The sequence below is a fragment of the Mirounga leonina genome, unplaced genomic scaffold (assembly GCF_011800145.1).
Source record: "Mirounga leonina isolate KUSES-001 unplaced genomic scaffold, KU_Mleo_1.0 Mir_126, whole genome shotgun sequence".
NCBI lineage: Eukaryota > Metazoa > Chordata > Mammalia > Carnivora > Phocidae > Mirounga > Mirounga leonina.
This window is the reverse complement of record NW_023270314.1, coordinates 25,972,511-26,116,689: the sequence shown is the minus strand read 5'-3', so window position 1 is coordinate 26,116,689 and position 144,179 is coordinate 25,972,511. Positions and strand designations below refer to the sequence as shown.

General features: G+C 42.6%; 1 protein-coding gene across 9 annotated transcripts; it reads left to right on the top strand.

Annotated features, from left to right (window-relative positions):
- The first annotated feature begins 23,902 nt into the window (after nt 1-23,902).
- SCN8A (sodium voltage-gated channel alpha subunit 8) lies at nt 23,903-139,787 on the top strand. 9 transcript variants are annotated; one of them, XM_035002637.1, is made up of 27 exons: nt 23,903-24,187; nt 46,558-46,676; nt 48,691-48,780; nt 49,416-49,544; nt 51,305-51,396; nt 62,382-62,603; nt 63,648-63,711; nt 66,148-66,289; nt 68,045-68,251; nt 69,106-69,399; nt 78,862-79,063; nt 86,274-86,281; nt 92,380-92,512; nt 97,960-98,198; nt 104,357-104,530; nt 106,790-107,146; nt 110,047-110,517; nt 111,067-111,184; nt 111,714-111,868; nt 114,938-115,111; nt 121,000-121,122; nt 126,954-127,238; nt 129,094-129,147; nt 129,610-129,747; nt 130,769-130,873; nt 133,456-133,726; nt 137,810-138,957. In XM_035002637.1, the coding sequence occupies exons 1-27, from the start codon at nt 23,912-23,914 to the stop codon at nt 138,955-138,957; spliced, it is 5,790 nt and encodes a 1,929-aa protein (XP_034858528.1). In that variant the 5' UTR covers nt 23,903-23,911. The 9 variants fall into 9 exon arrangements, with proteins under 9 accessions (XP_034858528.1, XP_034858524.1, XP_034858529.1 ...); XM_035002633.1 differs by lacking the exon at nt 86,274-86,281 and adding an exon at nt 82,512-82,514 and having other exon boundaries at nt 78,862-79,224; XM_035002638.1 differs by lacking the exon at nt 51,305-51,396 and adding an exon at nt 51,057-51,148.
- Nucleotides 139,788-144,179: the final 4,392 nt, after the last annotated feature.

Sequence of the window (144,179 nt, the reverse complement as noted above, 5' to 3'; positions counted from 1 at the left end):
ACCTTAGGCAAATTGCTTTATCTCTGTGAACTTTTTGGGTTTTTTACATGTGTGTGTGTATTTATATATATAATACATCTTTAAAAACATATATATATGTAATTTATATGTACATATATATTTATTTAAGAGAGCATGCGTATATGTGTGGGAGAGGAGGGACAGGGGGAGAGGGAGAGAGAATCTCAAGCAGACTTCACGCTGAGCGCAGAGGCCAGTGCGGGGCTCGATCTCCTGACCCCAAGATCATAACCCGAGTGCAAATCAAGAGCTGGACACTTAATGGACTGAGCTACCCAGCCGAACCCCTTCTGTGAGCTTTATATTATATGTCTCATCTGTAAAATGAGAATAATAGCAACACCTGCCTTCTCCAAGTTATTTTGAGAATCAAACGTGGTAATATATGTAGAAGTGGTTTATAAAGCTCTGTGTTACATGTGGCATCAGTCTTCTTGTTTTCCAAGGCTGTGGGAGAGGGTGCTGGGGAAAAGAGATGGCCAAGGGAAGGGATAGATCAGAATCCCCAGGGGCTTTTCCAAACTAGGACATACCCACTTACATAAACACATACTCATATCATTAGAAATGCTTTGAAGGTAGAGGCCAGGGGAAATCATCTCTATCTAGACTCCCTTCTTTTTATCATTTTCAAGGTTCTCTGTTATTTTTTCACCTATCTCCCACATTGTTTTGCACTGGAATGGCCATTAAAAAAAATCAATTTCTTAGTCTGTCTCTGCTCAATGTTCAGATTTTCAATAAGAATCTCCATCAACTGGTTGGCTATGGAGGTTTGCTTTCACCAATATGCTTTGCAGAATTCCTGCCACAATTCTTTATTACCCCAGAATATGTCTTTCTATCCATTGTGCTCTATCTCTTCTACAAATGTAGTCTGAAGAGAGCTCTCCTGCTGTGCAAGAGTTAAGGATGCCTCAACAGTTCCTTTAGAGCACATTAAACGGAAGACAGTCAGGTGTAATTACTGTCTAGTCATTTCTGTGCCAGTGTGTATAGGCTTCTGAGTAGATCCTGCCTGCTGGTCATTGTCTCTTAGCCTTCCACATTTACTTCATCATTTGATTTATGGGCGCCTGGGGCACTCAGTCGTTTAAGCGTCTGCCTTCGGCTCAGGTCACGATCCCAGGGTCCTGGGATTGAGTCCTGCATCAGGATCCCTGCTTAGCGGGGAGTCTGCTTTTCCCTCTCCATCTGCCCCTCCCTCCTGCTAATGCTTTCTCTCTCTCTCTCTCTCTCAAATAAATAAATAAAATCTTTTTAAAAAAATCATTTGATTTTATTCAGTTATAGTACTCTGGCCCAGAGTAGAGAAGGGGTACATGGGTGAAGATATTCCTGTATAACTGTAGTAAGAACTATTCAGTTTTGTTATTTGAAATGTTTAAGATTCAAGGGTAGAAGTTAAAAATGCTTGTGCTCTGGACACAGTAATTGAACTCCTGGGTGTATACCCAAGAGGAACTCCCTCATTTGAGCACATGGTGACCTGGACAAGAATGTCTTTGGTAGCACTGTTGACAATACCACACAGTCGTTGGAAACAAAGGCTCATCAGCAGGAAGGAAGATAAGTTGTGGTATAGTCAGACAGGGAGCTACTACTGTGAAGCCATGAAAATGATGAATTAGGGAGGTATGTCAAAAGGAATCTGTCAGCCATACTGTGGGGTGGAAAAATGCAAGTTTTAGGATATGATCAATATTTTGCATTTATACAAAGTATCAGAACATGCAAAACCATTTTTATATTATAATGAATACACTGTTTAAATGGCAATAATATAAAATAATATAAGAAGTGGGAGAGTTTGAGAAACACCTAATTCAGGATAGTGGTTGCCTTTGAGGAGGGTAGAGAGGAATTGTATGGATAAGAATACACAGGGGTAAAATGGAAGTTATCTATAAAGTTCTGTTACTATCTGTATGTTTTTTTAATACCTGAAATATTTCATAAAATGAGTTAACTGTAATAAAAAGGGTTGAAAATGTATGTTGTCAGTTCATTTAGATTCCTATAACAAAAATACCATAGACTGGGTGGCTTATAGAAAATAGACATGTATTTCTCAGTTATGGAGGCTGGGAAGTCCAAGATCAAGGTGCCAGCAGATTTAGTGTGTGGTGAGGGCCTCCTTCCTTTCAGACAGGCTGTCTTTTTGCTGTGACCTCACATGGTGGAAGGGGCAAGGGAGCCCTCCTGGTCTCTTTTATGAGAGCCTCTATCTTTTATAACTCAACATATGAATTTGGGAGGGACACAAGTATTCAGTCGATAGCGATGTGTAAAGAATATGACCCCAGCTTTGTAAAATTATAGGTGAAGGAAAGAACTTAGAAGGATTTAACAGAATTCTGTGGGTATTAGCTCCTAGATGATCTTTATTTTTCATATTTTCCTAGTGTTCTGCAATGAAATACATATTATTTTTATAACCAGGAAAATAACAATGTTATTTTTTAAAAAGAGGTCACAGGATATCAAAATAAGACAGTAAAGGAGTACTGACAGCCGCTCGGGGCTTTTTCTCCAGTCTGGACCTGAGAGTATTTTACAGTTACTTTAATTGGCTATAATTTTTGAACACTTTAATTTGATGAGTGCTTTACTGTTCTTTTTGCTTTAATTTTTTTTTGTTCTTAAGTAATTGGATTTAGAGGCAAAAAACTGCTATGGTTTTTAAAGCCAAAGGATGCTATTTAGTATTACATAAAATCATGTTAAGACAAATAATGATTTTCCAAGACTGATAGCATGGTTAATAAGCTAACCACTTCCTGGGGCACCTGAGTGGCTCAGTCGTTAAGCGTCTGCCTTCAGCTCGGGTCATGATCCCAGGGTCCTGGGATCGAGCCCTGCATCGGGCTCCCTGCTCCGCGGGAAGCCTGCTTCTCCCTCTCCCACTCCCCCTGCTTGTGTTCCCTCTTTCGCTGTGTCTCTCTCTGTCAAATAAATAAATAAAATCTAAAAAAAAAAAAAAAAAAGTAAGCTAACCACTTCCTAATTAGAAGAAATTCTCATGGGGTTGAAGATAGTCTGGATCATACTGCAGAGAAAGAAGCTTAACTTTAACTTTTCTGTTTGCCTTGTACCTATAACATCATACATTTCACATGTTCCTAGAACAAATTTTTTTTTCTTCTCAGCTCAGATATTACTTTTAATAGGGAACCCTACCTCTGCCCATCCCGCACCCGTCTGCCCCTGATTCTGGACTATGTGAATCCCTGGTACCTGATAAGGTACCGGGTACCTTAATGCTGTTGTGTCCCTGCTGGTAATTGGCTGGTAATCCATCTGTCTCTACTGGAGTTTAAGTGTCACAGGATCGGATGCAGATATTTTGTTCATTATAGAATCATTCCTTGGTATCTAGCACAATATCTGGCACGTAAAAAGCACTGGTAAATAATTCTTGAATGAACAAATGGTTGAAAAGGTCACAGCTGAAGGGGACCTCCTGGAAACTGACCCAACTGATGGAAAATTTTAAACTGGGTTTTCTGCGTATAGGTACAAGAGAAGTAATTAGGTTGAGTAATAAGAATTCCAGAATTCTCTCTGGAACTTTTTAGTGGAGAAATGAAAAGCCAGAGTTTTAAATGCCAATGCCTTACTAGAAATAATGAATGAAGAAGTAGGGAAATGAAGAAAGTACACCCAGGATTGACATAATTAACGATAAAAAATTGTTAAATTGGTTGCTCCTTCCTCTTATCTGATTTTAAGTGTTATTTTTAAATCTTGCTTTAAATGATTTAGTCTGATTTCTTAATAGATAAGTTGTTTTATCAGTATTCATTTTATAAATACTTCTTGAAATATAACATGCATATAGGAAAATGCAGATATCACGAGTGTACTCTGACAAAATTTTGGTGAACACACCTGTGTAACCAACAACCCAGAAGTTTCCTCCTGCCCCTCCTAATCACTTACTACCTTTCTCCAAGGGAACTACTATCCTCAGTATTCATTTTTTCACACAGTTTTTATAGAATGCCTCAACCTCTCATGCTCCTATGGATATCAGGAGTCAGTCAGACTGTTGGGCCCAACCATTCAAATTGTTGTCATCTTCCACCTGGTGGTCTGAATGAAGGCATGGTAACTTTAGCCCAAGTGGATGCTCTGTTTTATTGACAGCAAATATATTCCCAAATCATCACTTAACCTTTATCATGGAGATCTTGGACTATGGTGTGTGGAAAGGTGATTAGCAGAAATTTAGTTCTGTAGTTGATTTGAGCCCTGGTTCCCTTGAATATTGAAGATCTCAAAACTGCTAGGTGCATTATTTAAGAGGTTTCAGAGTCAATTTGCTTTCTACTATAGCTTTTGTCTTAAATAAGACAAAAGCTGAATACCATTCTTCCATTTATGCCAGAAACATTTATTTGATGTCCTCCTGTGTTCCAGTTTGTGGGCAAAGCACAATGCAAGGCAAGGATGCAGTGATTGATAAGCATGATCCTTGCCTTTGAGGCACTTACAACTAGGGAAAATGAAACACAGACACATAAAACCATAATTTAAAATAGTGTTTTAAGAGTTGACATAAAGTACTGAAGGGCAGGAGAAGTTATTTTGAGGAGGGGGAATATGAACAGCTATCCCAAGCAAGGTTAGGCAGGGGAGCGTTCTAGGCAGAGGGGATGGCACAGGCAAAGGTGTAGGAATGGAAAAGTACAGTAGGAGTGAGGGATGGTTTTGTGAAGCATAAGCTACAAGCAGAGAATAGCTATTAATAGGCTGAAAAGGGCCCTGAGTGCTCGTTTAAAGATTTGAAATTTTAATCAAAAAGTAGTGGAGAGTCTGAAGATTTCTGAGCAGAAGGAAGCCATGACCATCAAAGCTAAATTTCATATCAATTTCCAGTTGGGTCTACAGTTTCGAATTACTGTACTGTCCCTGAGGCTTGCAGGGGTTGTGGCAGCTGTGAGGATTAGTCAAATTCATTTGTCATCAGTGAGGTGGTTAACAATAGTCAGGGTACCATAACAGTTATGAACAGTTTTTGGTTTTAATGTTTCCTACAGGATATTTGCTAGGCCCGCCTCTTCTGAGTAGATAGAGAACTTCGGACATCTTAGGGAAGAGTATAAGATTCAACTTTGTTAATACATTACAAATGAGATTAGAAATCTATTTCTCATCTTGCTGCCACTGTGCTTGTCCCATTATAACATTCTTTTCCTGAATGAGAAACATCACATTACAGAAACGTCACACTACAGAGTTACACTGGATGAAGAGCCACACTGTGAGTTTAAGTCCTGACTCTGCTAACTTGCTGTCTTTGTGACTCTGAGCAAGTCACTTAACCTCTGTGGGCCAGTCAGAGGGTGGTTGTGAAAGTCCAGTTGGAAAGTACTTGTGAAAGCATTACTAACGGTATTGGGATGCGTCTTGCTGTGCTTTGTATTTGGAGGCGACGTTTCCGTGCAGGCAGTGCTGGCAGTGCTCACGGAGGCTTCTGAAAAGTCCCTGTCCACACCATGTGCACAGTGCTTCGTGGCAGTGTGTTATCACAGGGCAAAAGTGCTGGGGTAGAAGGCAGAACACCGAGTGCCAGCCCACCTTGCCACTTGCCCATGGCACTCAGATGTAATTGCCTGCTTTTGTAAGCTACCTTGTATTTGTCTTAAGGCACCTTAAAAACAAAAGCATGCAACAACAACACAACAGAAACAAAACACATACAAATTCAATTCCAAAAGACTTCATGAGTAATGCAAATGTTTACCTGATCATTCTTAAGGAGATTAGCAAGATGTATTGGGCGTTAGTCCACTAGACCTGCTAAAAGGTTTTCTTTAGCCACTCCATATCATCCTTTTTCTTCCTTTCTTTCTCCTTTTCTCTCTGTCCCCAAACATCCCAGCCCCACTGAAACTCATCTTCAGCATCAGCTGCATTCCCAGGGTTTTCCTTCCTGGCCTCTTTATCATCACCTGCCATTATCAGTATGATCGTGTAGCATTTCCCCCTTTCCCTTCTTACTCATTGTTCTGTTCAGCACAAAGAAGATGGCTAGTCTCAACAGGAAAGAAATTCTCCCTCCTTAGAAGGTGGATGGGGGAGCATTTAATATTTTGTCCCCGGGTCACTGGCTGTTCCATAGAAAGCAAGGCAGTTAACATCTCTGACCCCAAACACCTTTTCTGTGAAGTTGGATCTAGCAGTAGTTGCTCTTTGATCCTCCCAAGTGAGGATGAGATAAGGTAAAGGATGAGAAAGCGCTCCGTAAATGTTAGAGTGCTGTGCAAATATGAGGTTGCATTCATTTGTAGCCTCAGCAACTGTTTGCGGAGTCTGTCACTGTCAGCTCAGTCTCCCAAGACTCCTGGCAAGCCTGAAATCTCGTTCAGGAAAGATCTATCCGGTTTTTAATCGTGCCTGACCACATTGGATTGTTTGCTGCTATGATTTCCTGACAGTTTATAGCCAGGCTGCAGTGTATTACTGTATTTCCATGTGTATGACACTTCAAGAGCTCCTGAAGTTCTAGTTCAGTTCTCTCTCATCTGCTCCTTGGGGTAACCCTGTATGAGGAAAATGATTTTATTATCCCCATGGCCATCCCATTGTGTGTGTCTCCCTGCTTATAGTCACCATGTCCGAGTGCACAGCACAGTGGCTGCTTGAGTGACGCATCTTCCCTTTCCCCAGTGACCTCATAGACGTGTGAGTGATGCTTCTGAGTTCGGTCAGCACCCTATCTTCTAGTAGCCATGTAGTGGGTCTACCCTGCCATCCACTAGTGATTGATTGAGCAAGTGAAGAGCAAAAACCATACAAGCTCAACGAGACCTTCATGGTGTCTATACTCAGATCTCTTAGCCACGCTCCATGCTGTTTGAATGCCATACAGTGTGACCTGGTGTGGGTGTCACCTTTTTTTGACCAGTGAAGTGACCTGTGTGTTGCCGGCCTAGCAAAACTCCATGTAAGCTCTCAGTTCTCACGTTTTCATTAAAAGTCTTCCCCTTGTTTGTAGAGTTCTTTGGGTAGGCAAGTGCTTGACCTTAGTCATTGTCAGAGGCATCATAGTACCAGGGAAATCATGTGGGCCTTGGGGGGAGTCTACTTCCTGTGTGACCTTGGAATTCTTATTTTTTTCTTTGAGTCTCTCTTTCCTCACTTGTAAAATGAATCTGTCAATACTGGCCTTATGAGGTTGTTGTGAGGACTAAAGTAATGTTTATAAAGTGCCTGGAATATATATTATCCTTATCTTTATAGCTACTGCACCAGCTTTGCAGACAGGCACATAACCACTTTCCTATACTGTTGTATGTCCATATCAAGTGACCTTTATTCATGAGCAATCCCAGATCCATTGTTCTAGGAGCTGTCCATTGAATTCTGGAGTTGAAAGAGACCCAGTCATTATCTTGTACACTAGTTTTGGGGCCATCCTGGCACTCCACAGGGTTGTCTTCAGGGGTGATCTGAGAGGAGTGAGGTGGACCTTGGGCCCTGCTTCGATTAGAGCAGAGTTACTTTTATCTGTATTATTGACATTTCAGCATTTTATTTGAAAAAGACTTCCACTGATTGAAAACAAAAAGCTTTAAAATTTTAATCCAAGTTTCTCCCATTCAGTGCAGGAATCTCCATTACAAGATTGACAGATAGTAACTTAGAATGTGTTGTGATTATCAGTCTTCTAAGTTCTAAGCTTTCCAGTGCCACATAGTAGACACTCAAGAAGTGCGTATTGAATGGATGAATTCTCAGTCATGGTTGTGGTAGGGATCAACAGAATAGTACTAGACCTCTTTTTAGCCTCTGTGTTCATTTCTTTTTTCAACACATAGTTCTTTCTGATTTAAGCCTATATGTTTAGAACTTCAGTAATCCTGTCAGAGAAGCCAACTTTGCTTAGCCTGTCAGAGTCCAGGGCAGCTAATTAATTTATGTTTATGGAGTGAATCATAGAGCTGAAAGGGATCTTTGAGGGGGTGCAGAGAAGGGAAAAGAGTGCTGATAAGTAGTATAGTGAAATGGTTAAGACAGACCCTAGAGCCAAACAGCTTGGGTTTGAATCTCAGTCTGATCTCGGGCAAGTTACTTAACCTCTCTGCTTCAGTTTTCTCATCAATAATGTGGAATAATGATAATACCTACCTCACAGAGTTGTTGGAAGGATCAAAATGATTATATAAAACTTTTTAGTACTATGCCTAGCACATGTAGTAAATGCTCCATGTTATTATATGCTATTATTATCGTTAGTATTATGATTATCATTATTTATTTATTGAGACCTACTTCACATGCATTATCTCATTTAACCGTTAAATGAGGAAATGGAGGCTCCTTAAGATTATGTAATTTGCCCCAGGTCAATTAACTGGCAAACTGCAGAGCTGGCTCTATAAACGATTTCACTCACCTCCCTCTTTATGTAAGTAAGACCAAGGCTTGGGTAGGTGAATTGAATTATTAGGGGCCATACAGCTGGTCAGTGACAATATCTGAACTATAATCTCAGCTTCTCAATCTTGGTCTAGGATTGTTTCTCTTTTGGGGGTTGTGGTAGAGGTCTTGATCTGACATCATAATTAAAAAAAAAGCCAAAACTCTAGAGCAAAGGTAATGTCAGCTGTCCAAAACTATTATGATTGGAAATTGTCAAGCTTTATGGAAACATATGGGCTAGAGTGTTACCAATCATGGAGAGTAGAAACCTCATAACTCTTATTATAGTCAAATGCCATGTTTTTGATGATGGCAAATATAAGGCCAGCTGTGAAATATTGTGCCTTAACTTCTAAATTCTTCATGATATGAAAAAAGTATACGCAGACAAAAGTAATACAACCCAGGGCGCCTGGGTGGCTCAGTCATTAAGCGTCTGCCTTCGACTCGGGTCGTGGTCCCAGGGTCCTGGGATCGAGCCCCGCATCGGGCTCCCTGCACAGTGGGAAGCCTGCTTCTCCCTCTCCCACTCCCCCTTTCTTTTTCTAGAAAAGAAAAGTGACATTTCTTTTCTAGATGCACTCTTTTCCCTTCTCGCTGTGTCTCTCTCTGTCAAATAAATAAATAAAATCTTTAAAAAAAAAAAAGTAATACAACCCTGTGATGCTGATGTTATCATAAGTCCATACTTTCATCCTCAGTTGTGAAAGATGTTGTAAGTCCAGCAAGCTTTTCCACCATCTCTTTCTCTGTTGAGGGTAGGTCATTTTCATTCCCCAGTTGAAGTTGGCAGGCATGCCTCGGCTGTATATAGTCTATAATGTAGTAGAGAGCATCTTGCCTACATTGGTCTACATTTGTCTTTTGTACACATGATATATTGATACTCCTTAGCTACCTTTTATATCCACATTTGGATTTTTTTGTATCAACTGAAAAATGAACATTTATACTTAGTATTTCGTGTCACTGATGGCCCACCGAAAATTTATTTCCACAATGATTTCATCTTTGTTCAACAAGATCTATGCAATGATTTTCAGACATTGTTTTGGATTTTCATTTATTTTAAAAGATTGAATGAAATGGAAAAAATTAAACTGATGATACAGCTGGAATTAACTAATATTTACTGTGTACTTTCTACTTGTTAGATACTGTATTAACCCCTGTACTTTCTTTGTCATTTTAGTAGGTCTTATAGTCATTATACAGTAGAGGCAAAGCTTAAAACCATTGGATTTTTGGTCAGAAGCAGTGAATCTCTAACCCAAATCATATATTCAGTGGACTTAAGCTGATTGACTCTGTCCAGTTGGAAAGGAAAAGAACAACATGAACTATGAGATGTGTTGATTTCTTTTCCTCAGTTATATAACATTAACATAATTTAAAAAATAATGATCTTTTTGTATGTACAACTACTTTCTCCCTCCACCCCCAACCATATTCCTTCATATGAAAGGATTTTTCCTGTTCCCACCGTGATGGGAGAATGTGTACATTGTGTTTCTTATCTGGGCTCTGGAGTTGTACCGGAAGCCTAAGATACCTGGAGCAAAATGCAACTTCCCAAATGTTTTGGTCTTCCTTAGACATAGGGACACCTATTCAGTGACATTTCTTTTCTAGATGCTTAACATGTGTCAATAGTTTCATTCCTTGGAAAACACAAACAATCTAGTGGAAAATAAGACAACATCTGCTCCCTCTTTAGACCACTGGGGAGGGGAGGAAGGACCAAATAGGTGGAGAGACGAGTCTCAATATGACTGAAAGGAAGGCATAGGAAATTGGGGTTAAAATCTAAGGTGCATGTTGGAATTGAGGCAAAAGAAGTAGAGAACCACAGATCACAAATTTCAATTATAGTGCACTGAACAAGAAAAAATTGTTTGCACTGTAACTTGAATCAGGAGACTAGTGAAGAGAATGACAATAGATGTGGGGGCAACAACCAGAGTCTACAGGGTTTAGGGTATGGGATATAAAGGAGAAAGGCTCCTGTGCCTTGTGGAAGAAATAAAGTAACATGGAAAGCCAGTTAAATTTGAAAAAAAGAAAATTGGTGCTAGGGGTTAAGTGATAAAATAGAGAACAATTTTGACTTGTAGTGTCTGCAGGGCCAGGGAGATGGAAGTCTAAGGGCCTCTTGAGATAGAAGAGTAGGCTTTATGGTTGTATGGATATATAGACAAAGTGGAATTCTGTCTTCATTTTGGCTGCTCAGAGAAACTTTTGGATCCGTTTATAATCGTTATAATCATTGGTTTTGACTTCATTTAAATTCCTTTTTATATCGAAACATTCATATACTCAAAGTGTTAAGTGCTTCACAAGCCCCTCCTGGTAGAGTTACTTATTTATCATGGTCAATCTTATGTTTATATCCGTATTAGGACTCTTTCAAAATATTCCATAAACAGACCCTTCAAAAGGTATCTGTGGGAAGACATAGATGTAAGTCATTGAAGAGTGACTGTCTCAAAGGGATTAGGAAGAGACCAGTTATTAAGAATCAGAGGCAAAAATAGATCAGCTTTGGGAAAGTTTGATGGGTGTGAGGCCTAGGAAGAACAAACCTCACAGTGGCCTCATGAGGTGGAAAGCCAGAAGAATGCACAGGGCAGCTCTCAGTTAGCATGGATGCTGATAGTTGCCAGGGTGAGGATGGGCCATAAAATCCTGTAGGAGGGAGAGCCAGATTTTGATGTTATCAAGAGAGGGTTAGGACTGTGATTTTTTTATGTTTCAAATGAGTAAAATTAAGGTTTGACAAAATTGTTTTTATTTCAATTTCTAGAACTGTTATATGATTTCCCAAAATGAAATCTGTAAGTGACAAAGAAAATTGGCAGCCTAGCATCTAGTTGTCACTTGAGGAAGGAGGGGCCTAGCGAGTGGGGACAGTGTAAACTCCATCCATCTGGCTGCATTTTTCTCTTTGGTGATAAGAGCCGCCCACCTTCCTCCCAGCGCAGAGCTGCTCCTCTGGCTGATTCCAAATGAGCTATATATCAACATGCAGAGAACTGGCTGCCGGTTCTCAGGGGCTAGCTGTGGTTCTCCACCAAACTTCTCTTCTTTTAGTTCTTGTGGCTAAGTCTTTTCCCTTGAACTTCAGAACCACATATCTACTGCCTATTTAGTGTGTCCATTTGGATGTACCAAAGCAACTCAGACTCAACATATTTAAAAGTGAAGTCATCTTTTTTTTTTTTTTAAAGATTTTATTTATTTATTTGACAGAGAGAGAGACAGTGAGAGAGGGAACACAAGCAGGGGGGAGTGGGAGAGGGAGAAGCAGGCTTCCTGCCGAGCAGGGAGCCCGATATGGGGCTCGATCCCAGGACCCTGGGATCATGACCTGAGCCAAAGGCAGACGCTTAACCGACTGAGCCACCCAGGTGCCCCAAAAGTGAAGTCATCTTAACCCCCAAGCTGTGCATCACATCTTATTCTCTCAGTGAATTTTACTACCTTCCATCCATTTGCCCATGACAAAAATCTGAACCTCTTTCCTGGTTTTCCTTCTACTTTACTTCCCACTTCAATTAGTCAATAGGACTGTTCAGTATATCCTCCCTACTTGCTGCTGCCTGGTTCAGGCTGTCATAATCTCTCACCTGAATTGCTACCACAATCTTCTACCTGGTCTTCTTCACTCTGATCTTGCTCCTCCCCCACCCCAACTCCCCACTGCCCACCTCATTCTGTATACTGTAGCTGGAATAATCTTTCTGAAATGAAACTTTGATCAAGTCATTCCCTATTTAAAAACCTTCAATATCTCCTTATTGCCTTCAGGATAAAATCAGAACTCTTCCCATGATAACGTCTTTGCCTTCCTGATGTGGCACCTGCTTATCTGTTAATTTTCTGAAGTCTGCGTACACTGATCTGTTTGCAGTACTCAAATGGCTTGATCTCCCTTGTCTGTAGTCTCTTGTATATGCTGTTTCTTCTTCCTGCAAAGCTCTATCCATTTTCCTGCCATCCCCCACTCCACCAGCCATCCTTCAGGCTTTAGCTGAGATGTCACTTTCTCCAGAAAGCCTTCCTTTATCTCTCCGAACTAGATTAGGTGTCCTGCTTGTGCATGTCTATAAAAGCCCATTTTACTTTATTAGATTTATCATACTGTACCTGTTTACTTGTCTGCCACTCCCAGAAGACTTTAAAGGTCCCTGAAGGCAGGGAGTTACATTGATCATCAATATAATTTCTGGCATATAGTAGGGAGCACAGTAAATTTATTGTTTCCTTTTTTTTCTTTTTTAAAAAATTGTGGTAAAATATACATAATATAAAATTTACCATCTTAAATGTACAATTCGGTGGTGTTAAATACATTCACATTGTTGGATATCCATCACCACTGTCCACCTGCATAACTTTTTCATCATCCCAAACTGAAACTCTGTACCCATTTAGATAATTTCTCATTGCCCCCTCCCCCAGCCCCCAGTAGTCATTATTCTACTTTTTGTTCCTATATATTTGACTAGAGGTACCTCATATAAGTGGAATCATACAGTATTTGTCCTTTTTTAAAAAAGATTTTATTTATTTATTTATTTGAGAGAGAGAGCATGAGCAGGGGGGAGGGGCAGAGGGAGAAGCAGACTCCCCAATGAGCAGGGAGCCCGAGGCAGGACTCAATCCCAGGACCCTGAGATCATGACCTGAGCCAAAGGCAGATGCTTAACTGACTGAGCCACCCAGGTGCCCCCAGAATTTCCTTACATTTTAAGGCTGAATAATATTCCACTATATGGATATAGCACATCTTGTTTATTCATTCATCATCTATCCATGGACATTTGAGTTGCTTCCACATTTTAGCTATTGTGAGTAATGCTACTGTGACCATGGGTGTACAAATATTTGTTTGAGTCCCTGCTTTCAATTACTCTGGGTATAATTCTAAAAGTGGAATTGCCGAATCTTGTGGTAGCAATTAGACATAAATTTTATGTCTAATTGTTTGAGGGACTGCCATACACAGCACAAGGGTTCCAATTTTTCCACATTCTTGCCAACACTTGTTATTTTCTGTTTTGTTTTGTTTTATATTAACCACTCTGGTGAGTGTGAAGTTGATCTCATTGTGGTTTTGATTTGCATTTCCCTAACGATTAATGATGTGGAGCACCTTTTCATGTGGTTATTGGCCATCTGTGTGTCTACTTTGCAGAAATGTCTATTCAAGTCCTCTGTACATTTTTTTAAAGGATTTATAGAGAGAGCATGGTTGGGGGCGCAGAGGGAGAGGCAGTGAGAATCTTTTTTTTTTTTAATTTTTTATTGTTATGTTAATCCCCATACATTACATCATTAGTTTTAGATGTAGTGTTCCATGATTCATTGTTTGTGCATAACACCCAATGCTCCATGCAGAATGTGCCCTCCTCAATACCCATCACCAGGCTAACCCATCCTCCCACCCCCCTCCCCTCTAGAACCCTCAGTTTGTTTTTCAGAGTCCATTGTCTCTCATGGTTCGTCTACCCCTCCGATTCCCCCCCCTTCATTCTTCCCCTCCTGCTACATTCTTCTTCTTCTTTTTTTTTTTCTTTCTTAAAATATATTGCATTATTTGTTTCAGAGGTACAGATCTGAGATTCAACAGTCTTGCACAATTCACAGCGCTTACCAGAGCACATACCCTCCCCAGTGTCTATCACCCAGTCACCCCATCCCTCCCCCCCACCCCCCACTCCAGCAACTCTCAGTTTGTTTCCTGAGATCGAGAATTCCTCATATCAGTGAGATCATATGACACATGTCTTTCTCTGTTTGACTTATTTCGCTCAGCATAATACCCTCCAGTTCCATCCACGTTGTTGCAAATGACAAGATCTCATTCCTTTTGATGGCTGCATAATATTCCATTGTATATATATATATACCACATCTTCTTTATCCATTCATCTGTCGATGGACATCTTGGCTCTTTCCACAGTTTGGCTATTGTGGACATTACTGCTATAAACATCAGGGTGCACGTACCCTTTCGGATCCCTACTTTTGTATCTTTGGGGTAAATACCCAGTAGTGCAATTGCTGGATCATATGATAGCTCTATTTTCAACTTTTTGAGGAACCTCCATACTGTTTTCCAGAGTGGCTGCACCAGCTTGCATTCCCACCAACAGTGTAGGAGGGTTCCCCTTTCTCCGCATCCCTGCCAACATTTGAGAGAGAGCGTGAGCAGAGAGAGGGGCAGAGGGAGAGGGAGAAGCAGACTCCCTGCTGAGCAGGGAGCCCGATGCAGAGCTTGATCCCAGGACCCTGAGATCATAACCTGAGCCAAAGACAGACGCTTAACTGAGTGAACCACCCACGTGCAACACCCCCCACCCTGTACATTTTTTAATTAGGTTGTTTGTTTTTTGTTGTTGAGTTGTAGGATTTTTTTAAATATAGTCTGAGTATTAATCTTTTATGAGATATATGATTTGCAAATACTTTCTTCCATTCTGTGGGTTGCCTTTTCACTCTCTTGATAGTGTCCTTTGAGGCACAAAGGTTTTTTTTTATGAAGTCCAGTTATATCTGTTTTGTTGTTGTTACTGTGATCTTGGTGTCATATGCAAGGAATCCTCGCCAAATCCAATGTCATAAAGATTTCCCTCTACATTTTCTTCTAAAGAGGTTTATAGGTTTAGCTCTTGCATTTAGATATTTAATCCATTTTGAGTTAATTTTTGTGTATAGTGTAAATAAGTGTCCAACTTCACCCTTCTGCATATAGATATCTAGGGTTTTTTTGTTGAAAAACCTGACCTTTTCCTCATTGAAGGGTCTGGTCACTCTTGTTGAAAATCATTTGGCCATATATATGAGGGTTTGTTTCTGGTCCATTCCATTGGTCTATATGTCTATATGTCTATCTTTATACCAGTACTGTTACGGGATGGTGGACTGCAACAGCCAGGAAAGAATTCCTGAGACGTTGTATGGTGCAACTTAGTTTATTCAAGTAGCCGGGGACAGGACCCGTGGGCAGAGAGAGCTGCACTTTTGCTGTGTGAGGCTGGTCGTTAACATGCTGAGTGCTCAAAGGGGTGGGGTCATGCAGAGTATTAGATCATAAATGTCTTCTTTGAATTTCTACTCGTAAAACTACTTTCACAAGATTTCTCTGATGCTTATCGTTCAGTTTGATATTAACTATTGGTGATATTTACAGGCATTCATGAGATCTTTAAGAATGTAGTAGCCAGCACATATTTGATCCTTATCAAAACTGTACAGGCTGTAAGTCAGCCTTCTGGGCTACAGGGGAACATTTTTCTGCTTTTATCCTTCATCAGTACCACCTGCTTTGGTGACTGTATCTTTGTAGTAATCGTTGCTATTGTAAAGTATAAGTCCCCCAACTTTGTTCTTTTTTTTCAAGTCAGAGACAAGTTTTTAACACTACTTGCTATTTGACCCTCCTGTTAACATTTTTCTTGAGTACCCTTGCCTATAATGTTGCTGTTAACAATTCCTCCTGAATGACTTTTCTTCCTTCATCCCTGTTAGAACCACTCCAAAGCCAGTTTTCCTTTCCTCTTCTACCACTCTCCCCTTAATTTAGATTCATTTCTAGTTGTGGGTACAGGCCACAGCTGATATTTTCAGGCCTTAATCCTCCTGGATGACCAAGAGAAGGGAATCCTAATAATCTCTTTCCCCCAACTTTGAGTCCAGTTCAGTTTCTTTCAGAACCGTTAGGGCTAAAAGTCACTAAAAGAACAATAAAGTTCCTTCATCATCTGGGCTAGGTGTTTCATCTAGCACTGCAAGAGGAAGAAAACTGAAGACTGGGTTGGTATGATGGGCAAGGTGCATTGCTTAAGAGGCTGTGTGGTATGGTGAAAAGAGTATTATGTTGGAGGCCAAGAGACTTGTGCCCCAGCTCTACATCTGCCATTAATTAGCAGTTAGATAACAGCCTTTCTCGCTTACTAGAAAGTTCTCATATCTGTAAAGTAAGGAAAGTTGGACTAGGTGGTCTCTAACTCCCTTCTAAATCTAAAAAGTTTATTTTTACTTTTTGCAAGACAGTTTCCTCAGAAGAAGAATTTAAGCTGGTTTAAATGGATGAATAGAACTTAGATGAAAAGGAAAGAAAGAGGTCAGGAGATTTAAAACAAAAAAACAAAAGTATATTTAGAAGTCAATGAAAATAGCAGTGACCAGCCTTTTTATTGAGTGATACTGGGTCAATTAGATATCCATGTGGGGGGAAAAAAAGAACCTAGACCTCTATCTTATACAAACAAAAATCAATTCCAAATTATTTGAAATCTAAATAAGAAAGCTAAAACAATGAAGCTTCTAAAAGAAAAAACATAGGCTAATAGCTGCATGACCTTGGGATAAGAAAAGATTTCTCAGAACAAAGAAAACATGAAAGAGAAGATGGAACCTGATGCGGGACTCTATCCCAGGTCGCTGGGATAATGACCTGGGCCAAAGGCAGACGCTTAACCAACTGAGCCACCCAGGTGCCCCTCCTGTTTTCAGTTCTTAAGAACTACTTTTTATCAAAAGACACCATTAAGAACATAAAAAGGAGAAAAACCATTTGAGATATATCTGACAGATGACTTGTATGGAAAATATCCAAAGAACTCCCACAATTCAATAAGAAAATGCAGGTGACCCAATAGAAAAAAGTGGCCAAAGACTTAAACTGGCATTTCACAAGGAGGATATCTAAATGGTCAATAAACATATGAAAAGGTGCTCAATACCGTCAGAGAAAAGCAAATTAAAACTCCAGTAAGCCAGCAAATATGAAAAACTGCTCAACCTCTTTAGTCATTAGAGAAATGCAAACCAAAACCCACAATGAAAACATCTCTCACACCCACTAGGATGGCTGTAATACTGTAATAAAAATTTTTTTAAATTAAAAAAAATTTAAAAAGGAAAGTAAGTGTTGGATAGGATATGGAGAAATTGGATCCTTACACTGTTGGTGAGAATGCAAAATGGCTCAGCCACTGTGGAAAAAGTGGCATTTCCTCAAAAAGTTAAACATGCTGTTACATATGACCCTGCAATTCCACTCCTAGGTGCATCAGGCTCCCTGCTCCATGGGGAATCTGCTTCTCCCTCTCCCTCTGCTTGCTGCTCCCCCTTCTTGAGCACTCTCTCTCTCTCTGTCAAATAAATAAATAAAATCTTAAAAAAAAAAATAGAATTGAAAACAAGAACTAAAATAAGTACATGTGCACACAGTATTCACAATAGCTCCAAAATGGAAAGACCCCAAATGTCCATCCATGGATAAATGAATAAACAAATTATGACACATATAATGAAACATTATTCATCCATAGAAAGGAGTGAAGTACTGATGATACATGCTCCCTTGTGGATAAACTTCAAAAATGTTATGCTAAGGGGCACCTGGGTGGCTCAGTCAGTTAAATGTCCCATTCTTCGTTTTGGCTCAGGTCATGATCTCAGGGTCCTGAGATGGAGCCCCACATCGGGCTCAGCGCTCAGAGTGGAGTCAGCTTGTCCCTTTCCCTCCCCCTCTGCCCGCCCCACCCCCGCTCGTGAACTCTCTCTCTCTCTCAAATAAATAAATTAAATCTTTAAAAACAAAAACATGCTAAGTGAAGGAAGTCAGACCCAAAAGATTACTTATTGTAAGATTCCGTTTGTATGAATATCCAGAATAGATCAAGAGAGATAGAACACAGACTGATGGTTGCCAGAAGCTCAGGGCAGGGGTGGGGAATGGACAGGAAGAGTAATGAAGAGAAACTAATTACTGGGTAAAGGGTTTTACTCTGGAGTGATGGAAATGTTTTGGAACGAAATAGACATGGTAATTGCGCTGCATTGTGAGTGTACTAATTGCCACGAGTTGTTCACTCTAAAATGGTTAATTTTATGTTATATAAATTTCACCTCAGTAAATTATTTTTTAAAAAACTGTGCAGTACCTCTATACATACCCACTAGAAAGGATGGATAAAGAAGACTGTCATTTCTAAGTTTGGTGAAGATACAGAGCAATTAAAACCCTCTTACATTTCTGGAGGTACTATCAAATGAGACAAACACATGTCCTCTTTTAACCCCAGCATTCCACTCCTGTTTCTACCTGAAGAGAAATGAGCACATACGGCCACCAGAAGACATGTGCAAAAACGTCCTTAGCAGCGTTTGTCCATGATAACCTAAAACAATAAACAACCTCAATGTCTATCAAAGTAAAATGGATAAACTGTGCTGGATTCATACATGGAATACTGCCCAGCAATAAAAAGAATGAAGTACTGGTACAGACACAACAAAGATAAATTTCATAGAAAAGATGTTGAGTGAAAGAACCCAGACCCTGAAGAGTACTTTATATTCTACTTATATGAGTTCAGGAACCGGTCAAACTAATCTAGATAGATGAGATAGAGATAGACGGCAGACTAGCCTTTGCTAGGTTAGTGGTCATGGTGGTGCTTATTGACAAAAGACCTCAAGAGAGCTGTCTGGCTGCTAGAATCAATCTTCTATAACTTAATCTGGGCGGTGGTTACACAGGTATATATATATATATGGTATATATATATATATATATATATATATACACACACACACACAAAATAACCAATCTGTGCCTTGAGATCTATATATTTTATCATGTTCTACCTTAAGAAAAAAAGCCTAGAAAATCAAAACAAAAAACAGTCACCAGAGTAGATGTTCTTGCAGGGAAGAGTAGAAGAGAATGTCTGAGAAGTGTAAAGTTGTAGAAGATCTTGAATGGCAGTGGAGTGGCAGAAGTTTGGATGGTGTCCTATAAGTCTGGTAGGTTTGAGGGAGGGAAATGACAAAATGGAAGCAGAGATGTGCCTGGTAGTCTGAGGACTGGTCTACAAGTGGAGACCGTTGCAGTGGGACCTGGATGCCGGTGATACTGTTGAAAGTGGAAACTCAGAAGAAAGAAGAATTAGTAAGGCTAGTCACTGGTTGGGCAAGGACAGCAAAGGATGACAGGGCAAAGATGACTGAGATTCATTGCTAGATGGCTGGAAAAATGATGGCTCTAATAACAGAATTAAGAAAGCCAGGAGAAAAGAATCAGTTTGGGAAGAGATGAATGGTTTTTTACATGCTTTAATTTTGAAATGGTGACAAGCAGTTGTGAGACTCAGGAGAACAATTAGGGCTGGTGATCAAAATCTGAAAGTCACCCATATACAGATTATGTTGAGTAGATGAGATCCCTAAAAGAGTGTTGCAGAAAGAGTGCAGAAGGCCAGCCCTTAGAGAAGAAGAGACTGTAGTTGTAGATAGAACCAGGATAACATAGAACGGAATGAGGATCTTAAGCCATATGGAGAGAGAGCAGGGCAGGAGATATAAAGGGAGAAGATACAGAAGTAGGAAAGGAAAAGTAAAGATTGAGACTGTGAGGGGGAGCTGGGATCTTGAGGGACCATGGTCTTGGAGAAGGCGGGAGGAAACAGGATCTGGAAACAAAGGCAGAGGACTTAGCCTTGGTCAGCTTGACCTTTGAAGAACGCAGGGGTGTACAGTCAGGTCACAGGCTTTGTCAGCATCTCAGTCACTGCCTTTTGCAGTATATTCATTTTTTTCAATTGGAGCATAGTTGATGCGGAGTGTTACATTAGTTTCAGGTGTATAGCATAGTGACTGGACAAGTCTAACCTGTGCTCACCATGAGTGTAGTTACCATCTGTCACCATACAACACTATGACCATACCATTGACCTTATTCCCTATGCTGTGCCTTTCATCCCCGTGATGTATTCATTCCATAACTGGAAGCCTATATCTCATCCTCCCCTTTATCCACTTTGCCCATCCCCCCATTGCTCCTCCCTTGCCAACCATCAGTTTGTTCTCTGTGTTTATGGTCTATTTCTGCTGTTTATTTGTTTGTTTTAGATTCTACATATAAGTGAAATCATATGGTATTTGTCTTTTTCTGACTTATCTCACTTAGCATTAAGCCCTCTAGGTCTATCTGTGTTGTTGCAAATGGCAAGATGTCATTCTTTTTTATGGCTGAGTAATATTCCAGTGTGTGTGTGTGTGTGTGTGTATGTGTATACCACAACTTCTCTATCCATTCATCTTTCTTTAAAAAAATTTTTTTAAAGATTTTTATTTATTTGACAGACAGCGAGAGAGAGAATACAAGCAGAGGGAGTGGGAGAGGGAGAAGCAGGCTTCCCGCTGAGCAGGGAGCCCGATGTGGGGCTCGATCCCAGGACCCTGGGATCATGATCTGAGCTAAAGGCGGACACTTAACGACTGAGCCACCCAGGTGCCCCATCCATTCATCTTTCGATGGACACTTGGGTTGCTTCCATGTGGAAACAACTCTTGCAGTATTCTTTGTCCTCTAAATAGGAACTGAGGGTGACCCAGGGTCGAGGATGAGCATGACTGTGAGAGCCAAGAGGTCCCAGGTATTTGAACTAATTATGGGTTTCAAGCATAATCCTATCATTTGTGAAAGGGATACAGAAGTAGTTTAAGGCACCACGCTTGCCCTCTGGGAATTTATAGGATACAATTCAACAATGACTAAGAGCCAAAACAAGGGCAAATAGGATGTTTTGAATCCTGATTTGTCATTTTGAGCTGTGTAACTTTGGTCAGGCTGTATTATGTCTCTGTGTCTCTGTTTTCTCTTCCTTTTTAAGAAAAAAGGAAGAATAATGATACCTCATATGTTGTCCTGGGGATTAAATGAGTTAATAGAAGCAAGGTGCTTGGAACAGTGCCTGAAACATAGTAAGTGGTAGATAAACGTTAGCTAAGATCATGATAAATTAGTAAAGGCTGCAGCTGGTGGGAAGGTTGTGTGGAGGAGTGGGCATTTACTGGAGACAATTCAGAGATAGAGAAGAGGAAAGGAATGAGAGAAAAGGAATTCTAGCGTGAGGAAAACGTTCTGAATAAAGTCTTAGATCAGCAAAACTATTGGCATTTGCTTATGATTTACTTGATGATCCAGACTGTTCCTGCTGGGAGTAGTGGGAATTAGAGTAGGACAGGAGGGTGGGTGACTGGCACTGGTCACAAGAAGAGAAATATGAGTTGGAGAGTCAGAGCACTTTGGTTGTGATTTTTATCCTGGCCCTGTGACCTTGGGCAAGTTGTCCAATCTCTTAGGACCCCAAGTTTCCTAATCTATAAAATGAAATGGACTGTATCTGTAAAATCCCTTGCTTCTCAAAAATTCTGTGCTTCATATGTGAAAATCATTTCTTGGACCCCACGGTCTGTGGAACAGTGGGTTTTTTCCAGCGCAGCGTGGAGCTCTCTGGTCTTTGTGGGGGCCGACTTGTGGTGCCGGCATCATTAGTCCCATGCTGGAAGGGAGTGAGCTGACCAGCCCACACAGAGACACTGCACACTTGCCTCTGCAACACTTAGCAGTCACTACCGCTAGAGAAACCTGGGGTCTCTGAGGGTGCGTTTATGAAAGGAGCCCTTGGGTATTGCACTCTCAAATTATTTAGAGTTAACTCTACTACTGTTCTCTTGAGGAGCCTTGAGTTTTATGGATACTTGCCTTGAAGTGGACCCTGAGGGCTAAGTAGGAGGGAAAGAACAATCTTTATCCTTTTAAAAAAAATTTCCCAGATTGTCTTTGTGGAGCTCACAGAACTAACGGCAAAAGCAGCACCATGAGCACCAGATGAAGTGCTGGTAAAGCCCTAAAGCTTTCATGGTAAGACTCACCTGCTTGGGTCCTTTTGTGACAGGCACCAAACACTGTTGTTTTTGATGTTAGGGATTCCCCTGTTTCAAGGTGTGTTTTGTTTAAAGAATTTATTTATTTATTGAGAGAGAGAAAGAGAGAGAGAGAGAGTGTGTGTGTGTGTGTGTGTGTGTGTGTGTGTTTTTGCTGGGGAGAGGCAGAGGAAGACAGGGAGAGAGAGAATCTCAGGCAGACTCCGTGCTGAGCGCGGAGCCCGACAGGAGGCTCAATCTCAGGACCCTGAGATCATGACCTGAGCTGAAATCAAGAGGTGGACTCTTTTTTCTTTTTCTTTCTTTTTTTTTTTTTTAAGATTTTGTTTATCTGACAGAGAGAGACAGTGAGAGCAGGAACACAGCAGGGGGAGTGGGAGAGGGAGAAGCAGGCTTCCCGCAGAGCAGGGAGCCCGATGCGGGGCTCAATCCCAGGACCCGGGGATCATGACCTGAGCCAAAGGTAGACGCTTAATGACTGAGCCTCCCAGGTGCCCCTCAAGGCATGTTTTAAATAACCCAGGATTCTGTATGAACATGGAAATGGGCTTTTCAAATCCCATGCTTAGAAGTCATTGGCTCTAGTATGGCCCTACTTCATTTTTCCTTTTAGAAGCGAAGTTTGGTTTGTTGTTCTGTTCTCACTGTGTCCTTCCTGGTTTGAGCCCCTCTGGGCTGCAGGCGGGACTCTCTGCCATCCTTCACCCTGCGGTGGGCACTGCAGTGCTGTTGCTTCAGAAGTTCTCAGAGATTCCTCTGCCATTTGCTTCCCCCTGCCCCACCCCCAGTTGTCCCTGGCGGGATCTTAGTCATCAAAGAGGTACTTCTGGACTCTGTACCAGATGGACTTTACACATCTTGGTGAATTGAAAAATAATTTGAAATGGAAGAGCCAAAGTAGATGGAAGCTCTTTTATCTATATTTTGTGCCTCCAAAGTTTAGTGTTTTCTGAAACTGAAATTTGAAAAGAGTGACGGTTTGCCCTTGTGTTGTATTTGGAAGGAAGAGTATTTCTTTTTTTTTAAGATTTTATTTATTTATTTGACAGAGAGAGACACAGCAAGAGAGGGAACACAAGCAGGGGGAGTGGGAGAGGGAGAAGCAGGCTTCCCGCAGAGGGGAGAGCCCGATGCAGGGCTCGATCCCAGGACCCTGGGATCATGACCTGAGCCGAAGGCAGATGCTTAATGACTGAGCCACCCAAGCGCCCCGGAAGGAAGAGTATTTCTTTAGGGAATAGAGTTCCAGGAAAGGAAGGTGACTAGGGCATATAAGGATTCCAAAGCCAACATGTGCCCCTAGGTAATGTTAAATATGCCTTATTAGTTAGAATAGAAGTTCCTTGAGGGAAATGGAATGCATCTTTGTAGTTGTATGTGGTTGGAAACGGTGAGTGGTGTGTAAGTAAGTAAGAAAAGCTAGCAATTCAGGAGCCTCCCATCTTTCCATCTCCCTGGCTACCCATTCCCCTGAGGGCTGGTGATGGGCCTCACCTAGCCCGTTCCCGCCACAGATTTTCTGAAGAGAAAAATAACCATGTCACGGAAACAACTGGGTGTTGCTGAGGTTATGAACAAAGGGTGAGAGTGAGATGGTTTGGTGTGGCCTCTTTTCAGAGCGGCGATTGATTACTGCTGTCTGTGTTGCCTTTTCTTCCAGAGCTGACCTGTCCCGGACGCAGCATAACTAACGAAGCTGCTGCAGGATGAGAAGATGGCAGCGCGGCTGCTCGCACCACCAGGCCCTGATAGTTTCAAGCCTTTCACCCCTGAGTCGCTGGCAAACATCGAGAGGCGCATTGCTGAGAGCAAGCTCAAGAAACCACCCAAGGCCGAAGGCAGTCATCGGGAAGACGATGAGGACAGCAAGCCCAAGCCAAACAGTGACCTGGAGGCAGGGAAGAGTCTGCCTTTCATCTATGGGGACATCCCACAAGGCCTGGTCGCAGTTCCCCTGGAGGACTTTGACCCATACTATTTGACGCAGAAAGTGAGTTGGAGGAGGAGGCGGCCCAGCTTCAGACCCCCTTTCCTCACAGGCTTTGGGGGAGACAGGGGAGAAAGAACTGTCCCTTTGCCTAAGTTTGGATAAGTAGTTCACCTTTTGTTTCAGTTCTGGTTAATGGGTTTATTTTTCAGTTTAATTGCTTCTCAGGGTCATTTGTGGGTCTTGACACTTCTCGACTCTGTTAATAAGACTTCTGTTTTTGGCTCCAGGCCAAATCAGAAAAAGATGAAAACAAATTAAAAACAAAAACAAAAGAGAGCATAAATGCAATGGGACTATTTAATAGAGTCCAGGAAAGATGGCATAGTGAAAGATGATATAGCCGGGTAGACTCTCTCTCCCACACACATTCAAAATTCTATCTTTAGATATAAAGATGATGTAACTATTACAATATCAACAAAGCCTGTTGTTAGTATAAAGGAGATGATGGATTTGTACTCTATCTGAACTTTCTCTGTCCCTTGGTGACATTAGATTATAGCTGTTGAAGACAGGAATAGAATAAAGTAAACCAAACCGGGCCAGAGGACACGGGTCTTTGGCCTTGTTACTCGGGTGTGTGGGTTGAGCCACCACTCATTCTTCCATTAGAGTCCATTCTGTTATTCCTGCCGGTAAGAAGCACAAGTGAAATAAATGCTAGTCTTCATTTGGCCAAGAGTTTCAAACTCCTCTAACAAATATTTGACCAAACCGTGGGTTTCTTTCTCATGATTATCTTTTGAAACGAGGCAACAGGTGGAGAAACAAAGCCCCCTGGTTAATCCACCAGCCAACTAATGAGCCATTGCATACTGAGGAATGACATCAGACACCATTTTAGGGATCCCTCATTTGATAAATGTCACTTAAAGAATTAGAGTGATAGGTGTTTCCAGGTGAGGGGAGAAAAGGCTTTGTGTAATTACATATTCACAAATATAAAGCTTACCTAAACGCTCTTTATTAACAAAATTGCCTCATAAACTTCTCCTAACTTGTCCTTCAATCTTTTAATTTGGAAGAAATTTTAGTTTCTTGGCTTAATAATGGGACAGAAGTAAGATGAGACCAGAAGATCTCTTGACCTAGCTATAGTTGTGGAGTCATTTTTGGCTCAGGATGGCAAAAGCAGTTAAGACATTGTCTACACTTCTGTTGCAGCTGAAAAATATAGAAAGTTTCAGAAACAAAGCATGATATGATAGAAATAACAGTAGACTAGAAGTAAACACTCCTAACTCTACCATAATTCACCATGTTTATTATCTGTATTTCTCTTTTCTCTTTTGTGTATTGTTCAAGCTACCACAGATAGATTACAGGAAAAGAAAGTTGTAAATAAAGAAAAAACTTGTAAAAAACTAGTTCATGTCCGTTAGCAAGACATGTCACCTCTCTGGGCCTAAATTTTCTCATCTAGAACTGAGAAGTTGGACAGAATTTCTAAGGACTTTTTCACACATCAAGTTCTGGAACTGAGTAGTTTTCATAAATTTTCATTGATTTCCTCATTTACTCTTCCCTTTTTAAAGTCTAACTTTGTAATCTGGGCCTTTGCCGAGTGGGGTAAATGGGGGAAAGAGGAGGCAGGCTGTAACGTTCTAGGTTAGTGAATAAGGAAACATGGAATCTTGGGCTATTTTTAGAAAAAAATCTCATTCGTTGTAAAATTTTGAAATATTTTTAGAAATGTTTTCTTGCTCTTTCCTACCCTTATGTCCATGATCTTAGAAGAGGTACAAAGCAATGACAAATCACAGGGTTTAGGTTGTGCCTATTTAGGTGAGTTGGCCAATGATACAACTTTTTCAGAAAGTACTCTTACGGCAATAAGAAGATTGCCTTGGACCCTGACCTTTCAGGTTACTAAAACCTCTTTGCTTTTATTTTAACTGTTTATTTTTCCAACTCAAATGCAAAGTAAGTCTACCTTTCTTAAACCTGACTTAATATATGAAGAATACATAGAGCTGTTTGTTGTCAGAGCCAGTTTCCCTTTGCATGCCTTTTCCCCTGGTCCTGCCCTGTAGATAGCCTCTTTTCTCCTAACGCCTCAGATTTCAGTGGCCCTGGATCGGGGGACTGAGGCCTCAGAGTGGGTGGGTCTCTAACTTTGATAGGTATCATTCCTTGGGTAGGATAGATGTTGATGGAGCTCTGTTAGGGGACTGGTTCTTCATGATAGACAGTCTGACTTCAGCCTTTGGCCTCACCACAGGGTAAATAGTTTGCGGAAAGGATAACTTTAATTGTATTTTTTTGCTCATCTTTTTTTTTTTTTTAATTGTGAAACATACCACCATGCAGAAAAGTTCATACAACATAAATGCATAGATTAATGATTATTATAAAGCAAACAAACTAACACTCGTGACAAGAAAGAACATTAGTAGCACTTCAGAAGTATCAAGGGATTTTTTTTAAAGATTTTATTTTTAAGTAATCTCAACACCCAACATGGGGCTCAAACTTACAACCCCAAAATCAAGAGTCACATGCCAGCCAGGCACCCCAAAGCAAGGGATTTTTTAGTTGATTAATAATATGCTTGCTCAGGTTTATTTGCAAATCTTCACTGGCATTACTAATACTTCTTACTAACTAGGCCTTTCACTAGGCCAAATTAGCAAAGTCTCCTCTACAAGGAAGCACACTGGGAATTAACCCACAAATCAAATAATATTGAGAGTAGAAATGACTTTAAGAGGACATTCCCTTGCGTTTGTTTTTCATGAACTGCCTTAAATAATTCTTGCAAAACAGAATTTCTTTTGCTAAATGATACAAGTGGATTTCTTTATCTTTTCTTTATAAGTCTCATTTTCTACCTAATTAATCATTTTTATGGTTCTCATTGAAATTGGTTTCTCATTTCCTTCCCTCTGTTTTAGAGGGTGAAAGAAAACTACTTCCCTGTCAGTAGAGTTCTGGTTTTATCCCATTATGGATTTCATACTCTCCGGGGACACAGGGACATAAACCTGTGTGTCATATTTTCAAGATACCCTTGAACCAGCTGGGGCTGGTTTGAGCTATCATAAGCTTGAGGCCCTCAGCAATGTTGTCCATGTTGCATTTCACTCCCAGCTGGTCCCTGAAAACAGTCTAGATTATCCTCTCTCTGGATTTCTTCAGACCTCCCAGTGCTATAACATTTTCTTTGCCTCTTGGTACTTTGTTCTAATGTTTCCTTTCTTTGGCTTTCTTGTATTTCAGCTGTTGCTTGCAAATAATTGAATTTAGGGGATTTGTTTGTTTGTTTGTTTGTTTACATTAAATAAAAATAATTTGTATACCTGCATGGTTAAAAAGTCAATTGAAGATATTCAGTAAAAAGTCTCTCCTTTACACCTCTCCTTCATCTGCTCACTTCCTGTCTCCCTGAACAGGTAACCACTGTTAGGAGGGTCTTCCAAAGTTTCTTTATATATGTATTGGCAAAAACAAATAGGCATTCTAAGGAACTTGAACTCTCCTGAATGCCTTTGTTCTTAGTTTTCTTTCTGCTATTTTCTTAAGCCTGTTGAAATCTTAATTTTGTTATTTGTTTTCCCTTCTTTCATGCTTTGAAATCTTTTTTTTTTTTTTTAAGATTTTATTTATTTGGGAGAGAAAGAATGAGACAGAGAGAGCATGAGAGGGGGAAGGGTCAGGGGGAGAAGCAGACTCCCCGCCGACCGGGGAGTCCGATGCGGGACTCGATCCTAGGACTCCAGGATCATGACCTGAGCTGAAGGCAGTCGCTTAACCAACTGAGCCACCCAGGCGCCCCTGAAATCTTATATTTTATCCGTGTAAATTCTCAATTCATTTCTCCCCCTTCCAAGCTTTTGTAATAAATCAAATCAAGGACTTTCTATTACTTGAAAAAGTGTCTATCTCTCCAATTCTTAATAATAACTTGTTGAATTTCAAATGGCCACATATATTCCCGATAACGATCTTTTTTTTTTTTTTTTAAAGATTTTATTTATTCATTTGAGACACAGAGCATGAGCAGGGGGAGAAGCAGAGGGAGAGGGAGAAGCAGGCTCCCCACTTACCCAGGAGCCCGATGTGGGGCTCGATCCCAGGACCCTGGGATCATGACCTGAGCCGAAGGCAGACACTTAATCATCTGAGCCACCCAGGTGCCCCCCGATAACTATCTTAAGTGGGGCAGCAACAAAGTCTGTGGATTAGTTTGAAAAAGGCCTTCAGAGTTGGCTCCTACTTCTTTTCCCACTTCTTAAATTAGTAATTGATCCATGTGTCCTTTTTGTTCAATGGGTATACCCTCTTATAAGAAAGTCTTATGAGGGGCGCCTGGGTGGCTCAGTTGGTTAAGCGACTGCCTTCGGCTCAGGTCATGATCCTGGAGTCCCAGGATCGAGTCTCATGATCCTGGAGTCCCAGGATCGAGTCTCATGATCCTGGAGTCCCAGGATCGAGTCCCGCATCGGGCTCCCTGCTCAGCAGGGAGTCTGCTTCTCCCTCTGACCCTCCTCCCTCTCATGCTCTCTCTCTCATTCTCTCTCTCTCAAATAAATAAAATCTTTTTTTTAAAAAAAGAAAGTCTTATGAACAGAAATCTAAATTATAGGATGGACCGATGTGCCTTTAAATAGGGCACATGCTATTGCATTAAAAAATTATATGTGGTTTCCCAAAGTTCACTTTACCTTCAACTCTTCATTTCTCTTTTCCTGCAAATTGAAGTCTACCTAGAATCATAGAAAATTAGAATATTGTATCCTTAGACATTAGCTAATTCAGCCTCCTCCTTTTATAAATTTAATGAGGGGAAGTACTTGTCAAAAGCCAACATTAGGGGCACCTGGGTGGCTCAGTCCATTAAGCATCTGCCTTTGGCTCAGGTCATGATCCCAGGGTCCTGGGATGGAGCTAAGAGTCAGGCTCCCTGCCCCTTCCCCAATCATGCTCTCTCTATCGCTCCCTCTCAAATAAATAAATAAAATCTTTTTTAAAAATGTATAGCCCTTCTTCAAAAAAAATTTTTTTAATTTTTAAAGCCAACACCAGTGTTCGTGGTGGAACCAGGACTAGAACCCATGCCTCCTAACTCTTAGTTTGTTACAACACATTTCTGGTTCTCCACTTTTCTAATGTTTTATTAATTGATGCTCAGCTTCATTGGCTCAGTTCTCCTGAAGCTAGGCAGGCAAATTTAGAGACAGGAAGAAGAACCTACTTTTTCATTCACATTCCTGATAATCCCTATGGTCTAATAATACTTTTTAGGATCGGTCCTAAGAAGTGCAGTACTTCTGAGGGAAAGGATGGTGTCTGTATTAGCTCCAGTATTTTACCTTCTGAAGTGAAGGAGCTGAGTAGTCTAGCAGCCCTAGACAAGCTATTCCAGAGACTTGGGCTCGGTATCAGTACTCCTGCAACTATTCAGCTGGACATGTAATCTGAAGGCAATTTATTTAACATCCCTACATATTTTCACTTTTCTTTCTTTCTTTTTTTTTTTTTTCTTTTTAGAGAGGGAGAGAGAGGGGGCAGAGGGAGAGGGATAAGCAGACTCTCTGCTGAGCACAGAGCTCAATGCAGTGCTCAAGCTCATGACTCTGAGATCATGACCTCAGCCAAAATCAAGAGTCGGATGCTTCACTGACTGAGCCACCCAGGTGCCCCCATATTTTTACTTTTAATGGAAACATGATCTCCCATTTGTCCCAGTCCCCCAGCCAACTGACAGAATGGGATAGTGAAAAGAGCTCCTAACTGGCAATATAAACACTTCCATTTTAGTTCTTCCTTTACCCCTTGTTTGCCCTTGGCCAAATCACTCAAATTTCTCTGGGGTTCAGTTTCCTTACCTATAATAAATGCAAGATGAGAGTTGGACCTATATCTCTATCCTTCTAATTGTATTTCACAATATGTCTATCACATAGTATATTTTAGCTATGGCAAACTGCTTCCTGTTTCCCGAGTGTCCCCTGCCTCCTGGTCTCCATTCCCTCCTCTTAGAATGTACTGTCCTTTAACTTCACCTTTTGACACTCGACCCATTCATCCAGGCCCTAGGGCCTCTTCTTCCTTAGAGCCTGACTTGATTCTCTACACCAGAACTGATTCCTCCTCCTTCTGAATTTCTATAATACATTAAGGTCTTCAGCCAACCTTTACTAAAAAGTGGTTTTTAGATTTAATTCACATTAGCTATAGCAGGGCATCCTGTTCCCAGCAATGTTTACAATTTTCTCCTTACACGTGCACACGTGTGCGTGCCCACATGGGCACACACACACACACACACACACAGTCCCATGTGCTCCTGGCAGAAAATCCTTGCTGAATCTATTTTCACACACTCTTCAACAGGTGTGCAGAACAGAGACTGCTAAAGGAGAGTTTATGTTCATTAGGTGTGATGTGAAGTATTGCTAATGAGGTGTTGCATTTCCTGCTTTTACACAATAAGCCTAGATGCTCCTTTCTGTTCTAAATAAAAACTACATATTTTAAAACTTTGTTTTTAAAAAGCCATTTTGCAACAATATAAAAAAAATCAAAATGGTGTTTCTGTTCTTTTATCCCCCAAATCAAAGTGAGGCAAATGCTTGTGCACCAGTGGGAGGCAGGCCATCATCAGGGTGATGGATTAAGGATGTGCGTGTGTGGGATGCTTTTCTACCCTCCAAGCATTATTCTCTAGAGGGGAAGGAATTTAGTTGAACATTCCCACATCCAAATCCTCTTTAAAACCTTAGCGATAGACCAAGTGTTAGGAAATCTGGTTTCTGATCCTATCCCCATCTATTCCAGGCGATCTTGAGCGTGTCACTTAACCATTCAGTGTGTCAGTTTCCCTAATTTAGGAAATTAAGATTATGCTAAGAGCTAATATCCCACCTATTTTGCTGGGTTGTTGTGAAGATCATTTCTTGACTAGCCTATATAAAACAAAACAGCCTGTTGCTCCAGCCCTGCTTCATTTTTCTCTGTAGCTTAGCAACCCCTGCCATATATTTATTTGTTTATTGTTCATCCTCTTGTGTGGTCATCAGCTGGAACAGTGCCTGCCCTGTAGTAAGTGCTCAATCCATATCTGTTGATTAAAATAATCTTAGGAGATAATGCATATGAAAACACTGTGTACTTTTTGAGTGCTTTGAACATGAGAGATGACATTATGATATTTTTTCTAACAAAAATTTTCCCATTGACCAAAATGAATTGAACCCTCGAGGGAAAAGAGACTGATTACCAGTATATCTTTTCCTTTCCTGAAGAATTAGTTTCCTTTAGGGGCTGAGGAAGTAGATCAGGAAACAGTTTTCCTGACATTTTAGGTATTTTCGGAGGGCTGGATGACTTTTGTTAAATGCTACCAGTCTTATCTCTCCTCTTGTAGAAACTTAGAATTGGAAAAGACTTTATCAAAGGTCATAGCCTCCACCTAGTGCTTGAATCTCTTCTTGGTTTATTGGTATCATGTGTTTATTATACAGAGGGTGTTATTTCCTGAATATTATAAGTTATCATGTCATGTCTACCTTTATTAAGTGTTTTGCTTCTTTCTTGGCTGTATGAGTTGTGTTACCCTCCCTGTATTAACTGACGATAAAGGAAATGAGAGAAACGGACATTGGAATATATACCAATTTGGGTTGCCTCATATAAAACATGACCCATTTATTCAACAAAAATACTTCTTGAGTACTTCCTTTATGTGAGGCATTGTGGGGCAGGGGGTCTGTTTGGTTCTCTTGGGGAAACAAAGATTGATAAAAGTCCATTCTTTACCCTTAAGTAGCTTAGAACATGGCCTTGATTAGTATGATAAAATTATTGACAAGGGAAACCCAGAAAGGGCCTTACTTACTTTACAGTAAGAGTAGTATTTGAATCAGGCTTTGGAGTTTAGAAAAGAGGGATAGACTGAAACATTCTAGGCAGAAAGAACAATGCGAGCAAAGGCTCAGAGACAAGGCTGTAGGACAATGGAAGAAAACGCTGAGTAGTCTGATTTGACTGGAATGTGGGGAAATGAGTGAGGAACTGTGGGAGATGAGGCTGGGGACGGGGAGCTGGAGCCAGATCACGGAGGACTCAGTGTGAGACGAGGAAGTTTGGTCTTTACTCGATAAACAGCAGAGAACTACTGGAGGTGTTGGGAGTGCGGATATGTGATTGAAGCAGAGCTTTAGGGAGGGGAATGTGGTATGTAGGGTGGACCAGAGGGAAAGAGACGAGCTGTGAGGTGATGAGAGTCCAAACTATAATGGTAGAAGTGAAAAGGGCAGTGGATGAAGTCAAGAGCTGTTACAGAGATAAATTGATAGGATTTTGTGATTGATTGTGGAAGGTTAAGGGCAGAGTCCAGCGTTCAGTCATTCATTTGATAATTTGATAAATTGTTATTGAGCGTTTTCTGTATACCCAGCCTCTGTTCCATGCCCTTGGGAACAAATCAGACAAGCCTTTTATGCTATTCTTGGAACTTAGTTTTCTTAATCTTAATCTTAATTGCTTAGATTCCCTGAGCTAATGTGTGGTAGAGCCAGATTTCAGGCGCAGGTATGTGTGATTTAATATTCATGGTCTTTCTGCCATACTATGCTGTCTCTATAGTGTATACTGCAGCCTGATTTTTTTGTTTTCTACTATCACTTTTAGATAATTTTCTAGCATTTTACACTGCCTCAATATGCAGTTAGTATATGGTGTTTTGGGTTTTTGTGTGTATGTGTATGTGTATCTGGTTCAGGCTGTATCTTTAGCATGGTATCTAAGACACAGAAAAGATGAGAAGACTTTTCAAACTGCAACAAATAATTCTTATGGGCAGATGAGCTAAAGAGTGCAAAAGGTCAATTAGACACCTAGCAGAAAGTTACATATAGTTATAGGCTAGCTGTATAGTTGTATGGTCATTTCATCATGTCTAAGAGATTAATTCGTATATTCAGTAAACATGTATGAATTCTCTACCTTGTGCCAGATGGGCGTCATATTATGCACTCTGCTTGCTAAGTTGAGAAACAACAGTTGGAAGCCATGGCCCTGCCTTTAAGGATCTCAGGGTCCAGTGAGAGATACAGATGGGTACACAAAAATGACAACACTACGTTAACTGCTGTAATTGAATTAAGTGCCATGTGGAGACACACAGGAAGGAAGGATAATTCTGTTTGAGAGAGTTGAATGGGGCCATCTGCAGAGAGGAGGTGATTGAGCTGGACTTTAAAGTATTAAAATATGGTTAAAAAAATTCACCTGTTGGAAAAGAGAAGAAAGAGTAGTTCGGGTGTAACGATCGGTACATGCAAAGGCAGAGAGGCATGGGAAAGACTGGATTGTTTCAAACGGTGAGTTTAGTTGTGATGAGAGCATGGAGTGTGGTTTGCCAAGACAGGAGCCAAAGGTGGAGAGGCAGGTGGATCCCAATGTATGCGTACTAAGCCGTGTTTATCTTCTCCCTCTTCCGGAGTCCTCAGGTCTGACATGAGCTCTGGGCCCATCTTGAGCCAGTGCAGCCATACGGGCGTCTCCTAGTGACTCTGGATACTTGGTCTGGCTTATCCTGTTGACTTGTGCCAAGGGTGTGAGTACTAACTAACGTGAATGGTAGCCCTCGGGGTTTCCTCATGGCCACCCCATGTTGGGAGCCAGAGAGCCGGAGTGGCAGTAGTCTGTGTGATGGCCGCGGCAGCATCCTCATCACGGCCATTGAGGGTTTGTTCTGTGCCAGGCACTGTAGTGAGGATTTTTGGTGAATCTTCATGTAATTCTCACAACCTGATAAAGTAGGTACCATTAGTCATTATCCCTATTTTAACAATGAGAAAACTGAGTCTTAACAACCTAAATAAGTTGGCAACCTTTCTAAGAGAGAGGAGAGCAAGAATATAGAATATTCTGGAATATGAATACAGTGACTAGAGGGGTTTAATATGCTTTACATAACAAACGTGCATTTTGTTTTACCCTGGAGCAGCTGCAGTCTGTGTACCCTAAGAGGGGAAAGGGGAAAGAGATCAAAGGCAAATTCATATTGAAGGGCAGCGAGGAAGAGTGGCCATGTAGGAGGTTCAGAGCTGCCCGGCCTCTAGGGAGCAGCATCATGCTGGCTCAGCGCTGAAGCAGGTGCACGGCCCTGCCCTTCTGCCAGGTATGGCTTCGTGTGGCCAGGATGTGGGCAGGAAGCGTGTCAGATGCTCCAAATGTGGGTTGGAGGGCGTGAGGTTACAAGGCCAAACCAAATGAGAACGTGTATGCAGAAGCACCCGGAAAACAGTAAAGCCACAGATAGATGTGGCGCCAGTGTTACCTTCATCCAGCCTAACTTGGGAAGAAGACCACAACTATAACCAGCCGCTGTGATCTCTGAGGCATATGCACAGGTTTTCCTTTTGCCAGAGTTAAAGGTATTAAGAAAGAGAGATTCCTTCATTGACTCAAGGGTGGGACCGGATGACCTGGTGTGGTCAAAAGCACTCAGGACCAGACGTCAGGAGACCTCTCAGCTCTGTGGTGTTAGTGGGAGCAGAGGTGTCTGTGCTTGGTTTCTTGTCTGTAAAGTGAGCATTTAGATTTTTTTGAAGCTTTTTTAAAATTGCCTTATGATGATTAAGAGCATAGGCTTTGGAGTTAGACTGCCTCAGCTCAATTCTAAGTTTTGCCACTTAATAATTTTGTGGTCTTGGGAAAGTTACCTGACTTTCCACCTCAATTTCATCATCTGTAAAATAGTACCTACCTACGTCATGAAGTGGTTGCTGTGAGACAGATACTGAATGGGCATCTTAGTGGGCTGCCTGCCACGGAGTAAATGCTTAATGTTCAATGTTATTCCTCCAATAGGCTTATAGATATAATTGTCAATTACCAAAAGCAATAAAAACATAAATATGGGATTTAGAGGTCTCTCTTGCCCAATCCTCAGTGTAGTGGAACAGAGACTTGGAAGACGAGGGCTCTAAATATTCGTAGTTCAGGGCACCTGGTAGCTCAGTCAGTTAAGCATCCAACTCTTGATCTTGGCTCAGGTCTTGATCTCAGGTTCTGAGTTCGAGGCCCGTGTTTGTGGAGCCTACCTAAAAAATAAAAATAAAAATAAAATAAAAAATATTCATTGTTCAAACGGAAGTACAACCTAAAGGAAAAAAAAATTTGTCCATGTTTCATGTCCCGCCTTAGTTCAGTATTTTTAAAAGGCAGCTTAGTACCAGGACACAGGTACTGAAGAAATTCAGGCCAGGTGAGCCTTTGCTGCTGGAACCTTTCCGGAGCCACATGGGGCTATAATTGTGATTTCACTTGAGGGACCCACTAAGCAGAGTAGCATTAAGAAAGGCATCTGGACTCTCTTCAACACGGTGTAGTCATTTTACAGTGCGGATCATTTATTTCCCAATAGCTTCCTAGTCTGAAGTAGAATCTGTTTGGACTCAGCATTAGATTTTCCCTTATTAAAACAGGGGAACTTTGAAGGGACATTGATTTGTTGCCTGCTATATGGGCTCTATAGATAGTTACTCGGGAGTGAAGGCTGAATGGCTGTTAGTGAGTGGACCGCGGGCTGCAGCTATTGTCACTACCGTAGCTGTATTTATATTGTTACTGGATAGAAAACTGGGCATGCACACTCTGAAACCGATCAGCAGAGAGGATTTGCCCCTAGCAGAAGTCACCAGAATTAACAATTTATAGTTAGGCAGGAAAGAGCTAACAGCTATTATAAGTCAAACTGGCCAGTTGCCTGGTTCAGAAGAAGTACATAGGTCCGGGAGAATAAGGTATATATATGAGGTTGAGGCAGGCAAGAACTTAAGAGTAGAGAAGTCAGCTAAAAGCAAGAGGGTCAGGCAGCTCTAGAGATCAAAACAGTTAAGATCCAGGAGCCAAACTCGGGGAGACAGTCATAAGTCAGTGTCAGTACCAGCTCTAGCTAGATAGACTCAAAGGGCATTGGTTCCCAGCTGCCCTCTTGTAGATTGGTTCAATCCTGGGCCCCTTGCTGTTCATTGTAGCCAGAGATCATCAGGCACCGCGGGTTACCTTTGCCCTAACGGAGATGATGACCTCACAGGGGAGGGAGAGCTAGTGTCCTGGGCCGTGTGTCCCACAGCAAACCAGGAGCTGCAGAATAAACCTTTCTCTAAGAAGCTTTCTGGTCTGTGATATAGTCCACCCCTGTATTGGGTACTCTTCTCCGTAACGTCCTTTCATCTTTGTGTACCCTTTATTATTTTAATCTATACTTTTTGTATGATTAAAAAAGTTAATCTGATCCTGGGGTGGGGTGAGGGTGACAAAATGCCATTATATTGGCCGCACTGCAGTCCTTTGGTCCCTGCGTGCATTTATTGTACTGCATTTGCAGTATGCTAGGATTTGTTTGGTGTGTGTACGAATGCGCTTGTCCCTGGCCATGCACAGCGCCCCTCCCCCTCATGGTAGACCCTGAAGAGAATACATCTTACCCTGAATTAGCAGTGGCAAAGCTCCTCCATCCCGTGCTCCAAGCCCCACATGGCTAATTAAAAATGAAAAGCCCATGCTTTTCAGAAGGTTCATTTTATGCTGGCATGACGTATTTATTAATACTCTGTGCCATAACTCGTTAAGAGCTATTCCAGTGCTCTTAATGGGCCTTGTGCTCAAACGCATCCAGTGGCTGTTATTATAAACTGGATATTTCCCCTTGGGCAGTAAACCACAATTCAATTTCAATTTTCCTTTTAACTCATTTACTTCCCAAAGATCTAATTTAAGACAGATTAGGTAAAATATTATTGGACTTCATGGACACCAAGTGATTCTTTTTTTTTTAAGATTTTATTTATTTGACAGAGAGAGACACAGCAAGAGAGGGAACACAAGTAGGGGGAGTGGGAGAGGGAGGAGGCTTCCCGCGGAGCAGGGAGCCTGATGTGGGGCTCGATTCCAGGACCCTGGGATCATGACCTGAGCTGAAGGCAGACGCTTAATGACCGAGCCACCCAGACGCCCCGACACCAAGTGATTCTTGCTTAAGAAGTATTCTTTTTTTTTTTAAAGGTTTTATTTATTTATTTGAGAGAGAGAATGGGAGACAGAGAGCATGAGAGGGGGGAGGGTCAGAGGGAGAAGCAGACTCCCTGCTGAGCAGGGAGCCCGATGCAGGACTCGATCCCAGGACTCCAGGATCATGACCTGAGCCGAAGGCAGTCGCTTAACCAACTGAGCCACCCAGGTGCCCCGCTTAAGAAGTATTCTTGTCAGAATCCAAAGCTTGCTGTCCTTCACACTCTTCCTGGGCTTTGAAGAATCCAGTGTTGAACAAGGGACGAATCTCCTTTTCTGGATTCTATCAGCAGTTTAATGATGATTACTGAGATTTTATTAGCCATGCATAAGGCTTTAAAATGCTTTAAATATATATATATATTTAAAGCCAGCCCATCACCAGTCATCCTGATTCGTTTTCTCTCTCCTCTTCACTGTTCTGCCAAGAACAGGGCATAGAAGCAGGGGAGACAGGGTGGGGGAAGCAGCCCTCCTTGCACTTATGCCCTGGGACTGCTCCGTGCTGCCCCCCTGCACACGTAAGTATAGTTTTCAGGGTAGTATCACAGCTGTTGACCCTGGACTTTGACAGAATATCACATGAAGGAGCAAAATAACCAATTCAGGAGAGTTCTACCAAAATGTAATGTGAAAGAATAAATAATAACAGGCTTTCTCCTCAAAAGTATGGCTTGCTGCTTTGTTGCACTTCATCTTGGATGCTTCTGCATATTTTCTAAGCCACAGAATCACAGATATCAGAGCAGGAAAGGGCCTGGGCATGCCCATCAGACAGCCCTCTCTCTCATTTTGTAGATGAGGAAAATGAGATCCAGAGAGAGGCAGTGGCTCACCCAAGCCATACAGCTAGGTAGAGGCAGGTGAAGCAGGAGAACCTAAGTGTTTGAAGGCAGGTGTTTTGAAACCCGCCTGTTTTAGTGACCTGGAAGATGGCCTGGTGGCTCCCAGATCCTGGTGAGCACAGATTCCTCTGCAGCTTATTGAATCCTGAACCTCTGGGGTGGGACTTGTGAATCTGCATTTCTTTAAAAAGCTAGTCACAGGGGCACCTGGGTGGCTCAGTTGGTTAAGCAACTGCCTTGGGCTCAGGTCATGATCCTGGAGTCCCGGGATCGAGTCCCGCATCGGGCTCCCTGCTCGGCAGGGAGTCTGCTTCTCCCTCTGACCCTCTTCCCTCTCCTGCTCTCTGTCTCTCATTCTCTCTCTCTCAAATAAATAAATAAAATCTTTAAAAAAAAAAAAAAAGCTAGTCACATAACTCCTATGTAGCTGGTTGGGCCTAGGTCTGGAACTGGTGTTCGTGTGTGACAGGGTTCAGCCAGCTGTGCCCCATGGGTCAGATCATCTCTGCAATTTGTTGTCGTGTAGCCCCTGAGTTCAGAAGGATTTGTACACTTTTAAATGGTTATGGAAACGTCAAAGGAAGAATAATATTTTGTGATGTGTGAGAAGTATGTGAAACTTAAATTTCCTTGTCCATAAATAAAGTTTTATTGGAACACAGGCACTCTTACTTGTTTACATGTTGTCTGTGGTTACTTTTGCCCCTCAGCGGCAAGGTTAACTGTACAGCCCACAGAGCCTGCCATATTTATTGTGTGGCTCTTTAAAAGAGGTTTGCTGGCCCCTGATACATACTATGCTATTTGTCATGTAAGCCCTGCAAGTGCTAGTGTCAAAAGGGAGATTCCTAAGCTTTGAGTGCTTGTCTTGGTCCACACACCATCTTGTTTTATGCTAAAGATGCAGTTATGAGAACTGTGTATAAATTAAGCATACGTACTAATTATTTCAACAATAAAGTATGTGTTTTTTTTTGGAATACAGCCCGCTACTGGAAGTATGGAGGATTCATCTTCACTGCAGGTGGTTTTGTGTGGACCATGTGCTTATTTCTCTTTGAGGAGAAAAAAGATACTTTCTTTTTATACTTGATGAAGATCTAGGATGTAAATATTTAGAAAGGAGTGCTGATAAACTATTTTTACTCTATGTGCAGTATTCAATACCTAAATTAATTATGAAATTTCTACTTCACACATAAAACACAAAACTTTTTTCCTTTAAGATTTTTATTTACTTTTTTGTCAGAGAGAGCGAGCACAAGCAGGGGAGTGGCAGGCAGAGGGAGAAGCCGACTCCCCACCGAGCAGGGAGCCCAATGTGGGGCTCAATCACAGGACCCTGGGATCATGACCCGAGCCAAAGGCAGACACTTAACTGACTGAGCCACCCAGGCGCCCCACATAAAACATTCTTTTTTTTTTTTTTTAAAGATTTTATTTATTTATTTGAGAGAGAGAGAATGAGAGAGAGAGAGCACATGAGAGGGGGAGGGTCAGAGGGAGAAGCAGGCTCCCTGCCGAGCAGGGAGCCCGATGCGGGACTCGATCCAGGGACTCGATCCAGGGACTCCAGGATCATGACCTGAGCCGAAGGCAGTCGCTTAACCGACTGAGCCACCCAGGCGCCCCACATAAAACATTCTTAATAAAGCCCTTATACCTATAAAACCATAGTTTTTAAATTCACCAAAGATCCCTACTTTCCTTGCCAACTCCTCACTTACTAATTCAGAATCCTAGCTGCCTCCTGGCTTTTCTTCAGCCAAGGCTAACAGTTTCCGTTTCTTCATGTCTTCTTTTTCTTTTGCCTCTTCTCCTTGTCCCTCACCTCAGACATACAAGCATTTGTTCATTAACCAGGCAACAGATAGTTGTTCATGTGCAGACGCTGACTCTGCGGTAGAAGTACTCAGTGGTACCCCTAGACCTGTCTTTCCACCATGATCAAACTCAAAGATCAGAGAAATGGAGGGTGCGGAGTACGCTACTTTTAAAAGTCCTGTTCCCTGTCTTCCTCTAAGGCACGTGGGTGATTTTGTAAAGGCCTGGCCTGGTGGTTTTGAGATCCTGGACATGGGCCAGGGCTTCTTTCATTGCTGCTTAGGTTTTTATGTCGTGTGCCCCAGGGGCTCAAATTTCTCATTCACCAGAGAATCCATCCCCCATACCAGTTTCATTCTGTGCCACATTGCCACTAAACAGCCTCTCAATATGGCACAGGAGAAGCTGTAAAGAGGCTCTAAACTTGCCATAATATACTGCTCTTTGCTACGTGACCTTTAATAGGTGGTGTAGCTTTTGTAAAATGCATAGAGGATAATAATCCCTCCTTCACCCATACCTCACAGGAATATTAGGAGGTTGAATGAGGAGGTTATTTAAAAGGCTTGGGAGGGAGTTTTCATAGAGGGAGTTGCTATAGAAACGCAGAGGCATACAGGTATTTCAGAGAGGGGGTTTCTGGAAAGTCCCAAGGTCTTTGTTTCTTTGGGTAGCCAAAATATGGAAGACCTGGCCTTTGACCTGTTTCAGCTTAACCCTAGGTCTACTGCTTCCTCTTGCTTTTAGGATTCGGCTTTCCTACAGCACGCCCCACCAGAGCCAGTACCCTCTAGTACCAGGAAGAACATTATCACAGTGCAGTCTCAAACACAAGGGATGGTGAATTGAGCATTTCCAGAATGTATATGGCTCAACACCAGGACTGCTTTTCTACTGGGAGAGAAAGGCATGACTGCCAGATTAGGAAAGGAAAGACTAGACGATGGGAGGAAAGGATCTTTAAAAAAATATATATTGTTGGCAACTGTTTACTGGGAGTGTGTGGCATGGGCTTGGGTTATTGGAACTGTGGGAAGGTATAGGAGATTGACTCCTCCTCTCTGAGAGTGTAAAACCTAGTTTTGGGGGTAACTGGATGGGGTAGAGGAAAGGTTAAAAAAAGAAAAGACTTAGAGTGGAATGAAAGGCACAAAGTCCAATTATAAATAGGAGTTCAGAAAAGGGAGAGCTCAGAGTAATTGGGAATATTTCATTAAAAAGTGGGGGGCACCTGGGTGGCTCAGTCGTTAAGCATCTGCCTTCGGCTCAGGTCATGATCCCAGGGTCCTGGGATCGAGCCCCGCATCGGGCTCCCTGCTCGGCGGGAAGCCTGCTTCTCCCTCTCCCACTCCCCCTGCTTGTGTTCCCTCTCTCACTGTTTCTCTCTCTGTCAAATAAATAAATAAAATCTTTTTTAAAAAAAAAGTGGGACCTCAGGACCAGTTTCAAAATCATGCTTCCTCTGTGGGAAGAGGGGATGTGTTTGGAGTGTGTGCAGGAAGGAGCAGCATCAGTAAGGCCTTATCTCTTCAGCAGCTGATGGGTACATGGATGTTGGTGGTATCATTCTTTAGACCTTTTCATATGTCTTATACTTCTTAAATGGTTCATTTTTTTGTTTTGTTGCTGTGGTGTTTGTTTTTTACTGAGATATCATTCACAAGCTAGACAGTTCACCATTTTAAAGTGTGCAGTTCATTGGTCTTTTGTCCACAGGTTGTGTAGTCATCACCGCTATCTAATTCTAGAACATTCTCATCACCCCAGAGAGACCCCTTAGCAGTGACTCCCCATTCCCCTCTCCATTCAGTCCTAGGCAATGACTAACCAACTTTCTGTCATAGATCTGCCTATTGCGGACATTTCATGTAAACAGAGTCCTACAGTATGTGGCCTTTTGTGTCTGAATTCTTTTCAAGATTTTCAAGGTTCACCCATGTTGTGGCATGTATAATCCTTCATTTCTTTCTTTCTTTCCTTTTTTCTGGGCCCAGATGTTTTTAGTTTTCAAGAAGTTCTTCAAATCATTCTGAAGTTCAGAATGGGTTAGGAACCACTTTTGGCTATTACTATTCTTAATTCTATTATTTGGCTTGGAATAAAGCTGATTTTTAAAAATTTTATCAGTAACACCTTACTGGGCACTCTTCAGATAATGATGTATATATTTTTATTATGGTAAAATATATGTAACATAAAATTTACCATTTTAACCATTTTTAAGTGCACAATTCAGTGATACTAAATATATCCATCATGTACAACCATCACCACTATCCGTTTCCAGAGCTTTTTCATCTTCCCAAAAGGAAACTTATACTCAAACAGTCTCTCCATTTCCCCTCCTCCAGCCACCTGGCAAACTCCATTCTACTTCTATCTCTATGCATCTGCCTCTTCCAGGTTCCTCATAGAAGTGGAACTATACTTGTATGTGTCTTATAATTCACTTAGCATGATATCTTGAAGGTTTATCCATATTGTAACATATAAATGAATCTCATTCCTTTTAAAGACTGAATGATATCCCATTATATGGATAGACCACATTTTGTTTATTCATCCATCATTGATGGACATTTCAAGTTCTTTCTGCTTTTGCTGCATTTTGAATAATGCTTTAATGAACCTTCATGTATGAGTTTTTGTGTGAATACCTGTTCTTAGTTCTCCTGGGCACATACCTGGGAGTGGAATCGCTGGGTCATATGGTGACTCTGTGTTTAACTTTTGAAGAAATGCCAAACTGTTCTCCAAAGTGGCTGCACCATTTTACAGTCTGCCAGTAATATGTGAGTGTTCCAATTTCTCCACATCATTGCCAGCACTTGTTCTTTTCCATGTTCTTTTTTTTTTTTTCTATTATGATCATCCTGGTAAGTGTGAAGTACTGTCTCATTGTGGTTTTAGTTGCATTTCCTTAATGACTAATGATGTTGAACATCTCTTCATGTGCCAAGTGGCACATGAAGTTTGTCTGTCTGCTTTGTAGAAACGTCTACTTTAAAATTGAATTATTTGTCTTTTTACTGTTGAGTTCTAAGAGTCCTTTTCTAGTCTGGCTGCTAGGTCCTCCTTAGATTCACAATATGCAAATATTTCTTCCCATTCTGTGGGGTTCTTTTAACCTTCTCAATAGTGTCATTTGTTGCACAAAATTTTGAATTTTGATGAAGTCCAATTTATCTCTTTTTAATTTGGTTGCTTGTGCATTAGGTGTCACAAGTATGACACCATTGCCTAATCCAAAGATGCGAAGATTTACACTTAGGTTTTCTTCAAAGAGTTTTATCATTTTAGCTCTTACATTTAGATCTTTGATCCATTTTGAGTTAATTTTTGTATAAGGTGTGAGGTAGAGGTCCAGATTCATTCTTTTGCATTTGGTTGTCCAATTGTCCCAGCACTGATTATTGAAGGCTACTCTTTCTCCTTTGAATTGTCTTGGCATCCTTGTCAAAAATCAATTTGCGTAGCTGTATGGGTTTATTTCTGAATTCTCAATTCTGTTCTATTGATAGATATGGCTATCTTTATAGTAACCAATACTGCTAGTACCGCAGTCTTGATTACTATAGCTTTGTAGTAAGCTTTGAAACAGGGAAGTGTGAGTCCTCAAATTTGTTCTTATTTTTCAAAGTTGTTTTGGCTCTCTTGGTTCCCTTGCATTTCTATATGAATTGAGCATGAATTTTTCAACTTGTTAATTTCTGGCCAAAAAAGCAGTTGAAATTTTGATTGACATTGCATTGAATTTGTCGATTAGTTTGGGGAGTATTCCCATCTTAACAACATTACATCTTCTAATCCCTGAGCATGAGATACTTTCCATGGTTTAGGTCTTCTTTGATTTCTTTTGATGATGTTTTGTAATTTTCAGTGTACAAGTCTTATACTTCTTTTATTACATTTATTCCTAGGTATTTTGTTCTTTTGGATGCTCTTGTAAATGGAGTTGTTTTCTTAATTTCCTAATTTTGGGGTTGTTTATTGGTAGTGTATAGAAATACAACTGATTTTGTATATTGATCTTGTATCTTGAAACCGTGCTGAACTTGTTTATGAGCTCTAATAGTTTTGTGTGTATGTATTCCTTGGAGTTTTCCATATATAGAGTCATTTCATTTGCAAATAGAAATAGTTTTACTTGCTTAACTGCCTTGCCTAGAACATCCAGTACAGTGTTGAATAGAAGTGGTGAGAGGGACATCCTTGTCTTGTTCCTAATTTTAGGGAGAAAGCTTTCAGTCTTATCATTAAATGTGATATTAGCTGTGGATTTTTTCAAAGATGCTCTTTATCAGGTTAAGGAAGTTCCTTTCTATTTCTAGTTTGTTGGGAGTTTTTATTATAAAAGAGTATTGGACTTTGTCGAATGCTTTTTCTGCGTCTGTTGAGATGGTCTAGTGGTTATTGCCTTTATTTTATTACTATGCTGCATTGCATTGATTGAATTTCACATATTAAATCACCTTTGCATTTCTGGGATAAATCCCACTTGATCCTGGTGTATAATTCTTTTTATATGCTGCTGGATTCAGTTTGCTTGTATTTTGTTGAGACTTTTGTGTCTATATTCAAAAGTGATATTATAGTTTTTATTTATTTATTTTTTAAGATTTTATTTGTTTATTTGACAGAGAGAGACACAACGAGAGAGGGAACACAAGCAGGGGGAGTGGGAGAAGCAGGCTTCCCGCGGAGCAGGGAGCCCGACGTAGGGCTCAATCCCAGGACCCTGGGATCATGACCTGAGCCGAAGGCAGATGCTTAATGACTGAGCCACTCAGGCGCCTCTGATTATTTTTTCTTGTAATGTCTTTGTCTGATTTTTTATCAAGGCAATACTGGCCTTATAGAGTAAGTTGGGCAGTGTGTCCTCTTCTATTTTCTCAAAGAGTTTGCAAAGGATTGGTATTAATTCTTTAAACATTTGGTAGAATTCATCAGTGAAGCCATATGGTCCTGGGCTTTTCTTTGTGGGGGTTCATTTTTTTAATGCAAGGTGCAGAAGAGTATTTATAGTAAAATCCCATCTGAGAGAGAAAGAGAGTCTTTTTAAGGCTGTATCTGTGTGCTTGTATTTACACAGAAAAGTTCTGAAAAGATGTATAAAAAAAGATATATAAGCAGCAAAGGTTATCTTTGGGTAGGGAGATAGAACTTCAGTCTTCTGTGCCTTATATACAATTACAAGCAGGTATTGCTTGACATTTTTCGAAGAGCCTACTTAGAATGGCTAACATTGACCATTTGCTCTTTCATCCACACAGTGAGGTGCTAGTGCTGTGTACTTGCCCCTGGCCTCGTCTCCTTAGAAGCTCCATCTCCTAGGCCACCCGCATCTCCAGCTTCATAGTCTGCTGCACCCCTTCGCTGTTCCTCCTCCATCAACACCGGATTACCTGTCAGCTCCCTGAGAACGACCCACAATTATGTGCTAATGTGCCTCCTACCTTCTTTTCTATTCCCTTTCCCTTTCTATTAACCCTTTATCTGCCAGCCCTTCCCCTAGTATCCTTGAAACCCCTTCCAAATATTAGGTACTTTCCTTTGTGAACACCTTCCAGTTCACACTCCTCCCTTTCACTCTCTACCCAAGGGGAGAAAAAACTCTCCCTCTCCCTCCTGCTGCCTCTCATGTATTGCACATATTTTTGTTATTGAACTTTGTATTTACCCTGCATCATAATTACTAGTTCACATATATGGCTTCCCTAAAAGTACAGTTTTATCCAATTCTGTAACCCAGAGTTTAGCACAAAACAGATGCTCAGAAGTACTTTGAATTGAATTCATGAGACAAGAAAAGGCATTGTGGGTAGGATGAGCAATGTGAGCAAAGGCCAAAATTATGAGTTACTATAACATGTACTAGTTTGGCAAGACAGGAAGATTCATGTTGGGAAACATGTTTGAATGATTTTGGCAAGGCTGATTGATCATGGAGGCTCTTAAAAGCCAGATAGAGTAGACTTGGTAGGTAAATACTGGCAGAATGAAGAGCTCTTCTCACTTACTTCGAGTCTTTGCTCATTTCTTCTCAGTAAGCTTACTTGACCACCTCCTTTAAAACGGATCACCTCTCCATTCACACGTCCCCTGACCCCAGCACTCTGTGTCTCCCCTTCCCTCATCTTCCTCCCTTTTCCATAGCACTTACCACATTGTATATCATTTACTTATTCATTATGCTTTTTATCTGTTATCTGTTTTCCCCATTAGAATATAAGCATCCTGCACCATGGTAGCCTTGTTCACTGCTGTTTCCCAAGCATCTAGAACATGGCCTGGAATGTAGTAGGGATGTAGGAAACATTTGTTGGGTGAACAAATCCTGACTTAATGATCTTCAGTATCTTGTCCAGAGCTGGCAGAGTACAGCCTAGGTGTAATTCAAATGGTTTGTTTCTGAAAGAAAGAAAGAAATTTATAGAAATGTATAAAACTGCTAAGATAGTGCCCACTGTGTATTATGTATATAATCTGGGGCAGGGCAGGGGAGGGTGGGGAGGGAAAGAGAGATACGGCTCCTTAAGTTTTCTTGCCTTAGAAACCAAATTGGGAAGGCAAAATTACAAGTACATTTGAGTTTATTTCTTGCCTAGAAAAATGTTGTTGCGTGTGGTGATTAATTCCCATGCTTTAATAATTTCTCTTTTTCTTTCTCCACAGACCTTTGTAGTATTAAACAGAGGGAAAACTCTCTTCAGATTTAGTGCCACGCCTGCCTTGTACATTTTAAGTCCTTTTAACCTGATAAGAAGAATAGCTATTAAAATTTTGATACATTCATATCCTTTTCTACGAATGTGGAGTGAGTGCAGCATTTGCATGGTCACTGGTATATAGTATATGTTTCTGAACTTTGACAATTGAATTATATATTAAGTGTTTTATCAGTAGTGTTGTTGAAGGTTTGAGTGACCTTCTGCCAGATCCTGAGCTGAGCTTCAGCAAATTCTTTTTTCCTAGGATGATATCCTGGTAATCTGGAATTTTGTTGGTATCGTGAAGAGAAACAAATTAAGACAGTAACCTGTAACTTTTTAAAGTGCTCAGAGTTCAGTAATTTCATCCTGAGGCAAACGATTCAGTTCTTTAATGCAAGTTCAATATTAGAATTTTTGGAAGGCCACTTCTTGAGTACAAAGTGTTGAATGAATGCTTTAGAGATTTGCCTTGAATATTTCTGATTTCTTGAGCAGTGAGTATGGAAAGTGCCTGAGATAGTTTCTCAGATTAAATGGCCTCCTCGGTATAGAGTTTAGATCTAGATTGCAAGCCTGCTATGAGTCTTTTCCGGTATTTTTACTCCCCTTCAACAGAAAATGCCAGTTTATTCATGTGGCCTGACTTTTATATCTTATGAATATAGGGGAGTGTATGACAGATGAAAAATTATGTGAGGAGTTTAGCAACTTTGCATAATAACTTTAAATTTTATGATTGGTGTTTAGTTTGTTGGTACTTAGTCCCGTGCTTCAAAGGATATTTTATTCTCCGAGTAGGATGAGGAAGGTGGCAGTTGCAATTTAGTAAACTGGTTTGCTGAGCTGTTGCCACATTTTATTAATTCTAAGAATTTAGCAGCATGATTCTGAAATCTGTGGTTTACAAGGACCATAGTTCTGAAACCTAAAGGTTTACAAAGAATCAATAATTCACAGTGGACTTCTTCCCTTTTGTTGGATCAGAAGACAGTGTCTTTTTCTCTTCTAACCAGAATGTGTTCTTATTCCCGGAAGAAAAATTGAGCTGTAGTGAAGAAAAATCAGCTGTAATAAGTATTTTTTCTTTTAAAAACTCCATTTGTAGAGTGAAGATAGTGAATGCCATTAGCAAGAGAGAGTGAGTTAGCAACAAATGAGATATGGCTTCTGTGCTTGTTAAAGTGACAGTCTGAGTTTGAGTAACTCACATGCTGACCTAAAGGAGTTTATTTTTTCTCAGTAGACAAGAACAGAAAGGGCTGAGAAAAATCTCGATTGGAACTGAAAAGGCAGCAAACTGGTTTGCTATCCATAAACATTCCTGGACATTTTCAGAATGATCAGATGAATCTACCCCATTATCTAAATCTTAGGAGTATGGTGGTGCATATATCCTTGAAATCCTTGCCCAACAGGCCATGACTGGTTTCCCAGATTGTTCAAATGCCACACTTAGAGGCTGTTGCCTTGCCCTCTAAGGACAATTCAGCCCTTTGGAGAACTAGGGGGGAAAATGAACCCTTTTGGTCTATACCTGAAACTAACGTAACATTGTGTGCCAACTATACTTCAGTTAAAAAAAAAAAAAGTGAACCATTAATGTAGATTTTCAGATAACTAGTTATGCAAGATAAGATAACTAACTTAACGATAAATGAGTACTGAATAATATAGATTAAATTTAGTGTATTTTCTCACCTGATGACTTTGGCATCTGGTAGACTGGTAGACTTCTGGTTACTGTGTATACAGGTATTTAGAGGCTTATTCCATAGCCGAGGCTAAAGTGGCAAGAGGTGGGGGGGGGTGTAATGTTTTATCCAAAAGGAGTAGAGCAGTGACAGCCCTTTTGAAAGAAAGAGAGTGGCTCTCCTGCTGTGTCCCCCCACAGTTCTCTGGTCAGGTGTGGATACATATGGCAGCATTCTGTGTTCATGGGGGCTTCCATTATCACCTTGCCATTTCCTTGTCCTCTGTGCTTTGTCTCCTTTCAGGTTACTGACTTAATTCTCATGATATCCAATGTGAAATGTGTTTGCTTTCTGAGGAAGAAAACAGGCCAGATTTTGTATATTCTCCCTTGACTCTTTTCTACAGTATTTAGCATGATCATTATGTGCACTATTTTGACCAACTGTGTATTCATGACTTTTAGTAACCCTCCTGAATGGTCCAAGAATGTGGAGTAAGTAGCTCATTTATTTATTTGTCTGCTTGCTTGTTTTAAAGATTTTTACACACCAAATCTTGCTTTGCACAGTTTATCCATCAAGGAAAAAAATTGGTTTTTTCCCACTCTTTACTTCACAGAGAGGGGTGAGGATCCATGTGGAATTTAGGAAATATCCTTAGAAGTCAACTCTAGAAAGAGAAAGTGCGCTCTGGAAGTTACTGCCCTTCACCTCCATCCTCTCCTGTGCTGGCCAGTGCCTTTGACTTGCTGCCCCAGCGCCATCTTGTGCCCTCAGTTAGTCCCTCATGGCACTGCCTTCTTCTCCAACATGAGATTTCCTTTTTTTTTTTTTTTTTTTTTTACTTGTCTAAAGTTAAAAATAGCTCTGGGGCCTCCTCACCTGGTTCAAAATGATCACCTCCTAGATGGCACCCAGTACAACATTCTAAAGTTCTTAGTTTTGTGTTTCGGTAAGTTTCCTTCAAAGCATCACTTTCTCTTCCTGCCTTTCTTTCTGCTGCATTGGCTGTGCCCGTTCTGTTTTGTGTCTACTAACTGAAGCCACGTTTCAGGCTGTTACCTTAAAAGATTCATTTAAAGTTTCTGTCTGTTCAGAAATTACCTCAAGCTCTCCATTTCTTCGACAGGTACACATTCACAGGGATTTATACATTTGAATCACTAGTGAAAATCATTGCAAGAGGTTTCTGCATAGATGGCTTTACCTTTTTACGGGATCCGTGGAACTGGTTAGATTTCAGTGTCATCATGATGGCGTAAGTTGTCTGCTTACTTTATTGATGTTCTGGGTGTAATTATGTATGTGTGGTTGTATGCCTGGTTGTGTTTGTAAGTGTGCTTGTGGCCAGTTATCAGAGGAATTAATGGATAACCATGTAAGGCCAAACAGGCTTATGCCTGTGATTCTTGGTGATGAGGGCAATGACAGCATGTTTATATGGGAGAAGGTAAGCCAAGGCTTTACAGCTAGGAAAGAAAGTAGCAAGTGATTTTCCATTGACATGCTCTCATATTTTCTTCCCCCTTATAACACTGACCAAGGTTTGCACGCTTATCACCATGGGGCCTTGGTGAAGATTTGAAATTTTTTAGGCGTTAACCTTAAGCTGAAAATCAGTTTCCTGGGTATGTTAATATCGCATGCAATTTCATGAGGCTGGTCCAGATGTTGCAGACTTGAGAGCACAATTTAGAGTTAAAACACGAGCCAAGGTATCCAAACTGGTCACTTCCTAAGGAAGTACTGACCAGAACTTCAAACTATTGTGAGAGAGCAGTATAACTCCACATTAGTATGCTAGCTGCATGTTTGTATACCTGTATCTCTTTGGGAAATGTAACTGATGGTAGAAGAGTTATAGCAGACTTTACTATTTGCATTTTCAGGTGGGGAAGCACTTTGTGGTATGGTAGGGAGTAAGGGTGTTGTATAGATTGTGTGTGTGCATGCAGATGTGTAAGAGATTGAGTAAGTTTGTATATATATGGGTCTGAGCATCAGAAAGATGTATTTCAGCTGTAAAATGTGAATGAGTGAACGATATGCATTGAATATTTGAAACTGAAACTTTGACTTTCTGTTATATTAAGGCAATTTCTAGCTTTCCAACATTATGAATACACACTGGTGTTCATTTAAAATTTAAGTGTCCTTGCTGGGCACAGAGCTGGTGATAAAATGGGCACTTAACACACTATTTGCTTTGATCCCATGATCCTGAGTCCTGCTTTTGTATGTCACGGGTACTTCATCAGTAGATGTGACTGCAAAGATATGCATACAACTCTTGGATAAGTCATATATATAGACATTTAGGCACTTTTGCCATTGTCAACTAGGGAGTTATTTAATGTAAATTTGTTTTTATGGGGCTTCTGCTGCAGAAATTTGTCTCCTTTTTCCTAAGAAATTGTTCACAAAGCTTGGAGACATAAGCCTTTGATACCTCCTGGCCTTCCTTTTTACTAAAAATAATGAATGGACCGAGAGTAGTCATTCTGATTGGGATCTACACAGCACGATGCTGATTAAGAGAGTAAGCCCTCGGAACCTCCTGGTTGTATCAGTTCTTTCAAATATTCTTTTGAATTCTCCTTGCCCAGTTGAAAAAAGAAGTGTGTTCTTTAAGTGTTTATATTTTGAAATTTTCTTTTTCAACAACAAAAAGAATGAAACCATAGCTTGTATATAAGACCCTTTCTTCCCCCCATTGTCAAACCCTCGCCCAGTGGTACCATTACAAGTTAACTTTGGTTTGATTCTGCAGGTATATAACAGAGTTTGTAAACCTAGGCAATGTTTCAGCTCTACGCACTTTCAGGGTACTGAGGGCTTTGAAAACTATTTCGGTAATCCCAGGTAAGATGGCCCGGGGTTGGTGTTAGGTGTTGGGTTAGGGCCCTGACGTGACGTATTGTACTTTTTGTTTTGTTGTGGTTTTGTTTTTTTCCTTCGGTGTTTGTGTTCGTGTCTGTGTTTGTCATTTGTGTCTGTGTGTGACCTCCCTTACTACAGATATGTGACAGAGTTTGTGGACCTGGGCAATGTCTCAGCGCTGAGAACATTCAGGGTTCTCCGAGCTTTGAAAACTATCTCTGTAATTCCAGGTGAGAAAATTTACACACAAAACTGACTGCCTCATTTCCTCTTTGCCCTCCATTCATTTTGTCCACCACATTCTAAACTGGCGTCAGCACACTTGACATGGCCTTGCATTGCGCATGTTTTTCCTGGGAGACGTTCTCTGGAATGGCCCTTTGGTCCTAAGGCAGATTCAATGGCAGTGCTTTGCCAGGCATGCAGCCCCCATTCCATCCATGCTTTGAAAAAGCACGTGCTTATAAATCACTTGGATCTTCCACAATTTGAAAAAGTTGTCACAGAGCTAGCTGTCTCTTTGTACATAAATCATTTGCTTCCTGGCCTCATGGAATTACAGTAAATTTAACATTCACCGTCATCCCATTGCTTGTGATTTCTAGGCTTCCTGTCGCATGGTTTGCTGATGGGATGTTATTCAGTGAAGTATACTTTTATTGTTACTGTGTTAATGGAATTATTTAATCACAGAAGACCCCTACCCTGTTAACTAGTCCAGTCTTAGAGCCAAATTGAAGAGCCTTGGATTTAGTGAACTGAACTTTAGTAATCACTAGCACATCCTATTGCTGTCTGTTTCACTGGAGTAAGAACCAGTAGACATCTACTATGTATGTATTCAGAGGCCATTCTCAAACACAAATCCCAATGAAAGCTTGTGCAGATGCTGTTAAAAACAGTGAAAGGTAAGATAACATAGATATGTCTGAATGTACGGGCAAACAACAAGGACAGAAACTTGAGGGAAAAAAAGGAATCAATCAGTGGGTGGTTGTGGAGTAGTTAATTGACAATCGTTTCATAATTTTTGTCTTTTTCTTTTGGTCCTAGTTGAGTTAGCCCAGTAGTTCTTAACTTTTTGAAGGTTTTGGATCCTTTTGAGAATCAGGGGAAAGTTCCCAGACCCCGCTGAAACCCATCTATGGACCCCATGTTGAGATCCTTAATTTAATTTAAATCCTTACTACCAGGTAGTGCTTAACTGTTTTTCCTAAAGGCTGGTCTTGAAATCTGGAAGGAAAGATACTTGAGCTAGTCTTGCAAGCCTGAGATACACGGGCAGTAACGTGGCAGAAATCAAGCGTGTGCGCCTGCCAACTGGACTCTGGTTCCGTTCAGGGGCTTTCAGGGAAGATTCCCAAGGGACCAAGCTTCCCACTGCACTTTTGTAGAAACAGGGACATGAAGAACAGAAGCATCCTGTTCCTGGCTTCACGTGGCTCTTCTGGTGGCTGACTCACAAATATTCCTCTTTTCCCCTTTTCAACTTTATCTGAATGTCAGACACAGAGAGAGGGAAGCACAAAGGTAGAGTCCTGCAGAGGGCTGACTTGGAATGTGGCTTTCTGAGAGCCTCAAGGAAGGTAAACCTCAGTTTCTCCATTTACAAATCTGGGCATGACGTGGGCCAGTAAATTCGGGCCCTACTGAAAATGAATTCTTTTATAGTTAGCAATGGGAGCTTTCTCCCTATCAACTAGAGGCTGGGCATCAGTTGGAGTATATTCTTGGGAAAAAAACTACAACCCTGACTTATCAAGGTTCAGTTCCTAGCCATTTTAAATCCATTTGACAAAAAAGTGAAGCTCATTCTCCAGGCAACCTCACACAGCTCATTGATGGTAGTTTAACCCTTAGGCAGGCCTTGTCTTATTTCTTCAGGCATCTGGAGCACCAAATCTTTACTTTCATTTACCCTCTTCTCTCTTTCTTGTCTGGCCTCTTTTAAATATGATCCCATGTTTTCTGCTCACTTCCCCCAACGTACTCTGCAAGGCATCTGTCTCTTTATGTTCTTGTGATCTGAAAACTTCTCTTCCAGAATTAAATTGGAAAGCTGCATTCTGTTCACTAACTAGGGCAGCAGATGCTATCTCTGGTCTAGCTCTTAGCTTCTGTCTCTGCTGTATGGATAGCTTCTGACCACAGCATTTCTGCAAGGTAACTCTTGACTGGCGTCATATTACTTATCCTTACTATTAAATTATTGATCTATCTACCTATCCATCTATAAAATATATTTGTAAACACATAGTAGTGCTCCATAAATGATTTTAGTGTAGCAATTATTATTATAAAGAAGAAACCTAAACCCAAAGAAAGGGTTTATATCAAGGCTTAGACCTCAACTTCACAATTTGAAATAGATTCCTGATTCCTGTTTCTAGAAACACCCCCACTCGAGCTGGCTTTGTGAAGTTGACTGGGATGCAAAATAACTCTAAGGGATAATAAAGCCAATAATAGATCTCTGTCAGTGAGTGGTATAATTGATACATGAATTAAAGTGTGACTTTTTATGCCAAGTCCTTTCACTCCCCGTACTATTTATAGAGGACTATTGCCCTGTTCCTACCTGCCTGTGAACCAGCTCTCCTTTCAAGGTGGGAGCACCATTGTATGAGTCACTAGACCCGGTGCCATCTCTTGATTGGAAATCTCCGTCATTCTGACTCTATTGTAGAACCAGGCCTTTGTCCCCTCTTAGTGAAAGCCATTGTTGTGCATACCAAGTTTTCTCATGGATCAGTTCAGCGAGATTGGTGCTCTCTTTACCTTTTCCTGTTCCCAGTTTGATTGTAGGCTTTTGCTGAAGCTGCCAAAAACAGAAGTGAGAGCAACCACAGAACTGACATGGGGTCTGCAAAATCCCACAAAGCCTTCAGCTCCCTTCATGAGAGTTTTCCTTTCCTGGACAACTCACCCACTTACCTGGGCTGACGCTGCCCTCCCTCTTTGCACCTTTGGTAGATAGTCTGAATGTGTCAGTGTGGTCAGGACTCCCAGAAGATGGGACAGTGCAGTGCATCAGTTAGGTCCAGCCTTTTGGATAAGAGGTGCTTTGATTTAGGGCCTTCTAGTGACTTAGAAAAGACCAAACCCGCATTCTGACCCTTTTATTTGCTGACTGAAGACCTAGATATGTATCACACATGGTTTCCCTTCTGCTTCGGAGGCCTTGGCTTGAAGAACAGTGCATGCAAACTGCAATTACAGGAAAAGACCCTTCCTACATTTTATTTGGTCCAGAATTTGCTGGATTCAACTTGACATTGAAGTATTCTGTGTAGAAATTCATGTCTTAAAACTTTGTTTTCAGGGCACCTGCGTGGCTCAGTTGGTTGATCATCTGACTCTTGGTTTCAGCTCAGGTCATGGTCTCTGGGTGGTGGGAATCGAGCCCCGCGTCAGGCTCTGTGCTCAGCACAGAGTCTGCTTGTCCCTCTCCCTTTGCTCCTCCCTCCCACCCCGTCTCTCTCTCTCTCTCTCTCAAATAAATAAATAAAATCTTTAAGCAAGCAAACAAAAACTTTGTTTTTGCTTTATATTCATTTGGGGCCTGGGCATAAAAATGAGCTTCCGAGTGACTTTGTCAGAAGTTTCATCTTCTGCATGTTTTAACCATGTGCCACAGGACTGACATGCCCAAAGATAGGGCAGAAATCTCAAAGCAGGAATCTGAGGTTCTTCCTACTGAGTAGCATTTAGTGGTGTAAATAAAACCAGTTGGGACAGTCTTACTTGCCAGGTGCTTCTCAGTTCTATCATCGTTTCAGCGACTCCCGAAAAGCACTGCTTCTCTATTTGCCAACACTAGTTTAATACCATTTTGCTTTCTTTATTTTTTTTTAAAGATTTTATTTATTTATTTAACAGAGAGAGACACAGCGAGAGAGGGAACACAAGCAGGGAGAGTGGGAGAAGGAGAAGCAGGCTTCCCGCAGAGCCGGGAGCCCGATGCGGGGCTCAATCCCAGGGCCCTGGGATCATGACCTTAGCTGAAGGCAGACGCTTAACGACTGAGCCACCCAGGCACCCCTCATTTTGCTTTGTTTAGAGTTATAATTTGTTGATTCTTTTTCCCTTTGATTTTTTATTTCTGTGCTTTCATTTCTGTTACTTTCTCTCCTTACCTGTGGTATCAGATAAGAAGCAGGAAAAATGATGGGCCCTTCTTTTTCCCACCCTGGTATTCACAAAGAAAGCATTTTCTTCAGACATATGCATTATGAATATGGCAATTTCTGCTGCACAGTGAAGGGGGATAGAAAGTGTTTTCAGACTATATTTAGATTCCTTGTTTCCTTTATAATATTCTAGTTTTTAATCCAGTTGCTTTTGTATTTCTCCTTTTCCCATTGCTTCTCAGAAAAGATAACTGAAGTTGAACACAGTGGTCTTACTTGGGAAAACACTTCAGTCTCAAAGGATCCCACTGACTCACGTTTGGGAGCTAGTTTAAGTTTTGCTCAGACTTTGTGATACAAATCTGGTCTTGAGTAAATAAATCTGCCTCCAAATCTCTCCCAAATTATTCTTGATCTAAAGAACCCTCAAGAATATCATTGTAAGGGACACCTGGGTGGCTCAGTCGGTTAAGAGTCTGCCGTTGGCTCAGGTCATGATTCCAGGGTCCTGGGATCGAGTCCCATGTCAGGCTCCCTGCTCAGCTCTGCCTCTCCCCCTGCTCATGCTCTCTCTCTCTTTCAAATAAATAAAATAAAGAATATCATTGTGAAGCTTGAACCTGCAGCAGGAAAATTGACCTGGCACAACTTTACCCTAGGGCTTGTCTGGACCAAGCCAGACTTTGGGAATTGGGGAGCTTTTTTCCCTGGGGGTGAGAACTGCTTGTTACTGCTCTTGAGACCCATTCCAATGTTAATTTTGTAGAATTAGCTCATGTTGCTTCAAACCAGACAGATTTCTCAACCTGAGCCACAAGCTAGGAAATATAAATTTACTTTATTTATAATCTAGCATCACCACTGTGTAAGATTTTGATCCCAGTATGCATGGCTGGTTTTTCGGGACTTGGCACATAAGCAGGCTTTTTTCATTTGTCCAAGGGATTTCTGGGCATCATGAAAGGTGACAGGAGGTTCAGAGGTGTGTTTGGATATAGAGGCTTCACCTGCTTCTCAAAATTCCTCAAATGTCCCAACTTCCTCTCTGGTAGCTGACATTTCTGTACATTGGGTCCAGCTGTCTTTTCTTGATCTGTAGTAAATGTATTAGCTGCTCCTGCCCAGACTCATCCCAACGCTAGTTAATGTTAGCCTTTTCCAAGAGTTCTCGCTGTCCAATTTGCCCCCACGGGGCTTCTGTTGCACACTCTGTTGTGTAGGAGTTGTTTGAAGGAGCATTCTGCTCTGTTTGGGATAATCAGTTTCCAATCAGTATCTTGCTTGTTCTGGTATGTGGTGTTGTGAGCCAGTAGAAGAAGCAAGGCAACTTCTCCTCACAGCCAGAACAGTGGCATTTTCCATTCTTGCACGCATCAGGTCAGGAATTCTACCAGCAACTTCTTATTTTATTGATCTGTGTTGGTGGTAACAGGGAGCACTTTTGCCTGGCTGCATTTACTAGTGCGTGTCAGTCACTGCTAGCAAGACTATAGAGCTTGAGCTCAAGAACGGCATTATATGAAAGACCATCAGGTCCATGAAAAGATCCTCAATATCACTAGTCAGTAGGGAAAAGCAAATTAAAACCATAATGAGATATCACCTCACACAAGTTAGAATGGCCATCATCGAAGAGACAAGATCGCAAACACTGGCATGGCTGTGGAGAAAAGGGAACCCTTGCACACCGTTGGGATTAGTAAATTGGTTCAGCCACTATGGGAAACAGTATGAAGGATCCTCAAAAATTAAAAATAGAACTACCATATGATCCAGCAACTCCACTTCTGGGAATATATCCAAAGGAAACGAAAACACTAACTCAAAAAAGATATCTGCACCCCATGTTCATAATAGCATTATTTACAATAGCCAAGACATGGAAACAATCTAAATGTCCATTGATGGATGAATAGATAAAGTTGTGAGATATATACACAATGGAATATTATTCAGGTATAAAAAAAATGAGGAAATCCTACCATTTTTGACAACATGGATGAACCTTGAAAAGTTGGACAGAGAAAGACAAATAAATACTGTATGATCTCACTGATGTATGGAATCTACAAACAAACAAACTCATAGAAAAAGAGATCGGACTTGTGGATACCCAAGGAGGCAGAGGGGGGGGGGAGGAGGAATTGGAGGAAGGTTGCCAAAAGGTACGGACTTCCAGGTATAAGAAAGAAAGTGCTAGGGATGTAATGTACAACATGAGAGCTATAGCTAACACCACTCCCTGATACATAGGAGAGCTGTTAACAGTAACTCCTGAGAATTCTCATCACAAGGAAACATTTTTTTCCTCTTTTTCTTTTTGTCCCCTTCTCTTTTTATTGTATCTCTATGAGAGGTGGATGTTAGCTAAACCTACGGTGGTAATCATTTCACAATATATGTAAATCAAACCATTATGATGTATACCTTAAACATCTACAATGATGTATGTCAGTTATTTCTCAGTAAAACTGGGGGAGGGAAGAAATGCACTCATAGCCTCATCTCCATGACTTGGCATTGATGTCTGCAAGTACGGTCGCTCACAATCATTAACCCTAATGGAAGGAGGAAGAGTCTTGGCAGAGGCCAAATGACCCAGTGACCATTTACATTTAACATTGCTGTGTAATTGTATGTCTACCTCGGAATGCTAACATTACGCCACACCACCTTCCTTCCTGTGGGACCTGGCTGAAAATCTTGGAGAGTAGGGCGCCTGGGTGGCTCAGATGGTTAAGCGTCTGCCTTCGGCTCAGGTCATGATCCCGGAGTCCTGGGATCGAGTCCCGCATCGGGCTCCCCGCTCTGCGGGAAGTCTGCTTCTCCCTCTGCCTCTCTCTCATGAATAAATAAATGAAATCTTAAAAAAAAGAAAATCTTGGAGAGTAAACTTTTTAGATGGCCATGGTTAGTGTTATTTAGCAGTTATTCTTACTCAATTAAGATTTGTTTCTCTGAGCCCCTGTGAAGTAAAAGCAGCTGAATACCATTTCCACCTTAAGCTTTTACTTTAAGCTTCTTGAAAGCTGAAAGAACTCTCACCAAGGAGTTGATCTAAACCTCAGACTTCAGAAGAAAACACTTGAAGCTTTTTTTTTTTTTTTTTTTAGCCTTCTTGACTCATGTTTATAGATTTCTTCAGCAATGACTTCTGGTTTATGGAGAAAAGATTTTAAACCAACTGACTGAGAGCATTTAGGTCTATCCCCAGGAAAATGATGAGTTCCATGTATGGTTGGTGTATTAGTTGAACATCTTTGGTTGCAAGTGAAAGGATACATGAAGGGCTGGAATGCTTCTGGGCTTCTGGAAGCCAGTGAAACCAGAATGCAGCGCCAGAAAGCTCCAGAGACCAGGAAGTATTTTTTCTTCATGTTTTTTCTCTCCATGTGTCTATTTCCTTTTTCTATCTCTTAGCTTACTAACTGCCTTTACTTCTCAGACATCCTAATATAATGACAGAATATGGCTACCACTTAGTTCCCAAATTTACATGTTACCATTCCTTCCACTTGAAAAGACTACTAGACTGTCTTTTGTCCCATGTTAAGTTCCCAGAGGAAAAGATCAGGATTTAGGTCAGATGTCCACCCTGACATTTATAACCTATTAATAGACGGTCACTTCCTACAAATAAGACTGCTAGGGGCCCTGCTTTATAAAACAGGATAATTTGAGCCTCATGGCCTAATAATTTCCTGTTAAATGGGCTTGGAACTGTCCGGAGAGTTCCCACCCCAGGAAAATTAGATTAGACTCACGCTAAAATTGTATTTTTTTAAATTTGATTGATTGATATCACAAATGCATTGGTTTGACTATTTTGTAGTATTATACTCTTGTTACCAATACAAATGACAGCTTATAGTTCCTGTCTCCATTCATTTAAAATGGAAATAGTAATGGCCTTGAACAATCATCCAGTGTTCAGATCAGTGATTGTCTGAACCATTCAGGGAAGATATAAGCTCTTCTCAAGGAAATCCAGGAAAAGAAACTACAACCATCCTTCAGTGACCTATTCAACTATTTCTTTTTTTTTAAATCATGCTTTGACTTTGAAAACAGAACTGTGTAATTTTAGGAACCTAGACTTGAATTATTGACCTAGTATAGGCCCACCTCAACCGAGCCAAATACAATGAAGAACTTTTCTATTCCTCAGCAACTTATGAAAATAAGTCCCATAATACTGAAACAGCTTTTATTTCTTGATGGTTGCTTTCTATTTTATACCACCAGTATCTTCTTACTTACCTGTGTGACTATGATACAGTTTCTCAGGGCCTTCGGAATAAGATTGAAATTTCAGCTACTTAATCTTGAAGAAATAAATATCTCTGCCCTATTTTAAAAGACTTTTAAAGAAGATTCTTCAGCTTTTCCTCTACTGCCCACTGCCACATACTCCTGTGTGTATCCATATTCTGTGTATAAGAAAATGAGGTGGGACCTTGAATTTGTTCTGATATACAATGGGTCATAGCTAATGACTGAGCCAGGACCGGAGTTCCTACTTTCTGATTTCCTGTCTGATGCTCTTTTTGAACAGTCTTTTTTTTTTTTTTTTTAAGATTTTATTTTAAGAGAGAGAGAAAAAAAGAACACGATCAGGGGGAGGGGCACAGGGAAAGGGAGAAACAGACTCCCCACGGAGCAGGGAGCCTGATGTGGGACTCGATCCCAGGACCCCGAGATTATGACCTGAGCCAAAGGCAGACACTTAGCCGACTGAGCCACCCAAGTGCCCCTGCACAGTCTTATGAGGAGAAAAGAATCAGGTTAGAAATGTCTTGTGTCCTATGCCTTGAATGTAGACAAGTTCTTCCTAATCCCTTTGGTGGCCGCCGTCTCCATGGAAGGTCCATTCTATAAGAAAACACAGGCCTTTGCATACTTTTGTGTCTCTACAATCTTAATTCATAGCTCTTTTTTCTTTATTTCCTCTTAGATTCCTTTCAGGGTATCTGTGTGAGAGGAAAGAAAATTTCTCATTCATTTGCTCTTTAAATAAAAATATGTTAAGTACATGCTTTGTGTCAGGTCCTATGCTAGGCATAGCATGCATTACTATTATTGGACTCAGATAGAAAATTCTGTTGAGGGAGCGCCTGGGTGGCTCAGTCGGTTAAGCGTCTGCCTTCAGCTCAGGTCATGATCCCAGGGTCCTGGGATCGAGCCCCACATCGGGCTCCCTGCTCAGCGGGGAGGCTGCTTCTCCCTCTCCCTCTCCCTGCTGCTCTGCCTACTTGTGCTCTCTCTCTCTGTGTCAAATAAATAAATAAAATCTTTAAAAAAAAAAAAAAGAAAATTCTGTTGAATTCTACTTTAAAAATTCTAGGTGATTACTTGCAAAACACAGCAAAGAGCTGTCATGTCCATACTCCCCATTAGATCACCATGATACGAGGTTAGCCATGCAGTGTCATTATCCCAATCATATCTCTTTGATGAGGGCAATGTGTGTAATAGTGATAGCTCGCAAGTGTTAAGTGCCAGGTACTATACTTGGTATTTTACGTTCATCATCTTATTTAAGCCTCACAACAACCCGGTGATGGGTGTTGTAAATACCTTCTTATAGATGAATAAACTGAGGTTCAGGCAAAAATGGTTAACATTTAAGTCATTTACTGTGTACCAGGTACTGTGTTAGGTGCTTATATGAATTATGCTTAATCCTTACAAGAGCCCTATGATGGTCAACATAATTATTCCCATTTTAAAGATGAAAAAACTAGGATTCCAAGAGGTTAGGTATATTGCTCAGGTCATACTAGTAAGTGGTCTAACTTAGTTAAGAGTAGTAATTATACACCTAGCTTCACACTTCAAAGCCAAGATTAGGATTTCTCTTGAATTTTAGTCTAATATTCCTGCCTTCAGAAGTGGATCATGGGTGAGATCACTCTTGAGTCCTATGTGTCAAGGCACTGGGACTGCCTTCCGTCTGTCCTGGTACACTGGCCTCCCTGGAGGGCTCAGTGCTTTGTTGGCCATTTCCTATGGATGGCCTGATGTCTGAGCGTGCCCAGGAGAGTCTTAAACAGAATCCGTTTTGACCCAAACATCATGAACCCACCACCATGTTTTCCTGTGTCTCCTATCACTGATACCTCCCTTATAGTTGAGAAAGCTACACGCAGGTTCAAATTTGAACCAGTGGCTTGTATTTAAACCTCAAATTCAAGTGGGTTAGATTTTGTTTTGTTTTGTTTTCAATCTAGGACAGAAAAAAAGCCAGTTGTAGAGAACAGGGCATATATGTGGTCCAGAGAAGGTGTATTTGTAAATGGAAAGGCAAACTGTAAATACTGGGTTGATAATAATTAACCTTTTCAATACATTGGTATTTCCAGAACGCTTGGGAAAATATTTATCGTACTTTCTCACAACTTGGCTTTTAAACTTTCCAGTAGTTCTCTGTCCAGCCAGGAGACCTCCTCAATCCCTGATCTTCTCATTTGTTTATTCAGTGAATATTTACTGAGTACCTGCTGTGGGTTAGGCAGTCTAGATACAGTTGTGAATGAGACAGATAAATAATTAATTATAAGCATGATAAATGCTATAGAGGAAAGTATAAGGTGCTATTAAATTATTAATAATAATGGGGGAGGGAGAAGAATTGAAAGTCAGGGAAGGCTTTCTGAGGGAATTGCTATTTAAGCTGAGCCTGAAGAATGAAATGGAGTTAGGCGGGTAGGACAGGGGAATGGAAGGAAGCATTCCAGACAGAGGGAAGAGTATGTATGAATGCTCTGAGGCAAGTAAGAGCCTGACTCATTTGAGGAGCTAAGCAGCAGTCAGACCCAGGAGAGTACTTCCAGGAGGAAAAGAGCCGCATGTTGGAGAAGGAACTTTCTTTTTCTTCTTAAAAATTATTGACTTAAGAATTAATACTTCTGGAAAAATTGATAATATTGCTGACCCATTGTTATTCCCACGGCATAAGAGAGAGAGTGGCCATGGTTCAAGGGTGGTGCTGTGGGGAGGAGTAGAAGCCAGTAGCTAAGAGGGAGGCTGGGGGAGGTGGGGAGGGCTCTGAAGTGACTCTGATTCTGGGGCTTCTATCTCCTCAGGCCTTAAGACCATTGTGGGTGCCCTAATCCAGTCAGTGAAGAAGCTGTCCGATGTGATGATTCTGACAGTGTTCTGCCTGAGTGTCTTTGCCTTGATTGGACTGCAGCTGTTCATGGGCAACCTGCGAAATAAGTGTGTTGTGTGGCCCATAAACTTCAACGAGAGCTATCTGGAAAATGGCACCAAAGGCTTTGATTGGGAAGAATATATCAACAATAAAAGTAGGTGGCCCCTTCTCTGCAAGGGGCAAAAGACAAGTCTGTCTCTAATTTACATGGTCTGATGCCATCACTGGGCTTTAAAAAGTAGTTGGGGCCAGAAAGGAGTCCAGTGCTACTGAGGTTATTCCCTGTCCTCGGGGTAACACTGTGTTCAGAAGCGTCTCTGGGTTTTTTCTCTCCCTTTAAAACCCAACGTGAAACTCTATAGCTTTTTCACAGGCACCCCTAAACTTTTGCTTTCAAAATCAGGCTTAGGAGTTCGATAAAAATACCTTTTGCCCTAGTTGGGTTACCTCAGATGGTTCAGAAAATGCCTCGTAAGCTCTCTTCATGTTACTATGACCTTAGTAGTCAGCCTGGTGTGGGAAGTCAGGTAAATCTCTAAGTAACCATTTGAGCCCCTTTCAGTGAAGGGGTTTTAATAATTTCATTTCAGGAACCACAGCACTTGGGTCTGCACTAAGGAACATTTGGTGTGGTAGTACTTCCATAAAATAATTGGGAAAGTTTAGCAATATCATTGTTCATCACCCTGGAGGAACTAAAGGCACTTAAGTAGCCATTAAAAAAATGTTATTGCAAAGGCAATTTCAGGGACACATAAAGGGGAAACATGCCTTCTAATTAATACAGGACAATGTAATGTGATCAGTGAGGGTTTTAGCCTCTCTTTGGTAAAGAGAAGTTTAAAGGATAGAAGGCTAAAGTTGTATGGAGGAGTAAAGAGCTCAGAAAACTCACTTTCAGACTCCTTAGACTCAAGCACCAGAAAGTAGCATATAGATGTCAAATATGAGTGGAGGCCAAGTATCTGTGAAAAGGACTTTGGATTAGGGCTATATGGTAGCACTTTTCATTTTTAAGTATATATAAGAAAATAATTAATGGGAAAGAATTCTTACCAGGTTTTACTCTGTCAGAAAAGATTTATATGAGCTAAAATCAGTGACTGTTTCTGCCGGGGCTAGTTAGGAACAGTATAACCTTATTCTCTCATTCACTTAAATCTGCCTTATTCATTTCCTGCTCTTTAAACTTTTCTAGCAAATTTTTACACAGTTCCTGGCATGCTGGAACCTTTACTCTGTGGGAACAGTTCTGATGCTGGGTAAGTAGCTCGCCTAATTTTATTCTTCTCCCTTAAAATAATGTGTCAGATGAAAATGGGCAATATTTTCACTTTTCTTTGTACTCATGTAGTAGATCCTAACTGGGTCTGACATATTGGTTGACTCAGAGTTTCTTCCTGTTTCATATTCGTCCATCCAAAATTGGCATTTCACTAGTAGGTGAATGTGCCTATAGTCTCAAGCCAAAATTAAAAATGTAAAAGGCTAAGGATAGAGTCTATAACACCAGATACCTTGCCTGTCTCTTGTAGACTCCCCTCATTCTATTATAACATGATTAATAAAATATAGAGTAGGGACACTGCCTTGATGATAGATTAGTACCAAGGATGACCCAAAACATAGCAGGCCTGATGGCATGGGGAGGGAACAGAATAGCAACATAATATTTTTCTCCATTTTTAAAAAACATTTTATTTATTTATTTATTTATTTGAGAAAGAGAGCCCACAAGCAGGGGGAAGGGGAGAGGGAGTGGGGAGAAGCAGATTCCCCGCTGAGCACGGACCTTAAGTGGGACAGGATCCCCAGACCCTGGGGTCATGACCTGAGCCAAAGGCAGCCACTTAACCAACTGAGGCACCCAGGGGTCCCCTTTTTTTTTTCCATTTTTAAAATATTGTGGTAAAATACGTAGAACATAAGATTTACTCTTGTAACCATTTTTAAGTGTCCCGTTCAGTAGCATTAAGTACATTCACAGTGTTGTACAACCATCAACACCATCCATCCCCAGTACTTTCCATCTTCCCAAACTGAGACTGTACCCATTAAACACTAAATTCCCATCTTCCCCTCCCAGTCCCCTAGTGACCACCATTCCACTTTCTGTCTCTATGATTTTGACCACTCTAAATACGTCATGTAAGTGGAGTCATACAGTGATTGTCTTTTTGTGACTGACTTCTTTCACTTAGCATGATGTCCTCAAGGTTTACCCATGTGATAGCATATGTCAGAATTTCCTTCCTTTTTTAGGCTGAATGATATTCCATTGTTTCTGTATGCCACATTTTGTTTATCCATTCATCTGCCAACAGACACTCAAGTTGCTTCCATATTTTAGTTATTGTGAATAATGCTGCTATGAACACAAGTTTATAGCAACATAATGTGAATCTTGATTCTGCTACTTTTAGCTTTGAGACTTTTGGCAAGCCTTTCAACTTAGTTGAGCCTCAATTTCGTCATCTATAAAATGGATTTAATAAGTCACATTCTCAATTCCTCAAAGGGTTATTTTAATGATCCAATTAGATAACATACATGAAAGTGCTTTGTAAACAGAAAATTATATAAATGTGAGGGTGTCAAATCATTATCCAGAGTATATTGGTCCTCTAGGAATTAGTGTTTTAAGATGACCATGACAACTAGAAGTCCGTTTAATTTCTCTATCAAAGTAGATACTAGAAATTACATTGAAATAACTATCAGGTGAATCTAAAAGCAGGAGAACTGATAAAACCAAGGTCACTGAAATCCCCAGTATGACTTAGGTTGTCATTAAGGTTGCGTATTCAGAGAAGAGAGAGGGGCGCCTGGGTGGCTCAGTCATTAAGCGTCTGCCTTCGGCTCAGGTCATGATCCCAGTGTCCTGGGATTGAGCCCTGAATCGGGCTCCCTGCTTGTCGGGAAGACTGCTTCTCCCTCTCCCACTCCTCCTGCTTGTGTTCCTGCTCTGACTGTGTCTCTCTCTGTCAAATAAATAAATAAAATCTTTAAAAAAAAAAGAGAGAGAGAACAGATGATTAAGAGGAACTTCTAGCTGGCCATTTGTCATTTGGGATAGTAGCTAAGATGAATTTGGTTGAATTGCACATTGATGTAAATCTAGAACAATGATTCTCAAATTTTGGCGTGCATAAGAATCACCTGGCATGCCTCTTTAAAATGCAGATTCATGGCTCCCATGTCCAGAGCTTTTATTCCTAGGTCTGGGTAGGACATAGGAATCAGCATTTTTAAGAGGCATGCCTGGTGATTCTGATCCTAGGCTGTTCCCAGAACATCATTTTTTTTCCTTTAAAGTTGACCTGACTAGGGACGCCTGGGTGGCTCAGTCAGTTGAGTGTCTGCCTTTGGCTCAGGTCATGATCTCAAGGTCATGGGATTGAGTCCCAAATCAGGCTCCCTGCTCAGCGGGGAGCCTGCTTCTCCCTCTGCCTGCCGCTCCCCCTGCTTGTGCTCTATCTCTCTCTCTACGATAAATAAATAAAATCTTTAAAAAAAAAAAAAGTTGACCTAACTACTTTGTTCTTTCTTCTTTTTCCTTTTTTTTTTTTTAATACCTATTTTTTTGGCCTGACTTTCTAGATGGTTACTTATTATCTCCACTGTCCTGGAGATAGCTTAGAGTTGATGTTTGGGTAGAATTATACTGAAAAACCCTCAACTTCCCTTTCTTTTCTCAGGCAATGCCCAGAGGGATACCAGTGTATGAAAGCAGGAAGGAACCCCAATTATGGTTACACAAGCTTTGACACTTTCAGCTGGGCCTTCTTGGCATTATTTCGCCTTATGACCCAGGACTACTGGGAAAACTTGTATCAGTTGGTAAGTAGTAACACCTCTTTTTTTGAGTCTGCCTTTTTTTTCTTTGGTGACAGAATTTGCATGAGGGTTTGTGGGTTTGGAGACATTCTGTGTAAGAGACCTTCAGGGAAGATATTATATAGGATTATAGGATGTTGTTTCTCAGAGTCAGCTGGTTTACAAAATTAAATGAATTCTCCCAGCTCTTGTCCCTGTTTCTTTAGTAGCCAGTCACGTGTAGTTGTAGAGGCTCACGGTCTTGACAGCCTTTTCCCTGGCCTGGGAATCTGCTATCTCTGTTTACTTCCTGTTGTTTCACCAGACCATCTGCAGTATTTCTCTTCTCAGATTTTTGGCTTAGAACATCTTTTTAGGGAATATCAATTAAACATACTGTACAAGGCACTATGCTAGACATTATAAGGATGAGATTTCTATCCACAAGGATCTTGGATTCTCAACGTATCAACATTTGTGAGATTTGTAACACATCTGAACTTGTTCAGGCAGGTTGTGACAGATTCAAAAAAAAAAAAAAGGTCTACCATTCTGTTGGGCTATCTTGGTGACTGTAGGCAAGTCATTTAACTTTGCTGGTGGTGATGGAGAAGTAAGTCTGGGTGATTGCTAAGGGTCTTCCAGCTTAGAAATTCCATGATAATTCATTGTTTTCTATTTGACTCTGTCATTTGGTGATGCCCGTTTGAGAATGAGAAACATGTCTCCCTCAGACATGAAGGATCTCTTGAAGGGAAGCTTCTAATTTTCAGATCCCATAAGGAATTCTTACTTTCCATTGGACAGCCTAGAGTTCTCTTAGGTTCAAATCTTTTCTCCTGAAATATTTACGGTTGTTGCTAAGTTCCATTAAATATTTGTGGTTGAAAAGAATAACAATGAAAACTAAGTAATAGTGGGTCACATATACATAACCTAAAACCCAAGTGTTCTTTGATGTCTGTTTGCTCACTAAGAGTGAAGGGAATAGTCCAAGGATCTTCTTTTCTCTCTACTGTTCTTTATGCCATATCCCTCTTTAAAAACCCACCTTCTTACTGAAGGATAAGGAAGGATGTCACTTAAGATGGGGACTTTCTGTGACTTGGACCTGATCCCTAAGTTGAAGTTTGTCTATTAATGCTCTTTGAGGACCCGTAGATAAATGAGCTGAAGTCTTGTATTCTTTTCTTTATACTTGTTTTAGAACCAACTAACAAAGTCAAATATAATTCTTAGCTCAGAGCATTTTTTCCTTTAAAAAAAAAGAATCAAGTGTTTTTCCATGAAAGGAGTATATTAGGAGTATTTGGAAATGGAAGAGGATTTTTTCTGTCACAATGAATGGGAGGTACTAGTGACATTTACTCTGAGTTGAGGAATAGAGGAAGCCATTTGGCCATTGGGATGCTAAGTGCTCTGCAATATGAAGGCGCACCACACAATAAAGGACTGTTCTTTTTTTTTTTTTTTAAGATTTTATTTATTTATTTGAGAGAGAGAGAATGAGAGAGAGCACATGAGAGGGGGTAGGGTCAGAGGAAGAAGCAGACTCCCTGCTGAGCAGGGAGCCCCTTGCGGGACTCGATCCCGGGGCTCCAGGATCATGACCTGAGCCGAAGGCAGTCGCTTAACCAACTGAGCCACCCAGCGCCCCAATAAAGGACTGTTCTACTCAAAATGCAGTGGTGCCCCTGCAGAGGAGTATTATCCCATGAGTTATTTTCAGCCTGGTTCATTTGATGCACGTGACTCAGAAAATGGTTTCTGTCTTGACAGACTTTACGAGCAGCTGGGAAAACGTACATGATCTTCTTCGTCTTGGTCATCTTTGTGGGATCTTTCTATCTCGTGAATTTGATCTTGGCTGTGGTGGCCATGGCTTATGAAGAGCAGAATCAGGCAACCCTGGAGGAGGCAGAGCAAAAAGAGGCTGAATTCAAAGCAATGTTGGAGCAACTTAAGAAGCAACAGGAAGAGGCACAGGTTGGTGATCAATTCTTTGCTACAGTAACTTCCTGCCAGATCACCATGACTAAGGCTCCATCTGATTGTCATTCCAGTTGATCTTTTTTAGGCACATGGTCAAACAGAAGTCATTAATCTGATTAAAATAACCCAAGTAACAACTGCAGATGGTTGGTCCAGTTATTCCATTTGTCTTAATGGCCCAATTGTTTGTTAATATGATCTCTAGTTGAATTTCTCAACTGTTTAGTGTTCATCTGCTCTGGTGGCTGGGAGGAAGACAAGTGGCCAGAGCAGGGTATATGGTGTCTCATGTAAGCACAGCCTTTTTGTTGAGGAAATCGTTAGGATCTCCTTCAGAGATTCTCTGCAGTCATGAAAATATTGGCTGTAATTGAAAAGAAGACACATGTAAGATAGTAAAGTAAAATTTGAAAAACAGACTAGTGATCCCACCACCCTAACACTTTGCTCTCTGATCCTTATCCAAATACACAAATGTTTTTATACTGTTGGGCCCATAATATATAATATAGTTTCTTAGCATTCATTTTCAGACTTGCCCCAAAGAAATTTTTGGTACCAAGAAGGCAGCTAAGTTCTTGTCTGAGAAACTCGAGAGAATAAATCCCAGAGTTCTCACCACTGGGTTCTGCCCTGATTACATAGGGCCATGTGCCATAACACAGATCAACCAGAAAATGGAGACAGCCAGGTCCTGGCCACAGTCTCCTCAACGGGCTGGTCCGCCTTCCTCCTTTCCTCTGCTTCCCCCACATGTGGGAAAGGAAGTGATCTGCACTGGTCACGTGGCTTCGGGGGGCTCCAGTTAACAGCTTCTGACCGGCCTGCCACTGTGGCTCCTCCCCTAGGCTGCTGCAATGGCAACCTCCGCAGGCACTGTCTCAGAAGATGCCATCGAGGAAGAAGGTGAAGAAGGGGCAGGCTCTCCTCGCAGCTCCTCTGAAATATCTAAACTCAGTTCCAAGAGTGCCAAAGAAAGACGTAACAGGAGAAAGAAGAGGAAGCAGAAGGAACTCTCTGAAGGAGAGGAAAAAGGGGATCCTGAGAAGGTGTTTAAGTCGGAGTCAGAAGATGGTATGAGGAGGAAGGGCTTTCGGCTGCCAGACAACAGAATCGGGAGGAAATTTTCCATCATGAATCAGGTAAACTCTCTGCGCTGGGTCAAATAAGCCTAAGAAATTCTGCTTTTCCTAATCTCACTTGATTCTCGAATTCACTGTCTGCTCTTCATTTTCCAGCCCCTTCCCTACATCCTCTGGCCTACCTCTCCATGCTCCATACTCTTCTCTAGAGGCAGGTTTTGTGGGTGTGTTAGGATGGTCCTCTGCTACAAGGCTGTCCTCCCCACCCCCAACTGCTCTAGCCAGCCCTAGGACCGTGTGATCACCTTTGGCAGACTTACTTCAGCTGGAAGATCCGTGTCACACCAGTGGGCCTTCCATTCTGAAACTTCAGGAAGTACCTTTCTCCTTAAACCTTGGAACATCAGAATTTAGCTTTCAAACATCTCTGTTTAAGAACTGCATATAATTATAGGTTAAAAAAAAAAAGAGTTCTGAAACTCTTTAGGTCACCTTATTTGAGTGTGGCAAATTCTAGTAATTAATTATTCTAGATATAGTGTCATGCTGATAAATTAACCTATGGTAGATTAAAAGCCTCCAGTTGTAGCCAACTTTGATAAATGGGGAAACTAAGAGAAAGAGAGAGGAGAGGACTTATGGATAATTGCTGAGCATTCTGTTACTATAAATAATACTACATAACACCTATTTTTGGATTTCAAAGAACACCACCAAAATCCAATTCTTAGGCCATTTAATTCCCCATTTTAAGGAAATGCTAGAAAGTTTGTATGGTATAGAATAGATTACAGTTACCAGTTTTATGGCAGAGTACCCAGTGTTTTTTTTTATCTCCCAGAGATGCTTCACTGTGCCTCTCCCTTGTATCTCTCACCTCCCAGTTCAGTCTCTGCTAGTCCTGTTCATTTTATCACAGCAGAATCTCTCTCGTATCATCCCCTTCTTTCTATCCTGTTAATCCTTAGTTGAGACCTTTGTTTTGTTTCATTCTACTACAATTAGCCAATGCAGGTTAGTTTCCTCTGATCTTTCTCCCTCTCCTGCATGTTTTCTATACCATTGACAGAGCGCTTCTTAGTAAAACAGAGCTCTCATTATTCACTCCCAAGCAGTCACGGAGTGCCTGTCATGCGTCGGGGATTATGACGGGTCCTAGAGATTCATGGGGGTTCAAACACCATCCCTGTCGTGAAGCGGCCTCTAACACTAATTTCTGTAATAGCATCGGTGGTTCCATATTGTTACATAATTGCACTAGGCTGGAGTGTTTTAGAGGGCACAGATCTACTGCAGCCTGGAGGCTCGGCAACAGCTTTCTTGGGAAGGTAAATAAGGGACAAATGGGAATTAGGTAATGTATGTGTTGTTGGTGAGGGAGCAGTAGGACAGAAGAAAGGACAGGCCAGATTTGGAAGAAAAGTAACTTCCGGTATGGAACCCCAAGCTTGAATTACTTGTTGGATAACCAAGTAGAGAGGTCTTTTAGACACACAGACAGGCAAGTGATAGCTTTGGGAAGAGGTTCTGAGGTGAGAGACGGTGACTGGAACCGTGAGACTTGAGATACTCAGAGAGGTTGTGTCAGGTAAAGAAAGGAATGGTGGGCTAGGGACACGACCACTGATGTCCATGGGCATTGGAGATGGAGCTCATGAAGGAAAACAAATGAATGGTCATCAGAAGTGCCTAGAGAACCAGTTCAGTGAAGCCCGGAGAGCACAAAGGTTGGAGAAAGCAGGGGAGTGATCAATGGATTGAAATTTAATGGAAATGCTTCATGTGCTCAGAATTGGAAATATGTACTGGATTTGGCAATATAAGTCATTGAGAACTTTAAAGACATATTTCAGTCCAGCATAAGGATGGATACCATATGGAATACAGGAAATTCAAAGTCCTTTTGGAGGGAATGAGAGATTGAGTAGGGGGTTTAAAGAAAATATTGACAGTGTAGAATAGTTATCATGAAGAATGGGAGAGGGAATTATCCTAATCAAATTCACTCTGTTTACTAACAAAGCGCCAGCCCTGTAGCTGGCAGCCCTAGCAGCCCCCTCTTCTGGTCTTCTCAGTCCCCAGTCACTGCGCCCTGTCAGGCACCCTGCGCTTACACTAGAATGAACTGCTAGATGCTTCTCATATGTTTGTTTCCTACCCTCAGTTTTGCTCCAGAAACCCCTCTCTAAGATGCCCTATTTTTCTCTCAATGTCCACACCATACTTATTCTTCACATCCTTCTCTCAGAAAACCATCCCTGACCTCCCCCATTCCACACTTCATTGGACATTACCATTTCATCTTTCTATTATGTTTTATACATACCTCTTTATGTGTTGCTTTTTACTCTGCATGGACTCATATTCTTTCCTCTCAGATAAAGTGCTAAAAGCAGGGCCTGCATATGGCTAGCATTCAGATATTTGTTGGACAAATGAATGGGGGATTTTTATAAATCTGATTTCACCTCTTCTGGGACTTCTTTGTGGCCTGGAACCATCTCTCTGTCTCACCTTCACCTCACCTTTCTCCTAGTTCAGCTTTTTTTGGGAAAAAGTGTGATTCAGCTTTGTTGTCATCCAACCCTTGTCTTGAGAGCCGTCATTGAGCTAGTTAATGAATACCTTAGTGCTGTTATTGAATGGTCTCTGATTAATCTATAGGCTTTAGCACAGAGTTGCACTGATTGCTCCCTAGCTCAAAAAATAAAACTGGGCTTCTGAAATGTCCTGCTTTGCATGAAAATGTTCACTTCCTCTCATTTCTCCATCTGAAAAAAATTGTAGATTCCTAGAGGGCATGGCTGTCTGCCAAGACTTGCTGAGAAACCCCACATGGAAGTCATATTCTTTGTCCCAGGACTATTCTGCAGTTTCTCTGGTTTTATCTGGAAGAATGACTGAGGAAACTGAGGCCAAGAGAGATTAACTAACTCACCTAAGGTCATATGGCTAATAGGTGTTAGAATCAGGATTTGAACGAGGTCCTTCAGACCGCAGAGCTTGTACTCCTGAACACTACGGTATATAGCCACCCCTCCCCACTCACCACCACACATACATGGTCTTCTCTTATTGGCTCACCAGTGAATGTGGCTTCTGTTTCCCATGGCCAGTTCAGGTGTATGTCCGTCTCCTTTATTGCCAGATCTTCAGAGAGCCCCTTAAGACATCTGCCCACCCCATCTCCTACTCATTTCTCTATAAAATTACTGCTTTTGTTATAGGGCTTAGGACAGTTCATAAATAGTAAGTATTATTAGTTTTTCATAGTATTTTAATTTTTCCTTTGCAGCATTTCTCAAGCTTTTTGGTCTTAGGACCCCTTGATGTCCTTAAAAATTGAGGACCTTGGGGCACCTGGGTGGCGCAGTCGATGGAGCGTCCAAATCTTGGTTTCAGCTCAGATTTTGATCTCAGGGTCATGGGATCGAGCCCCACATCTGGTTCAGCATGGAGTCTACTTAAGACTTTCTCTTTCTCACTCTCCCTCTACCCCTCCCCCTCACGCTCTCTTGCTCGCTCAAAAAAAATTTGAAATTAATAAATCTTTTTAAGATAAATAAATAAATAAGAATCCTTTGCTGTATTAGCACCATAGATCTATAACTCATGAATGATTTGTAGTATCATGCACTGATCATTTGGGAAGTACTGGTTCACTGAGTTACACAGATCTTCCAAGTACTGACACACAGTATTAAAAAATCACATACATTATTATCACTACCAGCTCATCAGGAAAGTCCAAATACTGTGAAACTGTCAGGCTCCCAGAGTCCACTCTATACTTGTGAGAAAATGAAAGTGATAAAGGCAGATATCATCTTAGTATTTATGAAATAGTTTTGACCTCTTGAGCCCCCTTAAAAGGATCACAGGACCCCCAGGAGTTGCTACACCACACTTTGAGAATGCCTGCTGTTTGGGGAAGAAAAAGTGAAGTGAAGAAAAAGTGAAATATGGCATGGACATAGAACATTTAAATCACCAAATTGTCACATTCTAAGCATCCCAGTCACTGTTAAGCCTTGTCCCAACAGACGGCTGACATGGATGCCCTAAAATCCTCAGTTTTTCCGTGGAAAAATATGAGGGCCACCTCCTCAAATCAAGAACACCCCAGAGCCATTCTCCTAAGCAAGCACCTAGACCTAAGGTAGTATATTTAGTTAGCTGTGATGTGCCTGCCTGAAAGGGACCAGAAGCTCCTGATTGGTGGACAGGGAAGATTTTGAAGACAGAAGCTAAGGCCCACGCATTTTATAAAGCAGCCTGGATCCCAGGAGTTAATAGAGCCAAGGGTCCTGAGTCATCACTGAAACCCTCCAGCCCAGGGAAGCTGAGACTGGAGAGAGGCTGAGGTGGATAACCTCAAGACGTATCTCCTTAGAGAATGGGCTAGAGCAAGATTGAATGCTGGGTCCAAGGAGAGATGGGGCAAATTATCTTTTCCCCTTCCACATTTATTACAGGCAACTCTTTTGCCAAGAATGGAACAGGAAATTAAAGAATAATAGATTGTTTTCTTTTAGTGTGTATTGTCTTAGGATCCTCATTTCTGTGTGTTTGTAGGTCACTGAATTGATCATTATGTTACTTATCACTTCCCTATCAGTTAAGAATAGATCTCATATAGTATATATTTCTGACTAGGCTGCAGGGTGTAAGAGAGCAGGGACCATGTTGTATTTCTTCTTTACCACTATATCCATCTCACTTAATACACAGTGGGTATTTAATGATCATTTGTCAAATAAATGAAGCCTCTTTCCTAATGTACCGTGTAGTGTCAGCAGCCAGCATTGGCTTAATGTAAAACCACAGATTTAGTCCAGGGAAGTGAACTTCTATGAGAAGTGAGGCAGTGACCCAATGCAGGTGCGGGGTAATGCTCAGGTGTGGGGGGCTAATTTACAGTATATAATCTAAATACATGTTCATTAAATTAAGCACTGTACCTACAATATACAAAGCACTCCAGGAGATACAAAGATGAATCAGGCAGATTGCCCCCAAAGAGCTTGTAGTTGGTTAAAAAGGAAAGCTAAAAGCATGTATATAAAGAACTGTAGTAGAAAGTAGAGCTCGGGGCGCCTGGGTGGCTCAGTCGTTAAGCGTCTGCCTTCGGCTCAGGTCATGATCCCAGAGTCCTGGGATCGAGCCCCGCATCGGGCTCCCTGCTCAGCAGGAAGCCTGCTTCTCCTTCTCCCGCTCCCCCTGTTTGTGTTCCCTCTCTCTCTGTGTCTCTCTCTGTCAAATAAATAAAATCTTTAAAAAAAAAAAAAGAAAAAAGAAAGTAGAGCTCAAGTACTGTAAAACAGAGGCTCGGGGCTGTGGAAGGGTGAAGGAGGTTTATAGAGGAAGAAGCTGAAGGGCTGGACCATGGACAGTGGCGAGGATTTCCACAGCTGGAAGTGCAGAACATACAGACCTGCAGGCAGTGTGGCTCCATGGTCGGGTCTGTGAGGGGAAAGAGTGAAAGATAAAATGGAAAAACTAAATTAGGGTCAAAGCTGGAAGGATCTTGAAGGACATTTTTAGGACATTGATTGATGATATTAAGTGTTATCATGGGATTCAGCAAAGGAGGCCAAGAGTGCCTGAGTCTTGTCTTGTCCTGGCCATATTTCTCTTTAGTGAGCCCTGCAAGGGAGATACATATGCCCAAGGCACTGTTTATTAACATCTAGGGAGATATATACACCCAAGGCACTTTTATTAACATCTAACACAGAACCTCAGCTGAACTGAACGTGTGGGTAGAAGCTCAAAGATATTTCCTATCCCCCTCCCCCTGCCATCCAATCTTGGAATCTGACTGTATTTTTTTTGAAAAAAGATTTTATTTATTCATTTGAGAGAGATAGAGCACAAACCGGGGGAGAGGGAGAGGGAGAAACAGACTCCCTGCTGAGCTGGGAGCCCGACATGGGGCTCAATCCCAGGATCATGACCTGAGCCCCCAGGCGCCCCAAGGGATCTTACTGTATTAATTATCATTTTTATTTTCTGTATTTTATGATGCTTTGACATTTTAGGAGGCTTGCTAGCTGGGGAGAGACTGCCCCTCCCAGTGCAAACTTCATTCCTAGACAGTGAACAACTTGTCTGGAAGTGTGCCTTTCATATACAAATCAACCAATCCAAACCCTCAGCCCCAACTTTTTATCTAACGCTCACACACCAAGACACACCAAACCAAAGTTTCCCCTGCCCTCAATCACTTTTAGCTAGGACCACTCCTATAGACCAGAGCCTGCTGAAATTACTCAAACCGCCCAATCCTAAACTTGTCAGATGTGCCTACTCTGCCTCAGCCGTTCCTTCTGAGGAAACCATCATACAGGTTCGGAACCATGCTTTTCCCTTGCTCCTTTTGCCTCCTAACTGACCCTAGTACCTCCTCATGAGGCCCTGCCTGGCATGGCGTGGCATGCCCCCTTCTCTTGAGAGCTATTAAGTAATAAACTCTTCCAAAAGTCGCTGTCTCTGTGTCTGCCACCTTACCATTTCTCATTAGAACAAAATCAGAGGCACAATAGGAAGGCATTGCCTTCAGCATAGCACATTGCCCTAAGGTATAAAAATTTAGGGGATGCCAAACAAAAGGACAATTGAAAATATTAGTGTCTTTAAGTTTTCTTTAACCCAGAAAATTTAAATCCATTGTAAGGCTTTCCAAATTTACCTGTCTTATAATCAGGGCCTTTGGGGTATTTTAAATTCAGGAGTGGGATAGATGTCACTTGGATACATATTAGTATATTTATTACAAAGGAAAAATAAGGTCATAATTTTTCAAATAAAAATAAATCTGATTTGGCCAATTGCTTTGACAATAAGGACTGGCTTTGCTAACTATATCATATGGTAGATAGTTTTGTAAATTAAATGAGCTAAATCTGTGGCTTTAAGGTTTTGATGAAAATATCTTTAAAGCATGTAATAAGATAAAATTATTTTATTAAAAAATTAATGTTGGAAAAAATGTTGGCAGTGATGTATTGAAATTAATGATATTTTGATTATTCCAACCATTTCTTTTGGGTTAAATAATGTTCCTTTAAGTAAAAGAATAACCTCTTTAAGAGTAACCCATATTTTTATTAGTAAATAAAAATGAATCCTTTTTGGCATCCTCAGAAATCAAGAAATGGAATACTAACAACTAGGTAACAAATCATGGGGCAAGTTGAGTGGTTTAGAGTTCTTTGCTTTCAGTAAAGTCGAAAGACTACCTGATTTGATTGTCAGCCAACAGATCATTAAGATAAATTGTGCTGATAGCTTACTCTGTGATTCTGGTGTATCATTTGAAAGGAGATCAAAGAATTGAGTGCCATTACTATAACCAAATTCTTCTGTTCCAAGATACTATTTATGTGAATAAGGTTTCTCAGCACTTAAAAATCTAAATATTAGGGGCGCCTGGGTGGCTCAGTTGTTAAGCGTCTGCCTTCGGCTCAGGTCATGACCCCAGAGTCCTGGGATCGAGCCCCGTATCAGGCTCCTTGCTCGGTGGGAAGCCTGCTTCTCCCTCTCCCACTTCCCCTGCTTGTGTTCCCTCTCTTGCTGTGTCTCTCTCTGTCAAATAAATAAAATAAAATTTTAGGGCGCCTGGGTGGCTCAGTTGGTTAAGCAACTGCCTTCGGCTCAGGTCATGATCCTGGAGTCCCGGGATCGAGTCCCGCATCGGGCTCCCTGCTCAGCGAGGAGCCTGCTTCTCCCTCTGACCCTCCCCCCTCTCATGTACTCTCTCTCATTCTCACTCTCTCAAATAAATAAATAAATCTTTAAAAAAATAAATAAAATAAAATAAAATTTTTTAAAACTCTAAATATTAGATAGGGAAGGGAGAGTTGATGTTGAGCCATGTTTGATTCTAATAATAAATAATACTGTCTACAAATATTTCATCACCAAAACACCAATTGGAAAAAAAACTCACTAAGAGATACATTTTAATAAAATTTTCTTTTTAAGCTTAGTAATTACTTATAAAATGTGTATGTATATATCTTGATCAATCTTACTGATAAGAATTGTAATAAAAAATCAATCCAAGAGAATTTTTAAAAATTCTTAGAGACTCATGGTCACAGGAATTTTTTTAAAATTTTAAGTACAGTTTATTTATAACTTTTTGTTGAAGAAAATTATTGATCAAAGGTGATCAATAAAATATAGTAAAGCATAAAAATATACATTAGCATACAATTCTCTAGGGAATATGGGATTGGAAGTATGGGTTGAAAGAGAAAAAGAAATGAGGAGAAATTTGTAAGTGATAAATAAAAGTTTTATTTTAAATTGTCAGTGCAGGGGCACATGGGTGGCTCAGTCGGTTGAAGATCTGCTTTCTGCTCAGGTCATGATCCTGGAGTCCCGGGATTGAGATCAAGCCCCACACTGGGCTCCCTGTCAGCAGGGAGTCTGCTTCTCCCTCTGCCCCTCACTCTGCTCGTGCTCTCTCTCATTCTCTCTCTCAAATAAATAAATAAAATCTAAAAAATAATAATAATAGTAATAAAAATAAATACAGTGTCAGTGCAGAGGGCACTTGGGTGGCTCAGTTGGTTAAGCGTGTGACTATTGATCTCAGCTTGGGTCTTGATCTCAGGGTTGTGAGTTCAAGCCCCAAGTTGGGCTCCACACTGCATGTGGAACCTACATAAATAAATAAATAAATAAATAAATAGTGCTGGGAATTATGTAATTTACATATTTAAACTTTTGATGGAGGCGCTTGGGTGGCTTAGTCCATTAAGCATCTGCCTTTGGCTCAGGTCATGATCCCAGGGTCCTGGGATCTAGCCCCACATCCCGCTCCCTACTCCCTGCTCAGTGGGGAGCCTGCTTCACCCTCTCCCTCTACCCCTCCTCCCACCCCCTCATGCTCTCTCTCTCTCTTTGCACTCTCTCTCAAATAAAATCTTTTAAAAAAATAAACTTTTGATGAAAAAAATGTTGACTTTAAAATGGAGTAGGTGGGAGCATACCTGATATTCAGCTGAACAAAACATGCTTCAAGACCACTGTTGGCATAGGACTTACCTCCAGGGCGTGTACTCATTGAGAGAATAGCAAGTGATAAAGCACTTTTACATTCTGTCCTTTTTGTCAAGTGTGGCATGGACTCTAGCTTGAGTAAATGAAAGGCACACTTGATGTGAGCTCAGAGTGATGAGAAACAGACACACCGATGTGTTTCCCGGGGGATTAGCTACATAGAGCTCGAGATAAGAGCATCGTTGCAGTGCATGGGTGAACGGTGAGTAGGATTTGGGTATGGTTGGCTGGTTGCGAGGCTATGGGGCAAGAAGCGAGTGCTTACGGGTGTTGAGAAGTACTACAAACGCAACACCCGGAAGTGCTTTCTGGGAACACTTGTGTTCCGATAGCAGGAGTGCAAGGCTGGGGCCAGGATGGGGAGGCAAACAGCCTTTGCTCAGCCTGTGCGGGGTCCCCTTCCCGTCTCACGGTGCCTCTGTGTCTTTCTCTGTCTCCTTGCCCCTGCAGTCACTGCTCAGCATCCCGGGCTCCCCGTTCCTCTCCCGGCACAACAGCAAAAGCAGCATCTTCAGCTTCAGGGGGCCCGGGCGGTTCCGCGACCCGGGCTCGGAGAACGAGTTCGCGGACGACGAGCACAGCACGGTGGAGGAGAGCGAGGGCCGCCGGGACTCGCTCTTCATCCCGATCCGGGCCCGCGAGCGCCGCAGCAGCTACAGCGGCTACAGCGGCTACAGCCAGGCCAGCCGCTCTTCGCGCATCTTCCCCAGCCTGCGGCGCAGCGTCAAGCGCAACAGCACGGTCGACTGCAACGGCGTGGTGTCCCTCATCGGCGGCCCGGGCTCCCACATCGGCGGGCGGCTCCTGCCAGAGGTGAAAATAGATAAGGCAGCTACCGATGACAGTGTAAGGAAGTAAACACATAGACCGAGCCTAGGCATGGCAGTCTCTCCCGCGCCCTCCTCCCTTCTCTCCCGCCCGGCCTCTGGCTCCCACGCTCAACTCTCCCGTCCCCCCCGCCCCCCCGCCCCCCCCCGGCCGCTTCTGTCTTCTCCCTCCCGGTTTGTTTCTGTTTCTCCCTTCAGCCCCTCCTTGTTTTCCCTTTCACTTTAATCCCTGCTCTGTCCCCCCCCCCCCCCCCCCCACCTCCTCCCTTTTTCTTTCTTTTTCCCCCCCCCCTCCACCCCTCCCTTTTTTTTTTTTCCTCCTTTTCCTCCCCCCCCTCGTTGCTCGCCTCTATCCGCCCACTTGCCTCCCCCCCCCCCCCCCCCCCACCCTGCTTTGACTGAATGCCTCTGGCCAGCGGATCCTGCCCGGATGGAATGAGAATGGCATCCTGCCACCACCAATGACCAAGTCTGAGCCGGTTTGGAACTACCATTGCTTCTCTCCCTCCCACGTCCTCTCCTCATAGGGAAACAGCCTGGAATTTAAAGCTCTTATCTTTCTGTTAAAACAACAACAACAACAACAATATAGTTCAGAATAATTTTCCAGTCTCCTCTGTAAGAATGAGGTGTGATTTTTCCAAAGAGGAACGTGGATACCTGGTGCTGCGGGCAGGAGGTGTGCACCAGGGAGAGCCAAGCAAGGAGAGGTTAGGGAAGCCGGTGCAGAACTGGAGCTAGACATTCAAAAGGGATTGAAATGGAAATAAATCAAAGGAGGGAAAAGTGGGAGGTTGGGGCAAGAACACATGGTGTATGGGGGAGGAAGGAAAAGGGAAGCGAAAGATGAATTTTAAATGTAATCAAATGTCAGGCTCTGGAGGAGCTACATATAATAGCTTCGTAAAATCACTTGTCTAGGGGTTTGGATAATGGCTCCCCTCTTTGGGAAAAGCCATCTCTTAACACTTCTTTAAATTCTAAGCTGTTTATACCTTTTTTTGTAGTTTCAAATTCTTGTAACCTCAGCGATCCTCATCCTCTGTACATCTAACTCCTTAACTTCCCTCAGTCCTTCCTTAGCTGGCATAAACTCCATGGGATAGCATGCCAGTCCATTTTGTTCTAACACTTCCTTCCCCTCTAACACAGCACGAAGACAGCCGGTCCTCTAATTAGCATGTTGCATGTGTGGAGGAAAACTGGACAGTCAAGGATGGAATAATTCACAATGATCTGTTTTTAACATTTCAGGACAGTTGTTGACTGTACAGATAAAAGGCACTTAAGGATGTGTTTGACATTGTCTTTTCTCTCCTGCCTTTTTATTTATTAGCAAAATACCCACCCCCCCACACACGTGCTTGTTTAGCTTTTTACAAGCTACAAACTACTTTTACATTCATTATTTAATTTGCTCTGAATAAAAATTTCTGTAAGGCTGACCAAGTGGAGAGCATTATCCCTGTTTTTAGATGGGGAAGTAGAGCTCAGAGAATTTGGGCTCCTGGAGGTCACGCAGCTCATTGTTGATAGAGCCAGAGTCTTCGGGAGAAGACAATCTTCTCTTTCTCAGTGAATTTTAATGCCTTCTCTGTTTAGGCACATAGGCATTTTTCTTCTGGAAAACTGTTTCTTTAGTATCAACTATAATAGGAACGGTAATAATAACAAACAGTGGTTCCAAAATCCCCCCAAAACCAGATAGTTGGCCAAAATAAATGTTATAGATGATTATCTTTACTCTAAATATAATTTTTGTTTGTCTCTAATTCTATATCTAGAGGTAAATTTTTAAGCTCCATAATTAGACAGTTATGTTCTTTGAAAAAGCAAGAGATGATATCAGTAGAGAATGAGGGGTGGGTCAGCATGGACAGTACAGTTTGGGCAACTCAAATGTTAAGAACCAAATTAAATTTTGACATTCTGGCTGGTTTTTTAAATATTTCAGCCAAATAATACATCTTGCTTTTTCTTTGAAAAGAAGGTATGAGAAAAGGTATTGAGGAAGGAAGAGATTGAACTTCAGCTAAAGGCAGATGAGCATGTTTGCAGGTTTGGTTCTTGGTTTTTTTGCAGCTTCTGTTATAATGTGTGGGGGGAAAAATTTGAGAGGCAGTTGAGCAGATGGTTGTGGAAGTAAGGCTGTCTGCACCACCTTACATTGTAGCCTACAGAGTCCTGCCTTTGGGTTTTGGGGCGCCTGCACACTCAACACCCTATAAGCACTTAGGGGATTCGTTGCAGAGGTCCTAAGCGATGATGGTGACAGATTTGAGGATTCCCAAGGCCAGGAGGGCAGATCCCAGAGTGGTAGGAAATGAGGTAGGCAGGACTATTTCATCCCCAAAGGCTTCATAACTAGGAAAAGCTATTTCATTAGAAGCCGTAAAGAAGCACTTCCTAGCTATTAATTGTGTGGCAATCTATGTAAGTTATATTAATAGGCCAAAAAGACAAAACAAAACAAACCCAGACTGCGTAGTGTGTGTGTGCTATGATAAAGACAAACTACCTACAGAGAGAGGGTGACTGACTAGAAGTTAATAGTAGTTGCCTTTGGGAGGGGAAATTAAAGGTGACTTTTTTTCTTCCTTACACTTTTCTGTTATTTACAGTTTTCCACAATGGACATAATAATTAGAGCCACCATATATTGGGTTCTTGCTATAGTTATGCTAAGCACTTTATATGCATGATCTCATTTAATTTCTTGTAATCATTGTGTTCAGTAGGTGGTTTTATCCTCTTAACAGGTGAGGTTCTGAGCCTTAGTGATTCATGGAAATGGAGCTTGAACCAAGGTCTTCCTGCTGTCAAAGAGGCCTTCCTGGCTGCTTGAATATTAGCTTCTTTGGGAAGTGGGAAAAACATCATTCATCTTAGAAGGACGCAACAGATTACTAATGTTACATGCAGTCCAGACCAGAGGAGCAGCGAATACCGCTTTAGGCTAGGATGTAGCGATTCCTACTGTCAAAACATTTGGGATGCGTCTCCAGTGGGTTAACCACTAGAGTGCTTCCATTGTATGCTCATGCTCTGTGGAGTGGTATGGGAGCTGCTGAGATGCACAAGCTGGGCTCACACAGTATTGATGCTTAGGCTATGCCACATCTGTATTTTTTCCTCAGACTCAAGTCAAGAAATATAATATTCTCAGGGCGCCTGGGTGGCTCAGTTGATTGAGCATCTGACTCTTGATTTCGGTTCAGGTCATGATCTCAGGGTCCTGAGAGCAAGACCCACGTTGGGCTCCACGCTCAGAAGGGAGTCTTCTTCTCTCCCTCTCCCTCTGCCCCTCTCCCTGCTTGTGCATATGCTCTCTCTCTCTCAAATAAATAAATCTTAAAAAAAAAAAAAAAAGAAATATAATATTCTCTGTGGAAAAAAAGATACCCGGACATCACCTCATTAGAGTTTCATCAGAAACTGTTTCACCTGTTCATTAATTATTCAGTTATGATTAGTGAGTATTTTTCAATAGTTTAGGAATTTTCACTTTTGCTTTTTGCTGAAGCAGAGGATGAGGGGACTTTTCCCGTGTCTTCATCTCTAAGCTGGAAAAGTAGGTGAGAATCTCATCACTCATGGAGAAAGCAGGTGCTGCTGACAAATCAAAAAATCACAAGTAACTCAGAAATCATGTTGCACTAGCTTACACAAGCATTATCTCATTTAATGCACACAGCTGATAGATACTACTCGTGTGTGCATTTCACTGAGGAGGAAACCAAGGCTTAGAGAAATAAAGTGGCTTGTCCAACATCACACAGTAAGTGGTAGGGTTAGGGCTTGAATACAGGCAGTCTGACTCCAGCGCACTGGCCGGTAACCAGGGCACTGCACCAACTCTGAAGCCCGGGTTCTTCAGTTTATTTACTGATGTGATCCTGGGAGATTAATGTCACCTTTCTAAGCCCATTTCCTTATCTGTAAAAAAGAGACAAAAGGACCTGTGCTATAAGGCTATTGTGAAGATTAAATGTAATAACATTTATAAACTGTGAAGCATATTATTTGGCCCATTCCTGGTGTTCAGAAAGCCAGTTTCCATTTATTTCCCTATACTTTTTTGGCCTGCTTAGCCGTGAGAAGTAGACATTAAGATTTCTCCTGAACTGCTTGACTTGGCAAGGGTTGCATTCCTTCTAAAATCTTAAAGAACCTTTGAGAAGAAGAAATTATTGTGCAATTATTTTAAAGCCGATTACTGCAAAAATTTGAGAAAGGCTTGAACAGGAGATAAATGGCTAGGTTCTTTAAAGCTACTTCTAAAATGCTCTAAATTTTAGTTCCAAGAAAGGTAACTGCCTGATAAATTTACGTTCATACATCTCCATCGGAAAGCAATTTAGTTGAGCTTCCTTGGGCAGATCTATAGAAATGTGGGCAAAATCTGCCATCTGCAGGTGTTATAGGATATCTCTTTGAGAAGGACAGCTACAACTTAGGAGGTTGGAAATCCGAGGCTAAATGTCCTAATAAACTTTGCATTTGGGTTGAGAGAAATGGAACAAATTTGTACTGAGTTTAACTTTCAAAGAATGTAATTAAGGTTCTCAGTGGCTTCCTCTGTTACTGATAGTTTTACATGAAAGCTGCTTAGAGGCTGAATTCTAAGAAGGCAGAAGCTCCTGCCTTTAAAACATTATTAATTCTTCTCTTTCCTCCCCAACAAAGTAAACAAAACAAACAAAAGAAATAAACACCTCCACTTACAGGAATGAAAAATGACCTGAAAAGATAGGTAAGGGGAAGGGAAAGAGTATGTGATCTTTCCACTGGTCCTTGGGTCTCAGCGTGGTTGAAGGAAGAAGTCCTCTCCCTCCCTCCCAGGTGATAATAACTGAGTAGCTGAGCCAATAGCAGACACACCTCCCAAGCAGAGTCTGGAGGAAGGGCGCCTCTGAAGCTGCTATACATGGGAGAGTCCACTCTAGCATTCCTTCCCTCCAGTTGGCTAAAATCTGACACAAGATACGATAGCCAACAACCCGGATGGTGCGGCCACTTTGGAGAACAGTGGCAGTTCCTCAAAAAATTAAACACAGAGTTACCATATGATCCAGCAACTCTGCTCCTAGGTAGAACTGAAAACAGTGTTCACACAAAAACTTGTACATGAATATTCATAAAATCATTATTCATAATAGCCAAAAAATGGAAACAACCCAAATGCCCATCAACTGAGGGATGGATAACTAAAATGTGACACATCCCTATTATGTAATATTATTCAGCCATAAAAGGGAATGACGTATTGATATGCGCTACAGCATGAATGAACCTTGAAAGCATGATGCTCAGCGAAAGAAGCCAGGCACAAAATGCCACATAATATACGATCCATTTATATGAAATGTCTAAAAGAGGCAAGTCTGTAAAGACAAAAAACAGATTATTGGTTGCAAGGGGCTAGGTAGAGGTGGGGCTTGGGATTGGCTGCTAACAAGTACTGTGTTTTTCTTTGGTATGATGGAAATATCGTGGAATACACTGTAAATATACTAAAGCCACTGAATTGCAGTAACTTTGAAACGGTTAAAATGGTGAATTTTATGTTATGTGCATTTCATCTCAATGTTGTAAAAGTTGAAAAGAAAGAAGCAAATAGCCTGGGCTTTCAGTGCCAGCTTTCAAAACTTCACCTGGGGACTGGGGTGCCTGGGTGGCTCAGTCGTTAAGCGTCTGCCTTCGGCTCAGGTCATGATGCCAGGATCCTGGGATCGAGCCCCACATCGGGCTCCCTGCTCGGCGGGAAGCCTGCTTCTCCCTCTCCCACTCCCCCTGCTTGTGTTCCCTCTCTCACTGTGTCTCTCTCTGTCAGACAAATAAATAGAATCTTAAAAAAAAAAAAAAAAAAGAATTCCAAGCTAAGAAACACTAGCTTAAGAACCTTGGCTAATTTTATTCTGTGTCTCTCTGTCAAATAAATAAAATCTTTAAAAAAAACTTCACCTAGGGAGGAAGGATTTCAGGAACTACATCCATCTTGGATTCCTGCATACCCTGGTTTTAACAGATCAGACTTTTTTAGTACAGATTTATTTTTCTCTGGATACTACTATCTTAGCCCCCAGTTAGTGTTTAGCACTTTTAAGTAATGTTCTTCATAGGGAGTTTTAGTTTATGTCATCCTAGGCAGTTAACAGTGATGAATATATGTTTGCTCCCTGTCTCTCCATTAATCGGTCAGATCTGATGAATAATGAGAGACTCCATGTTTAGACAACAACCAGACCATATATAAAAATAGGACTTTTGGGCGCCTGGGTGGCTCAGTTGGTTAAGCGACTGCCTTCGGCTCAGGTCATGATCCCAGGGTCCTGGGATCGAGTCCCACATCGGGCTCCCGGCTCAGCAGGAAGCCTGCTTCTCCCTCTCCCACTCCCCCTGCTTGTGTTCCTGCTCTTGCTGTCTCTGTCTCTGTCAAACAAATAAATAAAATCTTTAAAAAAAAAAAAAAATAGGACTTTCATCCACAACCTGCCCAAGAAGCCAGCCCCCTTATCAATGATAAACAAGCCAGGCAACCAGCCTGCTATAAGTCAGACTTGCAGGAAGCCAGATTGCTATCTCTAGTGACAATCCAGTAAGCCAAACAATAACTTCTATAACAATCAGCCCCAAATGGTCAGGACTTGATTACTAAGTGACACTTTCCCTAATTTCTGTTTCTGTTTTCAACTTAGGACCCAGCAGAGAAAGCCAAATATGCACCCCTAATCAATCACCTAGGATGCCCTGCTTCTCATTAGCCCACCTACAGCTTCCTCGTGCCAGCCACCTTGAAATCAAGGCACACCCGAAGTCTTCCCTTTTTTCCACTATAAAGCTTTTCCACTCTGCCTGCCTTTGAGTCTCTGGCAAAACACATGTGATGGTGGCTGACTCCCTACGTCAAGCTCAGAATTAATAGCTTTTCCCACTTGATTGATCTTCATTTATTTCCACACTATAGATAGCATTTTTTTAAAAGATTTTATTTATTTATTTGACAGAGAGAGACAGCGAGAGCAGGAACACAAGCAGGGGGAGTGGGAGAGGGAGAAGCAGGCCTCCCGCCGAGCAGGGAGCCCGATGTGGGACTCGATCCCAGGACCCTGGGATCATGACCTGAGCCGAAGGCAGACGCTTAACGACTGAGCCACCCAGGCGCCCTAGATAGCATTTTATACATATTATATACACACTCTGTGTCCCATATTCTTTCTCAAAGGAATTGTACTGCATAATCAGTATTGCAGCAGTGCAATGGGTAACTGTCACCCAAGAGTTACCAAGGGTGTGCATATGATGGTGGTGGAGTAGGAGCTGTCTGACCAGCTGAGAATTGTCCCCTACACCCCTTTGTACCACAAGACTCTCCCAGAAGGAACCCTTTCCTACTCAATCCCCTCACCTCTCTGAGCAACCTCTTCTATATGTATCACCATAGATTCGTTTTCTTTCATTTTCTTTTTTTTTTTTTTTTAAGATTTTATTTATTTGACAGAGAGAGAGACAGCGAGAGAGGGAACACAAGCAGGGGGAGTGGGAGAGGGAGAAGCAGGCTCCCCGCAGAGCAGGGAGCCCGATGCGGGACTCGATCCCAGGACTCTGGGATCATGACCTGAGCCGAAGGCAGTCGCTTAACCAACTGAGCCACCCAGGCGCCCCGTTTTCTTTCATTTTCAAGGACTCATACAATATGTATTTCTTATTTGGCTTCTTTCACTCAACAAGATGTTTTTGAGATACATCCATGTTGTTTCAATAGATCATTCCCTGTTATTGATGAGATTGATAAGGTACTTCATTGTATAAATACACTCTACTGTGTTAGTCCACTTTCCTGTTGATGGACATTCAGGTTGCTGAGAGCAGTCTTGTGCAACTCTTTTGGTAAATAAATGTTTTCATTTATATTGAATAATTATCTCAGAATGAAATTCCTGGGTCATATGGTAAATGTTATATTCAGCTTTATAAGAAACTGCCAAACAGCTCTCCAAAATAGTTACACCATTTTTTAATGCTCCTACCAACAGTATATTAGAGTTCCAATTGCTCCACATCCTAGCCAACATTTGGTGATGTTAGTCTTTGATTTTAGCATATTAGTAGTCATAAACTGTATCTTACCTGCTTTTAATTTGCATTTCCCTGCTGATTAATGATGATGAGCATCTTTTCATGTGCTTATTGGCTTCTCACAGATCTTTTATTAGTTGCTTATTTTTAAATCTTTTACCCATTATTGATTTGTTTTTATATGTTATGGATACAAGTCCTTTATCAGATACATAAATTTTTAATTTTGATGAAATCCAATGTAACAGTTTTTTCCTTTTATGTTGTTTTTTGCATCCTGTCCAAGTAATCTTTGCCATTACCCAAAATTGTGAAGTTATTTTCCTTCTATAAATTTTACAGTTCCGGGTTTTATATTCAGGTCTCTGATTTAGCTCAATTTGTGTGTGTGAAATTAGATGGGAGTTGACTTGGATGAATATCTAGTTTCTCAGTACCATTTATTAAAAAGACTTTACTTTCTCCATTGAATTGACTTGGCACCTTGGTCAAAAATCAATTGATGTACATGTGTGGGTCTGTTTCTGGATTCTGTTCTGTTCCCTTAGTCTGTCTATGCTTAGACCAATACTACATTTGTCTAATTACTGTAACTTTATAGTCTTGAAATGAGATAGCATAAGCCCTCCAAACAAAAAAATATTTTAAAGATTATTAAATAATCTCTTAAGAGATTAATTTGCTATTCAGATCTTTTTTAAAAGATTATTTTCCTATTCTAGATCCTTTGCGTGTCCTTATGTATTTTAGAATCATTTTCTATCAGTTTCTTCAGAAAAGCCTAGAATTCTTAGAGTGATTGCTGGCAATAATGGATGTCCTTGAGTCTTTCAATCTGTGAATGTGGTATAGTTCTCATTTATTAAAGTCTTCTCAAGTTTCTCTCAGCAAAGTTGTATAGTTTGTATTGGATGTCTTACCCATCTTTCATTAGTTTTATTCCTTGGTATTTGTGTTTTTTGATACTGTTGTAAAAGGTATAATTTTTAAATTTTTTGTTTTCAAGTATTTGTTGTTGCCAGAACATAGAAATACAGTTAATTTTTGTGTATGACCTTGTATCTCATCACCTTGATAAATTAACATATTGGTTCTATTAGGTCTTTTTTTTTTTTTGTAAATTCCATAGGGTTTTCTACATGCACTATAATATTGTCTGTGTATAACAGCAACTGCACCTTTATGCCTTTTACTTATTTTTCTTGCTTTATTGCACTAGCTAGGACTTGAGATACAAAATTGCATAGAAATTATAAAAGCAAACATTCTTCCTTGTTTCCATTATTAGAGGAAGAGAATTTAATGTTTCATCAAGAAGTATAATGTTAGCTGTAGATTTTCATAGATATTTTTTATCAGATTGAAGCTGCTACATTCTATTCCTGGCTCACTAAGAAATTTTATTATGCAGAGGTGTTGAATTTTATTAAATGTTCTTTTTCTGCATCTGTGAGATAATCAGATGGTTTTTCTCCTTTATTCTATTAAAGTGATGAATAACATTGACTTTTTTCCTAATGTGAAACTAGCCTTCCTAATATAAGCCCTGTTGATTGTGATATATTATCTTTGTATATATTTGCTTGTTTTGTTAAGAATTTAACATCGTTGTCCATGAGGGATATTGGTCTCTCATTTTCTTTTCTTGTGGTGTTTTTGGCAGGTTTAGTATCAGGTTATGTTAACTTTATAAAACAGGTTGAGAAGTATACCCTTATCCTCTATTTTCTGAAGGAATTGGTATTAGTATTGGTATTGGTATTATTTTTTCTGTAAATGTTTGGTAGAATTCACTGGTAGAGCCATCTGGACCTAGACTTCTATTTATTGTAAGGTTTTTTTCAATTATAGTTTCTAATGTGGGCTATTTAGATTTTCTGTTTCTTCTATCAGTTTTGATAAGTTGTGTTTTGATAAGTTTGTCCATTTCATACAAGGTGAAATGACATGAAGTTGTTTACAATATATCCTTTTTTTTTTTTTTTAGGTTAGACCACTTAGATTTTTGGGTTTATTTATTATCATACTGTAGCTTATCATACTCTGACTAATATAAATATTGTATAGAAGGTTTCCATCTTACAATGGTTCAACTTAGAATTACGGTATGTTCTTATTATCCTAATAATGCCTATAGGATTTGTAGTAATGTTCCCATTCCTTTTCCTGAAAATTACCATTTGTGTTTTCTTTTTTTCTTGATCAGTCTTGCTAGGGAATTATCAATTTTAGTAATCTGTTTTTAAAAAAACATTTGCCCTTTTTGATTGTCTATTGTTTGTCCACTTACTAATTCATTAATGTCCATTCTTATTTTTATTATTTCCTTTCATCTACTTACTCACAGTTTAATTTGATCTTTTTCTAATTTCTCAAGGTGAAAGCTTAGAGCATTGATTTTATATCTTTTCTATATTCTAATATAAGCCTTTAGCACTGTAAAATTTTCTGAAACCATGTGTTAGCTGCATCCCATAAATCTTTTTTTTTTTTTAAGACTCCATAAAGGTCATTTTTTTTTTGTTTTTAAGATTTTATTTATTTATTTATTTATTTGACAGAGAGAGAGAGAGAGACAGCGAGAGAGGGAACACAAGCAGGGGGAGTGGGAGGGAGAGAGGGAGAAGCAGATTCCCCACCGAGCAGGGAGCCCGATGTGGGGCTCCATCCCAGGACCCTGGGATCATGACCTGAGCTGAAGGCAGACACTTAACGACTGAGCCACCCAGGTGCCCCTGCATCCCATAAATCTTAATGTATTGTTTCCGTTATCCTCAAAGTATTTTCTAATTTCCTTTGTGATTTCATCTTTCATCCATGGACTTTTACCAATTTAAGGGGACTTTTCTGACTATCCTATTATTACCACAATACTTTTCAATGGAACCTGTTATTTGGATCTGTGGTATATGCTTTCCTATGTAAAAAGGTGACATAATGACTTTCTTTTTTTGCCCTCTGAAGTTCCCCAAGTATGGTCTTTGATTTTTTTTTTTTTCTTGGTGTCTTCTTTCATTTATTTCTTTTCTGAAACTGAAGATATGTTCTATAACATGCCTTACTCTGGAACAAATTTTAACATTATAGAACTATGTTGTCTCCCCATATCCCTGCTATAGTTCATTTTCATTTTACATAGAAAGTTATAAATAATAATTGTTCCATCTTAATATTAAGCTTGGGGATAAACTTTATGTGGATTTTTTAAATCCAAGCTAAAAATTATTTTAGCTTTCAAATAGATACCACTAAATAATAATCTAATGATTTGACTAGGTCCTTTAGATAGCATTTTTATTAACTTTGTTTAAGGTTAATGTTATTAAAGTCTGAAGATTTTATATCTTGTTATATCCAGCAAGTCCAGAAAACAATAAGATATACTTAGAACCAAAGCAGTTTTAAATACAGTTTTATCCTTTCTTGATGAATCAGCCAGTCCATCAGATCTTACAGGACCTTGGAGTCAGCATTATGAAAATTATCTACCATGTACTGTAGATCTGCAGAGGGCAGCTCAGTAAAATTCTAGAATGAATAAATGCCAGAAACAAGAGTGTCCACTGTATGGGCCTTTCTGGATTCCTTTTTAGATGGTTGTCATTTTTAAAATAGAGTAGTCTAATCTGATTTATTAGGTGTCGTGAATATCAGGCTGGCAATTGCAGCAAAAAGTGGCCTATCAAAGAAATATATCTTATGACCTGAGGTACTGGTCAACACATCGTTGTTACATATACAGGTGTTTGTATAATAATGCAGCCAGGAATTCCCAAGGAAATCAGTTCTTTTTCTTTTCCATTTCTTCTGTTGCTCTGCCAAACAAAACAAAACCCTAAGGTAAACCAAATGTCTGAATCAGTGAAACAGTTTGATGAAACACTGTAATAAGATAAATTATAATCTGCCAGAAACTTTCTTCTCTACAGTTCTTAAAATCTCATCATATCTAAGGGCAGAAAGGCTTTCTGATGTAGCTCTCTAGAAACAATTATTTTCTTTTCAAAACAGCTAGGATAATTCTGGTACTGATCAGATATACTTCTCCAGCTTCATACAAATACGTATCTTCCCTGTCCTCTGAGAGATGGTGACTGTCTCTGCCCTCTTACCTTCACAATGGAAGGGACAGCCAACATTACATGGATGACCTGTTATAGTGGTTGGCATGGTTACTAGAAAACTAGCTTTTAAGCCACTGCATGAAAGCTGATCTAATGTAGTATATTCAGGGTGTCACAAAGAGCACAAGCAAGGGGCATTAAGAAACACGGTGCTGTAATCTTCCATACCAGTATTGCCCACAGTGGAGCATGTAACAGTTACTTTGTATAACCGTCTGATGGTGTTTTCTGCCCTTTTTGTTTGTTTGGGAATTTGAATATTGCAGGTTAACTTATAAAGTAAAATTTTATAAGGGCAAAATAAACATAGTGCTATATATGTAATTAAAATAGTGAAACCCTTAGCATACTTGGAGTGGCTTGGAGGAGAATTAGGGTAGAACTTCAACTTGCTAACGTTCAGTTAGGCCCAGGTTTGACATTTGGAGGTGATAGTTTGAGAGAGTGATGGTGCCTCCTTCCCATGGAGGAAACAATGTCTACAGTACTCAGTGTGATCAGGGACTTGGCCCTTAATGAAATGTCGAATAGAGGTGAATTTGACTTATTTTATCGTGTGGTCCAATTCTAGCCAGATGCTGTGGATACGAGACTGAGACAGGAAAACTCATGTTCTGCTTCAGATGGCATTGCCCCTGGAGATCTGGTCTTTCTACTGCATGCTAGGAATTGACCAGATGAGGTGTTTGGGTCCCAGCCAGATTCTTTGGTTCATTGTAGATTTGTACAAACTTACCTGGTCTTGTCATCTATAGAGGTAGGATGATCCGTGGTCATGTTTCCTTCTACTTCTTGAGGTTAATAGGATCGTAGGGTCAAAGTTAAAAGATGTCATGAAGAGTATCTGTTTCTGCTCATACTCTGGACTATCTGTCCACTAAGGCCCAGCTGTAATGTTTGTAAGACTTTATACTCACCTGATTTGCTATTTTTTTCAGGCTACAACTGAGGTGGAAATTAAGAAGAAAGGCCCTGGATCTCTCTTAGTTTCCATGGACCAACTGGCCTCCTATGGACGGAAGGACAGAATCAACAGTATATTGAGTGTTGTTACAAATACACTAGTTGAAGGTATGTGCCCTTGATGTCAGTCCAAGCCACCACGATATCAATATGTAGTGCGCATGATAAATATAATCCCTGTCCATTGGCCTGAGTTTTGCAAAGATTGACTCTGAACTTTAGGAATAGAGTCTACTGGTTGTAGAAACCAGCATCCCAGATCTGCATGCAGAGACTCGAATAAGGACTTCAGAGCTGCTGCCAGCATCCTACACAGATAGGTAAGAAGAATGAAGGAATGACAGTCAGGGGTGAGCTAGAAGATCTCAAGGCCATAATGGTCATGAGGAGCCAGGGGAGTGAGGTGAGGCGTAAAGGCTGTAGACTGAAGAACTGTGAAAAAAGGAAATGATGGAATCCCCTCTGTGCCCTCTGCCCCAAAACATACCTTCCTCTTTTCCTTGTTAGCTACCTACAGCCCTCTTGGTTTTCCCTGAAGGACTAATGTACTGTGCATTTTGATTGCACCTAATTCTGCCTCTCATCAAACACCCCCACGTATCCATAAATATATTTGATGTGTGAATAGGTAAGCCGAAACCCCTCTTATTTCGGCTCTCTGTGCCATAGGGAAAGAACAGGCACTGTTGAATCATAGTGTATCTGCAGTAACGTCGCTGTCAGTGCTTGTACTTGGTATTGGGCGGCTCCGCCACGACACAGCCTGGCATGCTGAGGAATATCAGGATTTTCCATGACCCCACAGTCCCCTAGCAAGTATCAGCTCTCTGTCCAACTGTGGTCTGTATTCCAGGCTCCTCTTGCTTTCTCTGGAGGTAGATTCACTGACAGGGTTTTCTCTCACGAGGTTCTGATTGATTCTGCATGAATCTTCTTCCTTTGATTCACGTTGATTCAGCTGAGCTGTCCCACTATAGATCCAGATCCAGAATATTCTCAAGGCCTCAGATTGCTGTTCTTCAGAGTTCAGACCCCCAGGCTAACCCAACAATAACCAGAGTTCCTGAGATAAGGAGATTCAAAACTATCCTGGTGTCTTTGCGACAAGTTATTTTTTGAGTCATTTGAGCCCAATACCACTTCTACTCTGAGAGAAAGGGAATGAGAGAGAGAGTGTGTGTTCATTCATTCGGCAGGCATCCGTAATAAAGGGAGAATCCCCAGAAAGGAACTCCCCTAGATTGTTTACATTCCCACATGTGAGCAAGGTGTTAGACTGTATGTAGACTAATCTGAAGAATGTATCATGTAAAAAGAATATTGAGTAAACTGTTTTCAGCTGCCTGAACATTTATTCCTGTTTTCCTTTAATTCTCATCGAGGTCATCATCTGAGAAAATATCTTTAAATTTTGTAGTTTATACTTTGAGATCACAGGCAAATAACTGCAGAGCATAAGAATTCCAAGCTAAGGGGGCGCCTGGGTGGCTCAGTCGTTAGGCATCTGCCTTCGGCTCAGGTCATGATGCCAGGATCCTGGGATCGAGCCCCACATCGGGCTCCCTGCTCCACGGGAAGCCTTCTTCTCCCTCTCCTCTCCCCCTGCTTGTGTTCCCTCTCTCACTCTGTCTCTCTCTGTCAAATAAGTAAATAGAATCTTTAAAAAAAAAAAAAAAAAAAAGAATTCCAAGCTAAGAAACACTAGCTTAAGAACCTTGGCTAATTTTATTCTTTACTTGGAGACAAGGACAGGATTTCTCTGGATATCTGTGGACATCGAGAAAGACAAATGAACCACCTCCAACAGGCATATTTTATGACGGCAAAGACATCAGAATGGGAGAACTACTGATGCAATCCAACAGTTACTCAGTTTGACTACTTCAGTGGCCCAGCACAGGGTCTAGTAAAAGTACATGTGCCCAAAATGTTTGTTAGACTGACCCTTGCCGTGCTTGGAGCGGTGGGGCTTCCGTGCTGCGGGCTTCCTTTTGGAGGCCTTGGTGCTTCTATTCCTCTACTGAGTTGGGTAGAAACCACTGGAGCAGTAGCTTGGTCTTTTTCTTCTCCATTTTCTTCCTCTTCTCCCCGTGCTCTTCTTTTTCTTCCTGTTCTACCCTACTCATTCTCTACCCTCCACCCACCAGCACATACATAATAAAAAATAGATATAGGGGTAGTTCAGGGGAGAGAGAGACAGTCATATTTGTGTTCCTGAGTAGGAAGCCATTCCAGTTCTTTCTCCCTTTTTGAAGTCCCAATGTTCACATAGCCTTTGACATTCCCCTATCTCCTCCCCTAGTATTCGACTCCCTTTGTTAAAGCTGATGAGACAGAACTGCTGTAAGCAAAGAACAATGAATGGCTGGAGCTGAATAATGTGAGAGGGAATTAAAGGACATTAAGAAAGATCCATTCCTATTTAGCTGCTGGTCCCTCTGTATTCAATGATTGCTACAACATGAAAAGCCAGCATTGAATGAATAATTGTTCCTGCTTCTCAGACTTCAGTTAGGAAACTCTGACGTTGTTTTAATCTTTGGATTACCAAACCAAAGAAGCAGGCTTCTACCTACCTGATATCTTAGAGAGCACAGTGGAGAATTCCAGAAGCGTGTAAATAAGGAGAAAATCCTGCCTGCTGTGTGTCCCCCAATCCCGTTGCAGACATGCTCACCCGGATCCAGGAAACTCAGCAGAATTTAGTCAGCAGAGCCATCAGCTTGGGGATATTTGAGAGGACTGGGGGTAGGTTGTAGGCAGACTACTGTAGTCTCACTTCTCTGAGCAGTGAAGCTGTGGGAGAAGGGGAGGGAGTTGGTGAAGTAAGAATGAAGAAGTGATGGTAGTACTTGGCATTATCGGTTCTCAGGTAAAACAGGTTCAAAAACTGCCTTGTAAAGACAACTGGCCATAGCTGTTGGCTGCCATGGTTTGCTGATTCACTCTTGTGTTCGATTGACCAGCCCCAAGTGTCAGTCAGCATCATTACTTACCTGCTGTCTTTCGTGGGTGTGGCTGCTCTGTGAGGGTGGGGACTCTTGTTCATCAGCGTATTCCCAGGGCCTCACGCACTGTAGGTGTTTCAAAGTTGTTGAGTTGAACTGAGAGAAGCCCTGCCCTCAGAACCCTCACGGTCTACTAACACCACCATCTTGGAATTGTGAGGCCCTCTCTGAAAACAATTCCCAGCACCCATGAGGTTGAGACTACAGTAACCTTTGAGAATGTCCAGGAGCAAAGTAAGGGGGACCCCACAAACCTTTGGATATTTCTTTGGGTATGTTAACCCATTCCCCCAGACCAAATTCTTAGCCGCTTCAGGCATGTGGGACCAATAACAGTTTGTCAAGTTGTGAGTCAGTTTATAAACCTCTGTTTTCACCTAACTGATCTTTTCTAGCTCCTAAAGCTCTACATTGTCTTACCGTTTGTGGAACAGAAAAGATTATCCTGGGATCTTACCTGAGAAAATGTGGATAAGATCCCTAGTATCCCTGTAGGAATCTTCTTGATGCCCCATAGGGTGGGGAAACCCTTCTTCAGTGTCTGGCAGAGACTTGGAGCCTAGAGCACTGTACAACACTGCAACTGTGTCTACTGTCAGAGACGTGAACAGTTGCTGCTTTAACCTCCACGTGCCAGTGAACAGACGTTTGGAGAAGGGAGGAGATTAAAAAAAAGGAACGGAACCAAATTTCCAAATATGTACTGTAAGAATTTATGGAAATAAGAGAACCTTTTCATTTTCTTTTTTTGGTTAGAAAACTAAATTTACCTTGGGAAGGGAGGGAGTTCTATGAGGAAGAAGCCAAAGCAAATTTTCTTCACAGACTTCCTTTCCCACGCAGACTCCCACGTGGCGCTTGCTGTGGCCCTTAAATCTGAAAAACCAAGGCAACCATTTTCTTAGCAACCAGGGAGCCAATCAAAAACCCAACCAAAGCACCCCATCTAAAATAAAGCCATCACCATGGGCACCATCCAGCTGGTTGGAAAAAGGGAAAGTAGACTAATTTAAGGCAGCCATCTTGTTCTTGGTGAAACATTGGGAAACTTTTTTCCATTCCCTGAATGATTTGATTTTGTCAGCAGAATTGGGTTGGGGTGTGGAATAGATATCCAACCCCGTGGAACCAAGACCTTGCCTCTAAGGATTATCATGCTGACCGGTTTTCAAAGCTACATCTCTTAAAGAACATCCTGGGAGATCAAGGTCCTTGGACTTTGGTAACCCAAGCTATTATATAAGTCATACTGTAGTTGAGGAGGGCTTTGTTACCTATGGCCTAATGCCTGGATTGTTGTGGCTGCCAGCTGAATGGCTCTCTTCCTTTAGTGTCTAATGGTCCTTTTTCATCTTTGTTTCGTGAATGACCTTAGAGATCACCATGGTCCATGATACTCAGTCTATGTCCAGGATTCTAGGGAAGTGCCTCAGGGAAGGAGGAAGTCCGTCGTCAGACTGGGCTCCTCTTCGTGCATCAACTAGAGCAGTTTTTTATATTGGGGATCACATAAGATCTTGTTGGAAACTAAACAGTCTGGTTTTTTTTTTTAAAGCAAGAGAGCCAGACTGAAAGAAGATAAGAAAAAGGAAAGAAGAGAGAGACCAAGGAAGGGAAGAGGGGAGGGAGGACGAAAATGACGAAGGGAAGGGGAGGGATGAGAAAGAGGAGGAGAAGGGAGAGGAGTGGGACTCCTGTGCCCACCTCAGTGGTGAATGGCGAACTCACTGACTTGTACTTCTTTGGGACCGGAGGGAACAGCCTGCACTGGCTCGCCGGCCACCTGCCCTGCCTCTGCTGCCTAGAGAATGGGAAGAGCGAATGCTTCTGTAGCACTTATTGTAGACCAGGGCGCTCCGAGGCACTTTCACTTTCTATCATAGCCCATTTCATTCTTCCAGCAAATTGAAGTACTGTACTCAGGTTCCCCCACTGAGCAGTGGCTGAGCACCCAGGTACGTCTGGCTTCAGGGTCTGTGCTTTTGACTGCTTCTCTGATAATGATTTAGTGATATGATGTATAATATAACACCCACCATTTATCGAGGACTTGCCGTGTGCCGGGCCCTGTGCTGGCCGCTTTGTGTTCACCCACTCACTTACTCCTCAGTCAGTGGATGAGGATTATAGGACTCGTTTAGTCCTATAGCCTGTAAAGGAAGTGTCATTTCAGATGAGGCAACAGAAGCGTAGAGGAATCAGTAACTTGCCTGAGATCACACAGTTGTGAGTGTTGAAGCCAGTTGGACCGGGGAGTCAGATTCCAGAGGCCAAGCTCCTAACCATGATGCTGTGCTCCCAAACGGACAGATCAAACCCTAGTTTATAACCGGATAGTTGCTAACAGGGAAGTGACCTGGGACTGCCCCTGCCTCCTCTTTCCCTTCATGAGAAAGAAAATGGGGTGGGGGGCAGCAACTACGCGCTCAGGACAGACAGCCTTCAAACCACCTTTCTTGTGGTGAATAGCAGTGATAACGACCCAGCAGAGGATTAGTAGCAGCCCCCTTTGTTTTCTCCCTGTGTTTGTTCTTTTACTCACTGCAGAGCTGGAAGAGTCTCAGAGAAAGTGCCCGCCATGCTGGTATAAATTTGCCAATACTTTCCTCATCTGGGAGTGTCACCCCTACTGGATAAAACTGAAAGAGATTGTGAACTTGATCGTTATGGATCCTTTTGTGGACTTGGCCATCACCATCTGCATTGTCCTCAATACCCTGTTTATGGCCATGGAGCACCATCCCATGACACCACAATTTGAACACGTCTTGGCTGTAGGAAATCTGGTAAGACAGAATACTGTCTCCTGATTTTATGATCTGAACATGTTTTGCCTGTAGGACATCTTTTTCTGATACTGGAAGCTGGAGTTTAGTTGAAAAGAAAGTAATAGTTAATTGGAAGACAAATGCTTCCACATATGGCGTAGCCCCAGTCACTTCTGCTCACTGTTGTGATCCCTTGGCTGTTTCCTCTTTCTGCAGAACTTTGAAGACGTCATTTAGGAGCTATTGGCAGAAAACCAGCCATGGTGACAGAATGGGAGGCATGGTGCAGTGGGTTGGTTTCAGCAACCTGAGCCAAGGACGTCTGGATTTTTTTTTCTCATTCTGTTTCTCACATTGATTCCTGCATTACTCCAGCACATCACTTCCCCTTTCACCTTCAGTAACAACCACCACAAAATAGGGGAGCTCTTTTAGTGCATTAAACATAACTATAAATTTGCCTGCACTGTCATATCTTAATTATCCATATGGGGCCTATCTGTGGGAAACTTTTAATTCTAGGCTGGTTTCCCCCTCACATCCAACTTCTGGGCTCTCATCCAGTTTCTACCGTTAGTTGATCTGTGCCAAATTTATTTTAATGTTAGCTTAAGTCATATATTTAATTTATCATATTGTTTAGAAGATAAGAATGAGGTTGGTTTTTTTTAATTGTTTCTGAAGTCAAATAGTTGTGTTTTGGGGATTATCTGTTTTATTTCTTTAATCCAAAAATCAGGAGCTGATTGAATTTTTATAGATAGGAAAGATTTAGTTGGAAAGAATCTTCTAGGTCATCTGGGCTTCATTATTCCTTAGGAGTTTCACCATGCGCAAATCAAATCTAGTTGTCTGTTACCTTTTGAGTATGATCTCTGCCTGATGTTCTCCCTCTCCCTCTCCCTCTCTCTCTCTCTCTCTCCCTCCCCCCACACGCGCACACACACACACACATGCCTCATACACACAAAGAGTTTTTACGTTAAGTCCTAATAGACTATTAGAGTGTTATAATATCATTTTGAGTTCTGATTATGAAAACACATGGCAAAGGAGGAGATCCTTTATCTGCTTAGTCCTTGCAGCCTATCCTGTTCCCTGGTATATGTCCAAGATAATTCTGTGGTCTTTCCACTCTCCATGTCTGAGTTAGTGCCACACTTCAGGCACTCACTGCTTCGACGTAAACCCTCATGTGCAGCCTGGTGAAATATGGGTGGTCTTGAAACAGGACACTCTCATAGGCTGTCCAGGAGATCTGCTGACTCTGAAGGGTACCTGACAGTGGGCCGTGTGACTGGCTGACCAGAAGCTTGGCCATCAAGCAACATTTTGAACCAGTCAACAAAATGGTACAGATAAGAGCTTTATTTTATTAGCCAAGAGTTAAGTAATGAAAAATATGACTTGATAATTTTGTTGTTAATGATGGTGGTGGTGGTATTTTCCCGGTGATGGTTTGTTTTTCTTAAAGTCTTTACTTTTACTTGCTTTTTACAGAATGAGTCCTTGATTTTGAAGGGATTTTGAGAGGCCTTTTCACCTACCACCAGCAGAATTGCCCTCAGACCAGGCCAGGAGATAACATTATTTTTCCCTTTCTTAAAAATCTGTAGAAACTTAGGGTTACACCTAAATTAAAGTTGTGAGCATTCAGAAGACTTTGCTCAGAATCACCGAGAAGAAAGAGGAGAGAAGGGAAGGTCAGCAACTAATATTCAGGGATTTCTTGAAGCAAGCTAACCAAAACCGAGCTTTAAAATGAGAAAGCACTCTGGGGGCAAGAATTTTCAAGGGATTGTAAAGAATTGTAAGCATGCAATTAGTAGTGGGGATGGAAAATAGTGAATGGTTCAGGACACTGTGGACTGGCCAGTAGATTCGAGGTGAGCATGAAGGGAAAGAAATGAAGAATGGTACCTAGATTTGGAAGTTTAGTAGCTAAGAGGGAAGTAGGATGACTGAGAAAGGAATAGGTTTGGAGTTTAAAATCAAGAGTTCTGTTTTGGACATACTAACTTAAAATATGCTACTCATTTCTAACCACAAATGTTTGCATCTATGAAACGAGGATAACACCATGTCATCAGTAGTTGGGAGGATAAAATGAGAACCTATAGAGAAGTTTTGGGAACAGTGAAAAGCACTCTACAAATCATGGGAACTGTATTAGTGTAATTCAGTAGCTTGGACTTTGGCTTTATTAAATGATTCATTGATCAGGCAGCATCCCATCTAACAAGCAGAGAGGAGCTCCCAAAGGCTTAGACATCTAAGAGAGTCTTTGACTAAACCTGAGAAAAAGAAGATGGAAAAGAGTGAGATTGACCAGCTTGTGAAATAGGGGACGATCTTGTCTCACGGTTGGAACTCTGAGGACTTCCCATAGCTGGGACAGTGAATTGAGCTGTGTTTGTCCATAGATACACAGATGGAGGTTTCTGATGGTAGAAGAGAATAGTTTGTTGTAAAGTGAGGGTCCCTCCTGCCTCTTCCACCCTCCCCACAAGGAAAAACATTAATACGAGGAAGAACCTTACAGATAATTCTATCCATCCCCCATGTTCCATAGAGGAAATGGAAGCCCAGGGAGACTATCTACAACTTTTGTGTTATTCAGGAGATAAATGTAAGGATTCTTTTCTTGCCTTTTTTGCAACCATTTGAACACAACAGTGAGTTTATAAGGTGTTTTGTTTTGTTTTGTTTTGTTTTGTTTTATTTTGTTTTGTTTTTGAAGCAATCTCAATCTTGGAGAAAGGTTTCAGGTACAGTCTAAGACAATTTTTTGGAGAGTAAGTTGCTGACACAGCCTCTCAGCCTCTCGTGTGTGTGTTTTATGAACAGTACACTCTCATGCAAAACCACGATACAGCCATCAGACTCAAGAAATTCCTGTGCACCTCACAGACACTTCATTCTCAGGCCCCTTCAGGTTCTGCCAGAAATCCCAGTCATGTCCTCTCTAACAAAAGGACGCCGTTCCAATCTCCTGTTGCATTCGGTTGTCCTGTCTCTTCAGTATTCTTCAGCTTGGTGGACTTTCTCAGTCTTTCATTGGCTCTCTTGACCTTGGCACTTGGGAAGACTACAGGCCAGTTATTTTGTAGAATTCCCTCAAGTTCAGTTTGTCTGATGCTTCCTCACGATTAGACTCAGCTTACACATTTGGCAGGAATATCACACAAGCGAGGCTGTCTTCTCTTTGAACCTTCCAGGTGGCACGGTTTCCATTTGTCCCATATTGGTGATGGTCACTCAGTCAGTTGATGAAGGAGGGGTCTTCCAGTCTTCTCTCCTGTAGAATTACTCTTTTCATCTATAATTCCATTATAGTCAGTAAATCTTTGTGAAGATGTTTTGAAATTATCTAAATTTACTTTTCTTTGTTAAACTTATGATTTATTCATTTATTTATATCAACGTGGACTCATGGCTTTCAGTTTTATCTGGTGGGTTATAATCCATTATTATCATTTACCTAAATGTTTAAACCATTCCTGATTTGGCCACTGAGAGTTCCTTCAAGCTGGTTTCTGTGTCCTGTTAACATATCCTCATTACTTCCTTTTTTCTGGTATCACAGAATATTCCAGGCTAATTTTATATTTTTCCCATCTCAGGCCTGGACCAGCCATTTCTCAAGGAGCCCTGGTTGTTGTAGTGGAAAATGATATTTAGAAGTCAAGATCTACTGGAGGCAATGTGCATGACTGGGCCCTCTCAGTATGGGGCTAGCTGTTTATTCTAGTCCAGCATTACCGGATTCATTCTGGTGTCTCCCTTTCTATAGTTGTAACTCCTCTGACAAAAAGAAACCTGGTTGCCACTATCTCTAGTGTATTTATTTGATCAAAAAACCACTGTTACCTCTTGCAAGGTGATGGTCCTCCTTGCCCTGTTCAGGCTCTGGCTTCCTATGCTAGATATCCAGCATCCACACCAGTGTCCTCCCTGTAGGTTTACCTCTCCCCACACTTGTCAGGCCCTGACACCCCAGTCCCAATTTCTTTGAGAACTGCTACATTAGGACATAAATTCCTAGGTGAATATTTGAGGACACTCACAAGAGCCATATTTATATACAGTTGTTGGTTGATACTCTGCTTATAATTCTCCTTTTTTCTCCTCCTCAAGAAGCATACCACAGTGCAAATTAGAATGGCATCATAGGGATAGCCTTAAATCTACTCTTTTCCATTTGTAAAAAAGTAGTTCTTTCATACCAGCAAACCCCAAATGATGGCAATCACTGTATGTTGAAATAACATGGTTGCTGACCTCTGTCACAGGCATTTCTGCCCGGCATCTGGGTGCCATTCATCCCATTGAAAAGCAACAGGACTCTGTCATCGTTGATTTTCTCTTAGGAACCAGAGTTCCCACAGTATAAATATTCCATGGTCAGTTAGCCAGTGCTTATTACTGAGCATTTCCTGTGTGTTCACCAGAACCAACAGGACAGCAAATGCAGTCTCTACTTAGTGTGCAGTAAGCAGGCTGACATTTCTATACAGAGAAACCTTCCATAGGTTTACGCTGAGGGTAAAATGTCTGGCGGGAATCGATTAGCTGCCCTCACTTACAGTGATGTTCCATCTGTAGATGCTTAGCATGCACTGTGAACTTTGATTTTGCTTAACTGGATCTCTCTAGGGAATATTTCCTTTCAGTTCTAGAATACTGCATCTTCAGTTTAGAAAAATGGGGAGCCATGGAAAAGTACACAGACACAAAACCTTACAGCCCACGTATCCATTTTGATTTCCATCACACTGTTCTGTTTTGCCATTGCTATACATTCATTGAGTCTGTTTCCAAACACTGTGTGTAATCTAAGTATTTTTCACTATTTCCAGTTTTGTCCTCAGACCATATCTTCAAAGTTTCCTAAAACTGCTTCCTTTGTAAACTTGGTAACCGGGTAGTTGCAAGCTGTAATTTATTATGAGTTTAAAACCTATTACATATAAAGTTCTCTAATATCATAATATTCAGTAAGAGTCTGTTGTTACATGGTTAGCTTAGAATGAGGGTATTGGTCTTGTTGAAACTGGCATTTGTGGGATTTTACTTTCTTACTGCATGTTATGTTACCAAGTCCTATGGGATATAGAAGGCATTGGGAGACACAGGGCGCTCTGAAAGGTAGAAAAGTGGGAGTTGTGTAACACTGGGAAGAAGTCATTCTCGGGCGCCTGGGTGGCTCAGTTGGTTAAGCGGCCAGCTCTTGATTTCAGCTCACGTTATGATCTCAAGGTCCTAGGATCGAGCCCCATGTTGCAACAGGCTCCGTGCTCAGTGGGGAGTGTGTTTGAGATGCTTTCTCTCTCTCTCCCTCTGCCCCTCCCCCTGCTCACACTCTCTCTCTCTCTCTCTCTAAAATAAATAAATAAATCTTTAATAAAAAGAAAAGAAAGTTCTTTGAGGATATACTCAGTAGAATTTTATACAAGCGATATAAATGGGAATTCAGAAGCCTATGTAGCAACATGGATTGAATTATGATAAGTGAAAAATAAGACCCAAGATATTATGTACTCTGTGATTTTATAACTCTGACAAAATATATATGCATTTGAAAAAAACCAGAAAGGGAATACATAAAAATGATGGTTGTATGCAAGTTGATGAGACTATACTTTTTTCCCATAATTTATACACTATTAGCAGTGTTCTGTTGCTTTTACAATTTAAAATAAGAAACTCTGCAACATATGTCAACCTTTGATAAGACACATAATATCAAATCAGGAATAACTATATTTTTAAAATAGAATTATAATTCAATGAGTGGTGTTTTTTTGTTTGTTTGTTTTAGGCAAATATCCCAAACATAAACATTCAAAATGACTGCTGACCCTTTAGAAGGGATCCCCTCTGTGGTCTTCCTGTTGCTTAAAATAGCTTTTTAAATGTGGTCTTGAACAATGTGAATTAGGTGGTTCTGGCAATGAAGGTGAACGTTGGGACTGAGTACTTGATTCAAGAGGAAAACAAGGCTCTCCTGCATCATGTGGAGTAGTCATGCGACATCTAAGTGCTGATGTCCTCAGATGCACAATTTAATAAGGCTAGCTCTTGCAGCTTCTTGGACATGTTGTATTCAAAGATAATGATAAAGGCATTCTCTTTCTATTATTTCTTTTTCTTACCCCCTGCCTTCCCCTCTTTAGGTTTTCACTGGAATTTTCACAGCGGAAATGTTCCTGAAGCTCATAGCCATGGATCCCTACTATTATTTCCAAGAAGGTTGGAACATTTTTGACGGATTTATTGTCTCCCTCAGTTTAATGGAACTGGGTCTAGCAGACGTGGAGGGGCTTTCGGTGCTGCGATCTTTCCGATTGGTATTCCATATTTCTCCAATTTCTTTTTACATTTCCTGTCTTGCAGCTACTAAAAAATTTTTGCCTAAGTTAATTTGATGATTAAAAAAATCCTTAGCTATACTCTACTCACAATTCCTGTTGGCAGTTTATTGGCTTAGATACTAAAATCTTGAAAATTTTTCTGCTAAGTGCCTAATATAGAAGTTAGTTTTTAATATCAATCAACAAACAGAGGTCAATTTTAGGAAGTTCCTCAGAAAATAATGGTTAATCTAAAAGATGAAAAAGGATCCTAAGGGCTATTCTGAGGTCTAATGAATTTGCTAGTAAATTTGTTTCTTTATTTGAACATCTCCCTGAAATGGAATTTCTCCTTGTTCAAAGATATCTCTCATTTCTTCCATCATGGTGACACCTTCCAGAAAACAGGAATAAAATAGTATTCTTTAAAATTATATTGAAATTAATTGTTGAACATTGGCTTTTTTCCCATAACATTAGCTGAGGATTTTATAATGTATTTGAAGAAGTGAATGTTAAAATTACTAAAATGACTTTGAAAGAATAGTTAATGATATCCTCGAAATAGCTTCCCATAAACACAGGCATAAACGATGTCCTGATTAAGTCCCTTGAGAAGCTGAGTTACTTGGGGGATATCCTACTCAGAGCATCAGAACTGGCTTAGGTTTTTCTCTCCCTATTGGGAAAAATACCTTAGCACTTATAACTGAAAGGATTTTAGGTTTTTTCATTAGGATATTCAGCATGTTGAAGAAAGAGAATTGGAACAGAATGGAATTATTTATAAAAGAGAGGTCTTGCTCAGTCTAAGTCACAAATAACATCTGCCAAGTTTCTGGAACCTCTGCTTACTAGTCTTGGGTTAGGATCCAGCCCACAGTAGACTTTCTGAAAATTGTTCTCATTAGCTGGAAGATGAGATGAAGGACTAAGAGGTGGAATTAGCACTAGTATTCCTTATAATTTAAAAAGCCAGTCAGACAGGGAAAAAATATGAACGATCCAGATATTCATACAGAGAAATACCTGGTAAATCTTGAACTCTCAGATAAGACTAAAGCTTTTAATCGGGAAAAAATGTTCCATTCTGTGCTGTTGCATTCTACCAGAATTCCTATTAATCCTGTGTTAGTTATTAACTTATGACATCTGAAGATGATCTCATCATTATCATTTCATTCATGGGCTTTATGCATTATGATTCTCAGACTATTAGCTAAGACCTTGTAAGTCATTCATTACAGAATATAGAAATATCATGATTGCAGGTAACAGAAGTTCTGTCCTCTGAGTTAATATCATTATAGGCCCTTTTCATAAGATGTTTGGTATATGTGGAACTGCACCTACTAGGGCATTGTGCTCTTCCTCCAAGTTATTCCAAGCATATCTCAAAGTTTCATATTGATTATTTATTGGCAAGCAAAAAGAGAGATATTTAGATTTTTTTTTTAAAGATTTTATTTATTTGTTAGAGAGAGAGACAGCGAGAGAGGGAACACAGGCGGGGGAGTGGGAGAGGGAGAAGCAGGCTTCCCGCTGAGTAAGGAGCCGGATGTGGGGCTCGATCCCAGGACCCTGGGATCATGACCTGAGCCGAAGGCAGATGCTTAATGACTGAGCCACCCAGGCACCCCAAGATATTTAGAATTTTTAAATGCAGTTTTTTTTTTAAAGAGTTATGATTTATTTTTCACTGTCCTTACCATCCTGATCTTTTGCTTTACTACAACTCACATTTTCCTTCATATGCTCCTTGAGAAGTCAAGGCAAAATCAATAACAAAAGGATATATTCATGTATGGGTTCTTAAAAAGTGGATTGAGGGGTGCCAGCGTGGCTTAGTTGGTTAAGCGTCCCAACTATTGATCTCAGTTCAGGTCTTGATCTCAGGGTCATGAGTTCAAACCCCCTGTTGGGCTTCGTGCTGGGCATGGAGCCTACTTAAAAAAAAATAAAAGTTAAAAAATAAAACATAAAAAGTGGTTTGACTCAGAGACTAATACAGGGGGCTAGAGGCAATATTCTTGGTTCCTAGTTTAAGTCTTTAACTTACTGTGAAACTAATCCATTTTCCCTGTCTATGCCTCACATTCTCCCATTTTAGTCTAAGACAGAAAGTCCTGGGAACTTCCCAAAGGTGCTCAATAAATTTAAGCTGATCTCACTAATTTTATATATTTTTATTTTAGCCATGTGGAAGAACATGGATTGAGTATCATTTGATTTTTGTTTTGTTTTTTTTCCCCTTAGCTCCGAGTCTTCAAATTGGCCAAATCCTGGCCCACCCTGAACATGCTAATCAAGATTATTGGAAATTCAGTGGGTGCCCTGGGCAACCTGACCCTGGTGCTGGCCATTATTGTCTTTATCTTTGCCGTGGTAGGGATGCAACTCTTTGGAAAGAGCTACAAAGAATGTGTCTGCAAGATCAACCAGGACTGTGAACTCCCTCGCTGGCACATGAATGACTTTTTCCATTCCTTCCTCATTGTCTTTCGAGTGTTGTGTGGGGAGTGGATCGAGACCATGTGGGACTGCATGGAAGTGGCAGGCCAGGCCATGTGCCTCATTGTCTTCATGATGGTCATGGTTATTGGCAACTTGGTGGTTAGTACTAACTTGTACAACTTTTCATTCTTTGCCCGGAACATCTTAACCCTTGACCCAGATGCCCAATGGGCTTGGTCCTACTAGCTTCCATGTCTGTGCTGGTTTTTAGTCTTTCTTGGCTCAAGAACCCTAAGGTACAAATGAGGGAGAGGAGACTGCTCTTTGCAGAGGCCTGCTGAGTCATAAGCCCCACAACCTGTCAGCCCTTTTTCATAGTTATGGAAACAAAACTCAGCAAAGTTAAGTGACCTTCTTGAAGTCAGGCAACTGGTAAATGTCAGGGCATGTATTAGATCCTGGACTACAAAATCTATGCTCTTTCTACTACAGAAGTATCCTTCATTTAAATTAGAATTTCTCAACCTTGACCCTGTTGGCACTTTGGGTTAGATAATTTTTTGTTGTAGGATTATCCTATGTGTTGTAGGATGTTGAGCAGCATTCCTGACCTCTACATTTTACTGGCCAGTAATGCCCCCCCAACCCTAATATGTGACAACCAAAAATGTCTCCAGATGTTGCCAACTGTCCCCTATGAGGCAAAATTGCCCTCCATTGAGAACCACTGATCTAAACCGACGGAGGGTTTTATCTAACTTGTATAAATGGCTAATCACTTTTTTGCTTTACTCTGATCTGTCAGCCTGCTGTCTTCTGCCTCTGTATGTAGAATATTCACCAACAGAGATTTTGACGCCATGTTTCTCAAAGTGTGGTCAGAGGACTAGCAACAATGAGATCACTTTAGAGTATGTTAGAAATGCAGAATCTTGGGCCTCACCCCAGAACTACTGAATCAGAATCTGCATTTTTAACAGGACCCCCAGGTAATTGACATGCACACTAAAGTTTAAGAAGTACTTGTCTTTCACGTCAGGCCCAATCCAACTTGCAAGTCTAGAGCAAGGGGGGCTGGAAGAAAGCAAACCCAGATAACCCCCGTCAGCTCATCCAGAGCAGTTTTCCTCCTTTTTGTGCCATAGAGAAGCACGCCAGGAGAGAGTTCCAGCTCACCAGCCTCCGAACCAGCCGTGCCACCCTATTCTTTCCTATGATCTGTAAAAATAGACACTGTGATGTTTCTGTAATCCCTCCCTTTCTCCATTCCCGACCATCCTTCCCTCAGTGCTACTCCCGCTAGCCTTCCCACTTCCTCAGTGAATGCAGCTTTGCCTCCTGGTACATAGTGGGATCCACATTTCCCAGCCCTGACCTTGCCCCCCTTTCTCCATTCTCCTCACTTGTCTCCACATCCTCTCCCCATGACTCTACAGACACCTGAGCATGTGACTTTATTTCTGCTTCTGATGACACCTTTCCAGGTTCCCCTTTGCTCAGTCCTTCTGCCCACCTAGTCTCTGGGAATCTGTGACTGTAAGTCTCTTCTGACTCTCTTCTCTCCCTTCCCAGTAAATTGTCTGATGCCTTTCATACATCTTCATAGTATTTCTAAGATCTTCCCCACCCTTTCCATTCCTGTAGCCCATCCAGTATTTTTAAAGGTGTGGTCTGAAGATCACAGCCATCCAAGTTTCACTCATTAAAAAAGGCTGTCCCAGGGCCTATAGCAGATCTACTGAATCAAATCTTAAAGGTGAGGCCAAGGAAATATGTATTTTTTCATGTAACTCCCCCACTCCAGGAGATTTTCATGCATGCTCTAAGGTTTGAGGTTATAATAGCCTAATCCAGACCCTTATTAACTCATGCAAGTAACAGCTCTAACTGTACGTACCTGGTAGGAATGAGTTTCTCAAATCTCTATCATCTCTTACTCCTTTACTCAAAGACCAATAGTGAATCCAATTACATAAAATTCAAATCCCTCAGCCTGGCCTTCAGAGCCCCCTCCACCTCACCCCCATTTTACCAACCATATTCCTTTGTAATTCTACAAATGGCCCAAATAATTTGCATACATAAAGTTCACTTATTGTTTCCATCCCTCCCACTCTACCCATACTATTATCCCCACCCAAAATGTGTTGCTTGCTCTTCTTCAGAAGTGTGACAAAGTAAGGGCCAGGTGTAAATCAAGAAGTGAACACCTCTCCCAATTTGTAAAGTAAGTCTTAATAAAAATAAATTAATCTTAATGTCCAATGTGGTAAAATAGGCTATTAAAACATAAATAAATAAAGCTTGCATCTGATGGCTGGACACTTAGATATACAACAGAACACAACAGTCACCATCACTGTCTTATTAAGCTATTTTATTTTATAAATGTTAGGAAAACAAAGGAAATTAATTCTTCAGATGACATGAGCTGTATTTCAATTCTTTCTTGATTTGTTGTAAGCCTAGTTGTTTTTCTCATGTGGGTTCTCCAAGACGTCCACTGCCCGTGAATACATAGCATCTGTCCCTTCTTCAGTCCTCCCAGTAAGCCATGTCCATCTTTTGCTTTGGTTTGAGGGGGAATTGTTTCCCAAGATGGATACAGTTTTTATTTTATCTGATTATAAGAAAAGTAATATATTTGGGGGTACATACATATGTATGTCAAACTATAAGAGAACCAAGAAAAGAGGTGCTAACCTTGTATTACAACCAAAACCAAACAAACTGCCCCCTTGGTGGAAAAGAGTATGGAGGTTCCTCAAAAAGTTAAAAATAGAACTACCATATGATCCAGTAATTCCATTACTGGGTATCTTCCCAAAGAAAACAAAAACACTAATTAGGAAAGATATATGCACCCCTATGTTTATTGCGATAGAAACTCTTGTGCCTGTCACATAAGTGTGTGGGCTTCCAGTTTTAATCCTAGTTTGCTGGCTGACTTTACTTAATGCCGTCTATGGGCTTCCAGTTTTAATCCTAGTTTGCTGGCTGACTTGACTTAATACCACCCTCTACGCTCCTTCTCCTTTCTCCTAATGCCACTGGTGCAGGTGCTGAACCTGTTTCTGGCCTTGCTTCTGAGCTCCTTCAGTGCAGACAACCTGGCCGCCACAGACGACGACGGGGAAATGAACAACCTACAAATCTCAGTCATCCGGATCAAGAAGGGGGTGGCTTGGGCCAAACTGAAAGTGCATGCCTTCATGCAGGCCCACTTTAAGCAGCGTGAGGCCGACGAGGTGAAGCCTCTGGACGAGCTGTATGAAAAGAAGGCCAACTGCATCGCCAACCACACTGGGGCAGACATCCACCGGAATGGTGACTTCCAGAAGAACGGCAATGGCACAACCAGTGGCATTGGCAGCAGTGTGGAGAAGTATATCATTGATGAGGACCACATGTCCTTCATCAACAACCCCAACTTGACTGTGCGGGTGCCCATTGCTGTCGGAGAGTCTGATTTTGAGAACCTCAACACAGAGGATGTTAGCAGCGAGTCGGACCCTGAAGGCAGCAAAGATGTAAGGTCCCAGTCTAGAACCCAACCTCGATTCTGTGTGGGAACAAATGGGGCCCTGTCAGCTCCCGAGACTGGTTCAGCTATGGGCTTGGTGGAGAGACTGTGGAATAGCCAGCTAGGTTTGGGAACCAACCCTAATACCCACTGTCATTCTAGACCTTCCCTGGGTGACCTAGTTTCCTGAGATGGTCCTAGATCCGTCTCCACTGCTGCTGGATCATCTCAGTCAGAGGCTGAAGCAAACCCTCCAGAACTGCCCTGCCGTTAATCTGTCTGAGCTGTAGCACTGAGACCCACCAGTAGCCACATTTTGTGTAGGGTGGATCGCTCATCTGGGAGCAGACTTCAGTGTGTTCTACTCAGTCCTGACAGAAGTTTTGAGGGCCCTCTGGTAGTTGTTTGCCCCTCCGGAACCGGATGATGATGAGTTTATAGTAAGAATTGCAAAGAATTACAGCTGGTCCCTCGTCCATGCCTGAAGTAGAACTGTCAGATGGAGTGGAAGTACCACTCCAAAGTTGGTTGAGCTCCCTTTTCTTTGCGAATCTAGAAACTGGATGATACTAGCTCCTCTGAAGGAAGCACCATCGATATCAAACCCGAAGTAGAGGAAGTCCCTGTGGAACAGCCAGAGGAGTACTTGGATCCAGACGCCTGCTTCACAGAAGGTGCAGGGGGCAAGGACAAGGGTGGGCCTGTGGGCCTGGCACTGCTCGCGGATTTCTGCCGGGGTCAGTGGTTGGCTGAGGGTGGGTGCTCCGTGGCCATCTTCAGGAGCTTTGTTCCCCACCTCCGCATTTTGAGGGAAGTTGATGTTGTTTCCCTCGTTTGGTTCCTACCTATAGCGAGTTTCTATTCACAAACATTTCTTTGTCCATTTTCTCTTGGCCTCAGGCCAAAAACTTCCGACAGCATGGCCTGTTCTGTCATGGCTGTGTCAGCCTCCTGGCTACCCTTTTCTCCTCTCTCTCACTGCTTCTTTAGAGGACATCTTCCCAACCGCAGAGGCCATGCCCTGGTGGTCTTGCGGCATAGCCCCAGCCCTGCCACCGTCCGTGTCTGAGTCAGACATTCCGATTCAGCCACTGTACTCCCGGCTGTGTGGTGGGGCAGTGCCTGGTGGGGCCTGAGAGCCCACGAGGGCCGGTCTGGGCGGGCACGCTCCACCGTCTGACCTGCCTCTCCCACTGGTGCCAGGTTGTGTCCAGCGATTCAAGTGCTGCCAGGTCAACATCGAAGAAGGGCTAGGCAAGTCCTGGTGGATCCTGAGGAAAACCTGCTTCCTCATCGTGGAGCACAACTGGTTTGAGACCTTCATCATTTTCATGATTCTGCTCAGCAGTGGCGCCCTGGTGAGTCCAGGGGAGAGGATGAGGAGGGATGGGCTGGGGAAGGCTTTGTAGGAACTAGTGGGAGAGACCAGAGGGGGCCCAAGCCCAGTTTCTCTGAGAGCACGGATGGCTGTGGTCCCAAGGATAATGGCCTGCCAAAGTGCTTTGGCCTGTTGTTTTGAGCCTTTAGGATTAGAATCCACTTAGCTACATCTTGATCTTCTTTACACTCAGCATGACCCCACTCACGTCCAAGACCCCCTTTCAATCAGGATGAGAGCACAAATTAATTATCTTCGCTGCTTAATTTGCCCCATCCTAAGCAACTTCCTAAAATGAACTTCCCTTTCTCGCCTAATACCCCAAATATCTTGTTCTTTACTTTTCACTTGCCCCATATAGGAGAGAGGTTGGGTTCCCCTACGCCATCTCCCCTCACACCCTAACTGGTTTGGAAAACCCATGGCATTAGCAAATACTTAAAGAGCCAGGCCTCTGGTGTAAAGGTGGTTCATATTCTAAGTGCTTATCACTGATCAGTGTGAGGCACAGGGGGCACTGAACACGCAGGCTCCTTCCCTGCTGGAACTAATTATCTGAGCATTTGCTTTCATTTTAGCTGGCTTGTAACTGAGGAGACCTGGACAGGGTCAGGGGTGAGGGAGCTGTTCCCCAGTTGGATAGATTTGAGGATAGGAGGGACTTAGAGATGCTGCACATTTTCCTTGTTTGAGTTAAGGGAAAGCTGAAGAATACAGAATTTTGAAATGCTTTCAAAGAAGGCGGGCACATTTGTGTAGGGATGGAAGCAAAGCCTAATCTGGATGCAGAAAATAGCAAGAAAGAAGCCCCAAATTTAGTGTTAAAGATCCCGACAGTGACTTGAGAAGTTTCGCTTCGACTGATGAGGTAGGAGAATAAGAGGAACTGAAATGGAGGCAGTAGGTGGCAAAGAAGAGCTGGTGGGGAGTGGGGGGCGGAAGCCGGGATTATGCAGGAATGCAGCAGGACAAATGCAGGAGGCCTGAGGGATGGCTTGGGAGCCTGGATCTGAGCCAGGCAGGGGTCCCACTGCCCTGCCTGCTCTGGGCCTTTGTTGGCTCCACAGCCCTTCCCTCAGTGCTGGCTAAGGTGCTGTGCAGCCCAAGATGACAGCAAGGTCTCTGCCCGCGAGACTCAGGCCAGTTCCGGGAGAAAGGTGTTTTGTGACTGTCATCATCGCTCTTCCTCCAATCTAGTAAATAGAAACCCCAAATTAAGAGAACATACCTCATCTGACTCTTCTCTTTCTCATCTCCACAAAAAATAAAAGCAGCAGTGAAACAGAAGTTTTGAACTTTCTTTACTGCCCACCTTTGACAGCTTTTCTTTATTGTAGATGAATAAAACAGGGGGTACTTGGCCCAGTACATGAAGACCCTGTACAATTAGTAGGCTTGAGACCTAAAAATAGTAAAGTGAAGGGGCGCCTGGGTGGCTCAGTTGGTTAAGCACCCAACTCTTGATTTCGGCTCAGGTCATGATCTCAGGGTTATAGGATCAAGCCCTGCGTTGGGCTCAGCAGGGAGTCTGATGGAGATTCTCTCTCTCCCTCTGACCCTCACCCCCACTCTCCACTCTCTCACTCTCTCTCTCTCTCTCTCTCTCTCAAAAAAAAAAAAAAAAAAGAATAACAAAGTGAAGCCATAGCTAAGATGTCTGAGAGAAGCCAAGAAGGGGGTTATGATGGGACTTCAGAGAGAGGGAATAGAGCCACCAGTGACGGGAAGCTCAGTCTGGGGCATCTCACATGTATTGGGTGACAGAGTGAATCTCTGCAAAGAGAGGTAAGGGGAAACTTGACGTGGAAGCTGTTGAGTTTTTCACTGAGCAGACCCCTGAGAAGGACTATGGACCTATGACCTCTCCCCAGCTGCCCAGTAATGGAACTGGAGTACCTGATGTCCATGTGCCCCCATGTTGGAAATGTATCTGCAGGCAGCCCAATTCTGTCCTTCCTTTCAGAACTGTCCGGAGCAGGACCTCCCATTGCAGGACACAGGACTTTTGTTCCACCTGTAGTTTTCTCTCACACTGCAGGACCCCCTCCTCTCCCTCCGCAGCCCACCACTCCAGTCATGGGAATGCTCATACCTTCGTGTTAGGGCGTGACCTCATTCAGGAATTCCAGAGAGAGAAAGTCGGACTAAGATTTTCTTCACCTGAGCATCTCCCAGCCCTGTGACCCTCCCCCTGAATCTGTGGCATCAGGGGCTGAAGGGAGAAAAGATATTATCATATAAACATATAGAGTGTTGGCAAGGACACGGAGAACCTGGAACCCTCATACGCTGCCGGAGGAAATGTAGAATGGTGCCGCCATTTGGGGGAGCTGTTTGGCAGTACCTCAAAAACTGAAGCCTACAGTTACCATGTGAGCCGGCAGTTCTGCTCCTTGGTATTATACCCTAGAGAAATGAAGACATGTCCACATAAAAAAGGATGCGTGAATGCTCGCGGCAGCGCTGTTCACAATAGCCAGAATGTAGGCACACGAGTGTCCGTCAGTGAGGAAGGTAAACAGACTGCGGTACAACTGTACATTGGAGTCTTATTCAGCAGTCAAGAGAAATGCAGCACTGATGTGGGCTGCAGCATGGACGAACTTGGAAAACTGTGCGCAGGGAGAGAAGCCAGTCACCAGGGACCACAGATCGGCTGATTCCCTTCACGTGAAGAGAGAAAATAGCACAGTGGTTGCCTGGGACTCGTGGGAGACAGGGAGGCTAGAGGGTGGCAGCTAGAAGGTGTGGGGTTTCTTTTTGGGGTAGATAAAGATATTCTAAACTTGATTGTGTGGTGGACGCACAACTCTGAATATACTGAGAGCTTTTGCACCGTAAGCTTTAAATCGCTGAATTGCATGGTACGTGGGTTGTATCTCAGTAAGACTTTTTCTAAGAAGCCGCATGAGGCAGGGGGGTGGGGTGAGAGAGACAGGAAGCCGAGGTTAGGCCCGCCGCAGGGGGAGGAGCTGCCGAGGTGAGGGGGGCCTTCCAGCCCGGCTTGCCTGCCTTCAGGCACGGTAGGCAGCCACTGCTTCTCTTTTAGGCCTTCGAGGACATCTACATCGAGCAGAGAAAGACCATCCGTACCATCCTGGAATACGCTGACAAAGTCTTCACCTACATCTTCATCCTGGAGATGTTGCTCAAGTGGACAGCCTACGGCTTCGTCAAGTTCTTCACCAATGCCTGGTGCTGGCTGGACTTCCTCATTGTGGCTGTACGTGTCCTGCTTTCTACTCCCCACCCCTCTGGTAGCAAAACAAAAGCAGGGATGTGCCTTCCTCCAACGGCCAGAGTTGCCTGGGGACCCAGGATGTCGGACAAGATGGAGGTGTAGTTTTGGGTAAAGCTCCTGTCGGAGCACTCAGACAGTGCTCTGAGAGGCCCTACATTTGCTCCAGGGACGAACCAGCCGGCTCTGTGCTCTGGTGGTTCAGCTTAGAAGAGTCAGAGATTAGGAATGGGGAGTGCAAACATTGGTGCCAGCACCCCTTGTTATTAGGCTGGGACCAAGAAGGTTCTTGGCCCACACCAGCAGGCTGTCCTCTTCCTGGTGCCAGGAGAGGGGTGAGGATGACGTGGGTGCTGCTGGGGTCCAGGTTGGGGGGCGGATCTTGGTAGGCTCGCTGCTGACCGTTCCTCTGGACACTTCCATCAACTAAAGGCTTCGTACCAGACTCCTCTGAACAAGTCAGTCTATCCAGAGGAGGTGGCGTTCACACCAAAATAACCTCCCCGCCTTCCCACACATTGCCATTTCCACAGTGGTGATCACACTTAAGAGAATCCTTTTTTCCTCCAGATTCCAAGACCATCTCCAAGGCTTGGTGGCCTCTGATCATCTGCAAGGCTTGCCGGCCATCACCTCCTCTGTTATTTTTCAGGGTTTAAGCTGCATCATCTGTAACTGTTTGCTCACCCCTCCAGCCCTTGTTCCTTGTTGGCTTTTCTAACTGTGTTGAGTGCTTCTGATTCTGTGTAATCACTAAAGCTCTTTTCTTCTAGCCAAATCAGCATTTGAAAGAAAGGGTGAATGGGAATTTCAGGACCAGGGCCTACGGAGAATTCACTTCCTGCTGAGCGCTAAGTACCAAGCAAATGGAGTGTTTGGAGGCTGGGTGGGTACATATAGAATACATATTTCCTCAGCTGTATAGTAAACTACCTAGAGCGTGCCTCTGGGATCCCGAACAGAGCAGCATGGAAGCCTCTGTCAAATGACAGGAGCCCAGCACTCCGCACCAGTGATCTCTGCTCTATAAATGCTTTCCTGTTCCTACACAGTGTCTGCGACTTCCGACTTCCGTGGTTAATGACTCCTTCCAGGAGCTCTTCGCTCTGCTCCTATTTGCATTCCCTTTTCAGAAATCAGGCCTTTAGAAGATGCCGGATGAGGTGAAAGTCACCCTCTGCCCTTAAAGTGGACCAAACAGGTACTGCCTCAGAGGGCACCATCACGAGGCCTCTCAAGCAAGAGGTTTCAGCACTCCCTTCGGCGACTACCGCTGGTACCTTCTGACGGAAGGGCTCCGCCTCCCGCGGACGGAAAGCCCGAGCTCTGAGAATTCAGAAATGGGCTTGGGAGATGGCCCAGAGAACTAAAGGGACTCTGGGCCTGCTCTCTTTCCACAGAACAGGACCACCGGGTACCCAAATAAGCTGGTAAAAGCATTGACCGTCCTGCACATCACCATTTATTTAGCAAACATTTCTATCACTTTTCATACTGGGTGGCAGAGAAATAGAAAGTATGAGACAGGGGCGCCTGGGTGGCTCAGTCATTAAGCATCTGTCTTCAGCTCAGGTCATGATCCCAGAGTCCTGGGATCGAGCCCCACATCGGGCTCCCTGCTCGGCGGGAAGCCTGTTTCTCCCTCTCCCACTCCCCCTGCTTGTGTTCCCTCTCTCGCTGTCTCTCTGTCAAATAAATAAACAAAATCTTAAAAAAAAAGAGAGAGAGAAAAGGAAGTATGAGACAGACATGTGGCCAACAGTAATCCATAAATTCCCCAGCTTGAGGGAGTTGCTGGATTCTTACATTGCCTTGAGACCTGACAGTGGTTCCTAAGAACACCTCTGTACCAGTTATTAGTCAACAAATAGAAATCAAATACCATTCTCTGTGTAGAGCTGTCCCAGAAGCTGTAGGGAGTCATGTGGGGCAGGCAGCCATGGCCCCAGCTCCTTAGGCACTCACACCAGCTTGCAGGACTGCTCGGGCCTGACTCCAGCCTTGCGGTAATCCAGCATTCTGGGAACAGGGCTCCCCCGGGACCCTCCCATCCACTGACTTCTCTTGGACACAACAGTGCATTTTGTATCATGTTTACTGAGCACCCACAACATGCCAAGCCTCCTGCCAGGAGCTGTGGGAGATACAGAGAACAGAAGCCATGGACAGTTCCCTCGAAGGGCCCGAAAGATGAGAAATGTATACAAATAATCACAGTCTAAAGCAGCATGCGCTAAGTGGGAGCAGCTCCAGTCCGCACTGTGGCTGCACCGTTTGCCACCCTGAGTTGTGAATGGAGAAGCAGGCTTAGTTGTGAATGGAGAAAGAAGAACAGCTGGAGCCATCACAGTTTTTGCTGTCTTGTGCCTTTGGCATTCTAGAACATCCAGCAGGTGTAAATTTTAGGTCCTACTTTAGCACCATCTCTGAGAGGCTCTCTTCTTCCCATCTCATCCCCCAGTGACTAGATGTCCAAATCTGTTTTTCATCACCATGTTTGTTTCCCTAATGGATTCTCATTCCTTTGTATTGTCCCTTAAAGCTGCTAAGAGGACTTTTTACAATCACGTGGATAATCCCGACAATTTCCAAGGTTAATTCTCTTTGGTTACAAGGCATGTAATTCCCAGAGACAATGTTTCATTTTGCTCAGGTTCTTGGCTGCACTGGAGATCTTGTCCTGTAGAAGAATTTTGTCATCTTTCCCCTAGGGAAATTTATCCCATCATATCCGGAGGTTAGCCAGCGTATCGGTTTCAAGGACGGGAACTTTCAGAGACCACACATCCTGAATTCAGACTATTACAGACATTCTCCATTTGCAAACGTTCACATCATTTGGAAGAAGTCCACCCAGTGTCTCCCTTTTTTTCCCATTCCTGTAGCCACTGATACCCTGAACTTTTACTTCACCTCAACTCCTTTCTTTTTTCCAGGTTTGATTCTTTCCTTAAAGTGTACTTTCAGCAATGATTTTGTTACCTCCAGTGAAAGTTTAACATGGTGACTCAGGATTATCAGAGCGCCCTCAGCTGCTAAGGAATAGCCCACATAGGATCCTTCTGACCCTGCCTTGGGAGATCTTGGCTAGATTGATCCACTGAGCAGCACATTATCTTGGCACCATTTAGAGCCAACCTCGGGATCGGCATCTGTACCTCCATCCTTCTTCCCACCTCAGGCCTCTTCGTTATCAGATTAACCACCCCTGGCCCCCCCGAAGAGCTGGGTCTCCCTGCCATGTGTGGGGCCCGTCGTGCGTGGGGCCCATCGCCCCTCAAAGCTTAGTGTTTTGTGGTCTTTACCTGGCATAGTTTCTCAGGATGAGGTTGACTCGGGTATTTTGAACTCAGGCACTTAGTCAGGATGGGATAGCTCACTTTCAGGTGTACCTACTGGGGTCTCACTAAGAATCTGGCAATTATAGGGGCGCCTGGGTGGCTCAGATGGTTAAGCGTCTGCCTTCGGCTCAGGTCATGATCCCAGGGTCCTGGGATCGAGTCCCGCATCGGGCTCCCTGCTCCTTGGGAGCCTGCTTCTCCCTCTGCCTCTCTCTCTGTCTCTCATGAATAAATAAATAAAATCTTTAAAAAAAAAAAAAAAGAATCTGGCAATTATAGATTATTTGGTGTTAAGAGTTGGCTGCACTTGGCAATAATAGGCAAAAACACCTCCACGTAGATTCTTCCTGGTAATGATGAATGGAGGGAAAATGATTGGTTGGGCTACTGTGTTCCAGATAAAGCTTTTGAGGCCCTTGTTTTAGACAAAAATTGAACTCTGAAGCATGTGCCCTTCAAAGAACATGAGTAAATAGGGCAGGCTTTAATTCCAGATTCGCTTTGAATACTGCCTAGGACTCCAGGGAAGATACCTACGCTGAAGGATTATGAGCCCATGCATGGATAAAGGTTCACACCCCTTTTAAAAAATTGAAATCCTCGAGCCTGCTCATTCCTCTCCCTCACTAGGTCACGGACATTCCACTTCTACCTCCTGTCAGTCCTGCTGCTTCATTGTAAAAAGAAAAGAAATTATTTTTTAAAACGTTTTATACAGTTCAGAGATACAGAATCAAAGAATTAAAGCCCTCAGCTAGAGATAAAAAGCAACAAATGAAACTGAGTTGCAGATTGTTTCCTTTTTTTCTCCTCTAATTTTGCTTTAAAACATCAATTTAGGCCAAGCAGATCTGTAACCACCACTTTCCAGTAGAGGGAACTTAAGAATGATTGATGGGAACATCTTAACCTATCCCAGAATTTGTGGTGCAGTACTCGGGCAAGACTCCTCCAAGAAACCAGAGCCCCACGCCTGGGTGGCTCAGTCGGTTAAGCGTCTGCCTTCGGCTCAGGTCATGATCCCAGGGTCCTGGGATCGAGCCCCGCATCGGGCTCCCTGCTCTGCAGGAGGCCTGCTTCTCCCTCTCCCACTCTCTCTCTCTCTGTCTCTCATGAATAAATAAATAAAATCTTTAAAAAAAAAAAAAAAGAAAGAAAGAAACCCAGAGCCCCAGACATGTCAGGATTTGATCTGCTAAAGGTAGTTTCCTTTGGTGGGAACTCAGGTCAGGCCCAGGTGGCCCTCGGTATAGTCAGCATCCAGTGTTATGGGACCACCTGGGAACTGCTCTGAGCGCTCTGGTAGGGCAAGGTGAGTTTGGCTCTGGAAGAGCAGGAAGGCATTTGACCATCATGACACCAGGCCTGGAGACTTGCAGGCTTCTCCCCAGCAGGGCAATAGAGTCAACTCCGGATTGTTCAGATACCGATAACCCTCTCTTGGGATATTGTACCTGCCAGTCGGGGAGGTGACCTGTCTGTGGCAGAAGGAGCTCTGGCCTACAAACCAGGAGGGTGGGTCTCTCTTTCTGGCTCCAGAATGCCAGTGTGACACTCGGCAGATTCTCGTGGGTCTCCATGTGCTCCTCTGTGAATAGAATTTCTAAAATTTTTCTAAGAATCCTTCCAGCTGTTTTTCTAACAATGAGAGTAGAAGATGGTCCAGGAAGGGACAGACCTGAGGCCGGTTCATTTTGAGCCGTTCTGGAGAGAAAGAATGGGGATGATAAGGAGAAATATGGGTTCAGTTTTCAGACCCACCCAAGTTCTCATGAAGGAGTCATGGTGGTAGTTCAAAGACGGAGGGATTATTATAGTTGAAAGTGAGAGATGGAAGAATTGCTTAAGGGAGTTCTCGTGGAGCCAAAACTCTGTCTAGAAATTGCTTCCTTTGGTTCTTGCCTTCTCGGGAACTGCAAAGCCAGCTGTGGCGCCTACTGGATATGTTTCCTTTGTTGATGTAGTAACTCATCACATTCTCCAGCAAATGGTTTCTTGTCAACCAGGAGCAAGAGAGCTTGTCCCTGTTGGAAATCCATGGTGAATGAGCTGAGGAGGGGGCAGCTTGTGTGGAGTGTGTGTATTTATCTGTATTCTTTTCCATAGGTACCATTAAATTTGTCTGGCTTAATTTAATGGCAACTTCTGGGAGCTGCAGAGGCTGTAAAGGGCGAGGGTAAGGTTTTTGTCATCTGTTCAGGCTCCTCTCCTTCCACTGGAACGTCCTCATTCCCCCTCTCCCTTCAGCCTCTTCCCTTTGCCAACCTGTATGTATGTTCTACCGCCTCCTCTCGATTTTCTCCTCCCCCCTGTGTTTTTTCTTCTGCCTCTCAACCTCCTTTCCTTTCAGGTCGTTTGAGTCCAAGTTGAAGTAGGCAGCTGGTGTTACCCACTCTCTCTCCCTGGGGGGCCCAATCTGTGTAATCAGTGCTAGGGGCTTTATTCTAACACTCTGGAACCTCTTTTCTTGTTTTTCTTTGTTTTGTTTTGTTTCCTTTTTTGTTTTTGTTTTTCTCTTCTGTTTCCGTGTAGGTCTCTTTAGTCAGCCTTATAGCTAATGCCCTGGGCTACTCGGAACTAGGTGCCATAAAGTCCCTTAGGACCCTAAGAGCTTTGAGACCCTTAAGAGCCTTATCACGATTTGAAGGGATGAGGGTAAGATACTAAGAGCAGCTGATCCTTCTGCATGCCGATGGAAACTGTTTACGCATGCTAGAACTGATCACACGGTGGGAAGATCATTCAGACACGATCTGTGATGCAGCTGCTGATTTGATCCTCCACTCTCTCCCCGCACCTGCCCCGTGCGAGGGGGTCGCATCAAGCTGCCTCATCACATTAATATGGGCCCCACCCCAACAGTGTGCCATCGCAGAACATGTTAACGCTGGCTATTCTCATTTGGCCTGGCTTACCTGTAGCACTCGGGGCGGCTTTCTGGGCTGTTGATTTAATAGGGAGAATCACCAGGTGCAAAGAAGGGGAATTGTAACCCACAGACCCACTGAAAAGCAGAGGCTGCAGGCAGGGCGAGTGCCATGTAGGGGCATCAGCCAGGTGGGGACTGTGGCCTTGCCGTCACTGAGAAGGCAGCTGAAAGACATGATGGCAGGCCTGGAATTGGGAATGGAGCAGAATTTGGCATGGCCCTGGGAAAAGAAATGCTTTTCTTTCTATTCTGATTCCTCTTATTGCACCTTGTTGTTCTCAGCCCAGTCCCATAAGGACTGGCAGCCTCTGTCTGATAGCAAAGCTTTCCTCCTCACCCCCCACCCCTCTGCCCACGCTATATGGTCCCCTATCCTGACACCATCAAAATAACAATCAGGTATGATGCCAGATGACTTCTCAGCTAGTTCTCCTGAAATTTCTTGACACCTGCTATTCCTGCTTTGGTGATACTCCACCCAAATCCAAACAGGGCAAGGTGCTGTCACCCTGCCAACTTAGAAACAAGGCTCCCTCTTTTGGTGCCCTTTTGCTGTCTCTCTTGGTTAAAAAAAAATGTGCATGTGTGTGCATGTGCGTGTGCACACACACACATGCTAAAAAGTCAATTTCCTAAGATCAAGTGGGCAACTGGCTTTTAGTGGTAATCGTTGTCCTGTGGTAACAGAGAGGTCTGTTATACTTAACGAGACCAAGAAAACTCGTTTCCATTCAGATGTTGAATACATGCAGGAGAGCAAACCAGAGGATATGTTTTTAAATGTGCAGACATCAGAATGTAGGAATAAAAATTAAATGGTTCCAGTGGGCCCCAGGAAGCAAGGCCGACTGGAGAGACTAGGTACGAGGCCAGTGCCACCTCACCCATTCCTCATCTGTGCTCCCTGGCCACCGCTCCACAGAACTCCCCACGGTTGGACAGGAGGGTGAAAACGTCACTGCGCCTCGGGAATTGTATTTGTTAGTTTCTTCAGACAAATACTTTTCGCCACCAATTGTGTCTTTTCTGTAGCACAGTCACGGTTCGGTTTACTGCATATAAGCTTTCCGCAACCCACCTAAACCGTCGGCAGGAAGGTCGGGTCCACGGCAACACAGACTTCTTTCATTTTAAAAAACAAAGCAAAACTTGGGAGTCTGAGTCTCTCTCCCAGAAAGAAGAGAGATTTCAGAACGTGTGCAGTGAGGTGACCAGTAGGCGCAGGCTAGAGCGAGGGAGAGAGAGAGTATACTGCGGACGACTCCGTGTTCCGGGTCATCAGACCTAGGACTGCCGTGCCCTCCCCTCCTCCCCCGCCCTCCCACTGTTTTCAGCAAGGGCTGGTGAAACTCTTTTCATAAGTCCTATTAGTTCTGTTTAGAGCGTTGATAATCGGTGTTGGCGACTGAAACACTGAGTAAAAGAAGGCTGTTGAAGACCGTCCTGGGCACACGGTAGCCATCCCAGCAGCCTGTGCTCTTCCTCAGCCGATGCCAGTGATCCTGGACCTCCTAAAGCCAGACTGGTAATAGCTGAAGAAAGCCCAAGAAAAAATGCCCAGCTGACACTTGCTACTAACTTTCTCCACCCGGATGCTCATTACTGCCAGGCCTCGCCCGTGGCAGAAGTCGTCCCCGATGACCAGCTGGGGCCAGCTTGCTCATGAGGAGGTTATTTGAGTCACCTGGACTCAGGGGCCCTTTGGGTGGCCACACCGCTTCCCTTCAGCCCCTCCCCCTCTCCCCACCTTGCCTTGGACTCCCAGTTTCCATTCCCCAAAAACTTCTAGTTGCCAACTTTCAAGTAATTTAGGGACCAGAAGCAGTGATCAGAACCGGCAGAAAGTTTTCTCTGAAAAAGCGTGAGAAAGTGAAACCTCTACATGAAGGTTTTTTTCAGCTAAGAGAATATGAGCGAAAACCAGTTTGAACCAAAAGCCAGGATTTCAAACAATGAGTGTTCAGTAAGGGAAGCTCTGGTAGAGGAGTGTCCCTTGGTTTGGTTGGCTCCGGTCAGCCAGCAGAACTGACCACTTCTGGTTGGGCAGGGGCAAGGGCTCAGGACCCAGTCCTGTACTGCAGTTTCCCAGCCCCTCTGTGGAGGAGTAACTGCAGGAAGAAAAGACTGAATCTGCCTGAGCTAACAGTCAGCTTCCCAGTGATAAACAGGATTAGGTATATACATTTTATTCGAAGGCTACTGTCCTATAGGGCCATATGTTTTCTATTTTTTGGCTTGGGTTCTTACATACACCGACACTGAGCCATTACCCTTAGAAAATGTTCGGTAAGAACTCTTCGTAACCTGAATACCATCCATGCAAGTGGGCTCAACCGTCACTGTGCTATTCCAATGGTGGGCTCAGACCTCCGTTTGGGAGGGAACGTAGGGTCCCAGCCCGTCCCGGGACACTGACTTCAGGTCTTCCTCTCTCCTTCCTCAAACCAAACACCAGAAAATCGAAACACTCATGCTCTTGACAAAGGAACACTTAATGTAGTTCTTTGCTTTTCTCTCCTCCATAGTAATCTTCATTTAAGAGATTTTGCTGTGCTATTAAATTTTTGAGGGTATATAATGCTATGAAACCTGCATGCCTTTTTGTTGATTGTCAGTACATAGTTGTCCATTAAAGCCATGTTCCCTCTGCCAGATATTAAAAGCTATTTGACAGATTTTATAGCATTTAATGAATGGTAATGTTCTAGGCATTATGAGAAGACAACACTGCTCTAAGAATTAGTATCCACTGGAATTTTTTCATCAGTTAAGTAGATCTGAAGCAATCTTTAAGTATAAATGTCCACTGAAAACAGTAACTTCATAGATTGCTAGACCCAAGTTTTAGTAATATTTCTATACCTAGTTTTGAACAATGAATTTTTATCATAACTAAAGGCAATGTAGAATAACCCAAGAGTTGTTAGGGACCAATTCACGAAGTGACTGCCTATGGAAACTTGAATTGCCATTTGCACTTACCTGTAGTGCGAGAGTGCTTCTTGCCCTTTGGTCACTGAGAATATCAGCACGATGACAATTATATATGGAGCACGGTTAAACAATTTTCATTATTAGCTAATGTCTACAGCCAGGAAGAATTATTAGTAAATTTCATCAACTGTTTACTGTTTTATTCATAAAGCTAAGCTAAGAAGTTTTTCTTTGGTTATAATTAATCAAAAGTACATTTACATCATATAAGTACATTGGATTTTATAGGATTTTGTGTCCTACATATCAGAGAACAAGGTTCAGTAAATACTTTTGTGTATTGATTCTTTTGATCAGATCTATGAGTATAAAAGTGGGAAGAGGTCACTTAGTTAACGAGCTAATTATTCTTCCCTGCTATAAATATTACCCCATATTTAACTGTAACGTGTAACACTGTGCAGGACGGGTTAGACTGGGTTAAGATAGTCAGAAGAGTTCCTAGAGGAGGTAGATTCTGAATTGAGACAAAAAGAAGCATTTCTAGGTTTGAAATCTTTTGGGGCCTACTTCCCTATTGCACACTTGTGATGGTCTAATAGAAGGTCATGATCTCTCACCTAAGCTCTGCTGCAAAATGCTGTCACATAGACTTGAGCTTTTGAATTTTGATAATCGACTCTTATTGTCCGAGAAATGATTATTCCATTTGTGGATCATCCTCTTTTTGCCTGTCCTTTTGCACATTTCATTGCTTTCTGGTGCTCCACCAAGGGGTGAGCAACTGTAGAATGAGGAGGTAAAATTCAAATCTGATCACCTGACAAATTTGGTAACATCAATCAATCAATCAATCATTCTCCAAAATAACGTAGAGGATTTTCTAGATTTCAGATATTCTGGCTTTCCTCCCTCAAAGTAATGAACAGTTGAAGGGTAATCATTTTACACTAATGACAGAGTTATTAAATCTAGAAGAGATTTCTTGGTCTAAGAATTAAGAAATAACTACCTCTCAGTCTAAAGGCCTTCATATGTGAATTGGAGAAACACAAAACTAATATTTTAATCTAAAGAAGAGTGACTCCTTAGCAGAATATCATTGCCTTTTTTATATAGGACAGAACAGCTCTTCCCAGCCCCGCGTTCCTACCAGTGACATTGCAGTCTAAGGCGAGAACAGAAGATAAGGAAAACCCAACCCCAAGTCAAGTTGGGCTCAAACGGAGCCCAGAGCTGCCCCCTGGTGTTCGTTCCACAGCACAGCCCTGTGGGCCCTTTTGATGCTGTGCTTATGCAGTGTGTATGTCCTGCCTCTTCCCTGCACTGAAAAACTGAGGCCAGAACACGGTGATACTTCTCACCTCCTTCTCACAAAACATTAGGAAGCTGTGTTTATATCCATTGTCTTTATTTTAAGTCCATTTTAATTTTCCTAGGATATTTAGAAAAAGGAAGACACATTCTTCCCACTTTAGAGTCACCTTTCTGGGCCTTAGCAGTCCCGCTTAAGACAACAGCAAGTGAGAATCAGGGCAGAATGAACACCAGCTTTATTTTCTGCCCCCCCCACCCTGAAATGCTATTTTTACAAGCCCTTTGAACTCCTCTAGTGAAAATTGCCACCACAGTTGAAGTGTTGTCTAGCTACTCTCACCTATAGTGTGAATCAAAATCAAAGTTAAAAACAACCCAGAAACTTTGATTCCTGAAGGGTTTTTTTCCCTTTGCATTTTTTTCATTCCCGAGCCTTACTGCAGTCAGTGATTTTTAACAATATGCCGGTTTTGGGGTTTCAAGAGCAGTGATCTAACTCAGAGCTCTCCAGAAAATGTAAGTCATTCCTATTTCTAATACATTGTGAAGAGTCGAGTCCAGCCCTGGATTGAGCAGAGAGACATCAATCAGCATTAGCCAAACAGGGGTGACTCAGATTCAGAAGCCTACAAAGTCAGAAAAAAAAAAAAAAAAAAGGGCTTAAGAAGAATAATGAACCTTGAGTGAAAAATTCATCTGTTCAGATTTTATTTTATTCTGTTTGGTAGAGGGAATATAGCTTTTTTTTTTCTCTTGAGCCTGCAAAATATGCATGCTCAGCTATTGCCTGAAATAAGATAACTGGCCTTGCATAAAAGAGACTTTGTGTACCATTGACTGATTCCCTGCTAACACCAAAGGGTAGTTCTCTGTGATTTTGAACAATCCTACCTTGTTTTGCAGAGGGGGAATGTCTGTTGAAAGGCAACTGGTGAGCTTGAAATCAGATTTCCCCCACGGGGACATATTTTATGAGTTGGCAAGGAGGGAGACTAGACTAAGAAATAATTTTTTCAGTCCCAGGTTGGAGCCTGGGAGAGAAGACCTAAGTCAACTGGGGCAGGGGAATTCGTGTTAGATGAAATAAATATTATGGAATTTACTAGTATTCCTCAAAATATATTTTAGAGATTTAGAAAATTTTGGTCCTACTTGTGGATCTGTCCAGCCACACTAATTCCAAAGGGGACGTAACGTTTTTATAGTCAGAACAAGCCACACAGTATCATTCCCCTCCTGGAAATCAAAAGAGTATGCTTGCTCATACTTCCTCCCAACACTCAGCAACCTCCCCCTTCCAATGCAGGTGGTGGTGAATGCCTTGGTGGGCGCCATCCCCTCCATCATGAATGTGCTGCTGGTGTGTCTCATCTTCTGGCTGATTTTCAGCATCATGGGAGTTAACCTGTTTGCGGGAAAGTATCACTACTGCTTTAATGAGACTTCTGAAATCCGATTTGATATTGAAGATGTCAACAATAAAACTGAGTGTGAAAAGCTCATGGAGGGGAACAACACAGAAATCAGGTGGAAGAATGTGAAGATCAACTTTGACAACGTTGGGGCAGGCTACCTGGCGCTTCTTCAAGTGGTAAGCATTGCTCTTTTTGTCAATCCTGTGACGCTCAGATAGCTGGCAAAAATTGCATTTGGTTCCTTCTCATTCCTGCATCCAGAATCAGGATTACTCCTAGTAGGCCACAGAGAACAATGTCCTTTCCCAAACCGGTTCCAGGGAGACGCCTTTCCTGAGAACTTCTGAATTCTCCAAGACCTCACTCAAAGGGGATCTTTCACTGTGCTCAGGAGCAGAGTTCTGCTCAGCTACAAATAGATTCCTGCAGCATAAGAAAGTTGCAGAGAGACCACCGTCTCTCCCCAGGACAAAGTATGTATTTAAGGAGAAGGCACGGGGGTGGGGGGGAGGAAGAAGGTAAGTGCATAGGCACCACCCCCACCAAAAAAATGGGAATTCTGATTCAGCAGAATAATCCTATATAACAGCTACACTAAGTGAGCTAAAGAAAAGAATATGGCAGTGCCAGGATGCTGCCACTCATGTCAGCCCAACCCCAGAGAAAGGTCTCAGATTAACGTATCACGGTAAGAAAGGATTTATTTTAATTATGTAGCCTCCCGTCATGTCTAGTTTCCTCTTCCACTGTCACCAATTTTTTGGACTGTTTGATGAGACAGGATGATGCAGTGAAAGCTCTTAAGCTTTGGAGTCAGACAATTGTAGGTTTGAGCCACACTCTGATGTTTATTGCTTATGTAACCTTGGACAAATTGCTCAACTTCCCCAAGTCTGTTTCTTCATCTGTTCAATGTCGGTAATAATACCTTGCACTGTTGTTAAGAGGACTCATGATAGTTTATTAAAATTTCTCAGAACAATGCCTGGCACAGAGCAGTGCTTAATTAATAGTATTTTGCTATTAGGTGTTTTTGTTACCTACATCGTATAGTCGTTGGGAGGATTGAATGCTGTAATGCAGGTGAAACTTTCAACTTGACCTTACAGATAGTAAGCACTTACTGTTAGCTAATATTAGGAGCCAAAGTTAATAGAATGAGCTTTATCCTACTCCAGAGTCTTTTGTTGTTTTATCCAGTTGGGAAAATTGGACCCACAAGTTGAATCTGAATTGGAGCAGCTCCAGGAGACCAATGCACATCAGTCAGCCAATTAGACATTGTATTCAGAGTCCCCACCTTGTGCAAGGTGCTGTGCTTGGCACTACTAGGGCCGCCTGATGAATAAAGAACCACCCGTGCCCTGAAAAAACTTGGAGTCTGGTTGAATAAATAAAACAAATGGGACAAAAAGAAAACAGAGAACACTGAATTGCTAACCCGTATTTGTTTCCAAAATCAGACGAGGTATAGTAGATGGAAAGAGAGTGCAGTTAGGAAGAGCTGCCTGGGATGGAGCCAGGATTGCCATTGACATAGGCTGAATGCAGAAAGTGGTAGGGGGAAAGTTCTGGCCTTGTGTTGTTTTGGGGTTTTTTTTTTTTCACTGCAACTTAGAAATTTTCAGACCCCCATTGCTTATTTAACACCACTGTAAAAAAATGACTTGTCAGTGGCGGGCTGAGTTCCCAGTACCTCAGTAGATTCCTGCCACTCATTCATAAATACGAGTTTGCCCTGGCTTTAGGAAACCTCCTCAGACCCATTTTAAAGACCTTTTATGAGAGAATTGATCCAATTACCATTGTCAACATATTTCTCTGCCAAACTTTGGTGTTATTTTCAGGGACTGAGTCAAAGCTCCCTCGGGACCTGTATTAACTAACAGAAAATTCTGTGTCCGTATGAAGCCATGCCCAAACTCTGTCTTGTGTTCACGCTGAACCTATGAGCCTGGCCTCTGTGACCCCTGCCTAGACCCCCGCCCACCCCCTAACAGGCACAGTCTAATGACTGACTCTGTTTGCCAGGCAACCTTCAAAGGCTGGATGGACATCATGTATGCAGCTGTAGATTCCCGAAAGGTAAGGATACACCTGGCGAAACCACAACCTTCTTAGATGGCTAGAAAGCAAGCAGCATGACGGCGCTTATCAAGAAAAAGGGGGTTAGGACATGTATTGCTTGTCTGATTGATTATAGCTCCCTTTCCTCCTCCCAGTCAGTCATCGCTCTCTTACACTGGCTCCGGATGATTAGGCCGTTGAGCTTTACCCAGTGGAGCCATCTCCTCTTCAGTGCTGCTGACAGAAGTGTGGCTCCTAGCGGACAGCCCTCCCCTCCCCCTGGCCTCGCCATTTGCATATTCTCCCCCTAAGTCAAGTGGCAGGGCAGGGCCGGGCAGCGAGAACGTAGAGCGCCCTCATCCCAGCTGGCGCAGCAGATCCAGTGGTCAGTTATGGCTGGTGGCGATGGCACGTCAGAATGGCCTGCCTCACCCCACGCTAGGAGCTGATTCTCTTCTTTTCTCTCCTATCCTTGGACAGCCTGACGAGCAGCCTAAGTATGAGGACAACATCTACATGTACATCTACTTTGTCATCTTCATCATCTTCGGCTCCTTCTTCACCCTGAACCTGTTCATTGGTGTCATCATTGATAACTTCAATCAACAAAAGAAAAAGATAGGTCTCGTCCCCTCACCGCCAGCGGCCAGAGCTCAGCTCAGAGGAGAGGCACTTCTGTCCCTATCTCTAGAAAGAAAATGCCTCTCTTTCTCTAAAATCCATATTATCACCTCACTGTGGCCCTGGCCCCACTCTACATTAGCGCCACCCAGCTCTTTCTGTGGGGGGCTGGATTGCACAGTATGTGGTTTACCACATTTCCTAGGCCAAACTAGCAATTTACTAGTACCAAATGTACTAGCAATTCTTGAGGCCTTTGCTGGGTTTGGCATCCTGCCAGAGGGAGGCAGAGTCAGAGAAGGTCTGGTGACAGGGGTGAGAAGGAAAGCAGCAGCTGAATAACTGTAGCAAGAAGTAGAAAGTGTCTAGACTTGTCATTACCGATGGAATCCCTGGGCAGCACTAGCAAACTGGGATTTGAAAGACCATCCTTGTCCTTGGAAAGTTCACTTCCTCACTTGTTCCAGACAGTTAACAATTTTTCCCAAACAGACTGAAGCACTCACTCTTGTCATCCATTTTAGAAGTCAAGTCTGTGTCAAGGAACTCTCTGTGTTGTTTTCTTGCACCAGGATTTCTGAATTTTTAATATTAATTGGAAATAAATGGGCCAATAACCAGGACTTGAAAATCCTTTCATTTAAAAATGTTATTCTTTAGAATTTTATCAGGAAAGCAGGTCCAAAAACGTGTGTGAACCAGTGAGATGCAACTGTCTTCAATATCACTGCTCTCAAGTGTACCCTTCCCTGAGGGCCCACAGTGGGGTAGCCCATTTCCTTTGTGCCCAGCTACTGGCAGACCTCAGGAATTCCAAGCTGAAGACAAAGGCTGGTGTTTCTTTGACTTAGAATAGCTGTCCCAGGTTGACCTCATTATGGGGCAACTATTAGCTAAACTGACTTCTGGAAAGGTAAGGGGGTCAGTCCCCCCTCAGTTCTTAGGGTTGAACCTTAGGTCCAAACCATAGCATGTGAGAGCCTATTGTAATTGCTCGCTCTCTTCTTTCTTCCTTTACTTTGGAGGTCAGGACATCTTCATGACCGAAGAACAGAAGAAGTACTACAATGCCATGAAAAAGCTGGGCTCAAAGAAACCACAGAAACCCATTCCCCGCCCCCTGGTGAGTGCAGGCTGAGGGCAGAGTGAGACCCCATATGGTAAAGACACTGGTAGGGTTATTGCCAAGGAAAGAAAAGGGTAAGTGATGGGCTCCCTGTGCCCTCTGACCCTCTCCCAGCTGCCCCATCCAGAGGATCTGGGGAAGACAGCAGAACAGGGACTAAGGTACGGGATGGCTTTTATATTTGTGCTTGACCTTTCCTCTGAGACTTCCTTAGGCAGCAGCGGAGAATCAGCCTGTTATAACCACATTGACTCTGGCACTGGTAGAAAGATGTTTTAAGAGACCACTAAAAAATTAACAAAGGGAAGTAAAAATGAAAGCTGGTCTCTTTCCTACCAGTGCAAGATAGGATGTGGCCACTATCTTCTCAGCTCTCTACCCAGCAAGCAAGTCTTTGCAAGATATCTGTGGGAGCAGAAGAGGGTAAAACTAGAAGTCTGATGTCCTGATTTTCTGTCTTGAACGGAGCCTTTTGTAAAACAGATTTGGGCACTGGGATTTTGCTTTGCCCTCCTGTTGGTGCTTGCCCTCTAGCTTCAGGGGAGAGGCTCTGCTCCCGAAGCCATATACCCAGTGGAGTGGGACATAACCCCCAGGCTCAAAGTTCCATCTTCTCTAACTTTCATTTAAAGTAACTTTTTATTTAAAAACAGCACAACTCTTTTTTTTTTTTTAAGATTTTATTTATTTATTTGAGAGAGAGAGAATGAGAGACAGAGAGCATGAGAGGGAGGAGGGTCAGAGGGAGAAGCAGACTCCCTGCCAAGCGGGGAGCCCGATGCGGGACTCGATCCCGGGACTCCAGGATCATGACCTGAGCCGAAGGCAGTTGCTTAACCAACTGAGCCACCCAGGTGCCCCGAAAAAACAGCACAACTTTTAAAATAAACACTCACCTGGCAGTCTAATTTGTAAAAATAAAAAAATAGAGCTACTTTGAACCAAGAATGGGTTTTTCCCTACTTAGTGCTACCCCTGGCCTGGCATACCCGCCTCACCAACTTCTGAGAGGAAGGAAGCCCTCAGGCCCCGCAGAACAGTTGGAAAACCAGCAAGTGAAAGTGATCCTCAAAATAAGCACCAACTTGAGTGCCTAGATTCTTTCAAAAAAAAAAAAATCAGAGGGATCTTAAGAAAGAGAACATTTTTGGTATTTCCTTGAGGTTAGAGCTTCCATTTTGTGTTGGAAATGAGACTAAGGAGAATGGAGAGGGTTAACATTTCTGAAGTTCTGTTCAGTCCTTTGCATGCAGGAACCTGAATGTATTTTCTTCTACTCTAAAATATGGAAACTTAATGTGGCAGGAGACATTAATAAAGAATGATTAGCACTCATTCAGCAAATAGTTATAGATCTCCTACTATGTTCCAGGCACTAGACCCACTGTTATGTCTGAATTATGAGGTTGCTTATGATACAGAGGGGACAGAGATAATAAAATAAGCAAACCGCCACGATACAATGTGGAGCGTTGTGAGAAAAAACAACTAGAGGGCCTGACAGAGAATAGGGAGGCTTGGGGCAGGGGATCTACTTCAGTAGAGTAGTTAAGAGGAAGCCTCACTAGGGAGGGTGTACTTGGGTAGATGAGAAGGAGCCAGAGATCTGGGGGAGAAGATCCTGGAAAAGCAAATGAGGTTGTAAAAGCAGAAAGCCTCAGTGTTGCAGGTGGTGACCGGCTAGAGGAAGGAGCATGAGATGAGCTGGATTAGACCATGCGAGGCATCTCTAAATCAGGCTAGCAGTAAGAATTTTGTTGCAAGCCCAATGAGAAACCATTGAAAGGTTTTAAGTAGAAGTGGGATGTGACCCATTTATGTTTTTAAATAATAACACTTGCTACTCTGTGGAGACTACACTGGATGTGGGCAAGAGAGGAAGCAGGGACACTAGTTAGGAGACTCTTTCAGAAGTCCAGATAGAAGATGGCAGTGCTTGGGCTAGAGTAGGGCCAACAGAAGTGGGATGAAGTGGGTGAATGCAGAAGAATCAGTAGGACCGGCTGTGCATGCAGTGGGGGACAAGGGAGAGGAAAGCGACAAGGGTGACCCTCAGGTTTCTGGCTTGGAGACTGAGTGGACGATTGAGATGGGAGAGGAGCAGGTTGGGTGAAAGGCAGGGGAGGGACTTGTTAGGTTTGAGATGCTTATGGGTCAACAAGGAGAGATGTTGAGAAAGCAACACGGGAATTCAGAGGAAAGAACTTGAGAAACCAAAGTACATAGATACTGTGTACGCAGTAGGAATAGATGAGCTCTTCTGGGGAGACAGTGCAGAGAGAAGAGATGAGGGCAGGGCAGACATGGCCAGGGCACGAGGCTGAACCGGAGCAACTGGCGAGCCAGGAAGACCTCCAGAAGCGTGTGATGGCATAGACACAGAAGTGTGGCAGTGTTAGAAAACCTGGGGAGGTGACACTGATGTCGGGGTCTGCCCATGCTCCTGACATCCTGCCAGAGAAGCGGCATAGGGGGCTGGCCAGGGTTACAGAAAAGAAAGGCGATGGCAACTTCGACGGTCCGCTCGGAGAGGCTCTCATGAATGCTCTTGTGTCTTTCCTCCCCCTCCCACCCCCCAGAACAAAATCCAAGGTATCATCTTTGATTTTGTCACTCAACAAGCCTTTGATATCGTTATCATGATGCTCATCTGCCTTAACATGGTGACAATGATGGTAGAGACAGATACGCAGAGCAAGCAGATGGAAAACATTCTCTACTGGATTAACCTGGTCTTCGTGATCTTTTTCACCTGTGAGTGTGTGCTCAAAATGTTTGCCTTGAGGCACTACTACTTCACCATTGGCTGGAACATCTTTGACTTCGTGGTAGTCATCCTGTCCATTGTGGGTAAGTGGGGCGAGCGGGGGGGAGACGCAGGGCACCTGACTGGCCTTGAGCATGGGACTTCTGGGACAGCGGCCACTTCCACGGGTGTCAAGTGCAGGCCCGGGACTCTCATGGCGGAAGCCCGCGTGCATCTCTAAGTCATCTTGCCCCCCCCCCCCCCCGCCCCGCGCAGTAGGTCACGTGGTCAGTGAGTTTCTACTGAGTGTTCATAGTCGTCTTGAATTATAAATTCCCTGGCTGAAGAGGGGAAAATGATAGAGATTTGACTCTTTTTTTCAAGGAGTTTAAAGTTAACAGGGAAGGTAAAAACAACTATGGCTGCAGTAGCAGTATAATGTGGAAAAAGGAATGGTTGGAGTTTGCTAGGTTGGATACTAATGAAAATGGTCTGAGAACATTCTGGTGGGGACCGCCAGGGCTCATCTTACTGAGGTTTTACTGTGTGCCAGGCATAGTTCTTCACTGGCATGATCTCACTGGATCCTTATGACAGCCCAGGAAGCAGCTAGTTTTTAGTCTTCTGTATGTCCAAGGTCACCCAACTAGGAGGTGGCAGAGGTGGAACTCAGGTTGGAGCTTAACGGCAACTGTGTGACATTTTGCTTCAACCAAAAGGCATGGGAGGCAAAGGAAATGCTGGCCTATCGATTGGCCTCCCAAAATGTTTCCTTGCCTTCCTAAAAGGCATCTCAAATGATGAAACACTGGCTTGGTTCCAGGTAGGTTTAACTGATGTAGGCTGGCAGAGGGAGAGTGCCCAAGGCCCGTGGGAACCAGCCCTGGAGCCGGTGGCCAGGCTGGCTGAGCAAGGTGGTGACCAGGGGTGACTGAAGGCAGCTGGCCCTCCCCTTGGTCAGTGTTAGTTTCTGGTTTTCTAGTTCTGTCCATGGGAGCAGCACATCCATAAGTGTGTTGATATATGGAGCGCTAATCGCATATATCTCCCCCCAAGAAAATTACTTTGGGCAACACTGTACATGGAGTTTCCCCGTGGAGAGTCACAGAGCACATTAGGCTATAGAAAGTTCTTGAAAGTCCTACAGTAAAGAATTGTTGAACTCACCATGCTACCTTTATTTTGATCACAACACCCTTTTTTCAAGTAATAATAATGGTATCCCATGTTTTACTGAAACATACTATGTGCCGGTCACCATTCTAAGTGCTTTACTCTAGTTATAATTCCTACAGTCCTCACAACGACCATCTAAGTATCTCAAGGAACTGAGGCACAGAGCAGTGACCAAGACATGAGGCTGGTGAGCAAGTGAGCAGGGGTTCAAGGCCAGCCCCTGGACTCAAATCCACACTCCTATCCTCCCACAAAACATACTTTGGACAGTGTTGCCTTGTCCACTATTCTTGAATGTTTTCTGCCCACCCGTCATTGAGTGGGCTGGAAAACCCACAAACCAAACCATGCCCCCTATTCTCAGATGGTACTCAAAAATAAAGAGAAAGAATAATTTTACTTTTGGTGATTAGGATTTTTATTAAATACCATTCATTTGTTCAGAAACAAAAGTATAGAAATTATCTTTTTATTTTTTTAAGATTTTATTTATTTGTCAGAGAGAGAAAGAGAGAGAGAGCACAAGCAGGGGGAGTGACAGGCAGAGGGAGAAGCAGGCTCCCCACTGAGCAAGGAGCCCGATGCAAGACTCGATCCCAAGACCCTGGGATCATGACCTGAGCCAAAGGCAGACGCCTAACCAACTGAGCCATCCAGGCGTCCCAAGAAATTATCTTTTTAAATTAAGAGGAGTTGGGGTAATTAGCCCTGGGACCTCCTAGAGGACCCTTTAAATGGTGTTCCTGCTCCCTGGAGTGCTGTCTACCCATCTTTCTCCCCTTTTCTCTGGGAACAAATACATGTTCATCAGACAAAACCTTACTCTGGCACCTTCTCTCTGAAGCCTTCCTTGCCCACCAGACATGGAATGCAGTATTCCAGATACTACCTGACTTCTTATGGTCATTGGTTATGACTTAATTGAGATGTAAGAAGAAGAGAGCTGAGAATTCATCTCGGGTCCTGGCTAAGGTAGACATTTGTGTTTTTTTTTAAACTTCAAATACTCCATGGAATTCTAGCTCCAGAAGATACTCCAAGAGGCTGTCCAGCCTACTCTCTGAACTTACTGATTCTCATCCCTTTCTGAAAGTTAAGATTTTTGTCCTATGTTGAAAAAGAGTCACACACTTGGGCGCCTGGATGGCTCAGTTGGTTAAGCAACTGCCTTCGGCTCAGGTCATGATCCCAGGGTCCTGGGATCGAGTCCCCACATCGGGCTCCCGGCTCAGCGGGGAGCCTGCTTCTCCCTCTGATCCTCTCCTCTCTCATGCTGTTTCTCGCTCGCTCGCTCTCTAATAAATAAATAAATAAAATCTTTAAAAAAAAAAAAAAGAAAAAGAGTCACACATAATGAGCTTGACTGATCACAAAGACAGCTTTATGAAGGAATGGATGGGGAGTGTAAGCCCAAAATGGTCACTGTTACTCTGATATGTCTCCAGTTAGACACCTCTTTGAGTCTTAGAGGAGGGAAACAAAAACCAAAAAAAAAAAAAAAAAAAAGATATTTATCCTAGCTTAAAAAGCTCAGTGGGATGCCTGAGTATCTCAGTCCGTTAAGCGTCCAACTCTTGATCTCCACTCAGGTCATGACCTCTGGGTCGTGGGATCGAGCCCTGCATCAAGCCCTGCATGGGGTCTGTGCTCAGCGAGAAGTCTGCTTGAGATTCTCTCTTTCTCTCTCAAAAAAATAAATAAATCTCTTTAAGAAAAGGGAAAATAAAGCTCAAATAAGAAGATTGCTTAGCCTTCTGCAGTTCACTGTCCCAGTATCTGTGAATCCTTAGGTTGAAAGATATTTCCTTATTCAAAGTAAATCCTTCCTGTCAGTGGAAGCTCATGTTGTCTCATCAGGGCCTCGACAGCAGGAGAAGGCGCTGAAAGAAGAGGGCATGTCTTTGCCTTCCCTTCAGCTGCCACGTCCCAACCTTTGCGTGTCCTCTTCCTTCTGTGGCCCTTCATTGGACTCCCATGATTGCTCTGCAGTGTTCAAGGCAAGTGGTCTGGCTGAGGTGGACCCCCAGATAAATGTAAACAGAAAAATCCTATGGATTTACATGGTCACCCTCTACTTTTATATCCTACTTATGCCTTAACGTTTTTCTCTGCTGATGCTGTTTCTGATTTATGGCTTTAAACACAAAATCTAGAAGCTCTGAGTTAAAAGCCACTCCAAGGGATCCCTCTGGTTTTCTTGGCTACTTTGGCAGGGTAGGGACATGGCACAATAAGAAACCAAAAATGTCTTTTCAGAGCTAGGAAGAAGATACTTTGAAAATTAGTGGCATAGCGGAATAACTAAGACACCACAGCCTAGGGGCGTGAAGTCCTGGGTGGCGCCGGGCCCTCTCGTTCACTGTGTGTGGATATGGAAATTTGCTAGCATTTCGGAGAGCAATCAGTAACACCTCGGCAAGTCACACACGCGCAAAACTGAGAAAAACTAATCATTCTTGAGTGGGAAAACAGATAAATGAGAACCTGTTCATGAAATGGAATACTGTTCAACCATGAAAATGAATAATCCAGAACTATTTTAGCACCAGAGATCAATCTCACAAACATAATGCAAAGTCTCAAAATTAAGTTAGAGATCTAAAAAACTTGTTCTAAAAAGATACAGTATAATTCTTTCAACGTAGTAGGATGCTAGGATGCTATCTATCTACCTATGATAGCTATGGATTCATCCATAGTGAAACTGTGAAGAAACTGGAATAATACTACACCATCTCCAGGATTGTGGTTGAAGAGAGGAAGCAAATTTGGTAAAACGCTTGGATCTATTAAATCTGGATGTGAAGTGCATAAATGCCTATGTTATTGTTTTCTCTGCTTTTCCATATGTTTGAAACATGTGGTTTTCTCTTTTCATCATGAGAGTTGAGATTGAAGGGTAAGGTGCTCATTCTTTGAAGCCCTTTGAACTTAAGGGCTCCAGTGCCAGGTGACCTAAGAGAAAGGGGTCTCCAATCTCAGTAACATTTCTTCTTCTGTCCTCTTCTTAGGAATGTTCCTGGCTGATATAATTGAGAAATACTTTGTTTCCCCAACCCTATTCCGAGTCATCCGATTGGCCCGGATTGGGCGCATCTTGCGTCTGATCAAAGGTGCCAAAGGGATCCGTACCCTGCTCTTTGCCTTAATGATGTCCTTGCCTGCTCTGTTCAACATTGGCCTTCTGCTCTTCCTGGTCATGTTCATCTTCTCCATCTTTGGGATGTCCAATTTTGCGTATGTGAAGCACGAGGCTGGCATTGATGACATGTTCAACTTTGAGACCTTTGGCAACAGCATGATCTGCCTGTTTCAGATCACAACCTCGGCTGGTTGGGATGGCCTGCTGTTGCCCATCCTAAACCGCCCCCCTGACTGCAGTCTGGATAAGGAACACCCAGGGAGTGGCTTTAAGGGAGACTGCGGGAACCCCTCCGTGGGCATCTTCTTCTTCGTAAGCTACATCATCATCTCCTTCCTAATCGTCGTGAACATGTACATCGCCATCATCTTGGAGAACTTCAGTGTAGCCACGGAGGAAAGCGCCGACCCTCTGAGCGAGGACGACTTTGAGACCTTCTATGAGATCTGGGAGAAGTTTGACCCCGATGCCACCCAGTTCATCGAGTACTGTAAGCTGGCAGACTTCGCGGACGCCTTGGAGCACCCTCTCCGAGTGCCCAAGCCCAACACCATCGAGCTCATTGCCATGGACCTGCCCATGGTCAGCGGGGATCGCATCCACTGCCTGGACATCCTTTTTGCCTTCACCAAGCGGGTCCTGGGAGATAGCGGGGAGTTGGACATCCTCCGGCAGCAGATGGAGGAGCGGTTCGTGGCATCCAATCCTTCCAAAGTGTCTTACGAGCCAATCACGACCACACTGCGGCGCAAGCAGGAGGAGGTGTCGGCGGTGGTCCTGCAGCGCGCCTACCGGGGACATTTAGCAAGGCGGGGCTTCACTTGCAAAAAGACCACTTCCAATAAGCTGGAGAACGGAGGCACGCACCGGGAGAAAAGAGAGAGCACCCCGTCTACAGCCTCCCTCCCGTCCTATGACAGTGTAACTAAACCTGAGAAGGAGAAACAGCAACGGGCAGAGGAAGGAAGAAGGGAAAGGGCCAAAAGACAAAAGGAGGTCAGAGAATCCAAGTGTTAGAGGAGAGCAAAAATTAAATATTGTACAGATGTAAAACTTGCAAGTGAAAGATTGTTTACAAACTTCCTGAATATTATCAATGCAGAACAGCTGTGGAGACACTTTAACCTGAAGATCTATACCAAACGTAGGCTGCTTACCATGTAACACGGTTGCATCTTGAGCAGTGACCTGCCAAGGGCCAAGGACCCTGCTCCCTGGACTCACAGATTTTCTAATGCTTGGGCAGGTGGTTACTGCATGTTCCACATCAGTCAATGCAACTTAGGACAAAACCAACAGGATACAAAAACCAGAGGAGAGGCTGCCGGGACCAGCATATTTCCGTTGCAGCCAAATGGATTTTATTTTTTCATTTTGGTGATTCTCAGAAGCAGAAAGCATCACTTTAAAAGTTTGTTTGTTCATGCAAACTATATTTGCATTCTTACATTAGTTAAGCTAAGCAGCAAAAAGAAAACACACACACACACACACACACTCTCATATCTAGCCCATGTCATTCAATTGTCAGTTTCTTTGACATAAACCGCATCTTCTCCACATGGGCTTCACGTGGTTTGGAGATGGGTGGGGGAAACAATCAGGTTTCTTCAGGCTGAGGAGGACTTGCTCAGGCCGATTCCAAACATTGTGCTCGTTCAATGCGTAGAAATGATTTGCATGATGGCATGCCGTGATCAGAAGTCATGCATGAGAACCATACACCACAGGACACTACTAATCCTGTCCCCTGCACTGGGTCAGCCTTCGGACAGGACCCAGCCCTGCACCGTTCACTGTATTTGGAGAAAAAAAATGGTAAGAGTTCCATACCCGCTGCAATTCCTTATGAATTCTTAGAAGTCTTTCATACACCCTCTGGGTAGGGAAACATAACCAACCAATTGACCACCACCACCACCACCAACAAAACAAACCCAACCCAACAAGCAGATGGATCCGTTGTGTGTATATGTTTAACAGACATCTCTAACATACAGCCATTGTTGCACATTTTGAAAGATGAACTACTTAATGCTGCTCTGTGTCCCTTCCATGGGGAAACTTTGATCTCGAATGGCTTGTATTAATAATGTCACTGTAAAACCAAATCCTAGGGCTAAAAACAAAAAATCAAAAAAAAAAGTTCATTTGTATTGCAATATTTATGATGATTGTTTAGCCTTCATACTGGAGAACTGACACTTATTTGGGGCAGAGATAAAAGTGCTGTTCAAAGTGGCACGTTATCTCTAGGGGGCAATTTGGGGAACTGAAAGCAAACTTTCAGTTGCTCAGGGGGTTGGGGTGCTCACTTCATTCAGTGTCCTGTCCTTCTGCACCGTGGCTTTCTCCGGGCTCAGGTCCCGCTGGAGAGGGGTGCAGATCTTCCCAGCGGGCCTCTCCCCTCTACAGAGGGGTTGTGGCAAGCTCACGCACTGCATGATTCCTCTTTGCCTCCATCTCATTTTTCCACCAAGCGGGGCTTCCCTTACCTACAGAGCTGGGTGAGGGCAGAAGCACTGGGGGCTGTGGCGGTGGTTTCTTTCGTGTGTTAGAGAACAAACAGTCACTGCTGGGCCCCGAGGTAGAGATGGAGCCGCCTCTGAACCAAGCCCACTTGGTTTCTTTATTGCACTGATTCTCATGAGAATGCGATTTACTCTGAATTCTTAACACGTCCCAGCTTCTCCCCACACAGTTCCCTCTCAGCCAGTTGCGCTGCTTAGCGGCCTGCCCATTGTCCCTGGAGGGTGGCTTTGCGGGGAGCACCGTGTCGTCCATTCCGTCTCCCGCTCTAGGGAAGACCGTTTTTAGTCCAGGGGTTTCTCATTGGATGACTAGAGCTCAAAGCCAAGATGCTGCAGTTGAATGTGTCAGGAAGTCTATACAAAGAATGAGGAGAGACTTGAGCATGCGAACCAAATCAAAACAAATTCTTCCTGAACCATAAAACCAAGGGGGACTAAAAGCACCCCATAATCAGACACACCAACCTGCCTTGCAATAGAAGCACTTTGGTGTAATTGTACCATCCACCTGACTAGTTTTGCGTAGAACAAACCACGGCAAGGCAGTAAACAGAGCTTTCTATCTTGTCGGACCTTTAGAAGCTCTGCCCAGCTCTCGTCAGCCTGCTTCTGCGGCCTCCTCCGTAGAACTTTTGTACTACACCCGACACCAGGTTGGAAAAGCATTTCTCTCAGTGACCCTGCTAACTGCTAGGACGAATGTATAGTAACATGTACAGGCTACATCGTAAACAGCACAAAACAGAAGCTGACATGTGTGGCTATTCTTTTTAAAAGAATTATAAATACTGTAATATATCATTTTATTTTATTGGCATGCCTTTTTGTAAATACAAATTATTAACTTATTAAATAGGAAATGGCTTCTGGCTTATGCCATTGTCATGTTTATTTTTATTTTTTATACTTTTCTTTCTTCTTAGAACTGAGATGCTGTCAGCCAATGTACATCCCCAAACCAGACAGACAGACAAAAAATTTTTTATTGCTAATGGTCTTTTCCAAAACAACAAAAAAATATATATTTTTGTTCCAATGTGCAATAAATTCTAACCACTTCTATGCAAGATTTGGCTAAACTTCATAATTGTTCTTAGGTCTTGAGATGGGCAACAGAGCTATAAGATCCCGCTCGGTACCCCCCAAGTGCTCATGCTAGTGATGTCATTAAGCTACTAGAGCATATTAATGAGATTTTCCTAAGATCTGACCTTTTCCCTCCCATCCCCCCGGCCCCCCAGCAGCTATCTCCTCAGTAACACACACATGGGCCTTGGTATCTGACCCCCATCAGCCAGCTTCATAGGGAAGAAGCCACCCCCACTCTATTTGATGTTTCAACTTTTTTTTTTTTTTTAACTTTTCCTACCTTCTTTTCCCCTCACCCACCGTCCCTCCACCCACTCGCTCGCTCACTCTCTCACTCACGCGCCCTGCTCCACACTTCTTTGGTAGTAAATGACACCATCACCAGCAGTTTACACCGGCAGTTAACAGGCATTGAACGGAACGACTCAGTGAGGACGTTCTTGTACACCTTCACTGAGTGGGTGAGCGGCAAGGCTTTGCCAAATATTAACGAAGCCAACAGCAACCACAGTATCACTGCACATATATATATAGAGATCTATAAATATAATATAAATATTTATTTTTTGTAGCCAGGTCCTTGGTGCAGTATTTATACTCCACAATCCACCTTTAAAAAAGGACAAAAAAGCAAAAAGACATGTGTGATGCTGTCAATTTAAAATGCAGAGCCAAAGCCACGGAGCGGCCGCTGACACGGTTGCTGGTTTGTGTGTGAAAAACACTCTCCCCTCTCCTTTCCTTAACCTCCTTGTTGCTTCGGCTGAGGAGACTCCAGAATTTAAAGCAGAGGGTGAGAGCAGCAAAAACGTCCCGAGGCAACAGGACCTACTCCCACTCGCTCTAAATGAGCCACTTTTGGCGCCAGAAGTTGACTGGGGAGAAATAAACAGAAGCTCCCAGTCAGAGCCCCTGGAACGACAGTGCCCAAAGTTCTGTTCTTTTCCGCCGCAACCAATGTAAACTTGTAAAAGACCACTAGTGAAGATTAGTGTGTTAGTGAATGCATGGAGGCCAACACTGCTCTAAATGAGACATGATTTAAAAAAAAAAAAAAAAAGTGCATCACTACTATAAGCCAAAAGGAAACAAAATAAAAATGACCCTTTTTACTGTACAAGGGAAGCCTGTCTTGGTGTCCGTTTGTTGCTTGACTATCCCAATTCTTGAGTCCTGGGAGGGGTCTGGGAATCGGGACCTTAGCACATTTGGGAAAAGGCGGGGAACAGAAGGGAGAGAGATCAGGGTCTCTCGCAAAGTTCTAGCTGAGAAGTAGAGATTGGAGAGCAAAGCAAGGTCCCGCCCACTACCACCTCCCCCCTACCCAGATCCCCCCCACTCACCCATTGCATGTGGCGTTCTTCCCCGTTCCGGGCCAGTGCTTCCAGGCCCATGAAACCCCTTCTTCACCAGTCCGCCTGGCAGAGCCCCCAGAGATGATGTCAGCCAACCCAGCCGGGCTGGCTTCACTTCTGCCTTTTTCACCAGTATGTTCAAACAAACAAACAAACAAACAAACAAACTATCCTAATGCCCCAAAGCTCGGGCGAGCACGATGCCCAGCAGTCTCCACTCTGCTAGCTAATGCTGGGCTCTGCCCTCCATCACCCCAACACATACACCAGCAGACTACGGCTGGTCTCGTTCACATTCGTGCAGGGGAGAGGGGCACCGCTCCCCTCCCTCACCCTGCCCTGCTTTGGGGACATCCCTCTCTAGGCCATGTCTCCCCGTCCAGGAACACTCTCAGGAGGATTATGAAGTGCCCACTCTGGTCCGCTCCAGTAGCTCCACTCTGGAGAGAGATGGCTGGTAGGTCAGTCCCCATCCTCCTCCCCTCGGCCCCAGCCTCCAGGCCTGCTGTGGAGGTGAGTTGCCATGGGTTATGACTTTGCGACTTGAGTCCTGGGCATCTTCTGTAATGATGCCTCTTTCTTTTCTCAGATGTTGCCCAAAGTTTTGCAAAAAGCTTCGTTCATTTTCAGGTACCCCCACCCCCTAAAGAATCGGCTGCAACTAGCCAGCCAGGGGGACATCAGGAGAGAAGAGGAAGTCTGGGTCGGTGGGGGGGGGTCCAAGGTGTGCACAGGGTCTGTACTGTGGCTCAGCTCTGTGCTTTCTTGGATTCCCTTTCCAAGATTACCAAGATTTCCTCCACGAAAGTGCTCCTGAGGCACCCCCTGCCCCTGCTCCCCACTGCTGTTTGCTGTACATAGAGGCTAAGTGGGGTGGGGTGGGCGGGTGTGCACGTGTGGTGTGTGTGTGTGAAGAATGTATATAGGTAAAGGGGAGCGTGGTCCAGTGGTTCCAGAAAAGGGACAGAACTCCTGTGTTCCATCCCCAGCTCAACCACTGGCTCGCTGTGTGGCCTTGGGCAAGTCACTTAACCTCTCTGTGCCTCAGTTTCCTCATCTGTAAAATGGGGATAATAATACTGACCTACCTCACAGGGGTGTTGTGAGGCTTTAACTAAATGTTTTGTAAAGTGTTTTGAGATACAGAGGCAAAGGCACTAGGGAAGGGCAAAGTATTATTTGGACTTAAGGAAGACGAAATGGTACCATAAATGCTGCTATTCTGAGAGCCATTTTAAACTGCACTGCTCCAACCACCCCCGCT

What these genes read in the sequence shown, in the direction of transcription:
- SCN8A (XM_035002630.1), top strand. Translation starts at nt 23,912, where the DNA reads ATGGCAGCGCGGCTGCTCGCACCACCAGGCCCTGATAGTTTCAAGCCT. An exon ending in AACTATCTCTGTAATTCCAG is followed by an intron (nt 51,397 to 62,381) that starts GTGAGAAAATTT and finishes CTATCTCCTCAG; the next exon opens with GCCTTAAGACCATTGTGGGT. An exon ending in TACAAATACACTAGTTGAAG is followed by an intron (nt 92,513 to 97,959) that starts GTATGTGCCCTT and finishes TACTCACTGCAG; the next exon opens with AGCTGGAAGAGTCTCAGAGA.